Raw genomic sequence first — 141,761 nt, forward strand, 5'->3', positions numbered from 1 at the left:
GATTTCCTCCCACAGGCACAAAGATGTGCAGGCTAGGTGAATTGGCTGTGTTAAATATCCATAGCGTTAGGTGCATTAGTCAGAGGGAGGTGGGTCTGGGTGGGTTGCTCTTTGGAAGGTCGGTGTGAACTTGTTGGGCTGAAGAGCCTATTTCCACACTGTAGGTAATCTAATCTCAGATTTTATTTAATTTCTCCAGCAGTCACAGTATTTTGCTTTTGATACAGTACGAGGCTTACTTCTGTCATCGAGGAGAAAGTGAGGGCTGGAGATCAGAGCTGAAAATGTGTTGCTGGAAAAGCGCAGCAGGTCAGGCAGCATCCAAGGAACAGGAGAATCGACGTTTCGGGCATAAGCCCTTCTTCCAAAACGTCGATTCTCCTGTTCCTTGGATGCTGCCTGACCTGCTGCGCTTTTCCAGCAACACATTTTCAGCTCTTACTTCTGTCATCCAAAGGAATGGACTTATTTTTCGAAGAAATTGTAAATTTAGTCCGAGAGGCATAAGCTTTCCAGATCATTACTGATATGGTCAGCTGTTAGGATGAATGGAGAGTCATATTATAACATAACCCTTTTTTGCTTTGATAAATTGTCAATAATCTAAACAAAACATATGTAGATGCCGGCAATTCTGAAATTAGAACATAAAAAAATGGAAATTCTTAGGTCATATGAACAAGGATAAAGACTAGGAGAAAGTGAAGACTGCAGATGCTGGAGATCAGAGTCAAAAGTGTGCTGCTGGAAAAGCACAGCTGGTCAGACAGCAACGGAGGAGCAGGAGAATCAATGTTTCTGGCATAAGGCCCTTCATCAGGAATTCTGCTCCTAGGATGCTGCCTGACGGTTGTGCTTTTCCAGCAAGGAATAAGAGTAGGCCACTTGGTCCTGTCAGTTTGCTTAGCCATTCAATAAGATCATGGCTGATATGTTTAACCTAAACTGTACATTCCTGCATATTCTCGATAATCTTTTATCTCCTTGGTAATCAAGCATATATTTATCTCTGTTTTAAAGAAATTCAAGGATTCTGCATCTATTGCATTTTGAGAAAGAAAATGACAAAGGTTCTCAACCCTCAGAGAAAAAAATGTTTCCTCATCTCATAACTAGATTCCTGCTTATTTTTAACCTATGACTCTTAGTTCCAGAATCTCCCACAAGAGCAAACACTTTTTCAACAGCCACCCATTCAAGTTCCCTCAGGATCTTATATGTTTTGATTAAGTTAGCCCTGACTCTTCTAAATTCAGAGAATACAGGCCTAGCCTGTCTAGCCTTTCCTCAAGGCAATCTGCTCATAACGTGTTTTGATTGTGATCTGGCCTGAAATTAGATAGTTAAAGCAATAAACTAGTTCCTTTTGTTAAGTCAGACATTATCTACTTGCAAATGTACATTTGAGAAGAATTATTTAAAGGGATGGGAAATTGTATTTTGGGTCTCAAGGGTTTCAATTGGAAGCGATGACAGAACAAATCTGGAAACTTTTTTTTAAATGGAAAATAAAATGACAGGCAACATTTATGGAGAGAAACAATTAATGTTTCAGTTTGATCATTTATCAAGTCCAAGCCTGTTCCTGCCTCCACAGATGTTGCCTGATGTGATGAGTAAGACCTTTAGACCTGGGAGTAGAAGTTGGCTATTCACGTCATCAGCATCAGATTATTGCATATAATAATCCACAACTCCACTTTCCTGCCTTTTCCTTATAATTCTTGATTCCCTTACTGGTTAAAAATTTGTCTCTTTCAGTCTCAGCTGGGGGAGTATTTGAGGCAGGAATCCTCATCCATGTACTTGGGTGAGGACTTGAAATGTCATAACAAGCCGATTGCACATTGACATCTGATTCCAATGTTGTTGCTGCATGCAACCATAAAGAAGTCAGAGAAATGCTACTCAGAGAAAAAAACCTTAATGCCTCGGCGACTTTGAGTAAAGAGATCAGAACTACTCTGTGACTTAAACGCAGGACTGCTTGCTTACAAATTCAGTACAAAATCTCTAAATGAAATTCACATCCAGTTCCTTTGTGAAACTGTAAATACAATAGTCCCCCTGAACCCGTGGGGGATATGTTCCATGACCTACCGCAGATAGGAGCAAGCCCATTCATTTCAATGGGAAACGTAACTTCCCGGCAGCCTTCTGGTCCCTGGTTCTGGAAGGTTCCTATAGTATGTTTGGGCTGCAGATAACTGAAACTGTGGATATGGGAGTCGCCCTGTATTCATTTAAAATGAAATGTGGAGAATCAGCCTTTTTATACGTATCTCTGTTTTTCAAACGTTCGCTTTACGCCACATCTCTTTTATGAAAGATCCACATTAGTGCCTGTTTTCACAAATACAAAGAGGATTTTCGCTTTTACGAAAAATGATGAAATTTTTCCCATAGAGATCGTGCACCTTCGCTTTATGCCATTTTCAGCTTATGAAAGGTTTCCTGGGAACGCTTTACTTTTGGATAACGGGGGATACCTGTATCATAGAAAATAAATTATGTTGAACAAACTGAGAATAGATTTTGACATACCAAGATAAAAGGATAAGTACAGTGAAAAGCTGTGTTTGTAAGCAGTACAGGCATATCATAGTAACCCAGGTGGAAAAAAAAATCTTTGACCAAGTAAGGCTGCAGGATGTACAGGAAGCAACATTACCAAGATCAGAATTATTTGAAATTAGTCCATTCATCAGTCTAATAATGGCAGGGAAGAAGCTGTTCTTGAACCTGCTGGTGCGTGTGTTCAAGTTTCTGTATCTTGTGACTGATGAAAGAGATGATAGGAAAGCATTACTGGGGTGGGAAGTTGACAGCCTTTCTGTGGCAATGAGAAGTGAAAATGGAATCCTTGCATGGGTGGTTGGCTTTCGTGATAGTCTGGGCCGTGCACAGTACCTTCTGTAGTTTCTTAATGTCCTGGGCATAGCAGTTGCCATACCAGGCTGTTATTTACCCAGACAGTATACTTTCTGTGGTGCATCTGTAAAAATTGGTAAAGGTCTTTATGAACATGCTGAATTTCCTGAGACACTTGAGGAAGAAGCATTGCTGTGCCTTCTTGACCATCGCATTTATGTGGAAGTCCAGGACAGATTCTCAGTTATCGTCACTCCTAGGAACTTGATGCTCTTAACCTCCAAAATTAGAGAGTGCGGTGTTAAAGTATTTGCAAAATAAAGATGATTCAAGAACAAAATGCTTTCATAGTATGAATGGAATGCACTGTCTGGAAGTATGGAGTCAGGTTCAAGTTGAGACTTTCAAGATGGTGTGAGATGACACTTCACCAGCTCTGATCAAGAGTCATCTACACTTGAAACATTAGCTAGCTGTCACTCCATGGATGATGTGTGACCTGCTGTGATCTCCAGTATTTGTTGTTTTCAGTATGAGATAGCAATTTGAATAGCAATAAAAAGTGGATGGAAAATGTAGAATGATTCATACAGAGAGCTAGCGTGCTGATGAAGGGCTGAATAGCCTCTTCCTGCAGAGTAATCAATTCTAAGAGCAATTGCATTTATTGGCAGTGGCACTCAACTGATCAAACTGAAAATAGTCTCTATCCAGATAACAGTTAAAAATCACACAACACCAGGTTATAGTCCAACAGGTTTATTTGGAAGCATTAGGTTTCAGAGCACTGCTCCTTCATCAGTTAGCTGTAGAGCAGAACCACAAGACGTTAAGGACAAAAGGGTAACTAGGGACAAAATAGGACCCCTCAAAGATCAGCAAGGTGGCCTTTGTGTGGAGCCGCAGAAAATGGGGGAGGTACTAAACGAGTAGTTTGCATCAGTATTTACTGTGGAAAAGGATATGGAAGATATAGACTGTAGGGAAATAGATGGTGACACCTTGCAAAATGTCCAAATTACAGAGGAGGAAATGCTGGATGTCTTGAAACACAAAGGTGGATAAGTCCCCAGGACCTGATCAGGTGTACCCTAGAACTCTGTGGGAAGCTAGAGAAGTGATTGCTGGGCCTCTTGCTGAGGTATTTGTATCATTGATAGTCACAGGTGAGGTGCAGGAAGACTGGAGGTTGGCTAAGGTGATGCCACTGTTTCAGAAGGGTGGTAAAGACAAGCCAGGGAACTATAGACCAGTGAGCCTGACATCGGTGGTGGGCAAGTTGTTGGAGGGAATCCTGAGGGACAGGATGTACATGTATTTAGAAAGGTAAGGACTGATTAGGGATAGTCAAGATGGCTTTGTGTGTGGGAAATCATGTCTCACAAACTTGATTGAGTTTTTTGAAGAAGTAGCAAAGAGGATTGATGAGGGCAGAGCGGCAGATGTGATCCATATAGATTTCAGTAAGGCGTTCGACAAGGTTCCCCATGGGAGATTAATTAGCAAGGTTAGATCTCATGGAATACAGGGAGAACTAGCCATTTGGATACAGAACTGGCTCAAAGGTAGAAGACAGAGGGTGGTGGTGGCTGGTAGTTTTTCAGACTGGAGACTTGTGACCAGTGGAGTGCCACAAGGATCGGTGCTGGGTCTTCTACTTTTTGTCATTTATATAAATGATTTGGATGTGAGCATAAGAGGTACAGTTAGTAAGTTTGCAGATGATACCAAAATTGGAGGTGTAGTGGACAGCGAAGAGGGTTACTCAGATTACAACAGGACCTTGACCAGATGGGCCAATGGGCAGATGGAGTTTAATTCAGATAAATGCGAGGTGCTGCATTTTAGGAAAGCAAATCTTAGCAGGACTTGTACACGCAATGGTAAGGTCCTAGGGAGTGTTGCTGAACAAAGAGACCTTCAAGTGCAGGTTCGTAGCTCCTTGAAAGTGGAGTCGCAGGTAGATAGGATAGTGAAGAAGACGTTTGGTATGCTTTCCTTTATTGGTCAGAGTATTGAGTACAGGAGTTGGGAGGTCATGTTGCGGCTGTACAGGACATTGGTTATGCCACTGTTGGAATATTGCATGCAATTCTGGTCTCCTTCCTATCGGAAAGATGTTGTGAAACTTGAAAGGGTTCAGAAAACATTTAAAAGGATGTTGCCAGGGTTGAAGAATTTAGCTATAGGGAGAGGCTAAACAGGCTGGGGCTGTTTTCCATGGAGCGTTGGAGGCTTAGGGGTGACCTTATAGAAGTTTACAAAATTATGAGGGGCATGGATAGGATAAATAGACAAAGTTTTTTCCCTGCGGTTGGGGATCAGAACTATGAGCATAGGTTTAGGGTGAGAGGGGAAAGATATAGGGAGAGGCTAAACAGGCTGGGGCTAGATATAGGGAGAGGGGAAAGATATAGGGAGAGGCTAAACAGTGGGCGGCACGGTGGCCCAGTGGTTAGCACTGCTGCCTCACAGCGCCTGTCGACCCGGGTTCAATTCCCGACTCAGGCGACTGACTGTGTGGAGTTTGCACATTCTCCCCGTGTCTGCGTGGGTTTCCTCCGGGTGCTCCGGTTTCCTCCCACAGTCCAAAGATGTGCGGGTCAGGTGAATTGGCCATGCTAAATTGCCTGTAGTGTTAGGTTAAAGGGGTAAAGGTAGGGGTATGGGTGGGTTGCGCTTCGGCGGGTCGGTGTGGACTTGTTGGGCCGAAGGGCCTGTTTCCACACTGTAAGTAATCTAATCTAATCTAATATAAAAGAGACCTAAGGAGCAACGTTTTCACACAGAGGGTGGTACGGTATGGAATGAGCTGCCAGAGGAAGTGGTGGAGGCTGGTACAATTGCAACATTTAAGAGGCATTTGGATGGGTATATGAATAGGAAGGGTGTGGAGGGATATGGGCCGGGTGCTGGCAGGTGGGACTAGATTGGGTTTGGATATCTGTTTGGCATGGACGAGTTGGACCGAAGGGTCTGTTTCCATGCCGAACATCTTTTGACTCTATGATCTTGTAATGAGAGTACAGAGGCAGTATCTTCCTCTGGGGGTGAAGGGCAAAGCTGGAGGGGGAAGGTTGTGTTTCCATGCTGTACATCTCTATGACTCTAAGACACAGAATTTATAGCAAATTAAATTCTGTATCTTATGGTCCTACTCCAAAATCTGGTGCTTCCAAATAAACTTGTTGAATGATAACCTGGTGTTGTGTGATTTTTAACTTTGTCCATCCCAGTCTAACACTAGCGCATCCACATCTGGGTATCCAAATGCATAAATTTCCACAACCCGCCTACCTGTGCATCCCGGATCTAATTGGTTGCTGCAGCCGTCACTAGACTCAATTGGCGGGTAAGCATTGGTCGGAAAGGTTACCAGGAAGCGGTTGAATCCCTCCAATGGGGAAGGCGGCCGGCGTTGGTCTGTCCTGCCTTCTTCAGCGCCTCGTAAAGCACGTGACATAACCGTTGATCTGCCACCACGCGCGCCTGTCTCTGACTGGTCAATATCAAGATGTCAAACTGTCGCTTAGGAGGAAGCAGGTAGCTGCGCTCCGCATACCAAACGCGTGGCGCTGATTGGATCATCCCGAAGTTGCTGTCGCCGTCACGGAGGCGAAGTGGGTTGTGCCGGCCCGGCCCTCAACCATTTCGAGCGCTTATTGGTAGCCTGTACTGTCAGTCAAACCGTCGCCCGGGGGAGTGGGCGGAGAGGCGCGTGCAATCCCCACTCCGGATTCCTATTGGTCCGTTCCGCTGCCTGGCAAACCATCGCCCTGGGGAAGTGGGCGGGACGGCTCGTGAGCTCGAGCGAATGGAGCCGTGGTCGCCATTAAACGTGGGGCTGAGGAGATTTTAACGCCCAGGTGGGATCGAGAGGAAGAAATCGGGCGATCTTTTACGAAAGCTTCCCACATCTTCAAATGGTAGCCCCCTCAAGAAGGTAGAGCTGATTTGTAATCATCCGACCAGGAGTTGTCGGTGTTTCACCTATCCCCGCCCCCCTCCCTTCTCTCTTCATCCGGTCTCTGGGCCCTGAGTGTTTCTTTCGCCCCCCCTGTTTCGAGGGGAGAAGGAGGGGGGCGGGATGTCGGAAGGCGAAAAGACGGCCGTGGTGGCCGCAGCGGCGGACAAGGCGGCCGAGGCCATGAACGCCGCCGCCGAGGTGGACGACGAAGAGGAGGATGAGAGCGAGGACGAGAGCGAGATCCTGGAGGAAAGTCCGTGTGGCCGCTGGCAGAAGCGACGGGAGGAGGTGAGCTCCTTTGATGACGGAGATGGATGGATGGATTGGGGGGGATGGATGGATGGATGGATGGATGGATGGGGGGGAGGGGTGGGTTGATTAGGGGGAAGCAACCCCTTCTGAATGGGTGATCTGTCCCTCGCCTTTAACTGAAACATTTCAAACCCAAGTTTCTCCTTTTTTAAAAAAAACACGAATGCGATAAAGCTTGACAGGAGCTTGTGCCTTTTGTATCAGACTTTTTACCTTGCAAGTTGAAGACACAGGGAGGATGTGGTTGCCCCAGTGGGTTTGCAGAGTAGATTCACTAACGTGATGTCTGGGCTCTGCTGGAATTATTCATAGGGAAAGGAGTAGGCCATTCAGCCCCTCCGGCTTGTTCTGCCATTCGTGACAGTGCCCCATGCACCTGCTTTTGGCCTTCATACCTTTTGCTGAACAAGAAAAAAAACTACCTGAAATTTATTACTAATAACTGATCCAGCGTCAATTGTTATTTGTAGTAGCATGTACCAAACCTCTGCCACCCTTTCTGGGTAGGACTGCTTCCTGAAATTACTCCTGAATGGGTAAAAACAATAACTGCAGATGCTGGAAACCAGATTCTGGATTAGAGGTACTGGAAAAGCACAGCAGTTCAGGCAGCATCCGAGGAGCAATAAAATCGACGTTTCAGGCAAAAGCCTTTCATCAGGAATACAGGCAGAGTGCCTGAAGAGTGGAGAGATAAATGAGAGATAAATCTCTCCACCCTTTAGGCACTCTGTCTGTATTCCTGATGCCCGAAACATCGATTTTACTGCTCCTCGGATGCTGCCTGAACTGCTGTACTTTTCCAGCACCTCTAATCCAGAATCACTCCTGAATGGTCTGACTCTGATATTTATACCTTGCTCCCTAGTTCAAGAATCGCCAACCAGTATTTCTTTGACCACCTAGTCTGTTTGTGTTATTATCTTTGAGATCACCCCCAACCATCTAAATTCTAGAAAAACATGGCTAACTTTTATATTCTCTCCTCATAACTTAACCCTAAGTACAAGTATCATTCTTGTAAACCTACATTGTACTCCTCCCAAGGACAATAAACTGTTCCTAAGAGTTGGTGTCCAGATCTGCTGAGGGTAGTGGGGTCTAACCAGGGGTTTGTATAGCTGCAAAATAACTTGTGCATCTTTGTGCTCCAGTCTTCTCAATATAAAGGCTGGCATGCCAATAGCTGCTTTGATAATTTTCACTTGTTCATGGCATTTTCAAAACTTAAACACCTGAACTGCAAGCTTCTTTGGCTGTTTAATTTCATGCCACATAGCAAGTATCCTTGCCTTTTTGCTTGACAAAAATGGATAAACTTGCACTTATTTACATTGTAATCTGCCTGCTGCTGTTCACCTAGTCTCTCAATATTTAGCTGTGGAGATAGACTAGATAGGTTGGGATTGTATTCCTTACAGCAGATAATCTTTTAAGATTAATTCACAATGAGGATGTCACTGGCATTTATTGCTCATCCCTAATTCCCCAGAGGGCAGTTAAGAGACAACCACATTGCTGAGAGTCTGGAGTCACATATCGGCTAGACCATATCTCCTTCCCTAAAGGACATTAGTGAATGACATGGGTTTTCTGACAATTGATAATGGATTCATAGGTTAACAGTCCAGCAATAAAATCGCTCGGCTGTTGCCTTCCCCTTTTAAGGAAATCTTATTGAGGTTTATGAGGTTCTGAGGAGCATGGATAGGATATGTAGAAAGAATCTTTTTACCCTTAGAGCGCTTAGCTAAAATTATTGGGGACAAAGAAATACAAGTGCTTGGGAGAATGTGAAAACAATGTACTGAGTGGAATTATGAACTATAATCATAATGAATGGTGGAGCAAGCTCACAGAGCCAAATGGCCTATTCCAGCTCTTATTCTGTGTTTTAGGGGATTTGAGATATTTCTTTTTGTGCAGATAATGGTGGGTGTCTGGAATTTACTGCTTAAGAGGGTGGTAGAAACTGGAAACAAGGGGTATTAAACTGGATGACTAGTGGATGGTGCAGAATGATGCCAACTGTACAACTTCAATTTTTACGCCAACTGAGGCCCCCGTGAAGGTGCCGACTTTACAACCTTGTCTATCACTTGAGGCTTGGTGACCGTCATGGTAAACTCACCACTAATTGTCTCTGTGTAATAGAATAGCAGCCCTATGGTCCTCTGGGAATATAATGACTTTACCTCTTTAGATGAGCACTTGAAACACCACAGCATACAAGGCTATGGGCCAAGTGCTAGAAAATCAGGTTAGAACAGATAAATTCTTGAATACCAGCATGGACTCAATGGACAAAAAAGTCTTTTTCCATACTCTGACTCTACAACTTGAAGTAGAACAAACTGATGATTTAAAACAGGCAACTCAGTATCTCTGGTTTATATCTGGGCTGTGAAAGCTCTTAATTAGATAACTTGCAAAATAGCAGAAATTAGTTGTGAATGTTTCTGCTAACTTGTTTTTTTTATCAATTTTAATTATATTACTGGCGAAACAGCATTTTTCTAATATATCTTTTACACTGCTAGCGATTGGATTCTGGTGTCATTTTTTTCACAGAAGGTGCAGCTGTTTTCAAGACATGCTTTCTTAACATCTGCCATTTCCATATATAGTCTTCAAAAGCTTGGAATATAGGCGACAGATATTCTATTTATTCCATCAAGTATGTAATGTCAGTTTGGAATGGTGGGGAGTTTATTGGGCTTGAAATTTGTTGACAGCAGATACCCGAGATAGATACGGATATTTTACAATGGTGATTAAAACCTGTTTTTTGAGTGCAGTTGTGGAAAATTTAGTTCGCTGAATGCTAAAGGAAATCAGTTGGTCGATTTTGTTTAAAAGGTGATTTATCATTCCATTTCAAAGACGTCAACATTTTACAGAAATAATCTTGTGTGTAGTTCCAGGTTTGGAAATCCCATGCAACAAAAAGGAATTGACCCATTTATGATCCCGGTTTCCTTCCTCTGTAAAGGGTTCCTGACTTTGATGCATATGACTTTAAATTCAACTGCAGCCTGTTAGCAACCACTTCCTCGCTGAATCAGGGTTATGTAAGTAATGTTTGAGTTTCTGAACCTGGAGGTTCATCTTCAGAAAAGGCAACAACACTTTGCTGTAACTATTATTCATGCCTTCTCACCACCAGACTTGACTATTCCAGTGTTTTCCTGCTGGTTTCTCTCTCATGATTCGCATTAGCTTCTATTTTTTCAGTTTTGAATTCCTGCTCGTCGCTATTTGTTTGTGGCATCATCCCTTTCTAACTATTGCTGCTTCCAGTTTCCCTGCTCCAATTTTTTTTTAAGTTATTCCGGAGTTAAGGACCCTAGATAAGTGATGACATAGTTGATAATGATAGGGTGAAGGAAGAGGGATGGGGAGAGCTGACCTGTGTACTGGAGGCCAGAGTTCGAGTAACATCAAGATGTTGTATTAGGTGAGGTTACATGAGGGAGTACACCATAAAGGGATATGTATAGCAGCAAAAGTAGAAGAAATTGGTGCTGCAAGAATGTTGGTCACTCAATCAAACATCAATCACACTCCATCATAAGGTCAGAGTGGTGATGTGCAGTCACCACTCTTTGTGTCTTCTCAGACTGAAGCAGTCCATGTTCAGATGCAACAAGATCTGGACACTATCTAGCCTTGGGCTGAGAAATGGCAACTAACATTCACTCCACATGAATGCTAAGCGATGGTCATCTCCAATAAGAGACCATCTTATCTAGACTCCTTGATATTCACTGAACTCCCCACCATCCACATTCTTGGAGTTACCATTGACCAAAAACTCAACTGAATTTGTCACATAAACATAGTGGTTACAAGAACAGGTCAGAGGCTAGGAATACTCTGGAGAGTAACTCTCCTCTTAACACCCCAAAGTCTGTTTACCATCTACAAGGCACCAGTCAGAAGTATGATGGAATATTCCCCACTGGCCTGGATGAATGCAGCTCCAATAACATTCAAGAAGCTTGACGCTACTCCGGCTAAAGCAGCCAGCTTGACTGACACCACGTCATCAAACGTGGGCTCCACTCATCCCCTTATGTTCACGTCCAAAATCATTTATATAAATGCTGAAAAGTAGTGGACCCAGCACCAATCCTTGTGGTGCTCCACTATGACTATTGGTTCCTTTCCCCAAGGGTTATCAAATTCCAATGATATCTTATCACCCCTTTTCAACAACAAAAAGGACACACAACCGCTTTGGTCTTGGAAACTCCCCCACTTTCCATAAAAGAGCATATTTATTACCTCTCAATGTGCACCTTTTCATACTTGAACCTCACCAATTAATTTCCTACCTTTTTAAGTAGAATGAATCCAAATCGCGACAGTTTGTTGTGTCCCTTTGTATGGCGTTCGACATGCCACTGCACCTACAATTTTGGTGTCATCAGCCAACTTAGTGGACAGCGCAGAGGGTTACCTCAGATTACAACGGGATCTTGACCAGATGGGCCAATGGGCTGAGAAGTGGCAGATGGAGTTTAATTTAGATAAATGTGAGGTGCTGCATTTTAGGAAAGCAAATCTTAGCAGGACTTGTATACGCAATGGTAAGGTCCTAGGTCGTGTTGCTGAACAAAGAGACCTTGCAGTGCAGGTTCATAGTTCCTTGAAAGTGGGGTCGCAGGTAGATAGGATAGTGAAGAAGGCATTTAGTATGCTTTCCTTTATTGGTCAGAGTATTGAGTACGGGAGTTGGGAGGTCATGTTGCGGATTTACAGGACATTGGTTAGGCCACTGTTGGAAGTTTGCATGGAATTCTGATGTCCTTCGTATCGGAAGGATGTTGTGAAACTTGAAAGGGTTCAGAAAAGATTTACAAGGATGTTGCCATGGTTGGAGGATTTGAGCTACAGGGAGAGGGTGAACAGACTGGGGATGTTTTCCCTGGAGCACCGGGAGACTGAGGGTGACCTTATAGAAGTATATAAAATCATGAGGGGCATGGATAGGATAAATAGGCAAAGCCGTTTCCCTGGGGTGGGGGGAGTCCAGAACTAGAGGGCATAGGTTTTAGGGTGAGGGGAAAGATATAACAAAGGCCTAAGAAGCAACATTTTCATGCAGAGGGTGGTACATGTGTGGAATGAGCTGCCAGAGGAAATGGTGGAGGCAGGTACAATTGCAACATTTAAAAGGCATCTGAATGGGTGCATGATTAGGAAGGGTTTGGAGGGATATGGGCCAGGTGCTGTCAGGTGGGACTAGATTGGGTTGGGATATCTGGTGGGCGTGTACAAGTTAGACTGAAGGGTCTGTTTCTGTACTGTACATCTCGATGACTCTATTAGGGCTAAGGAGCAAAATTAGGTGACCACCAGTTTAGTGGGAACTCTGCCAAGGGAACAAAGTTGACATGATGAACAGGATAAGCTCAGATGGCATGAGATTTTCAATGTATCCTTACAATATCTTGAAGTGTCATTTCACTTGAATGTGATTACATGCTGAAAGGAAAGTATTATGTGGAAATCAATGTTTCATTTCCTTTCCCCTTTTTTCTTTGCTTTGCAACATAATGCTTACTGTGAAATGAAGGCAAAAACAGCATTAACTGAATTAGCTAGGGAGAAGTCACAGTCTGTTTTCCTTCCTACTGTTTATGATAGGGCAAAGATTTGTTTGTTATGCACACCACTATTTTCCAGCTTTTTCTGCAGAGTTGGGTGAGTGCAGGATCTGTTTGAATATCAAGTGGATGAATAATGTGATTTTCCTGCACTTGACTAATGTGGTCATACTTAGTGACCCCATGTCTGAATTCTGTAAACTTGGATAAGATAGCAGCGGGTGCCATGCAACTTGGATATGTAATTTAACTTTCCAAAGCAAGATCAGCGATTCTTTTGTCTCTACTTATAAAGTATTGGTTTAGAGTTTATTTCTCTAGCTTGTAAGCAACATGCAGCCAGTACTTTGTCACCTTTAATGCTGGACAGATTTAATGTTGATTAATAAGTGCAGTAGCACTAGGGAGCATGTATTTGGAATGAAATTGGAAATCCTAGCAAATTGGCTTTTTCATTGGTGCAATACAAAGCTTCCTTGTGAAAGTTTCACTTACGGTGAAACTTTGTTACTTACATTGCACACAAAGGAGCAGTTAATCGTTGACTTGAACGAGAATGAAGAGTTATGGGGTTTTAAATTGAAGGTACATCCCCATTTTCTCTTATAGTGGCAGCTTTCAGAGAGGTACATCTAACTAGATAACTCTTCAGATGAAGTCACTCTGTTGATCTTTCAGATTGCGAGATCCTGGAATAATTTCATTGGAAATCTGGATCATTTGTTCAGCAAGTGTGGTTGGAAATGCACGGAAACCATCAGTTTATCATCTTTTTTAGATAGGGTTGGAGAAAGTACTGTGCTCCAATGCATTTTAGTTAGCTTCAATGTGACTCATTCATAGGCTGTACAACAATATGATTTTCATGTTTGGTTCAAGCCTAAGCATGTAACCCAAAATTTGCATTTAAATGCTTCAAACTGGGCGATAGCAGCCACTCATCCGAGCCTTTGTCGACATTAGAAAAGGAAATCTGAAAATTTTATTTGAAAAATGGTTGGATATCAAAAGTGAAAAAGACAGAAAATTGATTACCATGGGAATTTATGAACAAAGGGAAAATATTAGGATGATTCTCAAGGACACTTACTCAAGATGTAGAAAATTTTAATCACTGAAATATTGTATCTGTTGGGTAGCAAAAATGTGTTGGAGTGAGTTAAAAGAACTGCAAACTGATGCAGATTTCATTGTTTGTTAGATAATCTCTAGGCTACAAAATTCTAGGTGCCAGTTTATTCATCTTTTTAATTCCTGACTCCTGATGACCAAACTGCATGAACAGCCTATTTATATTTCATTCTTGTGTATGGATGCTGAGTGTAAATGTGCGATTTTTGTTTTTGGGAATGGAGGTGTAATGTCAGGCAAACCAGATTGTGTTCTTCCTCAATCTCTGTGTGCACTTCCAATATTTCTTATCCATTAGATTAAGAACCAGGACAAATTATGTATTTTGTTTTAGCTGAGGGATCAGGAAAAATTGTGTGCATTGCCACTCCAATGAAGATCACAAAATGGCAAGTTCAGCACAAGGCTAATCTGTCCTCTACAGCTTTGTGCTACAGTACCATTGATAGAAGGGATCCGAGCTGCTAAGGCAAAAATAATGCATTTGTGTTCTAATTTGCACTGTTGTAATGTACTGAGCCCACAATTTCAACTCTGAATTCATTGTTATGCAATCCTTTTGGCTTATATGCAGTGACCAATTTGAAACTTTGATTTGGTGATTTGATTTTTAAAAAAATAAAGACATTAATTGTATTTTTGTCTGCCTGTGCAATCTCTACTGTGAGAGGAATGTAAACATATTCAGTTGGTGTTAGGTTTTGGCAAAATACTGCTTTGTGCCAGTGGAGCTGTGTTTTTCTTTGCTTCAAACTTCATTTGACTGATTTGCAGAGTGAAAATAAACTACCCCTTAAAAATTGAACCAGACTTTTTCTAATATTGCCAGGATGACGAGACCATTTCAATGTAATCTTGATGAACTGACATTTGAGTTGTTGTAAAACCTAAAAGGTGAATATTTTAGGTTTGCTTGCTGAGCTGGAAGGTTCATTTTCAACACCATACTAGGTAACATGAGTGAGCCTCTGGACGAAGCACTGCTGATGGTTCCTGCTTTCTATTTATATGTTTGGGTTTCTTTGGGTTGGTGATGTCATTTCCTGTTCTTTATCTCAGGGGGTGGTAGATGTGTCTAATTCGATGTGTTTATTGATAGAGTTCAGGTTGGAATGCCATGCTTCTAGGAATTCTCATGCGTGTCTCTGTTTGACCTGTCCTCGGATGGATGTATTGTCCCAGTCGAAGTGGTGTCCTTCCTCATCGGTATGTAAGTATACTAGTGAGAGAGGGTCATGTGATTTTGTGGCTACCTTCGCTCACTAGTATCCTTACATACAGATTAGGAAGGACACCACTTTGACTGGGACAATACATCATCCTAGGACAGGTCAAACAGAGACACGCATGAGAATTCCTAGAAGCATGGCATTCCAAATGGAACACTCTTGACAAACACATTACTTGGACCCCATTTACCACCCCTTGAGAAAAAGAACAGGAAATGACATCACCAACCCAAAGAAACCCACACATAGAAAGCAGGAATCATCAGTAGTGCTTCGTCCGGAGGCTCACTGAAGATGTTACCTAGTATGGTGATGAAACACCTGAAAATGAATCTTCCAACTCAGTGAGCCAACTTGCATCCAGAACCTCAACCTGAGCTACAAATCTTAAAACTTGCTGATAGAACTAAGAATTGCACTCCTGGAGATCACTTTCTTTTTTAAAAAAAAAACAAAAAATTGCTGGACAAACTCAGCATGTCTGGAAGCATACGTAGAGAGAAAAAATTTTAATGTTTTGAATCCAGTGTTCTGAAGAAGGATCACTGGACGCAACATTAATTCTGTTTTCTCTCCACAGATGCTACCAGACCACCTGAGTTCCCCTTGTAATTTGTGTGTTTGTTTGATTTTGCCAGTCTCTTGGTTTCAGGAAATGCACTTTGGAGGCTGTAATATTATGTGCAGATAAATTCAGTTGTTTTGAGTAGCTACTATGTGTCTGTGACTCTGGACTTGATTATAGCATGGACTTCAAGTTCTCTCTTGCAGATGTGAGGAACAGATTCAAAATGAAATTGTATGCATACAGGCCAAAGCTCTGTGTTCCTTTTAGGAATTTGATATGGTAATAAAATACTTTTAATTCACCTCGCTGAATTCAGTTTTGCCCAGGCCAAATATATTGTGGTCAATTTTGTAGAATTATTTCTTGCATCCATCTTGATGGATTAAGTCCTGCTAATTGCATAAGGATTGTATTGTTACCGCTGCCACCATAGTAACATTACGAGTTTTACCACTCTTTACTTGTTTCACTTAGGTGTTGTTTTGTGTGAGACTGTATGTTGATATTTGATGTGCAAAAGGATACCTGCTCATCACCATTCTGAGTTTGTTTCATTTGTTGCAACGTTTCATGCAACTTAGTTTAGAAGCAACTATTTTTCCTCAGTGTTTACATTCTTCTCAGTGTAGATTGATAACGTTGGTAATTACTATATCACAAAATGATACAGCATAGATTATTGTCTCACCATAATTACAATCTGGAGGGGAGGTTAACTTGTTCATAAGTCACTGAAATCTAGCATGCAGGTATGGCATGCAATTAAGATAGGGATGCAATCCAAAACTGGTTCAGTGGAGAGCGCAGGTGAGGAGCAGTACAGGCATGCCTAAAATTGAGGTGTCAATCTAGTGAACCTACTAAGCAGGACTACTTAGATGCAGCATAATGAGCAAGACAAAGACAGGACTAAATTTATCCCACAACCAATGGATCAGATCTCACCTCTGCAGTCCTGCCACATTCAGTTATGAATGGCAGTGGACAATTAAACAATAGGATAGTGAAGAAAATGTTTGGTATGCTTTCCTTTATTGGTCAGAGTATTGAGTACAGGAATTGGAAGGTCATGTTGCGGCTGTACAGGACATTGGTTAGGCCACTGTTGGAATATTGTGTGCAGTTCAGGTCTCCTTCCTATCGGAAAGATGTTGTGAAACTTGAAAGGGTTCAGAAAAGATATACAAGGATGTTGCCAGGGTTGGAGGATTTGAGCTATAGGGAGCGGCTGAACAGGCTGGGGCTGTTTTCCCCGGAGCGTCGGAGGCTGAGGGGTGACATTTATAGAGGTTTACAAAATTATGAGGGGCATGGATAGGATAAATAGACAGTCTTTTCCCTGGGGTCGGGGAGTCCAGACTAGAGGGCATAGGTTTAGGTTGAGAGGGGAAAGGTATAAAAGAGACCTCGGGCAACTTTTTCACACGGAGGGTGGTACAGGTATGGAATGAGCTGCCAGAGGATGTGGTGGAGGCTGGTACAACTGCAACATTTAAAAGTCATTAGGATGGGTATATGAATAGGAAGAGTTTGGAGGGATATGGGCCGGGTGCTGGAAGGTGGGACTAGATTGGGTTGGGATATCTGGTCGGCATGGACGGGTTGAACTGAATGCTCTGTTTTCATGCTGTACATCTCTATGACTCTAAAAGAAAACAAAAATATATTTAAATAGGGGATTAGGATCTCCTCAATTCAGGGGACTCAGTCTTGTACAGTGTGCAAGTAAATAAATGATGACTTGTTGATTGGGTATCGGCCTCCTTGCAGTTATTTCAGTTCTGTATTCTTTTATATTTCTGTGAAGCACTTTAAGCTTATGCTTTATAAATAAAAAATGTAATTAATTTGTGTTCTTTACCTTTCTGTTAAGATTTACATGTACAAAGTATAGTGTTTTTGTCCACAGAATCAGTGTTGCTGCCTAGGCCAGTACTTATTGTCCATTCTTAATTACCCTGGAGGTGGTGGTGAGTTGCCTTCTTGAGCCACTGCAGTCTTGTGGGTGTAGGGACAGCCACAGTCCTCTTAAAGATGAAAGTCCATGATATGAAACACATATAGTGAAGAACAATTTAGAAAGAAACTTTTGGTAGTAGTTGCCACCCCAGACCCGCTAGGTGATTGAGGTCACAAATTTGGAAGGTGCTGTCGTAGGAACTTTGAGAATTATTATGGTGCATCTGGTATCTGCTGCAGAGTGCTGTCAGGAGCCTCTGATCTTCTGTTTTGGCCACAGTATTCATATGGCTGTTCAGGATGTTGATTGTGGGGGATAAAGTTAGAGACAAAGCTTCAGATGCTGGAATCAAAAGTAAACAAGCTGGAGGGTGGAAGAACACAGCAAGCCGGGCAACATCAGGAGGTGAAGAAGTTGAAGTTTCTGGTATAACCCGACTTCGGAGTGGGGGAAGCTGTAGATAAAGAATTATGGGTGGGGACAGGGGCACGTAGTGAGGTAGTGACAGGTCAGTACAAGTAGTGGGTATGCCCTGGCTGGTCAATGAAAGGAATGAATCTGGTTGGTAGCTAGAAAGGAGGAGGTGGAGCTGGAAAGGGAGTTGGGAGGATGATTGGGAAGGTTATTTGAAATTGGAGAACTCCTGTGTTGAATTCTCAAGGGTGTGGGCTGCCCAGGTGGAAGGTGAGGTATTGTTCCTCCAATTTACGATCTGATTCACTGTGGTGGTGGAGAAGACCAAGGATGGATGACATGATTTGGAGATGCTGGTGTTGGACTGGGGTGTACAAAGTTAAAAATCACACAACACCAGGTTATAGTCCAACAGGTTTAATTGGAAGCACACTAGCTTTCGGAGCATCGCTCCTTCATCAGGTGATTTTTTTTTAAGGATGGATGTGTCTGAGAGGGAGCGGCAAGAGGAATTGAAAAAGGTGACTGGGCGGTCAGGCTGGCCCTAAGGTCCAGGCTGTGATGCTTGACAAAATGTTCCCTATGTTTATGTTTAGTCTGACTGATGTAGAGAAGACCTCATGTGGAGTACTGCAAACACTAAACTAGTCTAGACGAGAGGTAGGTGAACCTCTGTTTTCACTTGGAAAGACTGTTTGTTTGTGATGGCAGGGATGGAGGTGGTGTGCCGGCAGGTTTTGCATCTTTTACAGCTGCAGGGGAAAGTTTTGGTTTGTTGTCTCTCTCTGTCTGTGTCTCTCTGTCTTGCCCAAATACCTGAAAATACATGGTTGCGAAATCTGCTAGTGTCCAGTGTGCAACATGAATATTGAGACATACTGTGCTTTGCATGAGAAAGTAAGCTTGCCTGTAGTTTTTGCTGTGTGAGTAGACAGACACGCAGTGCAGAAGCTGGAATATTTTTGTCTGAAGATGAAGGGGAAAAGCTATAATTATATAATTCTGCTCGCTGGAGTTGTTTGTGTACGTTCAATGGAAACAAAAATTGTATCACAACAACTTCAGTTTTGAAAACTTCATTATGGTACAAATTTTTCAAATTTGTAGTAAGATCAGTATTTCATGAGCATTTCTCCATGTTTCCACAGTGCAGTGCTGTTATTTCTGTGAGATGTTGATCAGATTAACTCATCACTGTGGATTTCCAGGGAGTGGTAAATGGGTCACTAGGTTAGAATGAAGTTATGCTACTAAGTGATCTCTACATATGACCTGAAGAGGGATGATTTTATTCTAGTGCTTAATTGTTGTGAGCTGTGCACATCATTTGTTTGGTATTTCCTTTTGAAGGCAGCTGATAATAGAGGATGTGCACATATGATTAATAGATAGCTGGCATCTGTAAACCAAAATTTGAATATCAGAAGTGGGGGAAATAACTTTTTAAGGAAAACGTTTCTTCTATTTCTAAATTTTTAGCTTAACTGCTTGAACAAAAATTTCAATGTGACCCATGTCTTGCAACCCTGTCACGAGTTAAGAAAAGGGAGAATTGTTGGAAATCAGGCGCATCGGAAATACACAAATGCATGATTCAGATGGGGCTACTTTGTCTAAATTTGTTAAATAAGCAACCGGTAACTGTAGGATTAGCCAAGACACACATCTGGGTTGGTTGGGGGAATAAATGCAGAATATAGATAATTTAATCTTAATAAAAGGCACATTTTTCATATTTTGGAATAAAGCAATGAAATTTTGCAAGGGTGGAAATTTAGTGAGTGCTTGGTTTCTTGTGCAAAGGGCAACTGTTATATGGCAAATCCATTAGAAAGACGAGATGAATACAAAGGCACCAAAATGAAATGAAGAATTGAGTAGGAAATCAATTGGGACTAACATTTGAAACCACTAGGAGTATTCAGTTAACTATTGCTTGTTGTTGTGGTCATGCCATCAATCATGATGTTTCTTGCAATTGTTCTGAGATCAGAAAATTTCATCTGATCCAATCAAATAAAATCTTGAACAGTTGGTTCAAGTATTTTCAGGCTAACTGATGAAATTTGCTAGTTCAAGCTCCAGATGAGGGAGAAGTGGAAAGATGCTCTTGACACATGCTGGGAGTTGGTTTTCTTGCTCGAATTCAAAGCAGCTCAGCAATGGTGTCGGAACCATGTTGTCTACTTATATTTGTTTTAAATGAAAATGTTTGTTTATTGAGTTACTGTAATTTTTATCACTGATATAAAATCAGTGATTAAGCTTGGAAAGTAACCGCAAACAAGAAGAAATTAGATTACAAAATTGACGCACTCAAAGGGCAGAGTATACATGTATAGAAGCAGTATAAAATCTGTGCAATGCTCACAAACCATAATTTGAGAGTGAATTTGTTAATAGCATTCTATGGGGGGGAAAAAGATGGCTGAATCTACCAAAACTTTGGATTCAGTAAGATTTGATAATCTAGCTTTGAGTTGAAACAGTTATAACAATTGTAAGTAGTAATATTAATTTGCAGTATTGCAAATGTGATCATTTGAACATGGTTAATTTTCAGACAGTGATTAACTGTATAATTGGCATACTTTATAATTCCAAGAGGAAAAGAACAAAGCATATTTAAATAACATTCACAATATCATGTTAATCTATGAGTAAAACATAAGGAGGGGTCATTCCACACTGAAGTGAAGTGTATTTTACTACCAAATACAAAAGCCACAATTGTCTACTTATATTGGTTACGGCAATTTTAAATGCTTGCCGGTGCAATTATACTTTCATTGAAGCTGATTGCTTCTTAAACTGGAGGTTGTGTCTTTAAACAACAGGTGAACACTTTGAGCATTTCCAAGAATGAGAGGTGATCTTAAAAACAAATTTTGTCATGAGCCTGACTGTGTGTGGAAAAGTGCTCGGAGACTAGAATTAGGGGGAATCATAATGTCACTATATGTATAGTGGCAATTCTTCGCAAATGAGGATGATCATTTTCCATGAGTCCGCACATGACTGAGGCCAGTTCGGGATCTCGTTGTCTTTTGGGATGTCTGGCCATGTCTAATTGATTCTGGTCTTGGTTGTTTTTACTGCCTCTCTTGCTTCCATCTGGTTCAGACACAGTGTATAGCCTTTCAGGGATTAATGTTGCATTTCTTGTTGGCCTTTCAGCAAATCCTTTAAGTGCTGCTTCTGTCCTTGTCTAGTGTGTCTGCTTTGACTGAGCCAGAAAAGACAACTTGCTTTGTGACCACGGTGTCTGACATCTGAAACATTTGACTACCCAGTAAAGCTTAAAGCAGATGATTGTAGCCCTAATGCTTCTGGTGCCTTTTTGTGAAAGAGCATTGTTGGTATGCCTGCCTCTTCCTCAGGCAATGTTTATAGAGTACTTTGGAGCTACTTTGCAGCTAATCTTTTTTGTTTCTGTGGGGACCTCCTGAGGTCTCTGTACAGTCATGATTTCTGGAATTGGACGTCAGTGATGCCAATTGCATCAGCGTGGCACTTGCTGTGTGCAAGTGCTCCGAGCAGCCGTGCACTTGTATGGCCATGAAGCTTAGGGTGAATGTTGGTTTGGAATAGAGTCTGCAACTTAGGACTGAACTGGGGTGAAATTTTGACTTGGGGTTGTGAATCTTTGAAATTGTCTATGCCAGCAGACTGGATACTCAGTCATTTTGAATATGTTAAAGATGGACATTGATTGGTCTTTTGGTGGTTGATATTAAGTTACGTAGGGATAATGTGGGAAAATGGTTCTTATTGAACTGTGGCACAGGCTCACTTGGCTAAGTGGCTTAGTCCTGTTACGTATGTATGAATTTGGAGCAGTCATGGCTCATTCGTTCTCTTTGAGCCTGCTGTGCAATTTATTTAGATTATTAACTTAAAGATTACAGTCCAAGTTTATTTGGAAGCACTAGCTTTTGGAGTGCTGCTCCTTCATCAGATGGTAGTGGAGTATAAGGTCACAGGAGACAGAATTTATAGCAAAAGTTTACAGTGCGATGTAACTGAAATTAATGTATTGAAGAAGTCTCTCATTTTTTAGAATTGGCATGTTGGCTTCAGTTCTTTCATATGTAAATCCCAGAACTTCCTTTTAAAGTTACATTCTCAAGTGAACTTTAACAATAGGTGCTGTGTTGACCAAGATAATGCATTTAAGGTGTGAGGTGCCCTGTGTGAAGCTGTCTGTGCCCACATGAGTACCTCCCACCATGTACGTGGCAGGTACTCATGTGACTCTGCCAATGCTGTCTATCTCATACGCTGCAAGCAAGGATGCCCTGAGGCATGGTACATTGGTGAGACCGAGTAGAGGCTATAGCAATGGACACCACACAGCAATCAACAGACAAGAATGTTCCCTCCCAGTCAGAACACTTCAGCGGGCCAGGACATTTGACCTCAGACCTTCGGCTGACCTCCAAGGTGGACTTTGGGACAGGCAACAACACAAAGTGGCCGAGCAGAGGCTGATAACCAAGTTCAGTACCCATGGGGATGGCCTCAACCAGGACCTTTGGGTTCATGTCACACTACAGGTGACCCCACTGCATTACACACTCTCTCTCACTCGCAGACAGAGACTGTCACATATCTATACCCCTTTACATTCACACTTCTACACATATACTGATCTCAGTCACACATACTCCCCTGTGTGCGCACGCCCATGTGTACACGCGTGCACACAAGTCTGTGGGATGGATTTGTATTCGCAGAATTACATTTTATTTTGCTCAAAAACTGCATGAATCCATGTAAGATTCTGTAAATCCCTTTTTTAGATTAGCATGAGTCTGAACATTGGGGCACAGCCTCACACAGGGCATCTTACACCTTTTTAATGTATTAAGTACCATGTTGGCCCAGATATTGTTAAAGTTCACTTGAGAATGTAACTTTAATAAAGTTTTGGGATTTACATATAAAAGAACTGAAACCAACATGCCCATTCTAAAATATGAGATACTTAACAAACAATAAGGTCTTTTTCGATATATAATTTCAGTTGCGTCATACTGTAAACTTTTTTTCCTATAAATTCTGTATCCTATGATCTTATACTCCACAAGTACCTGACAAAGGCACAGCGCTTCGAACGCTAGTGTTTCCAAATAAACCTGTTGGACTATAATCTGGTGTTGTGATCTTTAACTTTGTACACCCCAGTCCAACATATTTAGATTATAGCTGATATGATTGTGACCTCACTTCCACTTTGCTCCCTACCACTTGTCTTTGGCCTAACCATCTTCAGATGTCTCATCAATTACCTTCCCTCTATCATAAAGTCAGAAATGAGGATTTTCTCAGATGATCACATAATGCTTAGCACCATTTGCAACTCCTCTGATAAGTTAATGTCCAAATGCGGTAAGGCCTGGACAATATCCAAGCTTGGACTGACAATTAGAAAGTAAGGTTTGTGCTACACAAGTACCATCTTCAACAAAGAATCTGACTCTCGTATCTTGTCAATCAAAGGCATTACCATGACTGAATCCCCCGCTATCGTCATTTTGGGTGTTACCATTGTCTAGAAACTGTGCTGGCGAGCTGACCTGTGGCTACAAGAACAGGTCAGGGGCTAGGGTGTGTGCACGGAGTGACTCTCCAAAGCATGTTCACTATCTAGCAGGAAGTCAGCAGAATGGAATATTCTCCACTTGCCAAGAAGGCTACAGCTCTGACAACTCTCAAGCTTGTCACTATCCAGGACAAAGCAGTCTGCTTGATTAATATCGCATCCACAACAATCCACTCCCTCCATGACTGCTCTGTAGCAATGGTGCAACATTTACAAGATGCACTGCAGAAATTCACCAAAGATCCTTAGACAGTACCTTCCAGTTCCATGAGCACTTCCATCTAGAAGGACAAAGGTGGTGGATACATGGGAGCAACGCCATCTGCAACTGTCCTTTCAAGCCATTCGCAATTCTGACTTGGAATATATTGCTGTTCTTTCAGTGAGACTGGTTCAAAAACCTTGGATTCCTTTCTAATGGTCTACTGAAAGCATGTGACTTGCAGCAGTCAAGAAGGCAGCTTGGTGTCACTTTCCCAAGGACAATTTGGTACAGGTAGTAAATGCCAGCCCATTCTGCGATGCCAGTGAATTAAGACTAAAATAAACACATCTGGCATCTTTATATTGAATGATGGAAGAGGTAACCATTTGTTCTTCTGTCATATTTCAGAGTAATTTTCCCAATTGTTCATGTTTCCTTCGATATTTATAATTTGAATTTTTGTTTTAAAACATACTATTTGAGTGCCTAGATTAATTGAAATATGTATGCCCATAATTAGTTTGGTGTGCATTTCAACATAACTAATGGGAATGGGGTCAGGCAAGGGGCAGAATTCAACCTAGCCTTCAACCTCGTCTGTATTTTCTGGCTTTGAATCTATTGTCAGTTGACAACTGTCTGTTTTACTCCTAGTGATGTATTATTGGAAACAATTTGTTTATTAGTATGGAATAAAGTTTTCCATCCACCCATTATAAATCATACCTAAGCTGACCAAGGTTCTTTTGTCCATATATAAGTGGAGTCAATCTATCTGTTGAGTCAGTATTTCTAGCTTGTCAAATATTTTGATTGCCATTCTGTGTCAACTTCGCAATGGTTTGGTTTGGCTGACCCTTTTTTCTGTAATACGGTACTGTTATCAGAAAGAACTCGTGTCTATTCACTTCATGTTTTTCAGTCGCAAATACTCCAAAAGATTTTTCACCATGTGGCCTTTGCCAAACAAAAGAGGTAGATTCCCAATATTTTCCCCTAACTTTTTTGGATTCTGGTTTGCCACCCGAATAAAATTGCATTTGATTGCTCATTGTGAATGTGAAAGTATCCTATCACTGTGTGCGCATCTACAATGTGAAAAAAAATCTTGCTTTTACTTCAAGGTAAAATATTTTCAAATGTCTCTTGGAAATGTGGCCATTGTCAAGAAGGCAATGTTGTTTTCACAGAGCAAATATGCCATAAACTACAAGTAAATAAATGATTAGTAACTGTAATTTGGTTTTGGTGATGGTTGAGGAAATAATATTGATCTGGACACTGGAAAAGCTCCATGTTGGTGACATGAAATCTCGTAATTTCTAAATCTCTTAATTTTCCTATGATTTGACTAAGCTGGCTTGGAGTCTGTGCCTTTTTTTTTATTTATAGTTATTTGCTATTTAAAATATTGTTGAAGTATTGTTTTTCTTTGTGGATTGAGGAATTCTGAGTGGCTCTTTTGCGCCTGCCTATCAGTATCATTTTCCTGTGCAGACCTTGTAGGCCTGCATGTTTATTTCACTCCAATGCCTTTCCAGATTCCTCTTGAAATAGGTTATGTTTCAACCATCCTGGTAGGCAACAAATTCTAAATCATTATCATTCAAATTTTTAAAAACATTTTTAAAACTTCTCATTTCTATACCCTGCCTGACTCTGTTACCCAAAACTTGAAATCTCTGCAGTCGGGTTCTTATACCATCAGGTCATGGGAGGAATTTTTCTTTCAGTTAAATTTAAGGTTATGTATCAAGTCTCCACTTGGTCATGTTTTCTCCAATTCAGCTGCTTCAATGTTTCCTTGTTAAATAAACCCCTCTTTCCCCATATGGTAAAATCCCTATATACTCAAAACCCTTGCTTCTTTCCTTTCTAAAGTGTTGTGACCAGAACTCACTGCAGAACTATAATTGTGGCTGATCTGGGCTTTTTAAAGGTTCAGCATGACTTCCTGCTTTTATATTCCTGGACCTTTTTTCAAGGTCTCTCACACTTTGACATCAGCGTTGTCGAACAAAGAGACCTAAAAGGTGCAGGTACTGAACTTAGTTCTTTGAAAGTAGCATCACCGAAGAAGGCATTTAGCAAGCTTACATTCATTGGTCAGAGCTTGGCGTACAGGGTTTGGAGTGTCATGTTACAGCTGTACAAGGCATTGGTAACACCACATTCGGAGTATTGCGTACAACTCTAGTTGCACTGCTGTAGGAAGGATATTATTAATATTTACAAGGATGTTACTGAGTCTGGAAGATTTTAGTTATAAGGAGAGGCTGGATTGCATGGGACTTATTTCCCTGGAGAGTCGGAGGCTGAGGGGTGACCTTATTAGAGGTTTTATAAAGTCATGAGGTATGTAGTAAGGTGAATAGCCAAGGTCTTTTCCCCTGTGCACGTGAGTCCAAAACTAGAGGGCATAGGTTTAAGATGAGAGTGGAAAGATTTAAAAGGAATCTGAGGGGCAACATTTTCACGCAGAGGCTGGTGCATTTATGGAATGGGCTGCTAGAGGAAGTGGAAGAGATGGGTACAATTCCAATATTCAAAAGACATATGACTCGAAGGTCCATCCACGAGTTTCTGGATGAGTTTCATTTTTTTCACTCATTCACTTAGAACTCATCGGGTCTTTATAACCTTCCCCCTACCTCTTCTCCCACTTTCTGCCAACTTATCTGTTTTGTTGCAGTCAATTTAACATATCCTTATCTTTCATGCCTGGAAGATGGTTATCATCAAATTCTGAAAGTTTATTCTTTACACCAGTAACTAAGACATGTAATTTTATGTGTAAACAGTTATAAAGTAGAATGCATGTACCCAAACTGACATTGTCCTATTTCATGAACTTGAATTTTGTTAGCCAGTTTTTGTGGTATTAGGTCAACTCCGAACTACCTTCTACAAATCTAGTCTTGTTTAAATTATGGAAACTTTTGGACACAAGAGTTCATGGGAAATTTCTCAAGTATTGAACTGAAGGTGTGGCTACCAATATCTAGGATTAGACTGGATGCTTTGGGGCAGGTTTGCAATATCAGTGTTGGAAATGAGGAGTGATCCTGTAAAGAGTCTTCAGCATGAAGGCAAGAATTTTAAATTGTGTTGGTGAAGGGCCAGAAATGAGTTGTAGGTCAACCAGAGGTGATGGAGAGGCAGGACTTAAGATGTGAGTAGTAGGATTTTTGTTGAGCTGGTTTTACTTAGTGTAGCTAATAGGAGATTGAGACCGAAAACATTGAAATAGTCGACCAAATGTGATGAAGGTTTGGTTAAAGGTTTGAGAAATGTGGGCTGAGGTAGGAGCCATTGCAAGCAAAGGTGGAAGTTGGCAGTTCTGCTGAAGAGAATTGGTTCCAAGCTAGATTTGGTGCCCTTTTCTGGGGAAGAACGATATGACTATAAAGGGGATTCTCTATAATTTAGAAATTTTAAGATTTGATATGATTAATGCCTTCAAGATCTTAACAGGAAAAGATAAGGTAGTTAAACTATTTGCATTGGATGGAAAATTCTTGAACTACAGGGCATTCTCAGAGAATTAGGGCCAGACCACTTGCGAAATGTTAGGAAGCACTTCTACGCACGCAATGTTTGGCAGACGTTTGGAACGCTCTTCCAAAATGGCAGTGGATGCTAGATCTGTTGTAAATCAGTTTTAAATCTAAGATAATTGTTTTGTTAAGCAAAGGTATTAAGGGATATGAGTCAAGGGCAAGAATTATGGGAGTTTGGCCACAGATTAGCCATGATCTCAGTGAATGGCCGAACAGACTTGAAGGGTTGAACAGCTTGCTTCTGCAGTAAAGGTTTACTAAGATTAGATTAGATTAGATTAGATTAGATTACAGTGTGGAAACAGGCCCTTCGGCCCAACAAGTCCACACCGACCCGCCGAAGCGAAACCCACCCATACCCCTACATTTACCCCTTACCTAACACCTACAGGCAATTTAGTATAGCCAATTCACCTGACCCTGCACATCTCCCACCATCCAAAGATGGTGCCTGAGGCGGGAATTGAACCCAGGTGTCTGACGCTGTGAGGCAGCAGTGCTAACCACTGTGCCACCGTGCCGCCCACGAGATGGATTCCTGAGATGACTGCACTGGATCGGTTAGAATTAGATTCGATTGAGTTTGGAAATTGAGTATTGTTAGGGTCTTTTCTGGGTTTTCACACAGGAGATGCAATTTGCACACATCAGCTTCTGCAAACAGTTAAAGTTTATTAGAGACTGTACAAGCTAGGTGACCCCTTTGACCCTTCTCGTAGGCATGTGAAGTAGAGTCAATAGAGGCCCTGAACAAAGAAAACCCATCCCCTTTATACAAGTCAGTTGGTAAGGCTTGCAGGTATTCTGGCCACAACCCTCACCCACCATAATCACGTTACCCCAGGCTGTGGTCATCCTCAGATAATGTAAATGCCCTAATCCAGGGGAATAGTTATGCGACCGATTTCCCGACTGTTATTTCCCCGAGAAAATATAGGTGTGATATGTCGTGGCTTCGGGAGATGGCTATAAAACATATTTCTCTGAATGGAAGGGCTGAATGATTGGTAGTTAATTTGATAATAGTAGGGAAGTAGTAGCAAATGACTGTCTAAATGGAGTGGGAGTCATCCGCATTGCTGCATGGATGTTATCCCCATCCACTTCCAGGATGTTCAGCTACTGCAGTTTAACATTTTAATATCGCATTAATGTCCAGAGAGTCCAATTTAATCTTTTACCATTACAGTACCCCATAAAAATCTATAAACATTTTAACAGGACTAGACAGGGTAAACACAAGACAGGATTCCTGATGATCAGGGAGTCCAAAACCAGAGGTTATAGATTAAGGATATGGGATAGATCGCTTGGGACTGAGATGAGAAATTTCTCCACCTAGGTTGTTGAGGCCAAAACATGGAATGTTTTGAAGGAGTTAGATTTCTATCTTCATGTTAAACGGATCAAAGAGTATGGAGCAAAAACAGGAACAGGATAATCAGCTGTGATCATATGGAATGGCAGGGCTTGAAGGACTGAATAGCCTTCTCTTTTTTCCTCTTTTCTATGTTAATATGTAGTTCAGTTTGCGACCTGTGACTGGGAGGGGCAGGGAGACATTATCAAGGGAACACAGTTTGTGGTGGCAAAAAATGCAGTTGATCCAAAACTAGTTTCATCTGTAGGGAGAGGCTGAATATGCTGGGGCTGTTTTCCCTGGAGCATCGGAGGCTGAGGGGTGATCTTTATAGAGGTTTATAAAATCGTGAGGGGCATGGATAGGATAAATAGACAAGGTCTTTTCCCTGGGGTTGGGGATTCCAGAACTAGAGAGCGTAGGTTTAAGGTGAGAGGGGAAAGATTTAAAAGGGACTTAAGGGTAACATTTTCACGCAGGAGGTGGTGCTTGTATGGAATGAGCTGCCAGAGGAAGTGGTGGAGGCTGAAACAATTAGAACATCTGGATGGCAATATGAATAAGTAGGGTTGACAGGGATTTGAGCCAAGTGCTGTCAAATGTGAATAGATTAAATTAGGATATCTGATCGGCGTAGGTGAGTTTTTGTGCCGTACACTCCTGATGCTATTACTATTAGATTAGATTCCCTACAGAATGGAAACAGGCCCTTCGGCCCAACATGTCCACACCAACCCTTTGAAGAGTAACCTTCGCAGACCATTCCCCCACCCTCTATTTACCCCTAACTAATGCACCTGACACTCTGGGCAATTTTTAGCATGGCCAATTCACCTGACCCACGTATCTTTGGATTGTGGGAGGAAACCGGAGCACCCGGAGGAAACCCACGCAGACAAGGAGAAAGTGCAAACTCCACACAGACAGTCGCCCGAGGTGGAAATTGAACCCGGGTCCCTGGCTCTGTGAGGCAGCAGTGCTAGCCACTGTGCTGCCCTGAACATCTAGACAACTGAATGGCTTAACTTTTATCTAATTCAGTGCATATCAACTTTATTTAAAACCACTGTTTCGGTAACCATGTTTAATTTTTGAAATTCACATTTTTGCTCTGTGCTAACAGGATGAACGTACTGATGGAAAGTGATGTTTTGTAATCTATGCCTACCTGCTAAGCACTTAGTCATAAAATATTGATTCCAATTTAACCACATAAAGAAATGTCACAGTAATTTGAGTTGTGCAGACCTTCCAGACCCAAAACTTTCCCCAAAGTAACTTCTGCACAGTTCTCTGAAGTTGCTATAATGAAACTCTGGAGATAAGTCTGTATCTTTTATTATTGTAACCATCTTTTCTTAACATAATTGATAGTGCCCCTTGGATTTTATTTTCGACACACTCTTGCAAAGTCTGTGTACTTTGAAGCAATATTTGAAAATCCAAGTCACAGGGTGTATGTGAGGTTAATTGCAATTAGGGAAAAGAGTATTGCCACATTCTTCATTAATGGCTTCTTACATCATTAATGAAGCATATAATTTGTTTGCTATTAAATATACATGTGCACCTAAGGTTAACACTGCACAAAGAATTGCTATTGCATTTCTGATTAACATTGGGTTAGAGACATTGTTTTACCAGATTACATTGCTATAATGTAAGTTGTCATTTTGGTATCATAATTAATTTCTCTTGACGGTAGATAACGCTGTTCGTTAAACTTGATTCCCCTCTTAACATCACTTGTCTCTACTATTCTCCATTTATGCTGTGTCTCGCTACCTGTAGCTGCTGTTTTTTTTTTTTTTGTCCCCCAAATCCTAAGACTGACTGACTTGAGTGTTTCAGGAATATTGAATCATAGAATCCTGACAATGTGGACAAAGGACATTGAGCCCATTGACTCCATACCAACCCTCCAAAGATCAGACCCAGACCAGTGTCCCTACTGTATCCCTGTAACCCTGCATTTCCTGTAAATAATCAACATAGCATGTACATTATGGGCAATTTAGCATGGCCGATCCACCTAACCTGCACATTTTTGGACTGTCGGTGGAACCTCGAGCATCTTCAAAAACCCTTCACTCAACACCCATCTTCATAGTAGCGTGAATTGCATGACCTTTGTATTCAGGTCGAAATAGTGATCAGTTATACTAGAAACTCTTTCTCAGCTCAGAAGTAAATGGACAATTTTGTGCACAACTGCTTACAACCTGACATTCTTAACTTTTTTTTTCTCTCTGGGACCTTAGACTGTCAGTCTGGCCTCTCTCAAGATGTAGACTGTGGCTATTATCTCCATGTGTGAACACTTTGCACCACTTCCCTAGCACTTTGGATGATCTTTAATCGGTGGCAATTAAACTAACCAGGCTTGCTTCAGAATAGGTCATTTGACCTTAAAAGGCACCATTCCAAAAATGTAACCATCTTTTAAACTTCATTACAACAATGCAAAAGAAAAGTCCATTGATATATTTTGGGGATTTTTGAAGGAATTAATTGAGGAAAATCATTTTTTTAAACCAATGATCACCATCGGTGTATTTCTTTTCTGCTAGATCCTGAGATTTTTTCTTTGCTCAATAAAGGAATGGAAATATTTAACAAAAATTGAGAAAGTCATTCTTCTATATCTTGTGTTGAAAATAATTCCTTATGTGCTCCATGAAATCTCACAGAAGTGTTTATATTCCAAGGATTGGGTTAAACTGAACTGAACTATCTAGGCAAACCTGAGGCTCATTTTGAAGCCTCGTCTGAAGGGCAGTTAAAAATATGCAAGACCATCAAAACTGACTGCATTTGGATCTTAATTTGGGTTGAAATTCTGAACTGCATTTGAGGTCAGAGTTTCACTATTTGATTCAAGTATAGTACCAAAGTTATGAAGTTTTTTTCAAAGCAAATTACATTGATTTTAATTTTATCTTTTTTTTAATTCTAGGTGAATCAACGCAATGTTCCTGGGATTGACAGTGCATACCTGGCAATGGACACAGAGGAGGGAGTAGAAGTTGTGTGGAATGAAGTCCAGTTCTCAGAAAGAAAAAATTTTAAACTGCAAGAGGTGAAGATAACACTCAAATATTTAAATATGAAAAGCTAATGATTGTTCCTGCATTTGTTAACTTTAATACACTCAGTCCTCATTATCCATTGATATGCTATTCATGGATCCACACACTCATGAGGTTGGCCACAGATTGCATTTCTGTCTCTTTCCCATTATCTCATACGTTCTACCTTGGTCAACCAATTTTGCGGTTCTTCATGGTGTATAGGAGTGATATCTGCATTTATTGTCTGGTTTATTGTTAACCATGTGAAGTCAGTGTCCTATCCCTTGTGGATGATGAGGACTGGGTGTTGGTTTTTCTTTTGAAGTTAAGTATCATTGTAAGAATTGCAAGATCATTGCAAGAATTTTTAAATCATTAAAAAAATTTAGGTCTCAAGCTTTAAATGATTTTACATGGAATGTCCAAGCAGTTTCTAACGACTAGACTTTTCCTTTCCGCGCTCCTTTCAATTTTGGAAAAGTGGTAAAGGCATAAATCAAACTTGTTACCATTCTGATGAGTGTACTTTTGTTTCTTAGGATAAGGTAAAGGCTGTCTTTGACAATCTCATCCAGCTGGAGCACCTGAACATTGTGAAATTTCACAAGTATTGGGCAGATGTGAAAGAAAATAAAGCAAGGGTAAGCTGTCTTGATGCTGATTGATGTTTTTGTTACTCGACCTGACAATTATTTTTCCAGTATCTAATATGAAATTTTAAAATTGTTACATAGACTTTTTTTATACTTGTGACTGATCAATCTTTGGCTGAATTTTTTTCAGTCCTTAGTGTGCAGATATTTCATGATTAAGAAATGTTTAACAGTTCCAAACATGCTACCTTATGGTTAATATTGAAAAAAAATATTTAAGAATATAATAGAAGCAAAGTAGTCAAAGTCCATTGAATACAAAGGAAAATTAAGCCACCTTAATTTGCGTCCATTGCAGTAAAGAATGTTTTTTTTTATTGTATCAGAGTCCTAGAGATGTACAGCGTGGAAACAGACCCTTTGGTCCAACCCGTCCATGCCAACCAGATATCCCAAACCAATCTAGTCCCACCTGCCAGCACCCGGCCCATATCCCTCCAAACCCTTCCTATTCATATACCCATCCAAATGCCTCATTAAAATGTTGCAATTGTACCAGCCTCCACCACATCCTCTGGCAGCTCATTCCATACCTGTACCACCCTCTGTGTGAAAAAGTTGCCCCTGAGGTCTCTTTTATATCTTTCCCCTCTCACCCTAAACCTATGCCCTCTAGTTCTGGACTCCCTGACCCCAGGGAAAAGACTTTGCCTATTTACCCTATCCATGCCCCTCATAATTTTGTAAACCTCTACAAGGTCACCCTTTAGCCTCTGACTCTCCAGGGAAAACATCCCCAGCCTGTTCAGCCTCTCCCTGTAGCTCAAATCCCAGAGATTTGGGAGACAAAAGCTAAATGATGGGAATTAAGTTTTGTATTGAAAGCACATTTGCTAAAAATATTTGGAGTTGCTGAAGGGATTATTAATGTATATTTATGTTCCTGCAGGTTATATTTATAACGGAATACATGTCATCAGGAAGCTTAAAACAGTTTTTGAAGAAAACTAAGAAAAACCACAAAACTATGAATGAAAAGGTTGGTTGCAGATTAGTTTACAAACATTTGGGGTGGCTTGGCTGTATTTTTGCTACTTTTGCAGGGCATATTTATGAGCTGCTGCTGAAAGATTCTGTGGTTCTTTAGGTCATCTGGACAGCACATGGAGTTAATGTCTGAGGTGCTCTTATTTGAAGTATACATCTGTTCAAATACTCGTGCACACATGCTTAATTATTGCAAATGCGTCTAAGTGCAACTTACTATGAGGTGGAACATATGTGGCAGAGGATAACAAAGAGAGAAATAAGGAAGGAGAGGATCAAATATGAAGGTAGGCTAGCCAGTAATATTAGAAGTGATAGTAAAAGTTTCTTTCAATACATAAACGACAGGCAAAAGTAGACATTGGATCACTTCAAACTGATGCTGGAAGGCTAGTGATGGGAGATAAGGAAATAGTTGGAGAACTTAATAATTACTTTGCGTCAATCTTCACAGTGGAAGACATGAGTAATATCCCAACAATTAAAGGGAGTCAGGGGCTGAGTTGAGTATGGTTGCCATTACAAAAGAGTGTGTGCTAGAAAAGCTAAAAAGTCTAAAAATTGACAAATCTCCTGGCCCTGATGGGCTACATCCTAGAGTTCTGAGGGAGGTGGCTGAGGAAATAGTGGAGGCGTTGGTTGAGCTCTTTCAAAAGTCACTGGAGTCAGGGAAAGTCCCGGATGATTGGAAGATCACTGTTGTAACCCCATTGTTCAAGAAAGGATCAAGACAAAAGATGGAAAATTATAGGCCAATTAGCCTAACCTCAGTTGTTGGTAAAATTCTAGAATCCATCGTTAAGGATGAGATTTCTAAATTCTTGGAAGAGCAGGGTCGGATTAGAACAAGCTGAAAATGTGTTGCTGGAAATTCCTAAAGAAGGGCTCATGCCCGAAACGTCGATTCTCCTGCTCCTTGAATGCTGCCTGACCTGCTGCACTTTTCCAGCAACACATTTTCAGCTCTGATCTCCAGCATCTGCAGTCCTCTCTTACTCCTCAGATTAGAACAAGTCAACATGGATTTAGTAAGGGGAGCCCGTGCCTGACAAACCTGTTAGAATTCTTTTGAAGAGGTGACAAGTAGGTTAGACCAGGGAAACCCAGTGGATGTAGTCTATCTGGACTTCCAAAAGGCCTTTGAAAAGGTGCCACACGAGAGGCTGCTGAGTAAGGTGAGGGCCCATGGTGTTCGAGGTAAGCTACTGGCATGGATTGAGAATTGGCTGTCTGACAGAAGGCCGAGAGTTGGGATAAGAGGTTCTTTTTCGGAATGGCAGCCGGTGACAAGCGGTGTCCCACAGGGTTCAGTGTTGGGGCCACAGCTGTTCACGTTATATATTAATGATCTGGATGAAGGGACTGGGGGCATTCCAGCGAAGTTTGCCGATGATACGAAGATAGGTGGGCAGGCTGGTAGTACTGAGGAAGTGGGGAGGCTGCAGAAGGATCTAGACAGTTTGGGACAGTGGTCCAGGAAATGGCTGATGAAGTTCAATGTGAGCAAAGAATACAAGCATGGACTACTTTCTAAACGGTGAGAAAATTCATAAAGCCAAAGTACAAAGGGATCTGGGAGTGCTAGTCGAGGATTCTCTAAAGGTAAACATGCAGGTTGAATCCGTGATTAAGAAAGCGAATGCAATGTTGTCATTTATCTCAAGAGGGTTGGAATATAAAAGCAGCGATGTGCTACTGAGACTTTATAAAGCTCTGGTTAGGCCCCATTTGGAGTACTATGTCTAGTTTTGGGCCCCATACCTCAGGAGGGATATACTGGCACTGGAGCATGTCCAGCGGAGATTCACACGGATGATCCCTGGAATGATAGGTCTAACATACGAGGAACGGCTAAGGATCCTGGGATTGTATTCATTGGAGTTTAGAAGGTTCAGGGGAGATCTAATAGTAACTTACAAGATAATACATGGCTTGGAAAGGGTGGACGCTAAGAAATTGTTTCCGTTAGGTGGGGAGACTAGGGCCCGTGGGCACAGCCTTAAAATTAGAGGGGGTCAATTCAGAACAGAAATGCGGAGACGTTTCTTCAGCCAGAGAGTGGTAGGCCTGTGGAATTCATTGCCGCGGAGTGCAGTGGAGGCCGGGACGCTAATTGTCTTCAAGACAGAAATTGATAAATTCTTGATGTCACAAGGAATTAAGGGCTACGGGGCGAATGCTGGTAAGTGGAGTTGAAATGCCCATCAGCCATGATTAATTGGCAGAGTGGACTCGATGGGCCGAATGACCGTACTTCCACTCCTATGTCTTATGGTCTTATGGCACAGTGGTTCAGTGATTAGCATTGCTGTCTCTCAGTGCCAGGGACCCGGGTTCAATTACAACCTCTGGTGACTGTCTGTGTGGAGTTTGCACACTCTCCTCGTGTCTGCGTGGGTTTCCTCCCACAGTCCAAAGATATGCAGATCAGGTGAATTGGCCATGCTAAATTGCCCATAATGTTCAGGGATGTGTAGGTTAGGTGCATTAGTCAGGGGTAAATGTGGGATGGTGGCGTGGGGGAGTGAGTCTGGGTCGGTTGCTCTTTGAAGGGTCGGTGTGGACTTGTTGGGCCAAAGGGTCTGTTTCCATGCTGTAGGGATTCTAATTCGAAGAAATATACACTTCTCCACCTTCTACTCCATTCATGTGCTGGTGTTCATTTGGATACACTTTGAATGTACTATTAGTATTTTGGTCAGGCCATTTTTGGGCAACTTTTGCCTTTCCGAAGTGGACACACCAGGAAATAAAATATAGGAATGGAGAAGGAAAGCATTTGAGATAATTTTGATGTATTGGATATGTGAATTTCCAGCATACCATGGCTGAAGTTGAAAATCTATTTTATGTGGATATATCATTGACTTGACAGGGGACCTGTCTCACTGAAATAGAGGCGGTCACAACTTCAGTGGTTTTGGATGAAAGTAAGTGCAACAGGGTATCAAGCTAGTTTTGAGATTAGAGCTCTGTTTGGTAGGGCTGTAGTAGAGGAGGGCGACTTGTACCCAAAACCTATTAGCAAAAGAACTGGAAGTGATATCACCCACCACAACAAACCAAGGCACATAAGTAAAAGCGGGACAGTATACCAACGCTTCAACGGAGGCTTACAGATGATGATACCTAGCGTGGTGATGAAACGTCTGAGAACAAACCTTTCAGCTCAGTGATCAAACTTGCAACTTGAACCACAACCTGAGCTACAAATCTTCACAAAAATCGCAATTACCCTGTCTTTTCTGCATTGTGAAGTTAGCTTTTAGCGTCATAGCTGTCCAGTATGAAACAGACCCTTCAGTCCAAATAGTCCACGCTGAACAAGTTCCCAAAACAAACCATATATTTGGCCCATATCCCTCCCAAATTGAAATGTCTTTTAAATGTTGGAATTGTACCCGCATCCACCACTTCCTCTAGCATTCCACATAAGAACTACTGTGTTTTTTAAAAAAAGTTAGCCCCCAAAACCTTTAAGTTTTTTCCTGTCATCTTAAAAAATGTCCTCTAGTTTTGAACACTCACCCTTGGGAAAAGATCCTTGCTATGCACCTTATCTATGTCCCTCCTGATTTTATAAACCTCGACAAGGTCACCTCTCATCCTCCTATGCTCAAGAAAGAAGTCCCAGCCTATCCAACTGTTCTCTATACCTCAGGCTTCCATTTCTGGTAAATCCTTTCGAAACCTGCTCAAATTTAATATTCTTCCTATATCAGGGCAACCAGAATTGTATATTGAACTCAAGAAGCCTCACCAAAGTACTCAATATGATGTCCCAACTCCTATCCTCAGATGTTTGAGCAGTAAAGGCAAGCATGGTAAACACCACCTTAACCACCCTGTCTACATGTCATGCAAATTTCAAAGAACTATGTACTTAAACTCCTAGGTTTCTCTGTTCTACAACATTATCCAGGGCCCTGCCATTAATTGTACAAATCCTGCCCTTGTTTGTTTTATCAAAATGCAATACCTCTCATTTTTCCACATTAAACTCCAACTGCTACTCCTCAGCCCATTGACCCAGTTGATCAATATCTCTTTGTAATCTTAGATAACCTTCTTCTCTATCCACTATACCACTGATTGTGGTCTCAACCACAAACTTAATAGCCATCCCCCCCTAAGTTCTCATCCAAATATATAAAGGACAAACTAAAGTGGACTCAGTACCAACCCCTGTGGAACACCACTGGCAACAGTCCACCAATCCAAATGAGCTTCCTAATAATAAAAGGAACAATCGAGGTAACTGAATTATTCAAGGATATTAATCGTATTTGTATTAGTAGTGATTCTGCTGAAGCCAAGTGAAATAAAAGTAGTAAGTGCTGGCAAAACTCAACAGGTCTATCAGTATCTGTGAAGAAATAAACTAGGTTAAGATGGAATGTAATTAAATTCTTCTTTAGAAAAACCGCATTGAAGATGCGGTGAGGATAAGCTTGTAATCAGGTGTAAGACAGCCTTCAGTCGCTGTGGTTGTGTTTGCCGAGCTGGAAGTTTTTGTTGCAAACGTTTCGTCCCCTGGCTAGGCGACATCATCAGTGCTTGGGAGCCTCCTGCGAAGCGCTTCTTTGATGTTTCTTCCGGTGTGAATAGTGGTCTGTCCCTGCCGCTTCCGGTTGTCAGTTTCAGCTGTCCGCTGTAGTGGTTGGTATATTGGGTCCAGGTCGATGTGTTTGTTGATGGAGTTTGTGGATGAATGCCATGCTTCTAGGAATTCCCTGGCTGTTCTCTGTCTGGCTTTCCCTATGATAGTAGTGTTGTCCCAGTCGAATTCATGTTGCTTGTTGTCTGCGTGTGTGGCTATTAAGGATAGCTGGTCGTGTCGTTTCGTGGCTAGTTGATGTTCATGTATGCAGATTGTTAGCTGTCTTCCTGTTTGTCCTATATAGTGTTTTGTGCAGTCCTTGCATGGTATTTTGTACACTACATTAGTTTTGCTCATGTTGGGTATCGGGTCCTTCGTTCTGGTGAGTTGTTGTCTGAGCGTGGCTGTTGGTTTGTGTGCCGTTATGAGTCCTAGGGGTCGCAGTAGTCTGGCTGTCAGTTCCGAGATGCTCCTGATGTATGGTAGTGTGGCTAGTCCTTTTGGTTGTGGTATGTCCTCGTTCCGTGGTCTTTCTCTTAGGCATCTGTTGATGAAGTTGCGCGGGTATCCGTTTTTGGCGAATACCTTGTATAGGTGTTCTTCTTCTTTTTGCAGTTCTGGTGTACTGCAGTGTGTTGTGGCCCTTTTGAATAGTGTCCTGATGCAGCTTCGTTTGTGTGTGTTGGGGTGGTTGCTTTCATAGTTTAGGACTTGGTCTGTGTGTGTGGCTTTCCTGTATACCCTTGTAGTGAATTCTCCGTTCGGTGTTCTCTGTACCATCATGTCTAGGAATGGGAATTGGCTATCCTTTTCTTCTTCTCTCGTGAATCGGATTCCTGTGAGTGTGGCGTTGATGATCCGGTGTGTTTTTTCTATTTCCGTGTTTTTAATGATTACAAACGTGTCTGACCCAGAGTTTGGGTTGAATTTGTGGTAGGACTGTTTGTTCTAACCTTTGCATAACTGCCTCTGCTATGAGTCCCGAGATTGGTGATCCCATGGGTGTTCCGTTGATTTGTTCGTATATCTGGTTGTTGAATGTGAAGTGTGTTGTGAGGCACAAGTCCAGTAGTTTAAGTATGCCGTCTTTGTTGATAGGTTCAGCGTCCTGTTTTCTGTTCTGTATGTCCAGTAGGTTGGCTATTGTTCTGTATGTCCAATAGCCAACCTACTGGGCATACAGAACAGAAAACAGGACACCGGAGGAAACATCAAAGAAGCGCTTCGCAGGAGACTCCCAAGCACTGATGATGTCGCCTAGCCAGGGGACGAAACGTTTGCAACAAAAACTTCCAGCTCGGCGAACAGAACCACAGCGACTGAAGGCTGTCTTACACCTGATTACAAGCTTATCCTCACCGCATCTTCAATGCGGTTTTTCTAAAGAAGAATTTAATTACATTCCATCTTAACCTGTTCTGTATGTCCAGTAGGCTGGCTATTGTTCTAGAACATAGAACATAGAACAATACAGCCCAGAACAGGCCCTTCGGCCCACGATGTTGTGCCGAACTTCTAACCTAGATTAAGTACCCATCCATGTACCTATCCAAATGCCGCTTAAAGGTCGCCAATGATTCCGACTCTACCACTCCCACGGGCAGCGCATTCCATGCCCCCACCACTCTCTGGGTAAAGATCCCACCCCTGACATCTCCCCTATACCTTCCACCCTTCACCTTAAATTTATGTCCCCTTGTAACACTCTGTTGTACCCGGGGAAAAAGTTTCTGACTGTCTACTCTATCTATTCCTCTGATCATCTTATAAACCTCTATCAAGTCACCCCTCATCCTTCGCCGTTCCAACGAAAAAAGGCCGAGAACTCTCAACCTATCCTCGTACGACTTCCTCTCCATTCCAGGCAACATCCTGGTAAATCTTCTCTGCACCCTCTCCAAAGCTTCCACATCTTTCCTAAGGTGAGGCGACCAGAACTGCACACAGTACTCCAACTGTGGCCTAACCAAAGTCCTGTACAGCTGCAACATCATTTCACGACTCTTGAATTCAATCCCTCTGCTAATGAACGATAATACTCCATAGGCCTTCTTACAAACTCTATCCACCTGAGTGGCAACCTTCAAAGATCTATGTACATAGACCCCAAGATCCCTCTGTTCCTCCACCTGACTAAGAACCCTACCATTAACCCTGTATTCCGCATTCTTATTTGTTCTTCCAAAATGGACAACCTCACACTTGGCAGGGTTGAACTCCATCTGCCACTCCTCAGCCCAGCTCTGCATCATATCTAAGTCCCTCTGCAGCCGACAACAGCCCTCCTCACTGTCCACAACTCCACCTATCTTCGTATCATCTGCAAATTTACTGACCCACCCTTCGACTCCCTCATCTAAGTCATTAATAAAAATTACAAACAGCAGAGGACCCAGAACTGATCCCTGCGGAACTCCACTTGTAACTGGGCTCCAGGCTGAATATTTACCATCTACCACCACTCTCTGCCTTCGACCGGTTAGCCAGTTTTCTATCCAATTGGCCAAATTTCCCTCTATCCCATGCCTCCTGACTTTCCGCATAAGCCTACCATGGGGAACCTTATCAAATGCCTTACTAAAATCCATGTACACTACATCCACTGCTCTTCCCTCATCCACATGCTTGGTCACCTCCTCGAAGAATTCAATAAGACTTGTAAGGCAAGACCTACCCTTCATAAATCCATGCTGGCTGTCCCTAATCAAGCAGTGTCTTTCCAGATACTCATAAATCCTATCCCTCAGTACCCTTTCCATTTCTTTGCCTACCACAGAAGTAAGACTAACAGGCCTGTAATTCCCGGGGTTATCCCTATTCCCTTTTTTGAACAGGGGCACAACATTCGCTACTCTCCAGTCCCCTGGTACCACCCCCGTTGCCAGTGAAGACGAGAAGATCATTGCCAACGGTACTGCAATTTCCTCTCTTGCTTCCCACATAATCCTAGGATATATCCCGTCAGGCCCGGGGGACTTGTCTATCCTCAAGTTGTTCAAAATGTCCAACACATCTTCCTTCCTAACAGGTATCTCTTCTAGCTTACCAGTCCATTTCACACTCTCCTCTTCTACAATACGGTCCCTCTCGTTCGTAAATACTGAAGAGAAGTACTTGTTCAAGACCTCTCCTATCTCTTCCGACTCAATACACAGTCTCCCCACTACTGTCCTTGATCGGACCTACCCTCGTTCTCGTCATTCTCAGGTTTCTCACATACGCATAAAATGCCTTGGGGTTATCCTTGATCCTATCCGCCAACGATTTTTCGTGCCCTCTCTTAGCTCTCCTAATCCCTTTCTTCAGGTCCCTTCTGGCTATCCTGTGTCCCTCCACTGCTCTGTCTGAATCCTGTTTCCTCAACCTTTTGTAAGCCTCCTTCTTCCTCTTTACCAGACATTCAACCTCTCTCGTCAACCAAGGCTCCTTCACACGACCATTTCTTTCCTGCCTGTTAGGTACATACATATCATGGACACGTCGTATCTGCTCTTTGAAAAAGTTCCACATTTCCACCACATCCTTCCCTGACAGCCTATGCTCCCAATGTATGCTCCTCAAATCCTGCCTTACAGCATCGTAATTTCCCTTCCCCCAATTATAAAATCTACCTTGTTGTGCGCACCTATCTCTCTCCATAACCAAGGTGAAAGTCACAGAATTGTGGTCACCATCACCAAAATGTTCACCCACTAACAAGCCCACCACTTGTCCCGGTTCATTACCGAGTACCAAATCCAATATGGCCTCCCCTCTGGTTGGACAATCTACATACTGCGTTAGAAAAGCTTCCTGGACACACTGCACAAACACCGCCCCATCCAATCTACTTGATCTAAAGAGCTTCCAATCAATATTTGGGAAGTTGAAGTCGCCCATGACTACGACCCTGTGGCTTCTGCACCTTTCCAAAATCTGTTTCCCAATCTGTTTCTCCACATCTCTGCTGCTATTGGGGGGCCTATAGTAAACACCCAACAAGGTGACTGCACCTTTCCTATTTCTGACTTCAGCCCATACTACCTCCAGAGGCAGATCCCCCTCAAACTTCCTTTCTGCAGCCGTTATACCATTTCTAATTAGCAATGCCACCCCCCCTCCTTTTTTCCCACCCTCCCTAATCTTACTGAAACACCTGTAACCAGGAACCTCCAACAGCCATTCCTGTCCCACATCTATCCACGTTTCCGTGATGGCCACAACATCGTAGTCCCAGGTACCGATCCACGCCTTAAGTTCACCCACCTTATTTCTGATACTCCTTGCGTTGAAGTATACGCACTTGAGCCCATCTCTGTGTCCGCAAGTAGTCCCTGTCAGTGCTACCTTCTCCACAGCCTCCCTACAGTCTTGGGCATCCTGACAAACAGCTAACCTACTGGACATACAGAACAGAAAACAGGACGCTGAACCTATCAACAAAGACGGCATACTTAAACTACTGGACTTGTGCCTCACAACACACTTCACATTCAACAACCAGATATACGAACAAATCAACGGAACACCCATGGGATCACCAATCTCGGGACTCACAGCAGAGGCAGTTATGCAAAGGTTAGAACAAACAGTCCTACCACAAATTCAACCCAAACTCGGTCAGATATGTCGATGACACGTTTGTAATCATTAAAAACACGGAAATAGAAAAAACACACCGGACCATCAACACCACACTCACAGGAATCCGATTCAGGAGAGAAGAAGAAAAGGATAGCCAACTCCCATTCCTACACGTGATGGTACAGAGAACACCGAGCGGAGAATTCACTACAAGGGTATACAGGAAAGCCACACACACAGACCAAGTCCTAAACTATGAAAGTAACCACCCCAACACATACAAACGAAGCTGCATCAGGACACTATTCAAAAGGCCACAACACACTGCAGTACACCAGAACTGCAAAAAGAAGAGGAACACCTATACAAGGTATTCGCCAAAAACGGATACCCGCGCAACTTCATCAACAGATGCCTAAGAGAAAGACCACGGAACGAGGACATACCACAACCAAAAGGACTAGCCACACTACCATACATCAGGAGCATCTCGGAACTGACAGCCAGACTACTGCGACCCCTAGGACTCCTAACGGCACACAAACCAACAGCCACGCTCCGACAACAACTCACCAGAACGAAGGACCCGATACCCAACATGAGCAAAACTAATGTAGTGTACAAAATACCATGCAAGGACTGCACAAAACACTATATAGGACAAACAGGAAGACAGCTAACAATCCGCATAAATGAACATCAACTAGCCACGAACGACATGACCAGCTATCCTTAGTAGCCACACACGCAGACAACAAGCAACATGAATTCGACTGGGACAACACTACTATCATAGGGCAAGCCAGACAGAACAGCCAGGGAATTCCTAGAGGCATGGCATTCATCCACAAACTCCATCAACAAACACATCGACCTGGACCCAATATACCAACCACTACAGTGGACAGCTGAAACTGACAACCGGAAGCGGCAGGGACAGACCACTATAAACACCGGAGGAAACATCAAAGAAGCGCTTCGCAGGAGGCTCCCAAGCACTGATGATGTCGCCTAGCCAGGGGACGAAACGTTTGCAACAAAAACTTCCAGCTCGGCGAACAGAACCACAGCATTGAGCACCCGAGCTACAAATCTTCGCACAAACTTTGAGCCTTCAGTCACGTGAGTTATAGGAATGTGAATACCAACTAAGATACCACACCCCAATAATGGAAAGGAGAAAACCACAGTTCTTGCTGGTTGAGTGACCAAATCCCTCAAAAAGCATTGTTAATTAAATCATCATTGTGGTGCATGAGTGTGAACCGCCTGCACCTGGAACTAACTTTCCAGAGTTTAGCTGAGTTAAAATGAATTATTAATTCCGTGATATAGGAGTGCATTGACTGTAAATATAAATCATTCTTTAAACTGGATAAGTATATTCACATGTGGAATATAATATGAAAAATATTTCTTTATTTCTATTTAGGCTTGGAAGAGATGGTGCACACAAATTTTGTCTGCCTTAAGGTAAGTATCCAGGGAACTGAAATGGATCTGTTCTGGTGTTGCTTTCATTCTTTCTTCAGCCGGTCTTGCAATTTCTGAAGGCATTGTTACGTGTATGTGTGTGCACGTGTGTGTGTGTGTGTGTGGAGTTTGCACATTCTCCCCATGTCTGCATGGGGTTCCTCCCACAATTCAAATATGTGCAGGTTAGGTGGATTGGCCATGCTAAATTGCCCATAGAGTCCAGGGATGTGGAGGTTTGTTGGATTTGCCATCCAAACTGCAGAGTTGCAAGGATAGAGTTAGGGGAGGTGGGTCTGGGTGGGATGCTTTTTGGAGGGGTGAGGACTTGATGGACTGAATGTCCTGCTTCTGCACTGTCGAGATTCTATGATTCTACAATTCCATCTTACCACCCCATGTTTGCTTTTGCGCAAATACTGAAGTGGACCAGCTAATGATTATGCAATTGCAAGAATAGGTCAGAGGATGGGAATTCTGTGGTGAGTGACTCTCAAGCCTCTCCTCCATTTACAAAGCACAAGTTGAAGTGTGATGGAATGCTATCCACTTGACTGAATGAGAGCAACTCCCAACAATAATCAAGAAGCCCAATGCCTTCCAAGACAAAGCTGCCCAGGGCACTTGACCAGCACCCATCCACCTCTTAGACTTTCACTCCCTCCGTACACACACATAATGGTAGTCATGTGCACTATATGGAAGTACCTTCCCGACATTGCCTCAGCAGCACCTTCCAAGTCCAGCATCTTCCCAACCTGCACCATCAACCACTGAAGAAGGTCAAATACAGCAGACACATGGAAATATTGCTACTTGTCAGTTCCCCTTCAAGGTATACAACATCCTTACTTGAAACAATATTGCTATTCCTTATCTGTTGCTGAACCTGAACTACCAAACAGCACAGTGGATGTATTTGTACCACACAAACTGTGATGGTTTAAGAAGGTTGTACCGTGGAATATCTTCAAGGGGAATTGGGGTTGGACACGAAATGTTCTCCTTATCAGTGACACTCTAATCCGGTAAAATAGCTTTAAAAATGAAAGATTTGTCTATGTTCAAATGCTACTGAAAAAGACATGATTGCATTATTATAATAACCTTTTGAAATGAATTTCAGATTTTTAAACATTATTCATGACAGTCTGAAGTTCTGTATTTTAAGGTTAACTAGGTTAATTTAGCTAGTTTAACCATCTAAAATTATCAATTGTCATACTAAAATTAGTTAATTTAAAGGTCATCTCTAATGAAGATGCAGAACCTTTTTAGCAATTGGAGTTGAAGACTGTGTCTACTCAGACTTGACTAATATAAAGCAGAGTCAAGATTAGAGTGGTGCTGGAAAAGCACAGCAGCATCCAAGGAGGAGGAAAATCAATGTTTCGGGCAAAAGCCCTTCATCAGGAATGAGGCAGGGAGCCACTTGGGTGGAGAGATAATTGGGAGGGAGGTGGGGCTGCAGGGAAGGTAGTTAAGAGTGCAGTAGGTGGATGGAGGTGGGGATGAAGGTGGTAAGTTGGAGAGGAGGGGGGAGCAGATAGCTGGAAGGAAGATGGGCAGGTCATGAGGATTGTGCTGAGCTGGCAGGTTGGAACTGGAGTAAGGTGGGTGGGAGAGGAAATGAGGAAACTTGTGAAGTCCACATTGATGCCCTGGGGTTGAAGTGTTCCGAGGCGGAAGATGAGGCATTCTTCCTCCAGGCATCAGGTAGTGAGAGAGTGGCGGTGGAGGAGGCCCAGGACCTGCATGTCCTTGATAGTGGGAGAGGGAGTTGAAATATTTGGCCACGGGGCGGCGGGGTTGATTGGTACGGGTGTCCCGGAGATGTTCCCTAAAGCGCTCTGCGAGAAGGCGTCCAGTTTCCCAATGTAAAGGTGACCACCTTGGGAGCATTGGATACAATAAATGACACTTGAGCAAGTGCAGGTGAAACTTTGGATGTGAAAGGCTCCTTTGGGTCCTTGGAGGAGTTGAGGGGGAGGTGTGGGTGCAGGTTTTGCAATTCCTGTGGTAGCAGGGGAAGGTGCCATTGTATCCGTTGCTCCCGATGCCATCTCCTTTACACTGGGGAGACTGGACACCTTCTCACAGCGCCTTAGGGAACATCTCTGGGACGCCCTCACCAATCAACCCCACCACCCCTTGGCTGTACATTTCAACACCCCCTACCACAAGTCCTGAGCCACCTTCACTGTCACTCCCTCACCACCCAGTGCCTGGAGGAAGAATGCCTTATCTTCTGCCATGGAATACTTCAACCCCAAGGCATCAATGTGGACTTCACCACTTTACTCATTCCTTCCCCGCCCCGCCCCAACCTTACCCCAGTTCCAACCTTCCCCCAGTTCCAACCTTCCAGCTCAGCACCATCCTTATGACCTGTCCCACCTGCCAATCTTCCTTCCCAGCTATCCGCTCCACCCTCCACTCTGACCTGTCACCCCCCCCACCTCCATCCACTTCTTGCACTCTTAGCTACCTTCTCCCAGCCCCACCCCCTGCCCATTTATCCCTTCACCCGGAGGCTCCCTGCCTCATTCCTGATGAAGGGCTTTTGCCCGGAACGCCAATTTTCCTGCTCCTCGGATACTGCTTGACCTGCTGTGCTTTTCCAGCACCACTCTAATCTTGACTCTGATCTCCAGCATCTACGGTCCTCACTTTTGCCTAATATAAAGGAGAGTTTTGCTGGCATTAACTTATGTATCATGATGATCATAACTGAATTAGTGCAGTAGGTCCAGAAGCATCAAAGGATCAGGAGAATCGACATTTCAGGCATAAGCCCTTCTTCAGAAATGAGGGTGTGCCAAGCAGGCTTAGATAAAAGGTAGGGAGGAGGGACTTGGGAGTGGGTCTTTGGGAATGTGATAGGTGGAAGGAGTTTAAGGTGAGGGTAATAGGCCGGAGAGGGGTTGGGGGAGGAGAGGTTGGGAAGAAGATTGCAGATCAAGAAGGCGGTGCTGAGTCGGAAGGTTGGGACTGAAAAAAGGTGGGGGGAGGGGAAATGAGGAAGGTGGAGAAATCTGCATTCATCCCTTGTGGTTGGAGGGTTCCTAAGTGGAACATGGCAACACGACGCCTGGAGGAAGAGCGCCTCATCTTCTGCTTAGGAACCCTCCAACCACAAGGGATGAATGCAGATTTCTCCACCTTCCTCATTTTCCACCCCCCCCCCCTCCACCTTTTCTCAGTCCCAACCCTCCGACTCAGCACCGCCTTCTTGACCTGCAATCTTCTTCCCGACCTCTCTGCCCCCAACCCCTCTCCGGCCTATTACCCTCATCTTGACCTCCTTCCACCTATCGCATTCCCAACGCTCCACTCCCAAGTCCCTCCTCCCTACCTTTTATCTTAGCCTGCTTGGTACAACCTCCTTATTTCTGAAGAAGGGCTTATGCCCAAAACGTCGATTCTCCTACTCCTTGGATGCTGCCTGACCTGCTGCGCTTTTTCAGCAACACATTTTTCAGCTCTGATCTCCAGCATCTGCAGTCCTCACTTTCTCATAACTGAATTAGTGGAAAACAATTAACTGTTTAAATGATATTGCGAAACTGGACAGCTTAATGCTCCCTAAAAACTAGTCCCATATGGAACTCATCCATGAAGAGTAAAAAGAAATTTAGCGAATTGAAAACCTAAGCTTCGTAGATCCAGAGGTTGCAGAGGACCAGATGGTGGCTAATGTGTTTCTTGTCCTTTTGAAAATGCTAATAGAAACGAAGAGTCTTTTCTGTGACATGCAATCTGGTTATGTGGGGGTAATTAGTTCCTTTTATAAAGAAATCTGTCCCAAAATATTGATTGTCATTTTACTTTAGTATAGAGAACACATGCAATAGTTATATTAACGATTAAATAGTTAAATTAAACTAGTGGAAATGCACAAGTTCTGAAGGAATATTAATCAAATACTTCATTGGTGTTCTTGACATGTTTTGCCCATCTAAATAAAGCTTCAAAAAATTTATCCATTTTTTTTTCCATTTATATATGCTATGTATTCATAGATCAAAACAAGAATGGAAGCAATGCCTAATCTCTACTTAATTTATTCAAATAATTTATCTTTCTGTCGAACAGTGAGCCATTTGCTGTCAGCATTCTGCTTCATTATATATTTCCCCCTTTCATGATTTCCCTTCTGTCCAAGTAGAATGAGCTTAAGATTCCAGAAGGTATCTTTTTAATGACCTTGGATGATATTTTCAAGCTGTCTGTCATTTTTTTTGATATCTGCTTTGACTTTGTGATTTGTGCTACAGTACAATGTAATCAGCCCAATAGATAATTCTTTGAAATGCTTCCAGAAACAATTTCAGAGCATTAATTTAATCTAAACAATGTGCAATTTTGAATCATGTAACATTTTTGATTGTCCAGCACACTTAAGTTGGAAAGATCATCCATCTGTTAGGACAAAAATTGTTTGCCTTCTCCAAAAGTAATTGGGGTCTGCAAAATCCATTTCTAATTGTTCACTTTGAATATTTTGTTTGATTTAGTTTCTTTCCAATGTACCTATTCAGAATTAGGTTTTTTTTTGTATCTGATAGGTGCAATGTAATTTGGGGTTCTTTGGTAACACCATTGTACTGAATATTAGCACAATATAGAAATGCAAGTTGTTTTGTTCAGTTCCTGATGCGTATGGAGTGAATTGCTGTCTGGAGACCGCTTGTGGTACCTCCAAGAAGGTGTGAAAATTAACCAGTTGTAGTTGGGTAGTCCTCAACTTTTCCTTAAGAAGCAATTGTGAGTATTGGTTGGAGCCTGGAAGTGGCCAGCTGCTTGGTTGGTGAACTTGTTAAACCACCTGATGGCAGAGCAGCATCAAATTTGTGAAAATTGAAATATTCTGAAACATATTTAAATGGTTTAGAAATTATGAATACTGTACATCTTTCCCCCATTGAACTAAATGTATATTTTTTGTCTTTAATTGTACAAATGTTATTCTGTTGAGTAAAACTTTAATTTAGTAAAATGCTATACATGTCTAAAGAAACTGCCAGTTTGCTCAGTTTACTGAATACTGTTTTATTTATCAGCTACCTCCACTCTTGTGATCCTCCAATAATCCATGGAAACCTGACTTGTGACACCATATTCATCCAGCATAATGGTCTCATAAAAATTGGATCTGGTAAGTATAAGAAAACCATTTATTGATATGTGTTGAACATGTATAGCAAAATAAAAGTTTATTTAAAAACCTGAAATTGATTTGGCCCATCAGGCTATTTTTTAAACTCAAATTTACAGGTCACTATATTGAAGTTAACGGATTAACAACATTATAATGAAAAATTATCAAAGCAATTTTTCACAAGTGCACTTAACAGTTGTCGCAATTGTGCAACAACAGCATGAGTGTGTCATAGACACACTAACAGCACTTAGCCCCTTCATATTTTGAGCATACGTTGATGGATGGATGGACAGTTCAATGGCTGCTTTTGCTGTTTCTACCTTCAGTGTTGTATACTTGAAATTTACACAGGTGCATTCAATATTTGAGAAGATCGTCAGAGGCCGTTTTGTGTGAGCCAAATCAATGTCAGCAGACAATTTTATGAAGAGAGGACATTATGAAGTGTTCACTCCTGCTTCAACTTGGTCATGACACTTTGTGCTGTTGTCTTTACTCAATTAACCTAGCACAAACCTGGAGTTGAACTGAACATCTTTGTTGTCCATGTGGGGCTGTATGTATTACAGCTGCTCAGAGAAGATGCTAATTTGGATCTACTTGCAAGTCTGCATTTTAAGGATCTGCATTTCTTTCTTGAGCTTTATTTTGGTTACTTAAAACTTGATGTGAGAGGTTTTCTTTTTCCCCTCCTGCCTGTACTGAATGTCTATTCAAATATCTGTTTCTTAACTTCTCCACAGCAGTTGTTTTAAATGGAGATCGCAAGTCGTCTGAAATGCATTTTTTTTGCATAATTTAAGTCACTTTGCATATTGGTGGTAAGCCATGTGCTTAGAGCAGAAGAGAAGGAAAAAATGAATTAGCTATGATGGAGAGTGGGCATTTGCAGCAAAAGTCATGATATGACTAATTTTAGGTTAATGTCAAAGTGACCTTTTGTGAGGATAATTACTGATTCTTTGCTATATTTTATATGTACAGTTCAATCAGGACATCATTATAATGGGAGTGAGTGAAAATGGTGCATTGCATTTTATGCATGGCTCAATTATGCATTTGTGCATGTTCCTTCAGATTGCCCAAGACCTTGAGGGAAAATCATAATATTGTCCATTTTAAACATCAAAGTTAGTAATGCAAACAGTTCACTTTTCATGGCCCAGCTTATGTTTTAAACATTGCTCAAAGTTTTCTACATGGTAACTGCAGTGTGTACTTTTCAACTGTCTGGCTTGTTGACTGAAGTGCATTGCCATGTGCCTCTTTACCTAATACATGGTTTTGCAAACTTTGTTTTTCATTGGGAATTTCACTTTCTTGTGCAGAATTATAGCCTAAATCTTAACCATTTAAATATTTAAGAAAGGTCAGATGGCACCTTGTTGCATAGGCATCTCTTGTTTTTCCTCCAATAAATTTCATTTGTTCAGGTTCAAAAATAAAATCAAATGCTTAAACAAGTGTGTGCCATTTTTTGAACAGAAAACAACGGATTGACCATCTCTAGGATCTGATACTGTTACAGTCAGCATGTATTAGATAGGTGTAGCTTTTGCATAGCCCCCTGCATTAGCAAGTACTTTTGCTCTTAAGATCATATATTGTGAGCCTTCAAGTCTTGACTCCTGAACACGGCTGATATGCAAGTTGCTGTAGTTCATGTGTCCAGAGGCTTGGGCGTGACACAGGAACTAGGAATAGGAATAGACTGTTCAACCGTCAGGTCCACTCTGCCATTCACAGAGTTCATTGCTGTTCTTCTGTTTCTATGTCATTTTATCATAACATCCTTTCATCTCATGATTTTTATAAGAGGAAATTTATCAAGCTGTCCCTTGAAGATATGCTGATTTGAATTTCCACAAACCTCTTGGTGACAGGGGTTTGAAGGTCACCCCTTTCTGAGAGGAAAGTCCACTTCACCTCAGTACGAATTGGTCCACTCTTTCATTTGACACCATGTCCTCTGATACTAGGCATTCCAATCATGGGAAACATCCTTCTTGTATCTGCCCTTTTGAGGCCTGGAAGAACTTGGTATGCTTTTGTGAGGTCATGCCTAATTTTTATAAACTCTCAAATGTAGACCTCGTCTCCTACGCCTCTCCTCAAGGATAATCCTGTCATCTCTGGCGTAAGTCTGATGAACCATTGTAACACTGTGTGGCAGGAATATTCTTTCTTGAGTAAAGAGGAAAACTATACACCATACTTCAAGTGCAGTCTCTCGAAAGCTTTTTACATTTGCAGCAAAACTTCTTTGTTTTTACGCTCAAATCCAGTCACGGTAATGGCCAGCATAAAATCTGCCTCCCTAATTGCTTGCTGCACATAAACTTTATCAGTTCCCAATCTTTCACCACTTAATAAATTGCCAACTCAGCCAGTTTAAATTCCCCTGAAGCTGCTTTGCATCCTCCTCCAACTTTCCTTCCAATCTAGTCTTGTGGCATCAGCAAACTCAGATCTTTATATTTGGTACTTGCATCAAATCATTGATATAGAGTATGAACAGATGGGACCAAAACATTGATCCTTAAGGTATCCCCTACTTGAAGCCTGTTTTTTGTCCATTAGCCAATTTTTAATTTACCTAAATATTTTACCCTATCTTGTGTGCTCACATTTGCTTTTAATCTCTTGTGTGGCATGTTATTGAAATCCTTCAGAAAATAGAAACAAATTGTATCCATTCATTTCCCTTGTGTGTTCTGCTCGTTACACTCAAAAAGAAATCTCAGCAGGTTTTGTCGGACATGGTTTCTCTTTTTATAAATCCATGTTGGTTTTGTTAATCAGATCTTTATTTTCTAAATATCTAGTTATTATATGGTTTAATATACACATCCCCAGTATTTTGCCTGTGGGATTTGACTCTGCTTGCACCTGGCAGTTCAACCCAAGGAGAATAATTTCTTACACCGCTTTCACCCTAAAGCAAGTCTGCTTGATCAAATTCAAAAACACTGTCGTGGCTTTGAGGGGGCATGGTTGGTGTTGGAAAGAAACTGAAATTTGTGTCAGCTGTTCCTTTTGAATCCCATCATTGTGCTTTAAAGAAGATAAAACTAATACAAACTATGACTAAACATCTTTTTCTAAGTTATAACCTTGAATGTTTGGAAGTATTATTTAAATATAGCTTTTGTTGTATCTTTGCACCATCTTCATGCTCCAAATATAGGCATGGTCATTATTGCGCATTATTCTTTGAATTACTAGATCACTTGCCTTTCAAAGGAGCAGTAGAATCATAACTGTTTATTTGACTTTTTTTTTTATTTTTGCGTGGTGCATGCATATACACATTGACATAAGAACGTGTTTTAAAGAATCTTCATTTGTTTAATGCATGTCGTCGTCAGACTTCAGTCTAATCAGTATGTTTGCCTCAGTATGTGAGGTGGTTTTCTCTCATCTTTTTCATTTGTGCATCATTACCGAGATTGTAACATTTATAACTATATCACTTAAATTGAGACATGATGGTTTGATAAGTAGAAGATTCAATAAGTCATAGGAAATAAGGGCAGTGAAGGAGTAAGGAATTCTACAGTAGTGATAGCAAATACAGTGTCAATGTGGATAGCAGTTATGAAGCTGTTTTTAAGTAAAAATGAACAGACTCAGTTTTGTATAGCAAAAGAGGCTGGAGGTGAGAATTTCATGTTCAGACAAGTTCATTGTTCAAGGATGCGTAACCTTGCTCTGCTTTTTTTTTTCTTGACAAGTCTTCATAGCAAATGCTACTGCCAGAATTTACATCCTCATTTCTGTATTATATTTAATTTGTGCCTACCAGCTTCAGATTGCTATCATAAGGAGACTTAATCTTGGTATCTCCCCGTCAAGACACGTTAAATCTTTTGTTTCAATAATCTAACCACCTATTCTTCTATACTCCAATGATTGAGCACACTGAGCTTACAATCTTTCCTCCTAAGTCAACCCCTTCCACCCAGGAATCAAATTACTGAGCCTTCTGAACTTCCTCAAAAGCAAGTAGATTCTTCTTTTAGATTAGAAAGTCAGTCTTATATTGCACTATTGATGACAGTTTCACCAATGGCTTGGACATTTGCAGCAAGATTTCCTTACTTTTATACTCCATGCCTTTTGCAATAAAACCTGACCTTTTATTTGCCTTCCTAATTGCAACTAGTACCTCCATGTTGAAGTTGAAACTTTATTGCTGGAACAGCACAGCAGGTCAGGCAGCATCCAGGGAACTGGAGATTCGACGTTTCGGGCACAGGCCCTTCTTCAGGAAGGGCCTGAAGAAGATTCCTGAAGAAGGGCCTATGCCCGAAACGTCGAATCTCCTGTTCCCTGGATGCTGCCTGACCTGCTGTGCTGTTCCAGCAATAAAGTTTCAACTTTGATCTCCAGCATCTGCAGACCTCACTTTCTCCTCCATGTTGAACTTCATGATTCATCTACAAAATCTGACATTGTTGTGCAACATTTTACAGTCTGTCTTCATTTTAAATAGTATGTTGTTCTTTCATTATTTCTACCATAGTGATCAAGATCGCATTTTCCCATGTTGTTCTCATCTGCCAAATTTTTACAACTTCACCTGATGAAGGAGCAGCGTTCCGAAAGCTTGTGATTTCAAGTAAACCTGTTGGACTATAACCTGGTGTCATGTGACTTCTAACTTTGTCCACCCTGGTCCAACACCAGCACCTCTGCATCATTTCATTCAGATCATTAATGTAGTCAACAATGAGGCTTCAGCACTGTAACACTCCTCTTGTTATAGTTTGTGAACCTCAAGATGACCCATTTATCTGCTGTTGCGTGTGCAGCTGCAAAATTTGGACATTCCACATGCCAGTACTTTGACTTCCAGTTCCAGGAACTGGTACTGCACACAGACCTCAGGTCTGTGCACTAGCAGGAATAGATAGGAAAGATAGGTTTCCTGTTGTTTAGTCCATCCTCTTTCCATGCTAAACTAATACCCCAGCAACATGACCTCTTATCTTAGAAACCTTTTGTATGATAACTTTTTAATATACCACATCCCCTGGTATCCTTTTTATCTATCCTGCTTGTTAAGAACATGAATCAAACTGTTAAACGTGGTTTATCTTTTGTACAGTGTTAACAGGATGATTAGAAATTCATAAAATCATATCATAACTATAATGAAACATTTCAGCATTTGCAAATAACAGGCTAACTGACCTATAGGTTCTACATTTACAATTTTATATTCTGCTGTGACACTTCCAGAAGCTTTGAAACTTTAGAACTTTACAACCAGTCTACCCCCTATCACTGCAGACATATATTTGAAGAATGTAGACTATCAAGTGTAGGAGACTTTTGGTCTTTATTCCATTTTAGTTTTCTTGGTGCATTTTTCTCTGATGTGTTTTAAGTTCTTCTTTATCTTTTGATTTTCCTACTATTCTTGGGGAAAGACAGAAGACATTCTGTGTAGACAGATGCAAAATTCTTGTTTGAAGTCTGGAGTATTTACTTAGTCATAGTCATGCAACATAAAAGAGGCCCTTTGGCCCATCATTGATCAATCTACACTAACAACTTTGCAGCACGTGGCCCATAGCCTTCAATGTTATGACCTTCCAAGTGCTTTTCCATATATTTATTTACGTTTTTGAGATTTCCTGCCTGTATTGCCCTCCCAGGCAGTGTGTTCCACATCTCCCCCCCCCTCAGTCAAAAAGATTTCCTCCAATTTCCTCTAAGCCGCCTTCCCTTTACCCTAAAATTATGCTCCTTAATCACCACATTAATGTATCATGTTGCCTCCAGGGATCTGAGGGTAAGCATTCCAAAATCTGAGTATTCCTTTAAGCTTCCTAATGTACTGCCATTCATCAAGTAATCCATTGCCTTGTTACTTCTTCCAAAGTTCACCACCTCATGCTTATCAGGGTTGAATTGCTTGCTCCTGATCTGCCCATCTCACAAACGTCTATTTTTATTGACGTAGCTCCAACAACGCAAGCATGGACTCTCTCCAGGACAAAGCAGCTTGCTTAATTGACGCCACGTCCACAGACAGCTACTCCCTCCACCACAAGATGCACTGCAGAAATTTACCAAAGCTTCATAGACAACACCTTCCAAACCCATGAACATTTCCAACTAGAAGGATAAATGCAGCCAATACATGGGAACACCACCTTTTGCAAGATCCCCTCCAAGCCACTCACCACCCTGATTTGGAAATATAATGTCAGTACTTAACTGTTTGAGGTCACAGGGCCATAGAGTCATACAGCACAGAAACATGCCTTTCAACCCAACTTGTCCATGCAGACCAGGTTTCCTACACTGAACTACTCCTATTTGCCTGCATTTGGCCCATATTCCCCTCAACTCTTCTTATCATATGCCTGTCCAAATGTCTTTCAAACGTTGCAATTGTGTAAGCCTCCACCACTTCCACTAGAATCTTGTTTCATAAACACTATCTCATGTGAAAAAGTTGCCCCTCAGGTCCCTTTTTTAAAATCTTTTCCCCTCTCACCTTAAACCTATGCCCTCTAGTTTTGGACTTTTCTACTTTTGCGGAAAAGACCATCTCAGTTTACCTTATCTATGCACCTCCATGATTTTTTAAGTTCACCCCTCAGCCTCCTATGCTCCAGGGAAAAAAAAGTCTTAGCCTATCCAGCCTTTTTAACTGAAACCTTCCAGTCTCACTAATATCCCTGTAAATCTTCACTCCCTTTCCAGTTTAATAACATCATTCCTCTAGCAGGGCAACAAGCATAGTACAGTCACAAAGCTGGTCCCTTTGTTTTCTAAAAATTGTTCCTTTTCTTAAGGATACTTTGTTCTTGTCCTTTTTTCAAAGGGGTCATAAACAGCTCCGGTTTAGATTAGACTGGTTTGGTACAGAGATTAAGGGGTTTTGAGAGGCCTTTTTGATTATATGTAAATAGATGAGACGTCAGGCCAAAGTGGTCATGTTTTAGAAGTGACCTGTATAAAGAAGGGCTCGTGCCCGAAACGTCGATTTTCCTGCTCCTTGGATGCTGCCTGACCTGCTGCGCTTTTCCAGCAACACATTTTCACCTCTGATCTCCAACATCTGCAGTCCTCACTTTCTCAGCGGAGTAGTTCAGTCCAGAACTAGTTAGAAATTCAACTATGTGGAAACAGGTTCTCTCTCTCTCTCTCTCCTTCTGCCCTTCTAACTTCAACCTGTTGCATTGTTACTGTTTTTTTTAAGGGGGTTTGCTTATTGGGACTGTTGTGTATATATTCAGAACTGCATAATTAAGTCTAATTTGGATAGACTGAGTTCTGTGGGGATTCTTTATTCTGTCCTTTGTGTTTCATTGTATATGTGTGAATAAATTTTTGTCTGTTCTAAAACCTGGTAGTTTACCTGGAGTAAGTTGGCTACGTTTATGTTCACTATATACTTAGCGAAACAAATTGCCAACTTATGGTTTGGGCTGCCTGCTTAAGAATGTTTTGAGAGGTCTGGCTTAGTCAGTAACAGTATGCAATATTCCAAATGTGGCCTTACCAACTTCTTGTATAGCTGTAACGTGACATTCTAACTGCTTTGATTAATGAAGGCAAGCGTGCCAAATACTACTTCAGTCTGTCTACCTGTGACACCACTTTCAAGGAACTATATAGCTGCATCCCTAGGTGTCCCCAGAGCCCTAACATTAACTGTGTAGGTCCTGTTTTGGCTTGTCTTACCAGAAGACAATATCCTGCATTTATCCAAATTAAACGCCATCTGCCATTTCTCAGCTCACTGGCCCAGTTGTTCAAGATCCCGCTATACTCTTAGAAAACCTTCTGTACTGTCTGCTATGGTACCAATTTTGGTGTCATTTACCAACTTATTAACTATGCAGCCTATATTCTTGTCCTTGGAGATGCATTGACTCCCTCCTTCAGGATTTTCTCCAATAGTTTGTCAATCACTTGTCAGACTCACTTGTCTATAGCTCCTTGGTTTACCCCTGTCACACTGTTAAAGTGGAACCACAGTAGCTATCCTCCAGCCCTCTGGCAGCTCCCCTTGGCCAGCCAGGAATGTAAAATTTTGGGTTAGAGCCTCTAATTTCCTCCCTTGTCTTCCAAAGCGAGCTGGGGTTTTGTCCACTTTGAAATCTGCCAAAGCCTCCAATGTCTTCCCATTCTCTCATTCCGTTGAAGAACATCTTAGTCCATCTTCCTACTTCTATACCTACATCCTGCATCTAAGTGAAGACCAGTAAAGTACTGAAGTCTTATTATTGTCCTCTGATTTCACACGTAGACGCCTCAGTGGTCCCAAATGGGCACTACTTATTCCCTAATTATTCTCTTCTCCTTTACAGGATATCATGGGATTCTCCTTAATTTTACCCACCAGTGTTTCTTCATGTCCCTCTTTGTCTCCTAATTGCTTTCTTAAGATTCCCCTTGCACCTTCTGTACTCTTTTAGATCCTCTGTTCACTTGCTCCCTTTGTACCTATTAAAAGCCTCTCTCTTCCTTCTTACCCAATCCTAAATGTTCATAGACAGCCAGAGTTCTCTGGGCTTGTTGCTCCAACATTTCACCCTAAAGGGAGCATGTTGGACCTGTACATTCCCCATTTCCTTTTTGATCACCCCGGCTATTCTATTGTAGATTTACTCCGAAGCAGGAAGTCCGCCCCCACCACTTAACCCACCCACGTAAGTCCAAAACCTTTTCTGTAGGCTATCTCTTTCCTTGAACATAATGGGGCTGTTAACATGGTCACAAAAATGCTTACCGATTTTGTCACATTGTCTTAAATGCCACCTTAACCACCTGCTAAATTAGAACCAGAATTGTCTCCCTTGTTGGACCTTCTGGGTGTAACATAACATAAAACCCTGCAGAATACAGTTCAAGAAATCTATCCTCTCTCAACCCTTACGCTATGACTACCCCAATTAATGTGTGGAAAGTGGAAGTCCCCTAATATAATGTCCCTAATGTTATTGTCACACATCAGTGAATTATCTGCATATATGTCCCCTGCTGACTGTTTGACAATATCACTGTCCCCTTTTTATTCCTAAGCTCTACCCACAAAGCTTCATTTGAGGACCCTCCCAAGGTATCATCTCTCGCTACTGCAATAACTGACTCATTAATTAATAATGCAATATCACCAACACTGTCTTGTCTGAAGACCCTAATATAATTTTGAGTTGTCAGTCCTGCCCATCTGTCAACCACGTCTGTGTTGGCAGCAATGTCTCCATTCCACATATTAATCTGCGTCCTTAACTCATCTGTCTTCTCTATAATACTCCTAATATTAAGGTAGAGGCTGTCCAATCTCTCCTTATTCCCTTGAATCACAGCAAGGCTGAATTCCCTGCATTCTTGTTACTTTATTATGCTGCATCCCTATTAGAGTCCCTTGCCCTTAATAAACTAATTTAAACTCCTCCCAACAGCATTGATAAATCTACCCACAAGGATGATGGTTCCATTCTGGTTCAAATGCAGACCATCGCACTTGCACAAGTCCCAACATTCCCAGAAACAATCCCAGTGAGCCAGAAATCTAAAATACTCTTGAGTCACACATTCAATTGCATTATTCTCCATTCTCCATTTGTTTTTCATTGTTAATTCATCAGTCTCGTTTTCTATGTGACCGTTGCTTACTTTGGCTACTTACTTTCTTTATCATATTTGTAGAAGCACAAACTGTGTGTTTGTTACTTTTTGCCAGATTTCTCTTACTCATTTGGGTGGACACATTAGAATATTTTTCCCAGTCTTCTGGTTATCTAATAATCTTCACCGTATTGTGGTTTCTTAGTTAATTTGATGTCATTCTTCATTAGCTGTACATGTTTTGTCTTTCTCATATAGTCTTAAATTATGAAACATCTCTCCTTAAATTTCTAATCCTGTTTACATAACACATTTCCTTACCAATTTTTCTTTTTTTTTCCCAGTCTGCTTTAGCTATCTCATTTTGGATTTCTTTTGTTAAAATTGAAGGTGCTCAATTCAGGCCCATGTTTCTTGCACTCAGACCCCATGTGAAATTTTTCCTGTTATGATCACTATTACCTAGAGGATTGTTCGCTATGAGATTTTAGATTTTAATCCTGAATCAATGAATATGACAGATCTCAAAAAGCAGTTCTCATGTCATACTTAACATGACATGATATGATTACAGCTGTATCACAAAAATTAACCTCAGCAGCCTGCACACCAAAGACCAGTACAAAAGATAATCAGATAAATTTTACTTTCCCCTATTTTCACTTTACTAAATGGTTGTTTATTCTGGTAAAAATGGATAGGAATTTAGGGATAGATGTTGCAGTTCTAGATTTGGAACTAGATTTATTAATATGGGCAGGATATAAATACACTCAACCTCCTTTAACATGAGCAATAATGTAGTTGCTGCTTTGAATACCATGACAATGTTTTGAAGGAATTAAGTAAAGGGATTGTTGTGTTTACAGGGAAATTAGGATACAAATATACACATGTTGAATAGCATTATGAACAAATGAGTACTGACCAGTTTTGATCATGACACTTCAGAAAGAATATATGTGCTTTTTAGAGGGGACAGACCACCATGCCTTTTGCTTCAGGGCCTATGGATAACAGTAGTGTTTGAGTGTAGTTTGTTGACTACTTTTCTGGGCTGTTGCAGTCTTGGTGAAGACACTCCAAACCAGTACCAGATGAGAAATTTTGAGCCATCTGACTTTTGGTCCATCGATTTATATCAAATTTATAGAATGTTTCCAAATGCAATTTGTAACTTTGAATTGGAAAATGACAGTTGTTTAACATTTTGTTCTTTCTCTGTTTATGATGTGGAGGTGCTGGTGTTGGACTAGAGTGTTCAAAGTCAGAATCCACAGGACACCAGGTTATAGTCCAACAGATTTATTTGAAATTGCAAGCTTTCCCTCGTCAAGTGGACTTCACCTGATGAAGGAGCAATGCTCCAAAAGCTTGTGATTTCAAATAAATCTGTTGAACTATAACCTGGTGTCCTGTGAATTTGACTTGCTTTTTTTTTTAATGCTAGCAGTTGCAATGGTGAGCCTCATAACTGAGTTACTGTTACTGTGTACTGCAGCAGTTTGGTTATACTGGTTACATTGTCGTCATTAAGCTAGATATTTTAAAATTCCAGGTTATTATTGAATCCATAGTTCTTCGTGTGTAAACAAGAGAATTTGTTAAGAATGAGACTTAACCAGTGGTAGTCATCCTCTTGCTGCATTGACATGGAACTGTTAAGCTTTCACAGCATCTAGTTTTTGTTTTCTTGTTTGCTTGGTAGCTTTTAAAGTTTTCTCACTTGTGTAAAACTAGTTCTAGCATTTATTTAACTTGTATTTTTATCCTCTGTCTCACTATCTGGTATACTTAGTCTGTGCCTTGTATTCATCAGTGCGCTTGGGACAGAATAAATTAAACTGGATTGTAACAATGAGTTACACAAATGATTTGAGAATATTTGTTGTGTTTCTGGAATTAGGATACAGATGGTGAAGTTAACATCAATTGTGCAGGGAGCAACAGGCTTGTTTGATCATAGTTTTTCACCATTGAAATAATGCCCGTAACACACAGAGACTTGGAGGTATTTGCACACAAAATGCAAAGCTGGCACACGTGCAGCAGGTAATCAGGAAGGCATTGGAATGTTGGTTCTTCTTTCAAGGAGCGCAAGAATAGGAAAGTCTTACTGCACCTGCACTAGGTGCTGCTGAGATATCGTGGTGCACTTAGAGCAGTTTTGATCCCCTTATTTTAGTAAAGATCTCATTTCATTGGAAGCACATCTGAGAAACCTCATCAGGATGATCCCTGGTCTGGATGGATTGTCTTATGAACTAAGGTTGAACATGTTGGGACTCCACTCATTGGAATTTAGAAGAATGAGAGTTGATTTCATTGAAACATATTGGATTTTTAAGAGGTTTGACAGGGTAAGTGCTAAGAGACTGTTTCCCCTGTTGGGAAGGTCTAGGATCAGAGATCATAGGCTCAAATTGGCACCTTAAACTTATTTGAAGGCTGAAATGAGGAATTTCTTCTGAGGGTTGAGAGTCTTTGGAACTCCTTACTGCAGAGAACTGTGGGGTCTGAACCCTTGTATATATTTAAGACTGAGATTCTTGATCAGTCGACAAATCATGGATTGTGGGGTAGACGCAGGAAGGTGAATGTGAGGGCTATCGGATCAGCCATGATTCTGTTGAATGGGGGTGCAGGCGCAAGAGGCTGAATGGCCAGCTCCTTTTCCTGTTTCTAATGGTCTTATATGGCTTTTCTTGTCTTCGAGCTGAATTCCAGAGGTGAGGTGTGAAGTGACTTTGCTTGACTGAGCCTGGCATATGGGCATCAAGCAAAATTGAAGCTATTGGCAATTGGGTCAAGATGTCTATTGGCTGAAGACCTATATCATGGAGTCACGCAGCATGAAACAGACCCATTGGTCCAAATCGTCCGTACCAACCAAGTTTCCCAAACTAAACTGGTCCCACTTGGCTGCAATTGATCCATATCCCTGTAAACCTTTCCTATTCATGTATCTATCCAAATGTCTTTTAAATGTTGTAACAAAGAACAAAGAAAATTACAGCACAGGAACAGACCTTTCAGTCCTCAAAGCCTGTGCCAATCCAGACCATTTATCTAAACCTGTAGCTTATTTTCCAAGAATCTGTATCCTTTGGCTCCCTGCCCATTCATGTATCATGTACTCAATACCTTGTCCGATGACTGAAAGCATGCCGTATGCCTTGTTGACCACTCTGTCGATCTGCCTTGCCACCTTCAGGGTACAATGGACCTAAACACTCAAATCCCTCTGTACATCAAATTTCCCCAGGGCTTTTCTATTTACCATATAATTTGCTATTGAATTGGATCTTCTAAAATGCGTCTACTCTGTCTCCTATTGCTCAGCTAGTTCTTTATCCATCTAGCTAATACACCCTAGACCCCATGCAACTTCACTTTCTCCATCAGCCTACCATGGGGAACCTTATCAAAAGCCTTTGTGAACTCCATGTATATGACATCTACAGCCCTTCCCTCATCAATCAATTTTTTCACTTCCTCAAAGAATTCTATTAAGGTGGTAAGACGTGACCTTCCTGGCACAAAACCATGTTTCCTATCACTGATAAGCCCATTTTCTCCCAAATGTAAATAGATTTTATCCTTCAGTATCTTCTCCAGCAGCTTCCCTACCACAGATGTCAGGCCCACCAGTCTATATTATCTGGATTATCCCTGCTGCCCTTCTGAACGAAGAGGACAATATTAGCAATTCTGCAGCCCTCTGGGATCTCTTTCATGTTCAAGTATGCTGCAAAGATATCTGTTAAGGCCCCAGCTCTTTCTTGTCTCGCTTCCCTTAGTAACCTGGGATAGGCCCCATCTGGACCTGGAGATTTGTCCACCTTGATGCCTTTTGGAATACCCAATGCTTCCTCCCTTCTTAAGCCGACTTGATCTAGAGTAATCAAACATCTATTCCTAACTTCAGCATCCATCGTGTCCCACTCCTTGGTGAATACTGAACCAAAGTACTTATGTAAGAATCTCATCCGTTATCTCTGACTCTACGTATAACTTCCCTCCTTTATCCTTGAGTGGGCCTGTCCTTTCTCTGGTTACTTTCTATTACTCTCTCGCTCCTTATATATGAATAAAAAGCTTTGGGATTTTCCTTAACCCTGTTTGCTAAAGATATTTCATGACCCCTTTAAGCACTCTTAATTCCTCATTTAAGATTGGTCCTACTTTCCCGATATTCTTCCAAAGCTTTGTCTGTTTTCAGTTACCTGGACCTTTTTATGTATGCTTCTTTTTTCTTCTTAGTCTCACAATTTGCATCTACCACTTTCTCTGGCAGTTCATTTTTACATACGAACCACCGTCTGGAGGAGGTTGCCCCTTGAGTCCCTTTTAAATCTTTTTCCTCTCACCTTAAAATATGCCCTCTAGTTTGAACTCCCCTACACTAGGGAAAAGACATTTGCTATTCTCTTTATCTAGGCCCTTCATGATCTTATAAATCTCTATAAGATCTTCGCTCAACCTCCAATGCTTTAGTTAAATTAGTCTCATCTTATCTCTTATAATTCTAACCCTCTCCAATTTAATAATATCCTTCCTTAGCCCAGTGACCAGAACTGTAGACTGTATTCCAATAATGGCTTCACCAATGTCCTGTACAACCTCAACATGATGTCCCAACTGCAATGGTCTGAGCAATGAAGGCAAGCATGTTTTGCGAGTTTTAAGATTTGTAGCTCAGGTTGAGGTTCTGGATGTACGTTTGCTCGCTGAGCGGGAATGTTCATTTCCAGTCGTTTCGTCACCTAACTAGGTAATATCTTCAGTGAGCCTCCGGGCGAAGCACTGTTGATAATTCCTGCTTTCTATTTATATGTTTGGGTTTCTTTAGGTTGGTGACACCATTTCCTGTGGCGATGCCATTTCCTGTTCTTTCTTGGGGGGTGGTAGATGGGGTCTAACTCTGTGTTTGACGATAGAGTTCCAGTTGGAATGCCTTGCTTCTAGGAATTCTCATGCATGTCTCTGTTTCGCTCATCCTAGGATGGATGTGTTGTCCCAGTCAAAGTGGTGTCCTTCCTTATCTGCATGTAAGGATACTAGTGAGAGAGGGTCATGTCATTTTGTGGCTAGTTGATGTTCATGTATCCTGGTGGCTAGTTTTCTGCTTGTTTGTCCAATGTAGTGTTTGTCACAGTCCTTGCATGGTATTTTGTAAATGACATTAGTTATGCTAGTTGTCTGTATAGAATCTTTCAAGTTCATTAGCTGCTGTTTTAGTGTGTTTGTGGGCAACCGTGATGCCAAAGGGTCTGAGTAGTCTGGCAGTCATTTTAGCATGCTAAATACCTTAATTACCCTGTCTACATGTGACACAATTTTCAAAGAGCTATGTACCTGAACCCCTTAGATCTCTCTGTTAAACAACACTTCCCAGGGGCCTACTATTAACTGTATAAGTCTTGCCCTTGTTCGTTTTACCAAGATGTTAAACTCCATCTGGCACATCTCAGCCCATTGGCCCAATTGATCAAGATCTCTTTGTAATATTAGATAACCACCTTCACGTCCACTGTAGCACCAAGTTTGGTATTATCCGCACACTTACTAACTATGCTTTCTATATTCTCATCTGAATTGTTTATATAAATGACGGTGCACCTAGTACCGATCCCGGTGGAACACAGCTGTTACAGGCCTATGATCCAAAAAGCAACCTTCCACCTCCACCCTTTGTCTCTTACTATTAAACAGTTTTTTGCATCTAATTGGCAAGCTCTGAGTCTCTTGTGATCTAACTTTCCTGATCAGTGTATGATTTGTAATCTTGTCAAAAGCTTTCCTAAAATCCATGTAGATAACAGTTACTGCTTTGCCTTCATCAATCCTTCTGGTTATATCCTCAAAAAAACTAGATCAAGCTTGTAGACACAATTTCCCATGCTGGTTATCCTTAATCTGTCCTTGCCCCCTCCAAATGCATGGAAACCCTCTCTCTAAGAATCTCCTCCAGAAACTTCAGCTGCAGGAATTAGACCCAACTATCAGCTGTTTGGTCAATAACCTTGTGTACAACGCAAGGTCAGAATTGGAAACATTCACTGATGATTACAATCCTTGGCATCATTCACACGCATTGGATACTGAAACTCAGTGTTTATGTTGCAAGACAAATGCAAGTTTGTGCTCATAAAATGATAGGTAATATGTATTTCAACCATCACTTGCATTCACTAATATTACCATTACTGAAAAGTTGTCCTGGCGATTGCCATTAACCAGAGACTTGACCCGGTCAACTAGATAATAAATTCTGGAGTAAAAGCAAATGGCTGGAGAACAGCTTTGGCTGGAGAATAGCTTTGGCAACATCTCTGGAGAGCGAAACAAAGTTAATGCTTCAAGTCTGATATGATTTCTTTGAACTCAAGGGGCTGGGAAATGATGGTTTTTATAAATTGTTGACAAAGGGGGAGAAGGAGCAAGTAGAACAATGGTAAGCATCCAGAGCAAAAGTGGTAGGGGGGGTTTGATCGGATCAAAAGAGAGGTAATCTAATGGAAGACAGTGTTCATGCAATGTTCATTCAGCATGAATGCATCAAAATTTTCTTTAGTGCCATGAGAGCTCGGTTTGCCTTTTGCTCTGGGCATCTTTTACCATTTATCCCCTTCCCCTTTTGTCAACAGCATGAAAAGAATGAAGTTCCAGATTCCTTCAGTCCCAAAGAAGTTGAATTGGACTCTATATCATGTTCATTTCTCTCCACAGATGCTGCCAGATGAGTTTGTACAGCACTTTTGATTTTATTTTTGGTCTCCAGCATCCCCAGTACTATACTTGGCTTTTAAACAAATACTGTAGCTCAGAGGCTGGGGAACACTGCCAAGGGTGGCTCACTTTCCACTTTCCCTTTCCCTAAGCCTATCCACCACCTGAGATATGATTAATGGACTATTATTCACCTATTATCCAACAGTAATCGAACTTTATTCAGCTGACTACTCTGGAAGTCTGTGCCTCAGAGGGGTGGTGATTGGAGTTGTTGAATGTTTTCGAAGATGGAGGTAACCTCTTATTATCCAAGGGAATCCATGTTTATCATGAGTAGGGGGAATGTTAAACTTGAAACATAGCAAATCAGCTATGACCTTTATTGAATGATGGAGCAGACTTGGTCCAATTTGCATTGTTGTGCTTATTCGCATTCTATTTTTCTCGTTTTTTAAGTAATGACTTTGCAAGAATTAAGTAATTGTTGAATTTGTTTCCTTGTCCTTTTCACGTAGACAAATCCATATTAAAACAATTCGCTGTTTAAAGCAATTCCTCATACCAACAAAGTATCTGCAAATTGATGGAAAAATGCGTATGCTTCTGTTGTAGCAATAGGAGAAAGTGAGGTCTGCAGATGCTGGAGATCAAAGTTGAAACTTTATTGCTGGAACAGCACAGCAGGTCAGGCAGCATCCAGGGAACAGGAGATTCGACGTTTCGGGCACAGGCCGAAGAAGGGCCCGAAACGTCGAATCTCCTGTTCCCTGGATGCTGCCTGACCTGTGCTGTTCCAGCAATAAAGTTTCAACTCTGTTGTAGCAATAGCCTTACTTAAAATCTGACTTATTTAGACAGAATTCTTTGTGTTCCAAAATTGTTGAATAAATATTAATTGAATCATCCCCTTTTGTGATGCTGCCTAACGTCAATAGATGACCTCCTGTCAATATAACAGATTACTATTTATAAATGTTTTTTTTTAAAACGTTGTTGTGCTATTCCATGAATATTAACAAAAAAACACCATGTTACCCTTTTGGTAACAGAACTTCCAACTCTTTCCCAGAAATTCTTGCTAGTTTATAAAGTACAGATCTACGTAATAACAGGTTAGGGTTTCATGTATTGCCGAAATGTAATTTGGAATCCATTCAGAACATTGTTTACATTTGACTTTTTTTTGGTAAAGTTCATTTAAAATTAAAACACATTGATTCAGTTTCCTTTGTTTTGGCATCATTTGATCATCTGCTAGTACCGGGTGACACACACTATGGCTTCTGTTAACTAGATGATAGCTCTTTGGCTGAAAGCTACCAAGGATTTGATCATTTTTCTGAATCAATTCTCTGGTTGTTTTTAACAGCCTCTCACTCAGTACAGGAAAGATCAGAAGTTTAAAGGAGTAACAAATCCTCTGTTGCTCGAGTTCTGATTCAGTGAGTTGGTAATCCTGTCTACAGAAACAATGAATGACTTTGGTTTCTGATAGTCTTGTTGCAAAATACCACTTTGAAGATCTCTGTTAAAAGTTGAAGTCCTTTTATTCAAGAGCTGTTAAAAGCCTATTTGTTGAATTTTTGTGTGGTATGCAGAATTTCATAATTGACTGGCTTCCATGGAAAGAACTATTCCAACTTTCATAGAGATTATAGCCAAATATTCCTCTTGTTCCTAGGGTGAGGCAATTTTTCAATGCTGTAAGCCAGCATATTTTTATACGGTGATGCAACTTAGGTCTGTAGTTAATTATAGTTGGCAGTTTGACAGGGTATTATTATTCGGTTGCAAGTAATCTACGGTTTTATTGTGTGAAAGATACTACTCTAGAATTCCATCTTGGTGTAGCTTTTAAATGATATGCCCAGTTTTGAGTCCACGTTTGAGAGTTTGGACCTCTGACCTGGAGAATAAATTTTGATTAAATTGATCATGTAAAGTTGTCCATTGCAAGTTGTTGAGGTTCAGGAGTAGCAACCTTAGTGTTTAAAGGCTTCTTTAATATCTTGGACCAAAGATAGACTAACATTCAATTTTTAAGGGAAGTTATCACAGATTAACAGTTCTCAGTAAAGAACATCAATAAGTATTAAGTTCCAGTGTTTCTACATTGCATTTCAAGGTAGCACATTCCTATTCCTCCTGTTGAAAAATACTGCTCAGCAAAATCCCCATGGGTTCTTCAGTTAGCATTTCATGGGCAATTAGGGACGGGCTATAAACGCTGACCTAGCTAGCGACATCCACATCCCATTATCAAATTTGAAAAAATTATTTTGCATTTTTGGAAAGACTAGCAAATTGGACTTAATTGGTGGCTTTCTCGATTGTTCTTCATTCCTGATGCTAACTCGTAAGTGTTTGTTTCATTACTTGTGGTCAATCTATATTAAGAGCAATGTAGGGTTTCCATTCATGAGTGAGGACAATCTGAAGGGTGTATCATGCAGCAATTCCAAATAGTCAGAGGGAGGGGATTCTTGTGTGCAAGATTTGCCTGTCTTGAAAATGTTGGTATCCGTATATTTCTCTCTCAAATGTCCTTGCAGTCTCAAAAGAGACATTCAAAGCATAGGTGAGGAGGGAGATGTAGCAGGGACTTGTTCTCGTGTGTAAAGTGCCTATTTGATTTTTAGCATGCGAGAGTTCAGTGAAATTTTTGAACTGTACGTTCACTTCCAATCTGAAAAATGACCATTTTGAAGTCGGGAGATTTTTCTATTCTTAGAAAACTATCAATCTCTAATGAATTTGCATAACTCAAAAAATTATCCATTATTGTCCACCACCCTGTCTTGTCTTCATTCTGTTTAAAATTAACAAATGAAGGCCATCTTCATGGTAGACTAAAAGAAACTGTAGAAAATCTCCATTTGACCAGATTATTATGGTAAGTGATTTCCTCTTAAGATGAGGGCTGAATTGCTATACAGTATGTAAACTTTTGTTCAGCTCACATTAGTGAAATTATAAGTTAACCAAAAGTGAGTTAAACAAGAGTATTGCACCAATATATTTCATGTATTCACAAAACTCCTTTATCCCCCATCCTTCTTTTGGTTTATTTTCCTTTTACTCGCCTCCTTCATGTCTTCTACCCTCTTCTGTCTTCCATAGCCCATCCCAACCCCCCACCCCATGACCTTCTCATCACACCCCACTGCCACCATTTTTTCCATCTAGCTACAGTATAGGCAGTGTCTTGTTTTGAAGCTTTTGGTGGTTCTAACCCAGCTGTTGTATTTGCGAATGCTCGCTGTTCCATCACTCATCAATTTCTTGTTTTATTTCCCCGCTTACGGCCGCTCTGTTGCGAACAGTCTTTCATAGGATATTTGCTAATGGTGAGATACTTCTCGGCTCCTGTGATGTGACTGTGTATTGTTATGTTTGTCTTTTAGCTTTTAAAATGTGTTAGTGTAAGCAATTTATGTTGGGAATGCTTAGCAGTCTTAGCTCTTGCATGAGTGCATGTGTTCACTTTACGAAAGCAATGTTGGCTTTATATGGAGTTTGTAACCCTTGTATTGTAAAATGACATGAGTTCCATAAAATGACACCTGACTAAGCTTTGTCCTCTTCATGTGGATGTGCCAGCAGAGTCTGGCAAGTGACTGTTCTTTGTTAAGAGTTAACGTTCTCGAGCAAAATGTGTTCTGAATGAAAATTGTCTTTTGCCCACTTGTTCATGCACAGAACAGAAAATCACCATGGACTTGTAGTTTTTCGATTTGGAGCAAACACTGTGTGTGTATGTGTATGTGCGTGTGTGTGTGGTGGGACAGCGGCGCAGCATCCAATTAGCTTTGTGAACTCTGAAGCAGTAATACCCAATGTAGAGTTCTGACGATATTAAAACAACCTTACTCCCAAATCTGAAAAGATTCTTTGCCCTTTTCATCCTCATTGAGGGCTTGTGGTTTTCAAATCTCAAAATTGGAATCCCAGTTGAAAATAGTTTGCAAACCACTGACCATTTCAGGTTCCAGAAAGACCAAATCTTTGCAATTACTAAAATATAAAGTTTCAAAATATGTTTGTATTGATTTTAGTCAGTACATCATTTGTACCACAGCTTCCAGCAGGCAGAGCGGAAGGCTCTTCCGAGAGGTAAACATTTACCATGATCCAAATATTCAGAGGATCTTTTTCAGTTGCCATTCTTCAAGACAACGTGACCATTTATTCTTTTTGGAAAAAATACTTGCTGAGAAGTACATTAATTGAAGCAGACAAATTGCTGTGATTGGCAAGCTCTGAGATTGCAATCCTGTTGGTACAGAGAGAGAGAGAGTACTTTTATTTTTGTCCAGCAATTGCCCAACCAGCTCATTGAGACTTTTTTTTAGTTAACTTACACTTTGATACACTCTCTTGGCTTGGCTTAGTGATAGCTCACAAACCTCTTGAATTCTGAAGGTTGTGGGTTCAACCCTAATTCTAAGGCTGTGGTCACATAGCCTAGGTTGGTGTTTCACTGTAGAGAAATTGCACAATTAATATTGTACCTGGCTGTTGGTGTAGCAGGATGTGTAATCTCATGATAACCTCTTTAAGGACAAAACACCACTTCACCAGTGAAGTGACCAATATCTATCCCTCAGTCATCTGGTTATTGATGTAATTTCTATCTGTGGGACCTTGTTTTGTATAATGTTTGCATAAACACAAAGCAGTTGATTTCAAAACTAGCTCATAGAACAGTACAATATAGGAACAGAGCTTTCAGCCTTCATGAACTGTGAATCACACTGTAATGTCCCAAGAATGTGAACAGTGGTATATAAATGCAAGTTCACTTCTTTAAAGAATTAGTGTTTCAAAAGTAAACTTTTGATTGCTAATTCAAGACATTCCAGTCTTGTTAAGGGCAAGTGTTAGTTTAAACCAACAGTTCTTGGATATATTTGCTGTTCTCTTTTTTTTTGGTGCCAGTTACTGGTCTTGAATTGGATGATAGTTTGACAAGAAAAGTGTTTGCAAGTTTCTGTGAAAATTAATTATCATCCACTCCACACAGTTGGCTCATTCTGCTAATACAGTGCTAATTCCTTCGGGTTGAAATCAAGAAGTCATCCCTTCTCTGGTTCAAAGTTCATGGGGAAAATCATTCTACTGACTTCCTTCAACAGAAGCATCGCATGAGATTACCATATTCGTGCTTCCATGTCACTTTAAAGTGTCTTTTGCAGTTAGTTAACGTGGCAGAGCCTAACATGTTGGATGCTTTTCACAGATGGCAGATATATTTCTGTACACAATAGAGATACCTTTTTTCTTAATTCTGAACAATATTGCCAGCTTCTGCAATATCATGCAATGGCTTTGTCATAAACTTGTGCTTTATGACCCTTATGGAAACAAAATGTTGGCTGGGTTCGAAACTGTTCGAGAAGTTCAAGAATAACGTACAAGTCAGTAATAGTATTTAATCCCTTTGACAGTCCACTTTTGTATAAATTGCTGCTAAAGGTTTTGTAAAATGGGTGAAATTATGGATTTTAATGAATCCAGTGTATCAGTGAAATAGTTTGCCTGCTATTAAAATTGTACAAAACAGAACTACAAACCTCCTAATTACTGTTAAAGTTTATACAGTGGAAAAATACATTTAATTGTGCAAGCAGTTAGTCAGTAGCTCTTTACTTCTGTTGGTTCTTACTCCAAAACAATCATTTCCACCTGTTCAGATTTTGGATTTACTCTGTTTATTTGATAACTTTGAATTCTCTTGAATCTCATTTTGATTTTGAGCAAATTGATCTTTAAATAAACTAGTTCTCAATTCCAAATTTCATCAATGCAGGCTTTAAACAGGCATTTGTGGAGAGAGCAAGAGGTCATGTTTCAGATTAATAACCTTGCATCAGAAGTTACAAGTAAACTGCCTGCACACATGCTTCTTGATCTGAATATGCACCACATTTATTTACTATTTATTTTCTAATTTCTAGCAAAAAGAATGTTTCTTAAAATCTGCTTTCAGCCATTGCACTATGCATATTTTGACGATAATTCTATAGTTGCTACTGATTAGAATTGTACATCTGATTTCTGACCCTTACCATTCCAGATCCAGCTTTAAACAAAAATAAAATCCCAAAATTGCTTTACAGCAGATAGTGTTCTTGAAGTGCTTCCAAAGTCAGTTGAGATGAGAGTGAGAAATATGACAGTTTATAAATTATCTAAAACCATTGTGAGACAATGACAAGGCAGACTTAGTAAGCAGCTCTGCTTTCTGTGGTGATCAACATTAACCTTGCCATCTCAATCTATGAAATATTAATTTTATCACCATGTTTCTCTCCCCGCCCTCCCCCCATCAAACCCCAAATACATGATCAAGCCATATATTTGGTTACGTTTCATCTTGTCTGCTGTCCTGTCAGTATGCTGATCCTAAGGATATCCATTTTTCATGTTTCTATTCAAGAACAACATGGAAAAACTTTTTCTTTAAGCTTCGGATTGCATATATTACGAATGATGGTGTTTAAAATGAGGAATGATGGGACAGTGTAGATGCAAATAAATTGTCGCTAGTAATTGAGGGATCTACAGCAGCAGCCATAAAGTAAAATTAAATACAAGAGCAGGAGAACCGAGCCAGAAGAACTTGAGATCAATGCATTGTTGTTTGAGACCGAAATTGTTAATAAAAAAAGATTAGATGGGACAATGAAAGCAGTATCAGCATAGAGCAGGTAAATATATGACTAGGACTGTTTGTCTACAGTGAAGGTGAATACTGACATAGAATAGTTGGGCTGAATGATTTGGTTTCCATGTTGTAGGTTCTGTATTTAAATGTCCTTTAGCTGTGAAGTGTCTACATCAGTATTTCCCTCCACATATATTTTGTCACTGTAGATTTGTCGGTCTCTTGGTTATGCGTTATTGTAGTGCCCTTTCTTGAATTTATAAACAGGTATCAAAATGTGCTAAATTTTTATTGAAGCTTCTTCAGCTATGGGTCTCTAACTTTATAACGTACCTTACTACAGAACGTAGATCTTGTGATCATGAATGAGACTATACATTTGATAACAAGTATATATTGTGAGTTATAATATATTCTTGAAATTCTGAAATAGCAAATCTACTAATTTTGAGCCATCTTGGAACATTAGCAATATTAAAACATTCAGTAAGTAAAACGATTAGTAAAGCATCAGTGCTTTAGACCATTTTTAAGATTTTTTTTATCAGAATGAGAATTATTTTAGTTGTCGTCCCTTGAATGTCAGTATTGAGCAAGTGCTTAATACAAGAAAACATTTTATCACGTTTGTGAGGAGATGCAAATCATTAATGTGCAATGTGATGTTCTCCAGATTTGAAGGATTCATCCTTTTATCTATCACTCTGCTTTTCATCTCTTGTGTTGCTGACTTAAGCTTTTCCCCACACAATACATTTTGCTGTTCTGTCTGCTTCTGAACAAACAGTGTCTTTGTTGCTGGTGTTTGTAAAATTAGTATTTGAGCAAGAATTATCAGGTTCCTGAAACTAAATACGTTGTGTGTCGTTAATTCTTGGAATTTGTACAGCAGAAGAACATATACTCAGTCAGCTTCTGGTTTAAATTGTAAGCCGTGATATGATTTGATGACCGTTATCTCGGAAGTTGCACATAACAGTGCTGTAGTTTGCCTTGAGTTTCACTGATGTTTGGATTCTTGTTTTCCTTATTCACTCTTGGATGGGACATAGCATTTAATGAATTACTGACATGCCAAAACTGGGCCAATGTCCATATTGACTAGTAGAGCTCCACAAGGCATTTTTAGATAAGTTGCAGTATTGATGTAAGAAAGGCTAGTAACAAATATGAACAGAAAACTTTTAACTTGTATTGGTTGGATGTCAAAATCTCTTGCTCCAAAGGTATGCGTCTCCAATCGAATCTTATCGAACCGTCATAATTGGATTAAAATGAAATACTTCAGATATTGGAGATCTGAAATAAAACCAAAATGCAAAAAAAAAACCCATCCAACAAGAACCTGAAGAGGAGTTATAATGGACTCAAACACTAACTCTGTTTCTTGCTCCACAGATGTTGCCAGATGTGTTGTATTTCTCCAGTATTTTGTTTTTATTTCTTCATAATTAGATTTTGTTTTAAAAAGTCATTCTCTAACTGTGTGTATATTGTTGGTACGGGTGTACATCACAAAAAGAAAAGCATTACATAAATAAAAACCAAAATTACTGGATAAGCTCAGTAGTTCTGGCAGCATCTATGGAGAGAAAGCAGAGTTAGCATTTTGGGTCCAGAGACCCTTCCTCAGAATCTGAAATAAAACACAAAAACACAAAATTCTGGAAATCCTCAACACATCTGACTGCATGTGTGGAAAGAGAAGCATGGTGAATTTTGGGATAAAGGCACTCTGAGCTTGTGTCTTACAGGTGTTCGGCTCTGGGCAATTAGAAAATAAGCCAGTTTTTGTGGACTATTGAGCTTCTGACCTGCTATGGTAGACATGGTCTAACTTATGTGGTGGTCTGGTTAAATTTGTGGTCTACCTCCTTTTGCTTGAGTTATAGAAATCAAATAGTGTTTCTCCAAGCATAGGTATCCCAACTTTGGAATAATTTAAAACCAAGTCACCAGATTTAAATTGGTCCGATTCTTTCCTGGGATCAACCTATTTAACATGCTAGAGTGTTATAATTAAATTCTTGAGTTTTGAAGTGATAACTTATAAAATAGTGTAAACATTTGTGCAGGTTGGTGTTCAATTTAAGTTCTATTCATCTTTTGTCCTCGGATTCTTGTAGAACCAAGTACCAGTCTGAACTTTCTGATCTGTGTATTTAACCAAACTAACAATTGTATAAATAAAAGCACAATTTTTAAAATTGTTCATGAAGATAAAAACCACATACATTCGTATCTCACCACTTTAAATTTCTAACTTATGAGTTTGCTGACTTATCAGATGTGACTTCTTCATAACACGTAAATTTATGTGAAATTTTCATTTTTGTTCCCATTTAAAATTGACTAACTGAACTTGTATAAAAGTTTATTGTCACCAAAATGGAGTTTTGAAACTAGTTGCAGATATCAGCGACTTGCCCAGTGTTGGCAATTGAACTTTTCCATTTGCTGAAATATTAGGTTTGAAGCACAAAGTTGGTAATAAATCATTAATTTCTAACTAGTTAAGTGAAAACTTTGCTTAGATAAGATATTAAGTAGCCTCTAAAAATAGGAATGGCAGTTTCATGGAAATGATGAAGACAGCTGCCTCTACTTGATATTAGAATAAGTCATGATTTTATTTGGTAGGGATGGTTCTCCACAGTAACAATACTGCATTGTGGAAACAAATCTCCTTTTCAGACCTGCCAAGAAAAACATTGCTATCTGGCACAGAAGTGAAAAACACAGAATTGTCCAATATAATAAAACGAAGAACTGCAGACCCGAGAGATCTCTCTGGCATCTGTGGGGGTGGTGGGAAGCAGATTTGATGTTTTGAGTCCAGTGACTTCTTCAGAAAGTCACCAGACTCAAAACGTTAACTCTGCTTTGTTCCCACAGATGCTGCCAGACTTGCTGAGTTTCTACAGCCTTTTGTTGTGTGTTTTTGTTACAGAATAGTTCTAGTTCAAGTTCAAGTCCAAGTCCAAGTGGCGGCACGGTGGTTAGCACTGCTGCCTCACAGCGCCAGAGACCCAGATTCAATTCCCGGCTCAGACAACTGTCTGTGTGGAGTTTGCACATTCTCCCTGTGTCTGCGTGGGTTTCCTCTGGGTGCTCCGGTTTCCTCCCACAGTCCAAAAATGTGCAGGTTAGGTGAATTGGCCATGCTAAATTGCCCAAAGTGTTAGGTGAAGGGGTAATTGTAGGGGAATGGGTCTGGGTGGGTTACACTTCGGAGGGTTGGTGTGGACTTGTTGGACCGAAGGGCCTGTTTCCACACTGTTAGTAATCTAATCTAATCTAATCATTGCAGTCAACAGCCTGTTTTAGGTAAAGTACACATTCTGTTTTTCCTGAGTATACTTTCTTCCAAAGTTAGTGATCTTAAATTGCCAACTTAATTTGTTTGACAGCTGATAAAGAAGGATTGCTTTTTAAAAGCAAAAGATATGACTGACCAAATAGTTGCGGATCTAAATAGTTAACATGAAGAACTTTACGTCGGGAGGCCGTCATTCTATTGCTGCTTCACTACATTGAGTTCCAAGCAAAAGTATCGGCCAAATTTTTAGATTCACTGCAAATGATATTTTACAAATTTGAATGGTTTGCTTAACCCTTCATCAGGTTTTCAGTGATTTACTGACTTGACGGTGGAATATTTGGTGGTGTTATTCCAGAAACTGAGTGTGTCCCAGGTTGATCTCTGCTCTTTGCCAAATATGCTGAAGATAGCTTGGATCTTGATTTAGGCACTAAATTGACTTAGGCTGAAATGAGTCATGGCTTTGATTCTAGATTGGTGTTCATACACATGACTGGACCTTGTTTAAGGACAGGGCCTAGTTTACCTCTGGTGTGCTCCCTTTCATCAAATAAAATGCAACATGCTTTCACAGTTCACCTAACCGTATAATGCTTATTCCTTCAAAAGATTTGAGCATCACAGCCAAAACCAAAATTTATTGCTTACCCCTCACTTTTCCAGAGATGGTGGTGATGTACCACCTTCTTGAAAGTGCTAATATCTGTGTGATTAAAAGAGGAATTCCTGTATTTTGATCAAGTTGCAAAGAATGGGTGGAGATTATAATTCCAAATCAGGAGTTTGTTTAACTTTTTGTTAAACATTCCTTTCTGCTGCTACCCTCCCTTTTTAATAGGGTAGAGTCAGGGGTTTAAAAATTACTATGTAAGAGACTTTGTGAATTTCTGCACAAATGATGTGCTGATGGTGGATGAGATAGCAATCAAGCTTGGTGATTTGAGTTGCATGTGCAGTTGGAGCTGTTTATATCTCGGGAAGTGGAGAGCATTCTACCTTGCTCCCGTCTGGTATCTGTACATGATGAGAAAGAACTTGAAAAATTTGTGTCCTGCTCTTCATGCTGTTATTCTATGTTGCTGGTCCTGTTAAGTATCTGGTAAATGGCATCCTCCAGGATGCTGAAGATGGTGGATTTGACCATAAGACATGGGAGCAGAAGTAGTCCATTCAGCCCATTGAGTCTGCTTTGTTATTCAGTTAGATGATGGCTGATCTGATCATCTTAAGTCTACTTTCCTGCTGCTAGTAATACCATTGCATATGAAGTAGAGGCAATGTTCTATTCAATGGTGATTGCCTGGAACTTATATGGCACGAGTTAGTGCTCTCTTTCAACCCAGTCTGATTGATGTACAGCCCATGTGCATTTGGGCATAAACGTTCATTTCCTGGAGCACTAGGAATGGAATTGAACATTGTACTGCATTACTCCAATTTCTTCATTTGTGGAGCAGCTGCAAATGGTTAGGCTTAACTATAACCCAAAGGAACTCCTACAGCAATACCCTCATGCCATTAGATTAGATTAGATTACTTAGTGTGGAAACAGGCCCTTCGGCCCAACAAGCCCACGCCGAAGCGCACCCACCCAGACCCATTCCCCTACATTTACCCCTGCACCTAACACTACAGGCAATTTTATAATTGCTTTCGAGCAACTAGTGTCTTTTTTTACTAGGCATAACTGCAGCCAATAGAGAGCTTTCCCTCATTGCTATTGCCTTCAAACTTACTAATGTTCCTTTGTGCTGTGTATGGTCAAATATTGCCCAGTTGTTACCCTGGAGGGTGGTCATTTGCCCCTTACCTTTGGAATTGAGTGCTCTGTTTCCTGTTTGGACCACGGGTCTAATGAGGTTTGGAGAGAACTGACCTGTTAGGGCTGAAACATATTTTTGAGGGACAAGTCATTTGAGAAAAAGAGCTGTTTGATAATGTCAATCATCTCTTCTGTCAATTTGGGGTGCTAATTAGCTGGATAATACTTATCCTGATTTCCTGGTCGCAGCATACCTTTTGAGCATTTTCAGTGCAGATGCCAGTGCAGCAGCTGTATTGAACAGCTTGGTTAGAATTTCAGAGAATAGTCTTCAGTATTGCAGCAGGATGTTGAGGTCCAAAACCTGAGTTACGTGCAACATGCTGAGCCATTTCTATATCACATAAAGTAAATTTAACTGTCTGAAAATTTGGAATCTATGTAGATTGCTGAGCTGGATCATCGACTTGGCTGTTTAGGCTGAAGGTAGTTGCAAATACTGAAGTCTTGTCTTTTGCAGTTCTTCTGTACATTCATTGAGGAAGATGATGTTTATGAAGCTTTCCTCATCTGTTAAGAGGTGATTGGCAGGAAATTCATGATTAAAATAACAGGGCAGTTCCTTCTGATTAAAATCAATATATATTTTTGTTCTTTTCAAAAATATTTCATTGCGATACTGGTGTGACCAACATTAATTCAGGTAATAAATCAATGCATTCAGTGGGGATAAGAGGAACAAATTGCTTTACATAGTTTGAATCCAGTGATCTCTTTCCCCTGTGCTTCCATTCCTTTGTTAGAAGAATTATATAGCAACAATATTATATATAATCTACCTACTGTAATTTCCAAACATTTTATCTTTCACAGTTGCACCTGATACAATTAACAACCATGTGAAAACCTGTAGAGAGGAACAAAAGAACCTGCACTTTTTTGCCCCAGAATATGGAGGTAAACACCAATTTCATTCTAAGTGAGCTCAGTCGTAATAATGTGGATGAAATAGTAACGTTGAACATTTGTTAAATGATACAAGTTATTTCATTGTCCAATACCAGCTCCTGATCACCATTTGATTGACTTTGTTTCCATTGGAAGAAAATTTCTGCAAAAGATGGATTGAGCAAATGTTGCGTGTGGCTGAACATGGGTTATTGCTTTTTTTTGTATGTCATAGGAATGTAAGCTCATTTAATACCTAAATGATAAGTGCTAGTATCGAGATGAGCTGTGAGCTTCTATATATGTCCCATTTATGGCTTTTACTTGTGATCCACTTGAAGTGCTTATACTGGAGTTACGTCAATTTACTTGTGGGATATAAATAGAATGAATGCCAAGTCTCCTCATTGCGGATCTGTTTCCCTTTTCCTCCCCCTTTTCTTTAAACACACAAACCTGTTGTCAGCAGTTATATTTGGGAGCATTTACTGACAAATAATTAATTGATTTGATTTGGTTTTGTGCAGTTCCATTAAGTAATGACATGGGACTGTTATTGGTGAAATATTTTTTCCAATAAGTTAATTTTATGCTCTTATTTTAAAATGACATATGATGCATTTGTCTACTTTTCCTGTTCTACTAACTGGGATTTTTGTTTTTTTTTTTGCAACACATCTGACCCAAGTTGGAAATTAGATCTGTTTTAAGTGTATTGCATGGAAAAAACTTACGTGGGTTGAATGTTGTTCCAAGTTCATTCTGAGAAAGACATCTGTTCCTCCTGAACTCAGACAGCCAGCTCTACATGAGTCAGTCTTGTTCAGAGTTGTATAATTACTTGAGTACTGATGAATGTAAGAATTGATGGGGTGAAAGTACTGTAAAGGCTTTGTCCCATACATAAGATTTTAATGACATGCTTATGGTCGTTTAGCAGCCGATACTGCTGTTTCCAACTGGGTGTTGGACAAAAGCACCCCTAATGTGAAACACTGGAACTGCTGCTGTGCAGGTGGCACAGTTTCCAGTTAAAAGAGCTCATACACTAGATATAAAAATGAACATTTGTTGGGACCATGTCGAGATATTTGTAAGAGTGTGTGCAATTATTATTTTGTATTGCATATCATTGCTTTGTACAGATGGTTATAACAGGACCTCATTTTTGACTCCAGTTGTAATTCAGTAGCCTTCAGTTGCCTGTTTGGTAAACTTCCTAAAGCTATCAACAGCATTTAAGAGTCTGAATTACACTTGGTTTAGCTGGACTGTATGAATTTTTGGGGAGGAGATGGCCTAATGGTATTATTGCTAGACTACTAATTCAGACACCTTCGTAATGTTATGGGGACCCAGATTTAAATCCTGCCATGGCAGATGGTGAAGTTGACTTCAGTAAATATCTGGAATTCAGAGTCTAATTGACCATAAACTATTGCTGATTTGCTGGAAAAACCCATCTAGTACCCTTCAGGGAAGGAAACTACCATCTTTACCTGGTCTCACCTACATATGATACCTGACCCACAACAATATAATTGACATCTTAACTACCCTCTGGGTAATTAGGGATGGGCAATGAATGCTGGCTTAGCCAATGACACACACATCCCCTGAATTAATTTTTTAAAAATGGAAATTAGAGAAAAAACTCTTCTTGATGAGGAAATTGGGAGACTAATAAGCATTATTGCACAAACTGAAAATGGTTCCTCATTCCTCAGAGTTCCTTTACCCAAAGATTTCATTATCGCCTTCAAAATCATAAATTCAATTTTACTGAACTAAAATTTGTATTCCAAAGCATCATTTATGAATTGCATTTTAACTTGTTTGCAAATTCCCTAAGCCAAATTTACTAAAGCTAGGAGACTGAGGTAATTTGCCTCTGAGGGTGTGTAAACCTGGAATGAGTCTAGTACATAAACTTGCCAGTATGTTATCAAACTTGTTACCTGTTAGCTGGAACTCGAGTACAGTGAAACTGACTGACTGAATTTGAACTTGGGTCTTTTGGGGCTGTGGTCTGTCGTCTAGTGCATGTACTCACCAATTCTTCCAACTCTAGTGCATTTCGTTCTTTGTTCTTACAAAAACAATTGAAATGGAAGTTCTATGCTGAGGATGATTCTATTTTATTTATTGATTAGGGCCTTACTATTCTAGTAGGGGATCATAAAATAAAAGTGCAATTTGCTTCTCGTAATACTGGTCTGTTCTGTCTTTTACAGCTGTAACAAATGTGACTACGGCTGTTGATATTTATTCATTTGGAATGTGTGCGTTAGAGGTATGTAGCAATCCATGTTGAGTATCTTTTGAGAGAAAGAAGAACTAAACTAATTCATTTTTAAAAATGAGCTTGGCTGCAATGCAGTAAAATCCCCTGACTTTCCTCCCCATGGAGTTCCATGGAATTTCCATGATTAGTCTTCTACCTGCTGTTAGTCATATTGGTACTGTATGATAAGGGAGACTGCTTAAAATTATGTACAGGTGATATAAAAAACTCCTTTCTATTCTAGCCACTGATTCATTCTGAATAGCAATCCAAGGCTGGGAAAGATTGCCTGTTGCAAACTTTGTGACTAAATTGTCAGAACTTTTCTAGTAATTGATGCTAATTATTAGTACGAGGAATGGTAATCTATACTCTGGATAAGATTGCTTGAATTTTATTTCCCTCGTGAGGTTTTGAGAGTGGTAATTACTTAGTCCATCTCTTCTCCCCCAGTAAAATCAGTGATAAGAATAAATTGACTTCCGATTGTAAATGTGCACTTTGTATTTTCAAAAACCATCTCCGTCAAGAAATTCTAGGTTTATATGAACAGGAGGAAATGATTCCTTTTAAAATTTAGTGGTATGCGTGGTTCCTCTTACACTTCTGTAAGATGCTGCTTTTGGCTCCTACCCAATTAAAGCAAGACTTTGCAATCCTGTACTCAAATCCTCTCAGTGAAGACTAACATTCCATGAGCCAGCCTTATAGCTTGCTGCACCTGCATGTTAGCTTTCAGTGATTTCTTGACAAAGATACCCAAGTGTCCTCTTGTCTACGCTTTCTAACCTCTTTCCATTTGACAAATACTCTGGTAGGAAATAAAAAATGTGCAATTTAGGATAGCCCATGTTTTCCACATCACATCTACATGCAGTGTTCTTACCCATTCACTGAGCCTGTTTAAATCCTCCTGAATACATTGTAATGTTCTTCACAACTCTTATTCCTGCTTGCTTTGTAATATTCACACACTTCCAAATGGTACATTTTAGTGCTTGCGTCCAAATCATTGTACATTGTGAACAGCTGGAACTCAAGTACTGATCCTGATAGTATCTCACTAATCACAGCCCCATTGATTCCTGCTCTCTATTTTCTGTCTGTTAGCCATGCTTTAATCTGTACCAATGTACCATCTACTTTCACTTTACTGTGGGGGACCTTTGTCAAATGCCTTCTGAAAATTGAAGTCTACTACATTTATTGACTCACCTGTATCAATTTCTTCAGTAACATCTTCAAAACATTACAACACAGTGTTCCATTTTGCCAGTTTTATACAAGTGTCCCATTTATCACCACCTGTATGACAGATTTTTGCATCTTCCCTATTATTGATGTAAGGCTGACAAGTCTGTAGTCCTGTGCTTTTTCCCTTTCTTGAATAGGGTGCCATTTGGAACTTCAATTCTGCAGAGATCATATCAGGATCTATTGAATTTTAGGAAATAAATACCAATGAGTTGACTAGCTCTATAGCCATTTTCAATACTATCAGATGGAGACTATCAGGTGCTGGGGGACTTGTCAATTTTCAGCACTGTGAATTTCTTTTGTACAACCTAATTCCATTATACTAAAACATTAAACTATTCCAGCCTGTCACTCCTTTAGGCGCAATCTTAAAATAGGAGTTGAAGGAAATTAATTTTTCCTCGATATGCTATGATAAGCTAGTTTAACCCAAAACCAATAGCACTAGCGAATCTTCCATGCAAGGATCAGTCCTGGTCTTGTTGCGATTTAACCCATCCAACTTGTGCAGGTCCCACCACCCCAGAATTGGGTCCAATGCCTCAGAAATCCGATGCCTTCCCATCTACACCAGATCCTGTACCATGTGTTCAATGGATGGACCTTCCTGTACCCATACTCACTGGTATGTGGCACTGGGAGTAATCCTGAGATTACTGCTCTTGAGGTCATGATTTTTAATTTTCCTACCTAACTCACTGAATTTGGTTTTCAGGGCTTCAACTTCATCCAGTCAATATTGGTACCAGTGTGGGCCACAACTTTTCACTGATCCCCCTTTCCTAGAAGTTTGTCTTGCACTGCAGCTCTGTGAACTTGAGCGTTGCTCTCGGAAAGTGGAAGCATCATCTTGGGTCATGTTTCAGGCTACAGAAATGCCTGAGTCTGGTCCCTCGATTGTAGAAATCCCTATCACAATTGCCCCTTTCTTCATAGCATCATAGAACATCTAGAATGTGGATTGGTGGATTGAGTCTGTGCCAACTCTCCAAACAGGATCGCACTTAGACTCAGGTCTCTGCAATGGTTAATGTACCTAGCCTTCACCTCCCTTGATACTACGGGGCAATTTAGCATGACTAATCAATGCAACCTGCATATTCCGGACTGTGGGAGGAAACCGGAGCACCTGGCGGGAACTTAACGCAGACACTGGGAGAGCGTACAGACAGTTGCCCAAGGCTGGAATCAAAGCCAGGTCCCTGAAGCCCATTTATTCTCCTTTTTCAACCCACCCCAAAGCCCACCAAAAATCAAAACAGGTGATGTGCCCTAAGATTGTTTCCCTTAGTTTCCAAAACGTGATACTGAAACAGACTCAAAATGGAATACTGAGATTCGATGGGTTCCTGTGCTACCTGCCTGGTCACCCATTCCCACTCGACCTGAATGCTTCTAATCTATGGTGTAACCACCACCCTATACATACTATCCATGTAATTCTCGAACTTTCACATCCACAATAGTGACTTCAGTCCCTGCTCAATTTCCAAAACCTGGAGCTTAAGCTTCTGCAACTGGTGGTGCTCTCTGCAGATCAATTTGTGTGGTACATTTCGTATTGAACGTGACTTCACACATTCTGCATGATGTATACTTCACTTGACCATGTTTCCTTGCCATCCCGTACTTTGTAATCCTAAATATCAATATAATGTTAATTTAAAAACTTAGACATGAACTTTGCTTCATTTATGATAATGCAGTTATCCTTCCTTATTATTTTATTTTATTTAACTTTGAAATGAATTGATTTTTTTCTCTCTTTTGCTAGTGCTCTTTCCTGAAATCCTAATAGTTCTGCTGTTTCCGAATAGTAGTTTTAAGCTAATTAGAACCATTCCCTATTAGCAGCTTCTTAACCAATGAACTTAAATTTCCCGTGATGTAACTCTTGGATTTTTTTTTTTGAAGTGCAGCCTGCCTTGGTGCAGTATTCAGAATGAATCCAATGCCTGTTTTTTTTCCAACTTGCTGCTTCCTGTCTTGGCGCCCCCCTACTTTGCAAAAAATCAGCACCACTGCTATTTTTGAACTTGCCTCTTGGCTTTCTCTTGAGAATGAAGGACAGTCCTTAAAATAATATTGGGTTGCTGAAAGGAATTGCGAATTGTCTTAAATGTAAGTTTTGCACATTAAGATGAGAAGTTGTAAACTCTTGCATTGAAATCTATTGAGTGTATTTTGTTATTTGTCCTTGTAAGGGTGTAACTTGTGGTATAACTAAGTATGGGAAGTGTGTGGAAAATAGTGTGACAATAAGCAGTGAGTTTTGATAATTGATATTGTTTCACATTCTATGTACAATTTGTTCATCTTGCATGAATTCATCAGTCATTGCTTTTTTTTTGTTTTTTAGATGGCAGTATTGGAGATCCAGGGTAATGGAGAATCATCATACGTTTCGCAAGAAGCAATCAATAATGCAATTCAGTCACTAGAAGATGCTCTGCAGCGTGTAAGTATGATACTATTGTGCCGGTTCAATGACGTGGTGGTGCTAATGCTGGACTAGGGTAGACAAAGTTTAAAAATCACAACAGGTTATAGTCCAACAGGTTTATTTGGAAGTACTAGCTTTCAGAGCACTAGCCCGTCGTCAGGTACCTCAGTTCAATGACAAAAGTCAAAATGCTTTTTGAACGCATTCAGACAAAGTCAATGAATCAACTTGCACTGGCTTCTTGTCTTGCTCCTGCACCACTACTTTTGGTGCTCCCTGAAGATCTATCCTTAGCTGTCTTCTGATTTTATTTACGTTATCTACATGTCACAATCATCTGAAAACACAGCCTCAAGCCAAGTTATACCTTACTACTGCCTCTGTACACTCTCTCAAATGTCTTTAAATTGCGTAACCTCTTGTCTGAGCTGAAAATGTGTTGCTGGAAAAGCGCAGCAGGTCAGGCAGCATCCAAGGAACAGGAGAATCAACGTTTTGGGCATAAGCCCTTCTTCAGGACCTCTTGTCTGATACCTGGTGCAGGATAAACAGAAATGTCTTCCAAATTAATACTGGGAAGATGAAAGTTATTATCTTCTCTCCGTGCCATAAATCCTGTTTCAAGGTGCACTACCTTCATTCCTTTCCATTGGCATCTTTGAGGCTGGGCCAGACTATTTGAAAACTTGGTGTTGTATTTGATCCAGAAATGAGTTTCCAGCCATACGTCTCTGCCATTACGAAGACCTTTTTTGTTATTGCACCTCCTTTAATATTGTTTTACTGCCTTGGGCCCTCCTTTTTTTTTTCCATCTCGGCTGTTGCCAAAAAAAAGTGTTATTATCTTAAGAATGTGTACCTAGAGCGTCTACCAGAGGTCATCCAAAATTCTACTTGTGTCCTAACATGTATCGAGTCCCATTCATTCTTATATTCATTGACCTACATTGGTTCCTGGAAATTAATTGCTGGTTGGTCCCTGATCAAAAGACTTTGCAGATGTTTCATTGTTAGGGAACAGCATTATGTTTAAACAGATAGCAGAAGTTGACTGTTAACAAGGTCAGTACTTGGGAACTTGTTCGAGCAAGTCGGGAAAAGATCTTGTGCTCTAGCAGATGGCAGATGTTGAATGGTGACTGGGACGTCACATCGAACAGAATCATTTTGTCAGGGATGTTCAGAGTTTGAACTGCTATTGGTGAAAAGGAATCTCACTGTTGCTACGTCATGAAGATTTGAAAGCTCCCTGCCTAACCTCCCTTTATCAGCTCTCAGAGAATTGAAAAACAAGTTATAAGTATTACTCTCTTTATCTGAGGGAATTGAAAAGGTGACCCTGATCAGCATCTTCAGAAAATCAACAAAGAAACCATTATCTATATCTATGGATCAACGCATAATGCAAACCACTTAAATAATCTGGCTAGTTGTGTTTTAGATTAGATTCCCTACAGTGTCGAAACAGGCCCTTCGGCCCAACAAGTCCACACCGACCCTCCGGATAGTAACCCACCCAGACCCATTTCCCTCTGACTAATGCACCTAACACTACGGGCAATTTAGAATGACCAATTCACCTGACCTGCACATTTTTTGGATTGTGGGAGGAAACTAGAGTACCCAGAGGAAACCCACGCAGACACTAGGAGAATGTGCAAACTTCACACAGTCTCCCAAGGCTGGAATTGAACCTGGGTCCCTGGTGCTATGAGGCAGTAGTGCTAACCACTGAGCCACCGTGCCCCCCCTTTTATTTTTCCATCAGCTATGTTGTTTGTCTTTTGTGTGAATGGGGCTGAAAACAAAAGATTTTTTGGGTTTATAGCATAGACCAGTTAGATCCCTGATGTCCTGATCAATATTATCCTCCACCAGCATGAAGAAGAGAGAATACCCGTCATTATCACATTGCTGTTTGTGGGAGCAACTTAACTGTTGTGTTTCTTAATTACAACCAAATCAACATGATCTGAATGTACTCCTTTCTTGTATTCTCCAAATATATGGATGAAATGGATTGTGTATTCTTTAAGTCAAAAGAAACTACTACTGCATCTCCCAAATGCCCTTTGTGATCCTCAAGGCTCTGCTTTTAAGACATGCTCTTGAAATTAGCAATGTGGAAAAAAAGCTAAAATCCAATTAGGGGGCGGCACTGCTGCCTCACAGCGTCAGAGACCTGGGTTCAATTCCCGTCTCAGGCCACTGTCTGTGTGGAGTTTGCACATTCTCCCCGTGTCTGCGTGGGTTTTCTCCGGGTGCTCCGGTTTCCTCCCACAGTCCAAAGATATGCAGATTAGGTGAATTGGCCATGCTAAATTGCCCGTAGTGTTAGGTGAAGCGGTAAATGTAGGGGAATGGGTCTGGGTGATTTGCTTTTCAGAGGGTTGGTGTAGACTTGTTGGGCCAAAGGTCCTGTTTCCACACTAAGTAATCTAATCTAGTCAAATTTAAGTTAAACTGTTTCTGACGTGGGGCTTGGAGTGTAGAAGAGATTATTCCTATTGCATTTACATAGCAAAATGTCTCAAAGTGCTACACAGGAGCACTATCAACCGAAATACCAAACCACAACTTAAGACTGAGACTTGATGGAAGAAATTGCAGAATGGCTTTGAACTTAATAAAGTACTTTGTGATCTTAGAATGCCCCAAAGTGCTATACTGCCAACTAAATATTTTTAAAGTGCAGTCAGAATTGCAATGTAGGAAGCAGACAATTTGCTCCCACAAACAGCATGGTGGAATTGTCAAAAGTCCAACCAGACAACAGGACTGCTGTCAGGATAGAGAGCTAGCTGGTGGTTTAATCTGAAGGTCACCACTCCTGAGGTGAAGAGAGAGGTTAAGAAGGAGGGTACTTCATGGTAATATCAACTGGTGTGGGAATTCAGTGTTGGCATCACACTACATCACAAACCAGGCTGTCCAGACAACTGAGCTAACTGACCCCCTCCCACAAACAGCAATGGTGTAGCATTGTGGAACATTTTGATAATGTAAGGTATTCTCTTCTCCCAGTGTTGATTGAGGATGAATATTGGCCAGGACACCAGGGATAACCCCAGCCCTTCTTGAAAAGAGCACAACAGAACTTTTACCTCTGGAGGGAGCAGACAGGACATGTATTTAACATTTCAAATGAAAGATAACAGCTCAAAGAGTAGTGCACTCTTTGAAGCATACAGGAGTGTTCAATATTTTTGTGCTCAAATCCAGAAGTGGAGCATGAACCCATAACTTGTAATTCAGAAGTGAGACTGGTACTAACAGAGCCAGGCCTTACAACAATTTAAGGTTTAAAAGGAACATTTTAACGGAGAAGAGATAGGTAGTGGGAGTGGTTTAAGGAAAGATTTCCACAGCTGAATGTCTTGGCACCTCAAGGCTTGACCATTATTGATGGAATGATTAAAAAGTCTGGAATGATTAAAAAGATCTAGAGCAGTATAGAAATTTAAAAGTTGTAGAGCTGGAGGAAATTAGAGATAAGGAGGGCAAATTTATAAAGGGTTTTGAAAATGAATAAAAGTTTTAAAATCAGTTCAAATTGTCTGCACCGACTTTAGCAAGACCTTCAACAAGGTTCCACATGGTAGATTGTTACTAAGGTTAGATCACATGGGATTCAGGGAGAGCTAGCTAATTTGGCTTCAAAAATTGGCTTGATGGTAAGAGATGGTCACAGTAGAGGATGGTTGTTCAGACTGGAGCCTTGTGATCAGTATGCTGCAAGGATTAGTTCCGAGTCCACTGATTTTTGTCATTTGTATAAACAATTTGGATGAGATTATGAGGCATCGTTCATCAATTTGCAGATGACCCCAAAATTGGTGTCATGGCCAAAGGTTATTTAAGAGTACAACTGGATCTTGATCAACAGGGCCAATGGGCTGAGGAATGGTAGATGGATTAATTTAGGTAAGTATGAGGTATTGCACTTTGGTAAGACACACCAGGGCAAGGCATACATTTAATGGTCGGGGATTGGGGAGTGTTGTTGAATAAGGTGAATAACCAAGGTTGTTTCGTCGGGGTGGAGAAGTCCAAAACTAAGGGCATAGGTTTAGATGAGAAGGGAATGATTTAAAAGGGACCTGAGGGGCAACTTTTTCACGCAGATGGTGGTACATAAATGAAATGAGCTGTCAGAGGAAGTGGTAAAGACAAGTACAACTACAACGTTTTAAAAGATATTTGGATAGGAATGTGGTTAGGAAAAGTTTAAAGGAATATGGGCCAAATGCAGGCGAATGGGAGTAGTTCAGTTTAAGATACCTGGTCAGATGGGTGGAAGGGTGTGCTTCTTTGTTGTATGACTGTGACTCTAAATGAACTACAGTACAATTTTAAATATGGACAAGGACTACAGAGGAACCTCTATTATCCGAACAAGATGGGCGGGCACTATTTCGTTCGGATAATTGATTATTCGGTTAATTGTTTCAATGCCTTTCTGTATTTTTTGTTTTAAATGTATTTTTCATTTTCCCTTTTCATTACAGGAATTTATTCAGAAATGTCTGGAGGTTGATCCTGTCAAGCGACCCACCGCACGAGAGCTTCTGTTTCACCCAGCTCTATTTGAAGTACCTTCACTAAAGTTATTAGCAGCGCATTGTATTGTCAGTCATCCTCGTAAGTAATTTATATGAAAGATTGTCATTAGCTTTTCAGCATTTGACGCTTGACACTTGTATGATCTGAACATTAATAGCTGGGGATTTGACTTGTAATGATGTACAGTGGAGAAATGCCATGAAATATTAATTTGGTTTCCTAAATAAATAGCATGTAACTTGTTAAACGTCTGCATTTACAAGTGATTTGCTGACAATTTTCCCCTTGTGGTCAGATTTCTGTGTTGCCTCCTGAAGGGAAGAATGTGACTTTAATTATGTGCTCATAAATCAGTCAGTATCTATAAGCAAAAATGATTTCTGGCCATCTCTTATCATGGCAGTTGGAATTTTAACGGTTGGATGAGTTCTACAGGATTAACATTTTAATATTTGTGATAGGATTTGATTGTCTGGATTGTTTTAATTGACTACTTTAAAAGGCAGAACTGATGATGTTTGGTGTTTTGATGTAGTGCTTAATGCAAGTGGAAGATTGACGTGTGATGTACACGTAGTTGCAATTATTGGCAGCAGTGTATGAATGATGGGATTGACAGCACTAACACTTGAAAGTAACAGCGAAGTTACTCTGGTGGGGGGGATAAGATTGGTAAGAGGGAGCAGGATGGGATGTGGGAGGATTATGGCGATGGTCTGAATGAGATATTGTGTAGTGGATGAGCTACTGAAGTTGTTAAAATGTGGAAAATGACAGGGAGAATGCTTTTGAGACAATTTGTGCAAAAGTAACTTTTAAGCTAAAAATGAAGACTTCTAGATCTAGCTGAAAAGGCTTTTGAAAAGCTGTCAAGTGAAGTAGGAAGATACAGCATTGATTCTATGAGTGAAGAGGATAAAAATCTATATCCTCCAGAGTTTCTGCACAGTTCAAGTGCAATTGATATTCCACCACATAAACACTGACATGAGGAACAAATAGAACATGTAACTGTACTGCTGGAGAACAGGCTCTTCAGTCCACTATGTCTGTGCTAACCATTCTAAACTAATCCCATCTGCTTGCAGTCTATTCTCTACTCGTTCATGTGTTCATCTAAATGCCTTTTATTTTATCTGCTTCTACCACCTCCCCAGCACCTTATTCCAGACACTTAAGAGTGTCTGTTTTTTTATAAAAATTCTTTTGAGGTGACCTTTTATAGAGGGTTATAAAGACATGAGGGGCATGGATAAGACCAACAGACAAAGTCTTTTCTCTGGGGTGGGGAAAGTCCAGAACTAGAAGGCATAGGTTTAGTGTGAGAGGGGAAAGATATAAAAGTGACCTAAGGGGCAACATTTTCATGCAGAGGTTGGTGCATGTATGGAATGAACAGCCAGAGGAAGTGGTGGAGGCTGGTACAATTGCAGCATTTGAAAGGCATCTGGATGGGTATATGAATAGGAAGCGTTTAAAGGGATATGGGCCAAGTGCTGGCAAATTAGATGAGATTAGGTTAGGCTATCTGGTCGGCATGGATGAGTTGGACCAAAGGGTTTGTTTCTGTGCTGTACATGTCTATGACTCTATCTCCTTTCAACTTTCTCCTCACCTTAAACGTATGCCCCCAATGTTTTGACATTTTCACTCTATCCATGCCCCTTTATAATTTTGTGTACTTTCTATCTATCGGGTTGCCCCTCAGCCTCTGACGCTGTCGCAAAAACAATCTAGAATTGTTAAATGTCTCCTCATAATAATGCATTCCATCCAGGCACCATCCTGGTAAACCTCTTCTGTGCCCTGTTTGAAGCCTCCACATTGATTCTACAGTGTGATGACCAGAACTGTGCACAGTACTCCAAATGTGGCCTGACCAAAATCTTGCATAGTTGCAGTATAACTTAGTAACTTCTCTAGTCAATCCCTGACTGATGCAGGCAAGCATGTCTTTTCCACCTTATCCACTTGTGTTGCCACTTTCGAGGAAATATGAACTTGGTTCCCAAGATCCCTCTGTGTATTAATGCTCCTAAGAGTCTGGCCATTTATAGTATATTTTGTTCAAAATGCATCACATTTTCACCCTGATAAAACTCCATTTGTCATTTCTCCACAAAACTTTCCAGCTGATGTGTAATTCTGCTGCATCCTTTGATATCCTTCCTAACTATTCACAACTTTACTAACTTTCGTGTCATCTGCAAACTTGCCAATCAGACCACTGACATTTTAATCCAAATAATGTATATAAATTACAAACAGAGGTCACTGCACCAGTCTTGCAGACCCCACTGGTTACAGACCTCTAGCCAGAAAAATATCCCTCCGTCTTCTAATGCCAAGCCAATTTAGTGTCTAACTCGCCAGTCATCATGGATTAAATGTGATTTGATCTTCTGGACGACCTTACCATGAGGAATCTTGCCGTCCATGTGGACAACATCCACTACCTTCGCCAAATAAATGATGTTTGTCACTGTATCGGAAAAACTCAAATCAAATGTGTGAAACAAGAACTCTCCTGCATAAAGCCATGCTGACTATTCCTAATAAGTCTAGCTTTCTCTAAATGCAAATAAATCCTGTCCCTTAGAATCTTCTCTAATAATTTCCCTACCACTTTTTTATTCATTTACGGGATAAGGTGTTGCTGGCTCGACCAGCACTCCTTGCCCCATCTTAATTGCCCAAAGGGTATTTAAGAGCCAACCACATTAGAACATAGAAGAATACAGCGCAGTACAGGCCCTTCGGCCCTCGATGTTGCGCCGATCCAAGCCCACCTAACCTACACTAGCCCACTATCCTCCATATGCCTATCCAATGCCCGCTTAAATGCCCATATTGAGGGAGAGTCCACCACTGCTACTGGCAGGGCATTCCATGAACTCACGACTCGCTGTTGTGGGTCTGGAGTTACATGCAGGCCAGACCAAGTGAGGGTGGTAGTTTCTTTCCCTAAAAGACATTAATAAACCAAATGGGTTTTCTGACAAGCAACACTGCGTTCGTGGTCATCATTAGTCTTTTATTCCAGGTTTTTTTTTATTGAATTCAAATATCACATCTGCCTTGGCAGGATGCAAACAGTGGATTCAAAAATATTATTTGAGTCTCAGGTTTAACAGTCTGGTGATAATACCATGAGGCTGTTGCTTCCCCTTGGGAGACTCACTGGCATATAATTTCTTGGATGTTCCCTGTTGTCGACCTCAAATAAAGAAACAACATTGGCTCTTCTCTAAAGGATACTAAGATCTCTGTCAAGGCTTCAGCAATCTCCTCCCTTGCCTCCATGGGTTCTTTACTACCTTTAATGATTTTCAAGACTCCCAACACCACCTTTTTTTTATATCAACAGGCATTAGAATATCAAACCCTCCCTCTCTCTCTTTTCTCTTCTCCTCCCCTCCCCACCCCCCCACCCCCCCACCCCGGCATCATCCAAGTCCTACTCCTCAGTAAATGCCAATGAGAAGTACTCATTTAAGGACTGTACCCACTTTGTCTGGCTTCACACAAATTCCCTCCTTTGTCCTTGAGTAGACCTACACTTTTTCTAGTTACCCTCTTGTTCCTAATGTACATATAAAATATCTTGGGATTCTCCTTAATCCTACATGCCAAGGTCATTTCATGTAGCCCTCCTAATTTTTTTTTTTTAAAGTTCTTTTCTGCTTCCTTTATATTCAGTCATACTGCACAGAAACAGACCCTTCATTCCAAACAATCCACACTGACCATGATCCAAACTTAATTAGTCCCACCTGCCTGCGCTTGGCCAGTATCCCTGGAAACCTTTTTCTATTTGTGAAATAATCTAAACACCTTTTAAACATTGTAACTGTATCCATAAGCTGTAGAAGTAGAAATTAGGCCATTCAGCCCATTGAGTCTGCTCTGCCATTCAATCATGGCTGATGCCCATACCCACCACTTCCTGTGGAAATTCATTCCACAAACGAACCAATCTGTTTTTTTTTAAATTGCCCCCATGTCTTTTTTTTAATCCTTATCCTCTCACCTTCTCTCGTTCCCCCTAAGTCCTGAAATCGCTGATCCTGGTGAAAAGATACCTGCCATACCTTGATGATTTTATAGACCTCTACAAGATCACTCCTCAATCTCCTATGCTTCAGTGAAAAAGGTCCCCGCCTATCCGGTTTCTTCTTACAACTCAAACCTTCCATTCCTGGCAACATCCTGGTAAATCTCTTTTGAACCTCACTGACTTAATAATATCCTTCCTTTTACTAGGCGACCATAACTGGACGCAGTACTCCAGAAGATGCCTCGCCTGTGTCTTGTACAACCTCAATGTTCCAACTCCTATTCTTGAACCTCTGAGCAGTGAAGGCAAGCATGCTAAATGCCTTCTTAACCATCTTATTTGTATGTGGTGCAAACTTCAAAGAATTATGTACCTGAACCCGATAGGTGTCTCTGTTATGTAATACTACCCAAGGTCCTACTTTTAATTGTACAAGTCCTGTCATTATTTGTTTTTACCAAAATGCAGTACCTGACATTTATCCAAATGAAACTATTTGTTACTCTTCAGCCCATTGATCCAATTGATAAAGATGTCTTTTGTAATCTTCGATAACCATCTTCACTGACCACTTTACCACCAACTTTGATGTCATCTGCATACTTGGTAACCATGCCTTCTATATTCTCGTCTAAATTATTTCTATAAAAGTGGACCTAGCACCTGTACAGTGATCCCTGTAGAACACTGGTTACAGGCCTCTAGTCTTAAAAAAAACTTCCACAATCACTCGGTCTCCTGCCTTTAAGCTAATTTTGTCTCCAATTGACAAGCTCACCCTGAATCCCAGGTGATCTAACTTCCTAATTAGGTCACCATGCGGAACCTTGTCAAAGACTTTACTAAAATCCAAGTAGACTATATCTACTGCTCTGTGCACATCAATCTTTCTTATTTCCTCAAAAAAACTCAATCAAGTTTGAGACACTGTTTTCCTCTCTCAAAAGCAGGCTTGCTATCCCAAATCATTCCTTGCCTCTCCCAATGCTTATAAATCCTATCTTTTTGAATCACTTCCGTCAACTTAGCCACCATCAAAGTCTCACACAGTCTATAGTTCCCAGGCTTCTCCTCACATCCCAATTAAACAAAGGCACAGCATTAGCCACTGTCTAGTCATTTGGCACCTCATCTGTAATTAAAGATGATACAAATATTTCTGCAAGAGGCCCCTCAGTTTCCTCCATAATTTCCCACAACGTCCTGGGATACTAGATCAGGTCCTGGAGATTTATCCACCTTTTACATTTTATAAGACTTCCAGCACTTCCTTTTCTGTAATGTTAACTGTTTTCAAAACATCAATATTTATATCCCTGAGTTCTCTAGCTTCCACTTTCTCCATGTAAAAACTGACATCAAATATACATTTAATATCCCTCCCATCTCCTGAGGTTCAACGCAAAGATGACTGCTTTGGTCTTCAACGGGTCCTGTTCTCTCTCTAGTTCTCTCTTGCTTTTAATGTTTTTTAGAATTTATTTGAAAGCTTCCCATTTATCAGACATCCCTTTACCTGCAAACAGTCTAATCCAATCAATTTTTGAAAGTTCTTGTCTCATACCATTAAAATTTGCATTACTTCAATTTTTATGGAAGGCTACTATCACGAAAGTCACTTGCCCTGTGTTATTCGCCAAGGGAAGGTCGAGTTTTGCACCTTCTATAGCAGAAACATTTACATATCGATAAAGAAAATTTTCTTTATCGCATTTAACAAATTCTTCATCATGCAAACCTTTAACACTCTGGTCGTCCCAGTCAATGTTTGGAAAATTAAACTCAGCTCCATTAAAACCTTATTGCCCCTGCCTAATATGAGATCTCTCTACATATTTGTTCCTCAATTTTCCTCTGACTATTGGGTGGTCTACACTATAATTCCATCAAGGTGACCATTCCTTTTTTATTGTTAATTTCAACCCATATATTTTTATTGGATGATTTTTTGTTTAGAAATATCTTCTCTGGTTCCAGTAATGTTTTTTCCTTAATCAGTAATGCCATTCCCCCTCGTCTTTTTGCTCCTCTTTTTCTTTCTTATAACATTTGAAACCACAACATTGAGCTGCCAATCCTGTCCATCCTTTAGCCAAGTTTCTTTAATAGCTATGATATCCTAATCCTGTGTTCCCAAACATGCCCTGAGTTTATCAGCCTTACCTGTGAGCCCCTTGCATTGAAATAAGTGCAATTTAATTCTTAAGAGTTATTTGTTCTCTTCCCCTCATGAGTCTTGTTTGATTTGTCTCCTGAACCTTACACATGCTTCCCTTTTCTTTTCAAATTAACTTTTAACGTGTCTCATCGGTTCCTGAATCTTGCCATTCTTGCCTTTCAAACTCTCATATATCTGATAGTGGTCTTGAATGACAGTCTTAACCTTACCCCTATCCATAAGTAACTTGAAACTTATGAAATTATGATCACTGTTCCCAAAATGCTTCCTCAGTGAAACTTTGATCACCTGGTCAGGCTCATTCCCCAATACAAGGTTTAATACAGCCTATTCCCTAGTTGGACTACCTACATTTTGTTTCAAGAATACCTCCTGGATGCACCAAACAAATTCTGCCCTATCTAAGCCCTTGGCACTAAGGGAGTTCCAGTGAATTTGGAGAAATTAAAATCACACACTAACACAACCCTGTTGTTTTCACACCTTTCCACGAGCTGCTTCTACATCTGTTCCTGCAATTCCTGTTGGCTATTGGGTGGCCAAAATATAACCCAATTATCGTCATTATACTTTTTTATTCCTAAATTCTATCTAAATTTCCTTGCTAGATGTGTCCTCCAAGATGTCCTCTTTTAGTACAGCTGTGACATTCTCCTTAATCAGTAATACAACTCCTTCACCCCTTTTCTGTCAAGCCTGAAATATCTAAATCCTGGAACATTTAATTGCCACTCCAGGCTTTCTCTCCACAAAGTTTCTGTAATAGCTACCACATTGTACACGCATACAATGATGCAAGCTATAAGCTCACCTGCCTTGTCTGTTAGTCATTGCATTAAAATAAATACACTTCAGACTGCTAGTCCTGCTGTGTTAATTAGCCTTGTCATGGTTGTTCTTCCTACAAAACTGACTTAATTTTGCCCCTCTTTTTTTCTTTAAATACTCCACATGCTGAGCTGCTCTGGTTCCCACCGTCCTCACCCCACCATGCTGGTTTAAACTGTCCTGAGTGGTTCAGGTTGTAAGTTTGCTTACTGAGCTGCAGGGTTTGTTTTCCGACGTTTCGTCACCATGCTAGGTAACGACATCAGTGAGCCTCCGGTGAAGCGCTGGTGTTCTGTCCTGCTTTCTATTTGTGTCTTGATCGGTTAAGGAAATGATATAATTTCCGGTTCTTTTTCTCAGAGGTTGGGAAATGGGATCCAAATCAATGTGTTTATTGATGGAGTTCCGGTTTGAATGCCAGGCCTATAGGAATTCCCATGCGTGTCTCTGTTGAGCCTGCCCTAGGATGGATGTGTTGTCCTAGTCAAAGTGGTGTCCTCCTTCATCTGTGTGTGAGGATACTCTTGATAGCAAGTCATATCTTTTGGTGACTAGTTGGTGTTGGTGTATCCTGGTGGCTAGTTTTCTGCCCGATGTAGTGTTTATTACAGTCCTTGCAGGGTATTTTGTAAATGACATTGATTTTGCTGGTTGTTGGTATAAGGTCCTCTAGGTTCATCAGTTGCTCTTTCAGTGTATTGGTAGGTTTGTGGTTTATCATGATGCCGAGAGGTCGGAATAGTCTGGTAGTCATCTCCAAGATGTATTTTGATGTTCCTGAAAGACAACAGACTCCCAGAAGAAACCCAGCAGGCCATCAGACAGACAGTTGCATCAACACTAAGCAGGAAAAAGGAAGGGAGCACCCTCAACACACAGGAAAGTCAAGTCCTGCAAGGGCTGAAAACATTGCAGACAAAGGGCGCATGACTGTCATCCTGAACAGAACACAGTACATTGAAAAGGCAAACTCATTGCTCGCAGATGCCAACACTTACCAAGAGATGGCGATAAACCTGACTCCACAGCCAGAAAACCGTGCCACAGCTTTATTGAAGAAGTTTCATAAATCAGGCAAAATTAACAAGAAAGATCTCCAAAAAACGAAACCTGATGGATCCAACACACTTCGATTCTACAGATTACCTAAGGTACATAAACCAGAGGCACCCCTTAGACCTAAAGTCTCACTCCCAGCCACAGTGATCTACAGACTAGCAAAGGAATGCCACCGAAAACTAAAATACCTAGTAGAAGACTCATGCTACTCCATCCACACCTCTCAAGAATTCCTGAACATCATCAAAGACATCGAGATAGAGAATGAAGTAATGGTCTCCTTTGATGTAACAGCCCTATTCACATCAATTAACACCAGCCTGGCCAAAGAAACACTGGCTGCACTACTAGACGAACCAAGGACACGAAGACGAGACAGCACCAACATCATCGGCAAGGACAACATCCTCAATCTGTGACTCACTACCCAATTCACCTTCAATAACAAAACCTACAAAGAAATCAACGGAACACCTTTGGGATCACCAATATCAGACTTCTTATGGGCAGTAATGCGGAGACTAGAGAGAAAAACAGCCCTCCCCACGATCTACCCCAACCTTTGGGTCCACCAATTTGTCATTACAAAATGGAACAAATTAGAGGAAACCTACAACATCATTAATAACGTCCTTACTGGTATAATGTTCACGAAAGAGGAAGAGAACAACAACAGACTCCCCTTCCTAGATGTCACAGTAGAACGAAAAGCCAATGGAGAGCTGCAGACCAGCGTCTACAGGAAACAACATGCACAGACCAGATACTCAACTACAAAAGAAATCATCCCAACACCCACAAATGGAGCTGTATCAGAACATTATTTAAAAGTGCCACAACACACTGCAGCACCAGGAATTAACAAATGGCAGAAGAAAAATATTAATACAGCAAATTCAAGAACAATGGGTATCTAATAAATACAATCTCTGATTCTTAAACTACAAACCCAAACAAGCAGTCACAACATGCCCAGAAACTCTCGCCACACTATCAGACACATCTTGGAGTTGACTACCAGACTACCCTGACCCGTTGGCATCATGGTAGCCCACAAACCTACCAACATACTGAAACAGCAACTGATGAACCGAAAGGACCCCATACCAACAACCAGCAAAATGAATGCCATTTACAAAATATCCTGCAAGGACTGTAACAAACACTACCTCGGACAGTCAGGCAGAAATCTAGCCACCAGGATACACTAATACCAACTAGCCACCAAAAGATATGACTCGCTACCACTAGTATCCTCACAGATGAAGAGAGATACCACTTTGACTGGGACAACACATCCACCCTAGGACAGGCTAAACAGAGACACATGCGAATTCCTAGAGACCTGGCTTTCAAACCAGAACTCCATCAATAAACACATCGATTTGGACCCTATTTACCAATCTCTGAGAAAAAGAACCAGAAATCATGTCACCCACTTTAAGAGACCAAGACCCACAAATCGAAAGCGGGACAGAACACCAGCACTTCACCGCAGGCTCACTGCTGATGCTACCTAGCATGGTGACGAAATGTTTGAAAACAAACCTTGCAGCTCAGCGAGCAAACTTACAACCTGAACCTCAACCTGAGCTACAAATCTTCTCAAAAAATTGCAATCTCCTGACTGGCATTAACAAATCTCTTTGCAAGGATATTGGTAACCCTCTAGTTTAAATGCAACCCATTCTTCTTGTACTGACCCCATCTGCCCTGAAAGTGTTCCCAATGATTCATATATCTGAATCCCTCCCTTGTACACCAGCTCTTCAGCCATGCATTCAGCAATATCTTCCTATTTCTGGTCTCGCTGGTATGTGGCACAGGGAATAACCCCAGATTACAACCCTACAAGTCCTGCTTTTCAGCTTCCGATCGAACTCCTCATTTATTTTTGCAGGACCTCCTGTCTCTTGCTGCCTATGTCATTAGTACTATTAGACAGAATGTTGCTATGAAACAAGGACACCCGATGGAATTCTTGCCAAAATTTGTATTTACAATCTTGGATCTACCTTTGCACGTGGACAACGTTGGATGTTTTGACAGTGAAAATATTTGACTTTATCTTAGAGTAACTACAAATCAACTGTTGATGTGCTGCTGTAATGAATATACTAACTTGACTGCAACATTTTGCATGTCACTGTTGGTATGGACAATAATAAGCCAGCCAGGTACGCATTTTAATTAAGTCTGTTTTATACACTTAGCAGCCAGTTGAAGAAAAAAGTATCCTCAATTCACAATCTCTTTGGTTTCAATTTCTGAATTCATCCATTGTGAAGCAAGGTTCTCTCGTATACATGGACCTTTAAAATGTTTAGGAAATCTTACTGAAAATGTTTTTTATATTTGCAACGGCTGCCTCATTTTTAAGGTCCACAATGGAAACTTTTTCAATTGATAATGTAGGTTCAGTAGCTGAAAAATCAGTTGCAAATGTGTATTTTTTTTCTTGAAGCTATGTATCATGTTTTTTTTTAAATTGAGGTTTCCACATGCCTGACTTTATTTTCTTGTCAGAGTCCAATGTGAATGATTGCAGGGTGTAGTCTTAAATTTAAGAATTGGAATGGTTTCTTTCTTGTGGAAGGCTTCTCTAACAGGCCGAGAACGATTTTCATTCAGTCTTTTGTTACAGACGTGATTCCTGAAAATGCTTTGGAAGAAATAACAAAAAGCATGGATATGAATGCAGTTCTAGCAGAGATTTTCCATCATGATGCAGAGGGAGTACAAATCAGGTATTGTAAGCATTAATTAGATCTCACCAGAAAGCATTGGCTAATAACATGTTTTCAAAATGCAGTCATAGAACATAGAAGAATACAGCGCAGTACAGGCCCTTCGGCCCTCGATGTTGCGCCGATCCAAGCCCACCTAACCTACACTAGCCCACTATCCTTCATATGCCTATCCAATGCCTGCTTAAATGCCCATAATGAGGGAGAGTCCACCACTGCTACTGGCAGGGCATTCCATGAACTCACGACTCGCTGAGTAAAGAACCTACCCCTAACATCTGTCCTATACCTACCCCCCCTTTAATTTAAAGCTATGCCCCCTTGTAATAGCTGACTCCATACGTGGAAAAAGATTCTCACTGTCGACCCTATCTAAACCCCCTAATCATCTTGTACACCTCTATCAAGTCACCCCTAAACCTTCTTTTCTTCAATGAAAACAACCCCAAGTGCCTCAGCCTTTCCTCATACGATCTTTCTACCATACCAGGCAACATCCTGGTAAACCTCCTCTGCACCCGTTCCAGTGCCTCCACATCCTTCCTATAGTATGGCGACCAAAACTGCACACAATACTCCAGATGCAGCTGCACCAGAGTCTTATACAACTGCAACATGACCTCAGTACTCCGGAACTCAATTCCTCTACCAATAAAAGCCAGTACGCCATATGCCTTCTTCACCGCACTATTTACCTGGGTGGCAACTTTCAAAGATCTGTGTACATGGACACCAAGATCCCTCTGCTCATCCACACTACCAAGTATCCGTCCATTAGCCCAGTACCCCATCTTTTTATTACTCTTACCAAAGTGAATCACCTCACACTTAGCTACATTGAACTCCATTTGCCACCTTTCTGCCCAGTTCTGCAGCTTATCTATATCCCGCTGTAACCTGCCACATCCTTCCTCACTGTCTACAACTCCTCCGACTTTCGTATCCTCCGCAAACTTGCTCACCCAACCTTCTAACCCCTCCTCCAGGTCATTTATAAAAATGACAAACAGCAATGGTCCCAAAACAGATCCTTGCGGAACACCGCTAGTGACGGCACTCCAAGATGAACCTTTGCCATCAACTACTACCCTCTGTCTTCTTCCAGCCAGCCAACTCCTTATCCAAACCACCAACTCACCCTCAATGCCATACCTCCGTATTTTTTGCAGTAGTCAACCATGGGGAACCTTATCAAACGCCTTACTAAAATCCATATACACCACATCTACCGCTTTCCCCTCGTCCACCTATGCTGTTCCACTTTAATTGCTGGGTCAAAATTCTGGAACTTTTTTTTTCATTGCAGCACTGTGGGTGTCTTTTCACCACCAAATGGACTTCAGTTCATGAGGTGGCTTACAATCACTCCCTCAAGCCAGTTAGGGTTTGGCAGGCAATGCAACTGAGAATGAACTTGAGGCTATTTACAGATGTGAACCATTTTTTGTCTGATATCTAACATGGTTAATTTACAGTGTTATTTCTGATACAGTTTGAGTTATGGTCAATCATATGTCAAGCTGTTTATTTACTACTTCAAATAAAGCATCCTTTTTTCCTTACAGATTCTCCCAGTTTCCTGCACTGGAGTTAGATAAGTTTTTAGAGGATGTGAGGTAAGAATTCCACACTGGGGCTGGTAAATATCATTCCTCCTTGATTCTTGTGTCTATTAGATTAAGGAGCAGAAGTAAGCCATTTCAATCTATTGAGTCTACTTTGGCATTCAATGAGATCATGGATAATCTTTTAATCCCCAAATTCAATTTCCTGCCTTTTCCCCATAACTCTTAAAAGCAGATCTATCTCAGCCTTGAATATACTTAATGACCCAGTCGTAACAGCTTTGTGCGGTGAAGAATTCTCCAGATTTGTAACCCTATGAAAGAAGAAATTCCTCCATGTATCTGAAATTTGTGACCTTTTACTCTGGTCCTATGCTTTTCCACTAGGGGGGAGAAAAAAGTTCCATATCTATACTGTCAAGTCCTCTAACAATCTTGTATGTTTAAATAAGATCACCCCTCGTCGTCCTCCTCCTCCTCCTCTTCCAACAAGTATACTACTCAATCTACTCAATCTTTCCTCATAAGACAGTCCCTCCATACTTGGTATCAGCTTAGTAATTCTGGTTTTATCTCTCTTTTGAGATAATGTGTAGATCAGCACCAGTTATTTTTCTAAACGTTTAGGGTTTGTTTTCTATATATGCTATTCTATACTCGTGATTGTCCATCTTTAATTTGAAGGAATGGTATTTATCCTTTGACTGCATTTGGAATGCCCATGCCTCAGCAGCCACAGCAAGAGACTGTGACATCACCCATTATCCCACCATCTGTGAAAACCCCAACACCAGAACCTGCAGAGCTGGAGACAAGAAAGGTAAAGTTTTACAGTCAATGTTATTTCTCTGCTCATCCACTTATCTTATAACTTGTAATTGTTTATCCAGTGATTAAAATGTTCACACAGAATCTGGTTTTCTGAGAAGCGGCAGTAGGCTGTTTTGAGTCACTGTATAGCCCCTGTAATGAAGGTTTTCTTATGGAAGTACCAGACTAGGAATTCAAGGCTATTAAACCATTAATAATGAATAACACAGTGAATACAGTTAGTAGCTTTGTCAAAATAAATTGGGCTAATGTAATCTCCACTATACATAGTATACATAGAATCCTGTCACCTGCTCCATTGTATTGTATGGTTACAAGTATTACAATCTCAGTGCACTGGTGAAGGAGAGCTGTGATAGCCCAATTTGTTTTTACCTGAGTTTTTCAAAGGCTGTAGGGATTTGGTGTCCTACAAGCAGTGCTTTCTTTGTATTTGGTATGTTGCCCAGCCACAGAAGTAGAATGGGTTAGAACCTTGCAGCCCCAGTGAGCCAGCATGACTGATTTATTTATGCACTTATAGTTTAAGTTACAAGTTATTTTAAATGAAGGATTGACTGATTTTTTTTTTCCTTATTGTGTGTCTTGACAGGTTGTTCAGATGCACTGCAATATTGAGCCAGTTGATGAAGGAGCCAAGCATCATGTAAGTTCTTTGCTTTCCATTAAAGCAATGCCGATTAGTTTCTTGTGCATGTTTGTTCTCCACTGTTTGAGCTGTTTTCCCCATATTCAAACTGTGAATGCTAATGTTTGTGTTGAATGAATGTATGCTTGTGAGAGAGTTCAGCATGTAAAAAATAGTTCAGTTATTTGAAAACATTCATAGTAAATACTTTTTTAAAAACTTTATTGTGTTTGTATATGTTATCTGCTACAGATCAATTAAGTAATATTTTATTCACATTTTTCTATATGACAACATAAATAAAACTTGCAGTATTTCTGTTCCTCATTAACCCATTACACAGAAGAAATGAAGTTGGAGGAATGAATTTGTGGCTCAAAGACCAGTGGGAGAAGTGGGTACACTGGCACTATTACTGGGAAAGTGGGATTTACTCTATGCAGGGCAGGTATTTTGGTCATAACTAGTGAATTAAAGAGGGTTTTAAACTAATTGGTGGGAACAAGGGATCAAATTTGGCAAGATGTGGTAGATGAAGAGTTTCTACGTGGCACAAAAAGTTAGTAAGATGTTAAATGAAAAACCATTCATGCCAGGAAGGGATGGAGAATACAATACCAAGAGTGAATTGATAGATGGATGAGAAATTACAAAAACAATAAAAAGCAAAACTAAAAGTTCTATATATTAATGCATGCAACAATTGGAACATAACACATGATTTGATAAAACAATTTGTAACATATAATTCAAATTGGTAGCCATTACAGAGACAGGGCTAAAAGGTGAAGTAGGTTGGAACCTGAATAGGAGAAAGTGAGGACTGCAGATGCTGGAGATCAGAGTTGAGAGTGTGGTGCTGGAAAAGCACAGCTGGCCAGGCAGCTCCTTGGATGCTGTCTAACCTGCTGTGCTTTTCCAGCACCACAATCTTGACACTGAACCTGAATAGTCAAGGATCTCAAAATCCAAGAGAATGTGAAGGCCAGCTCCCTTAATTAATGAAGAAATGAGCACTATGGAGAGGGGTGATTTTAAGTTCAGGAAACCAGGAGCTAGAAGGCAAGAAGTTACTTTACTAATAATCACACAATGTAATAAAGTATAAAGAAACAAATAATGAGAGCTTATCCTGCTGTTTTATCAATTTATATATATGATGTATATGCAGAAGTACCCGATAAGTTCATTGTATGTTTTCAGGTGTATTCCTTAACATAGTACATTTTGGAATTAACCAGAGAGCAGGATATTTTGGTTTGTAAAATGAGATAAGATTGGTCAATGACCTCATAGTGAAGGCACTCTTTGTTAGCATCGATGCTAATATGGAACTTTACATCGTTTGAGGGAGAGATTAATGGTTCCAAAACTAGTATTTTGACTGCCCTCATTCTGCACTGGCACCTTAATGATTCTCTGGCTTGGATGAAGGGTTGCAATTTTTGCTGATGGTACAACGATAGTTCATAAGTACAACTGAAAGAATTGAGGATGCTGTAAATTAGAAACAAAAAGAGAAGTTGATGGGAAAGCTCAGCAGGTCTGGCAGCATCTGTGCAGAGAAATCAAAGTTAACAATTTGGGTCCTGTGACCCTTCCTCAGAACATGTTTCATAGTTCTGAGGAAGGGTCACTGGACCCAAAAATTTTGATTTCTTTTCACAGATGCTGCCAGACCTGCTGAAATTTTTCAGTTCATAATGTAAGTTGTGCAGAAAACATTAGTAGGCTACGAAAGGACACAGGTTAAGTGAATGGGAAGAGACCTGGCATGTAGTGTATTGTGGGAAAAGTGAAATTGTCCATTTTGGCAGGAAGAATAAGAAAAATTATGGAAATGGTAAAGGTTGCAGACCTCAGTTGCTAAGGAATTAATTCACAAATGACAGTGAGCAGACACAAAGTCTGTCATTCGGAAAGCTAATAGCATACTTTGTAGTCAATCCACCTGATAAGACATAACAAGGGATATTACATTTCAGTGATATAGGGCATTGGTGAGACCTTTCCAAGAATACTGCAGAGAATTGGTCGCCTTAAGTAAAGCATTGGAGTCAGCTCAGAGAAGCTTGACTCGACTCCTATGAGAATGGTCAGGCTACCTATATCCAACATGCCCTGTTGGGTTTGCAGCTGCTGGAAGATTTTTTTGCATGTCTAACAATGGCTTCCACATGCGGAAACTGCTGCTGCACATGGAGCTCTGAGATTTGCATTGTAGAAAACAAAATTAGGGCAAATGTTGTTTGTTTTTGCTGGAGCTTAGGGTAAGAAGTAACTTTTGATTGAAAATTCAAGATTCTCTGAAGGGTTTTAATTGGGTGATGTCATAGAGATGTACAGCATGGAAACAGACCCTTCGGTCCAACCTGTCCATGCCGACCAGATATCACAACCCAATCTAGTCCCAGCCAGCACCCGGTCCATATCCCTCCAAACCCTTCCTATTCATCTACCCATCCAAATGCCTCTTAAATGTTGCAATTGTACCAGCCTCCACCACATCCTCTGGCAGCTCATTCCATACACGTACCACCCTCTGCGTGAAAATATTGCTCCTTAGGTCTCTTTTATATCTTTCCCCTCTCCCCTCTCACCCTAAACCTATGCCCTCTAGTTCTGGACCCCCCCCCCCCTAGGGAAAAGACTTTGCCTATTCACCCTATCCATGCCCCTCATAATTTTGTCAGCCTCTAACGCTCCAGGGAAAACCGCCTCCGCCTGTTCAGCTTCTCCCTGTAGCTCAAATCCTCCAACCCTGGCAACATTCTTGTAAATCTTTTCTAAACCCTTTCAAGTTTCACAACATCTTTCCAATAGGAAGGAGACCAGAATTGCACACAATGTTCCAACAGTGGCCTAATCAATGTCCTGTACAGCCGCAACATGACCACCCAACTCCTGTACTCAATACTCTGCCCAATAAAGGAAAGCATACCAAACGCTGCCTTCACTATCCTATCTACCTGCGACTCCACTTTTAAGGAGCTATGAACCTACACTCCAAGTCTCTTTGTTCAGCAACACTCCCTAGGACCTTACCATGAAGTGTATAAGTCCTGCTAAGATTTGCTTTCCCAAAATGCAGCACCTCTCATTTATCTGAATTAAACTCCATCTGCCACTTCTCAGCCCATTTGCCCATCTGGTCCAGATCCTGTTGTAATCTGAGGTAACCCTCTTCACTGTCCACTACACCTCCAATTTTGTGTGGAGGATATTTTCTCTTTGATGGAATCTGGTCACTGTTATAAAAATAAAGGGTTACTCACTCAAAGTAGGTATGAGAAGGAACATTTTCTGAGGGGAACGAGTGTTTGGAATGCGCTTCCTTGGAAGGTAGTGAAAGCAAAGTGTTTGTTTTTAAAGCAGAAGGATGGCCCATTAGCAATGCAGTGAAAGGTTGCTGGGGTGGGTGGAAATGTGGAGTAATCGAATCAGAAAGATCTTATTGAAAGCTAGAACAGGCTTGAGGGTCTGAATGGCATACTTCTGATTCACATGTTCATATGTATATTTTTGCCAAGATTATTTTGTTAAAAGTGAAGATATCCCTACAAGTTCATATTCAACTTGCAACTTTTCTTTCTAAATTTCAACCATTTTAGAAGCAGGAAGATTTGAGGCTTGTTCCCAATTTTGCTCTTGGTCTAGAATTTATCATTAAATTTATTTTCTTCAAACATTTTTTCCTAAATGTTGTTTCTGTATGATGATATAATTAAACCGAACGTCAAGTAATGTTGACAGGCTATCTGCTGGGAAAAACTGCAAATATTCCAAATATTCATTATAGAATCAGACAGGATCATTTAAATGATGATCATTACCCTCCCCAATATCTGATTTCTTTACCCCACAGAACCTGTAATCAAGATGTGCTATGAGTTACTGCAGTTTGATTCATTTGGGAGCATTTCATCTTTGTAAATCAGAGGTTGTAGATTGAAGTCTCGTGCAATGATGTGAGCATATGGTATTGGATGTCCCTGAAGATGAATTTGCATATTTGGGGTGATGTGTTAAACTGAGGCCCCATCTCGTCATTCAATTGGGCATTAATGATATTATCACATATTTGAAGAGAATGTAGTTTAATTGTTTTTTTGACTAATATTTCCTCCATTAATTAACACTGTCAGAAGCTAACTGGTCATTTTTTTCTGCTTTATTTGTGGTACTTTGCATGTCTAAATGATCACATTTGTAATATAACAAAATGTCTTGTGGCATCAAGAAGACATGGGGAGGTGCTGCACAGATACAGATGTTTCTTTACTGCTGTCCTAGATTGGTTTCGTAATTTAGCAATAATAAAGGGTTCATTTGGGGCTTTTTGTTTTTGTCAAAATTTCATCATATGGTATGCTTAATAAACTATTGAGGACATTTGACAGTCATTTACACCAATGTAAACTAATCAATTGGAAATATTTGAGGGTTTATCATGAGTTGACCATTGTTGCATAGCAGACACATCTGTGTGTGTGTGTGTGTGTGTGTGTGTGTGTGATCTGAAATGGCTAGATTGTTTTTTGTAATTTAAGCTAATTACTTATGAGGGATAAAAAATGGAGAAAACATTTATTTGTTTCTGTGATTCTTTTTTCCTTCAGTTAACTCTACTCTTGAAACTGGAAGACAAGTTAAACAGACACCTCAGCTGTGACCTGTTGCCCAGTACGTACTTTAATCTGTTGTTTTGTGCGCCTCTGAATTTCAATTATTTCCCAAAATGCATCTGATTTCTTTAATTCCACAGAAATTTAAATTAGTTTGTCAGATCAATTCAGTAGCTTATATTGATCAAAAATTAAATAGTCATAGGACAACAAGAAGGGAGATGAAATTAAAATGTGGGAGCAACTTGGCAGGTCTGGCAGCATCTGTGGAGAGAGAAAGAGTTAATGTTTCTGAAGAGTCATACTGGACATGCTGAGCTCCAAATCTGTGTTTTTATCTCTTCAATAGTTGCACTATTACAGTTTAATTTGGGTTTGGGGTTTTCGCTGAGTTTCTCCAGCACTTTTTATTTTCTTATATCAGATTTCCAGCATTCGCAGTGTTTTGCCATTATTGAACTGGAGAGCAGAGTTATTTATCAGCAAATAAATGCATTTTTCTTTTTTTAATATAACTCTGCCTTGCACCTTGGTCATTTTTTCAGAAGTCTTCTAATTCAACTTTGCACCTTTTGAGGTGGGCTGGCTGAAACCAAGTTCCAGATTGCTGGAAACATTGCTCTTTCATATCAGTGTAACTTGTTCTGACTTGTAAACTAAGACCTAGCTGCATCTCTGTAATCTGTTGTAACTGTGATGGGAGGTGTGCATTGGCAATCAAGTCCTGCAATCCCATGAGATATCCCAAAAGTGTAAATGTCCAATTCAATGACCATGATGGTTAATTTGCTTTACTCTTAAAGTTGTCTAGGGCAATTAAGAAGTTTCCTCCAGGTTTTGACAATAAACACAAGAAATTATTTATTACGAATAAATGTAGTTTTTAACAAGTGGCAAAATGGATTATTTGCTGCTATTATGCAAACTTGAACTGTATCCCATTTAAATACAAACATGCACATTTGTCAGGGCATAGACATAGACACTGGGGAAGGTGATGGCCAAGTGGTATTATTGCTGGACTATTAATCCGGAGACCCAGATAATGTTGTGGGGACCCAGGTTAGAATCCCGCCACAGCAGATGGTGGAATTTGAATTCTTTAAAAATCTGGGATTAAGGATCTAATCCTGAAACCATTGTCGATTGTCAGAAAAACACATCTGGTTCAATAGTGACCTTCAGGGAAGGAAATTTACCATCCTCACCTGGTCTGGTCTATCTGTGACTTCAGAGCCACAGCAATGTGGTTCAATCTCAGTTGCCGCCTGAGCAAGCCATTCAATTGTACCAGTCACTGCAGAGTATCAAAGAAATGAAACCAGATAGATCACCTGGAATCAGACTAGGCACCAGAAAAGACAGTGGCAGAAACAGACACGTCGACCCTACCAAATCCTCACTGACATCTGAAAGCTCGAGCCAAAATTGGGAGAGCTGTCTCACCCATTAGTCAAGTAACAGCCTGACATAGTCATACTCACAGAATTATACCTTACAGGCAATCCCCCCCCCCACACCACCACCACCACCAACCCTGGATGTATCCTGTCTTACTGGCAGGATACATCCAGCAGAGGTGGTGGCACAGTGGTATACAGTCTGGAGGGAGTTTCTCTGGGAGTCCTCCACATTGATTCTGGACCCTATGAAGTCTTATAGCTTCAGGTCAAACATGGGCAAGGAAACTACCTGCTGATTTCCACACGCTGTCCTCCCTCAGCTAATGAATAGTACTCCTCCGTATTGAACAATATTTGGAGGAAGCACTAAGGGTGGCAAAGGCACAAAGTGTAATCTGGGTGGGGTATTTCAACGTCCACCATCAAGAGTGGATTGGCAGCAGTACTACTAATCTATCTAATAGAGTCCTTAAGGATATAGCTGCGAGACTGGTTCCTTCACAACCTGCCACAAACCCAGTGAGGGGAAAAAGATACTCTACCTCATGCTGACCAATCTGCCAGCTGCAGATGCATCTATCCAAAACAGTCTCAGTAAGCGCGACCACCATACAGCCCTTGTGGAGACGAAAACTTGACTTCACATTGAGAATAACCTCCATCACGTTGTCTGGCACTGTCACTGTGCTAAATGGGAAGTCTTTGAACAGATCTAGCGACTCAAGATTGGGCACCCATGAGGTGCTCTGGGCCATCAACTCAACAGGAGCAGAACTGTACTCCAGCACAACCTGCAACCTCGTGGCCCAGCATAACCTCCACTCAACCATTACCATAAAGCTAGGGTATCAACCCTGGTTCAATGGAGAGTGCAGGAGGGCATGCCAGGAGCAGTAGTAGGCATACATGAGGATAACTTATCAACCTGGTGGAGCCACCAAACAAGACTACTTTCATGGCAAACAGCATAAGCAGCAAGTGATAGAGCTACATGATTCCACAACCAATGGATCAGATCTAAACGTGCACTCCTGTCACATCCCATCATGAATGATGGTGGATGATTAAACAACTGACTGGAGGAGGCAACTCCACAAATATCCCCATCCTCAATGATGCAAGAGCCCAGCACGTCAGTGCAAAAGATAAGGCTGAAGCTCTCGCAGCCATCTTCAGCCAGAGGTACCAAGTAGATGAACCACCTCGGCCTCCACCAGTGGTCCCCAGTGTTACAGATACCATTCTTCAGCCAATTCGATTCACTCCATGTGATATCATTAAACAGTTGGAGGCACTGGATACAGAGGAACCTCGATCATCCAGCGTTTGATAAACTGAAGTTCGGATTATCCAAACAAGATTGCAAGATCTCAATGCGTGGCATTTGCTTAACCGATCAAAATACTCCCTATCCGTGGCCTTTGGATAATCTCGCTTCCTCTGTTCTGCAAAGGCAAATGGGCCCTGACAACATTCTGGTAATAGTAATGAAGACTTGTGCTTTAGAACTTGCCACTCACCTAGCCAAGCTGTTCCAGTACAGTTACAACACTGACATTTACCTGGCAGTGTAGAAAATTGCCCAAGTATGTTAAGTGTTTTATGTACAGGACAAATTCAACCTAGCCAATTACTACTCATCAGTCTATTCTCAATCATCAGTAAAGTGATGGGAGGTGTCATAAACAGTGCTATCAAGCAGTACCTGCTCAGTGACGTCCAGTTTGGGTTCCACTAGGGCCACTCAGCTCCTGATGTCTATGTTTGAACCAAGGCTGTAATGACGAGAGCTGAATTCCAGAGGTGAGGTGAGAGTGACAGCCCTTGACATCAAAGCTGCATTCAACTGGGTGTAGTATAAAAGAGCCCTAGCAAAACTGGAATCAGTGGGTCCTCAGGGGACAAACTCTCTGCTGGTTGGAGCCATACCTGGTACATAAAAAGATGGTTATGGTTGTTGGAGGTCAGTCATCTCAGCTCCAGGACATCTCTGCAGGAGTTCCTCAGGATAGTACCGGAGGCCCAACCATCTTCAGCTGCTTCATCAATGACCTTCCCACCATCATAAGGTCAGAAATGGGATGCTTGCCAATGATTGTGCAATGATCAGCACCACTCCTCAGACATTGAAGCAGTCCATGTCTAAATGCAACAAGATCGGAACAATATCCAGGCTCAGCTGACAAGTGGCAAGTAGCATTTATACCACACGCATGCCAGACTATGACCATCACTAACAAGAGGCAATCTAACCACTGCCCCTGGACATTCGATGGTATTACCGTCACTGAGTCCCCCACTATCATCATACTGGGAATTACCATTGATGAGAAACTCAACTAGACTCCCCACATTAAACACAGTGGCTACAAGAGCAGGTCAGAGGCTTGGAATACTCCCCACATGCCTGGATGAGTGCAGCCTCAACACAAGAAGCTTGACACCATCCAGGACACAGCTGCCCACTTGATTGGAGTCATACCTGGTACATAAAAAGATGGTGATGGTTATGGTTGTTGGAGGTCCACCTCCATCCACTCCCTCCACCACCAACGCTCAGTAGCAGTAGTGAATACTATCTACAAGATGCACTGCAGAAATTCACCAAATATCCTCAGACAGCATTTGCTGTATGTTGACCCACAGTGCCATTTGGGAGGGAATTCCAGGATTTTAACCTCTAGTGACAGTGAAGGAGCAGTGATATTTCCATGTCAGGATGGGGAGTGGCTTGGAGGAGAACTTTAAGATGGTAGTATTCCCATGCATCTGCTGCCCTTGTCCTCCTAGATGGAGGTGGTCTTGGTTTTGGAAAGTGCTGTCTAAGGATATTTGGTGAATTTCTGCAGTGCATCTTGTAGATAGTACACACTACTGCTACTGAGCGTCAGTGGTGGAGGGAGTGGCTGCAGTGCCAATCAAGTGGGCAGCTTTGTCCTGGATGGTGTCAAGCTTCTTGTGTTGTTGAGGCTACACTCATCCAGGCATGTGGCGAATATTCCAAGCCTCTGACCTGCTCTTGTAGCCACTGTATTTAATGTGGTGAGTCCAGTTGAGTTTTTGATCAGTGGTAATTCCCAGGATGATAGTGGGGGATTGAATATCAAGGGGCAGTGGTTAGATTGCCTCTTGGTCGCAGTGGTTCAAGAAGACAGCACAACATCACCTTCTCAAGGGCAACTAGGAATGGGCAATAAATGCTCGCCAGTCAGTGACCCCCACATTCCACTAAAAACAATAAACTTACAGATCTGCAGGCATTATGGGCAGGAAAACAAAATGGGTGATTTCTATTAAAAGTCCAAACCACAAGAATGGAATGAGGTAATTTTTTCACTTCTGGTGAAATACTTTTGTCAACCACACAGTAATAGAAGACCATTCGTTCAGATAACCCATCTATTAGACCCAGGTTTGTTTTTGTTAGTTCACCTTTCAAAATCTTTGTGCGTTGACCTTTACTGCCAGAGAGGCAAAAAAAGAGCCTTTCAAAATCAAATGGTAAACTTTCTGCCCGTTTGGGCTTTGTCCAAAACTTGAATTTTCTAGTTTTCATTCCAAAAACTGCATGGTTTGAACAAACCCAATTTCGTTATTTAATTCCACATACTGTAATTGATCATCATCTCCTTGAAACAAACTCTGAACCACGAGGTCCATGAGGCACTGTCAACCATCTGCTGCATATTTGTATTCGAGTGCAATCTCATAGTCTGGCATGTGCCACACTCTGCTATCAAACCAGAGGACCAACACTGGTTCAGTAAAGAGTTTAGGTTGGCATGCCAGGAGACAACAGGCATAATAAAAATGAAGTACCAGCCTAATTAAGATACAACACCAAACAACCTGCATGTTGCGTAAACAGAAACCGAATACTAAATAGTACCACAATCAGTGGATTAGACCAAAGCTCTGCAGTCCTGTCACGTCCAGTTGTAATGAGTGGTGGATAATTAAACGGCTCACTTTAAAGAAGAAAATTTCACACACAACCCATCCTCAGTGATCAGTTCAAAAGTCAAGGCTGTAACATGTGCAGTTAACTGCAGAGACCATTTCTTATTTCTGAATGCCCCACCATCAATAGTTTTGGTCTTTAGCTTTGCTACATTTTTGAAGAAATGAATGTATTGAGTACATCAATGGCTCTGGGCCCTGACAACATCTCAGCAATAGTCCAAAAGGCTTCAGTTCCATAACTAGCTGTATTCCAAGCCAGCCTATTCCAGTACACCTTCAACACTGGCATAAATCCAACAATGTGGAAAATTGCCTAAGTATGTATTCACAAAAAGCAGAACAATTGCTTTGAGTCATACTGAGAACAAAGGAAGATGATTGTGGTTGTTGGACACCAGTCATCTCAATCCAAGGACATCTCTGCAGAAGTTCCTCAGGATAGGTCCTGGACCCATTTTTGAGCAGCAATTAATGACCTGTTCTCCATTACTAGATCAGAAGTGGGATGTTTACTGTATAATGTTTAGTACGATGCGCAAATCCTCATATACTGAAACAGTCTGACCATGTGCAACAAGAGTGAATGTCATTCTGGCTTGAAATGGTAAGTGACAAGTGAAATTTACACCATGCAAGTGCCAGGCTGTAACTAGCTCCAATAGGAGAATCTAACCATCTCCCCTCTGCATCTGTTGGCATTATTATTACTGAATCTCCCACAGTCAACATCCTGGAGTTTACCATTGGCACAAAATTTAACTGGACCAGACTTTTAAATACTGTGGCTACAGTAGCTAGATAAGAGCCTTGGCATTTGCAAGTAACTCACCTCCTGTTTTCCCAAACCCTGTCCAGCACTTTTACAGCAGACGTCAGGTTTGTGATAGAATGTTCACAAGTTGCCTGGATGGTTGCAGCTGTAGCAACAGTCAAGAAGGTCAGCATATTCTAGGGAAAGAACTTTGCTTGATTGACACCACATCCTTCACTTTATACATGCATTCTTTCTCCCATGGCACAGAGTGGCTGCAGCGTTCCATAGTGGCAGCATCTTCTAACAAGAGTTTGTCTGAAAAAACTTTTCAACTATATTGTTCACTAAAACTGGCCACAGATTTAGAATTTTAAACAACTGCCTTGGTTCTTTGCAAAAGGTGCCTATAACTCCATAAAGTAGAGTGAGAAGAGAACTCTTTTTTATTTTTGAAAAGTGTGTCAAATTACTTTAGATTTATCATCACTTTCTCATGTACGTTTCAAAGATTTGAAGAACCTGGCTGTCTTCACACAAGCAGTTGTCATGATCTGAGAATGAAATAAGTGGACACTCTATCTACCTCAGAAGGCAGATCTTCTGTCAGCATTTGCATGAAATATTATAAAACTGCCTGGCCTTCACCTCTGGACTCAGTATATTCTCCCTATGAATTTCTTAGCATAAATATTATCACAAAATTGAAAAGTATTAATGATATTTGCTGTGTTCAGATTGTTCCTAAATTAATCTCATTTATTCGCTTAACTTTGGAAGAACTTCTTTTCAAAAAAAAAGTTTGTTTATAATTTCACATTGTGCTGTAGGTAGCCAGGGCATTGGATCATACTTGATGGCAACAGAGTATTAATTTGCCATCAATCATGCCTTCCATATGGAGCTGGAAGTGACAAGGTTCCAAGATGGCTTGTAAGCATTTTGGTAGAATTTATTTTAAAGGGCTTGAGGATGTTTCTCTGGGGAACACTTCATGGGGCAAGAATACAATGGTGATTGGTAAATAATGTGAAAGGTTTGAGAAAATCATGTGGTGAAAAAAACTTTAATTTTAAGAAATATTTTGATAGAACACTTCATGAAACAGCTGAGCTATAAATTACTATAAGCAATTGTCCTGGTTGTCCAAGAATGATCAGTAGTATTAATACTTAATTTATGTTTACAGATGAGAGCTGTCAAGAGCTGGCAGCAGAACTTGTTCAACTGGGATTCATCAGTGAGGTAAGAAATTCAGTTTGCTTTTTGATTTTGTTTATTGCATTGATTTTCTTTTATGTTCTCTCCCTCATTGCTACATCTTTATAACTTGGGTGCGGTGACCACTCAGGTATTTATCCATGAAATCATTCTCTACATTGATACTGGACACTCATCAGTGCACTTACTTAACCATATTATGACAACTATAACTAGCTTAAAGGTATAAATTATATCTTTGAGTAATAGGAATTAAAAAGTATTAGATTAGATTCCCTAAAGTGTGGAAACAGGTCTTCCTGTTGACAACTGTCTTAAATTCTCTTCATTGTCATAACAATAATGCTTCTTGGATATGAGTAATTCTAGTTCAGAATTTGACTTGATTCACTTTTCTGAACATCCAAAATCCATTGTGTACTTCACAACTTGAGGCAGTGATGTTAAATGGAAATGTTTATGCAAATTGCGATGAAGGGGAATATTTATTAAATGGCACTTGTGTTATACACTAGCTTGCAAAAGAAACTTAATGTATTTTTCGGACTGACAGTGTATATGCTTGATCTAATTTTAAACAGCTGACCAAGGATAACAGGTTAACAGCTCTTGCTGCATCTCCATGTCAACCATGCACGTGCCAATCATGGTCAAACCAATCAGCACCCTTTTCTCATACTGTGAAAATTGACGTTCCCTTTAAGTTTTGTCAGTCCTGATGAGTGTAAGGTGAAAAAACTGTGTATCTCTTTTTAATAATGTTTGAACAACACACAAAATAAAAGTGTTAAAATGGTTTAAGATATATCTTGCATTTAAAATTCTCTATAATTTGAAGGGGTGTTTTGGAACTTCTGGAATAAGGTTTGAATATTGAATTACTGTGACATTTTGTTTTTAGGTTTGACATAATTGTTTTTTCCTATCTTTTGAACAGATTGATCAAAGCAGGTTAACCACGTTGCTCGAGGATACATTTAGCAAATTCTTCTACAGCAGGAATGGCTCCATCTCCGATGTCACTGTTTCATCATAGCTATCCCAGAGTCATTGTTTGACGCAGCTACTTCATCATCGGTCTGAGACGGGCAAAAGACGGCATCACAGGAAGCCATGCATTCTGGCTCAATTGCATGTTGTAGTATGGTGATGAGTTTCCAGCTACGATTGGTGAACATCCCACCTTTGAAAAGTTCTGTTGTCAGTATTATGTCCCATCTGTGCTTCACCCTGTGACTGTCGTATTTTCTTTAGCCGTATGACTTGCAAAGCGCTGCCACATTGGAAAAGCGCTTTTCCTTAATTGAAGTATAGGTGGGTTGGAGACAGGTGGGGTGGGAGGGGAGGGGGAAGAAGGTTGCTTAATCTGACGTGGATGCGCCACAGAAGAGCTATAAAGTGAGGGGTCTGCACAGAATGAAGTATCACTAGATACTTTTTTGTGAACTCTTTCAAAACATTGTATCGCTTTATATATGCCAGTGATGTGCATGTTTCCTCTATATGTTGTATAATCTTTGCACATTTGTTTTCCAAGAAGTGGGATGCTAGGTAAATTTTAATTACTTCCTCACAATGTTCCAGTAAACACAGTTTAAGAGGTTGCCCTGTGAGAGCCAAGTCCCACTACTTGTCAAAGTTTAAATTTTCATAAAATGCCATGGCTTTTGTGCACAAGTGTGAAAAAAAAAGTGATGGTCACAAACTTGATGGTTAACTAGTTTTTTTTAAGTGACCATTTCAGTAAACATATTCAAATTGATTAATGGAATTTCAGTGAATTTGTCTGGATTCAAGCACAAAATTGAAGCATCTAGCTGTCCTTGCTCCAATGTGTATAGAATTTCTGACCCAGAAATGAAGCTACATTGCAAATCAGTTCCAAGTCCTAGGATTCAACTGATACACCAAGGCTGCCTTTATTTTAACTGAATGCTTTATTGAAGCCTTCCTCATCCTTGCCCACTCTTTTTCATCAAGCCAAACCATGAAACAGATCTATAATCCTTACTGTGTAGCATTTTGAGTTGTGTGGCTGAGGTTATGTAGTAATGCCTTCTATTTGTTTTGATACAAGAGCACACCATTGTAATTATATTGAGAATTTGTTAGCCTTGTGTTTCTGAAAAGTCAATTGGCCAAAGGAAGTTGAGATGATTTGTGTTTCATCATCTATCCTGAGCCAAATAGTACACAGTGTCCATAACATGATATGGGCATGGTTTTTTGGTGATTTTGTGTTGAGCAGAGGGAAAGGTAAAGACTGCTTGTAAGAACCAGTTTGCCAGTAACCTTTTCTGATTATGTCTTGCATTTTCTCAGCTTAGTTATGTTTTCTTGTATATGTTGTGGAATGCTTTCAATCCATTCTGCACATAGACAATGAAATTTTGAAATGAAAAGAATTGAGACATGATACAACACAGTGAAAGGAAAAATTCATTGTGGGGTGGGGGAGCATTGGAGAATTAATTCGAGTTGCTGTAACTTTTGGGAATTGCAAAACACTGTATTTGTGGCATTGTTTAAAGCCCTGTCTGCGTTCAATGCAGCATTCATTGGAGCAAATATACTATACTGAAAAAGCAATGTGTGGCTATTTTTTTTTGTTGTTAACCCTGATTGTGTCACAAAACATTGTTTTGAACATATGTGTGGGCAAATACTCTTTGAAGTACCCGATTGGCTTTCAATTTGTGCATTGAAGAGGTTGGATCCAAAGTTGTCACTCGTTACACAGCACTGTAAAATTCTAAAGATCATTCAATGGGTATTTTGAAGCATTGCTTGCTGAGTTTTTTTTTTATGAAAAACTACTTTGTTTGAACTATTTGGTCTATAATTAATTTGCTCTTGTTTGAATGTATTTTTTTGAGTGAGGGGTCAACATTGGAACCTTCACATTCAAAACTTGACGAGAACTCGTCTTTAGTTAAAATAATCTTTTGAAAAATGCTTTTTTCCTGTGTTTTATGTTATGTTTATTGTTTCCTATTTTTACTTTAATAAAACTCTGGCAAGTAGTGTCCTAATATGTAACAAACACACAATCCGTCACCTTAACATGGCCGCCGGGGGGGGGGGTGGCAGGGTTGGTTGGTGCTGTCAGTATACCATTGGTTTAACTAAGTACACATCAGGTGAAAAGACACCCATGTCCAAGTTTGTTTCAATTTGCAGTTTCAAAACTATATCCCAGAATTGGGAAGTTGGCCTTTCCATTTCTACAGCTGCTTCAAATCTTTTGGTAACCCTTGGTTGCAGACACTTGCTGTAGTAATTTTCACAAGTCTGAAAAATTCTGCATCACTTGCCCTTTTGAGCGTGAGTCAGTTCTATTGGTATGATCTTTTACTTCAGTGGGCATTCACTGATCACTTGGAGTTTATTGTGAGATTCTGTAGTCATGCAGGTTTTAGGGAGAACGCAGAGCCTTTTTCAATACTTAGAAGTAAGTGTTTGGTATGCCTGCCTTCATTGGTCAGTGCATTGAATATAGGAGTTGGGAGGTCATGCTGCAGCTGTACAGGACATTGGTTAGACCACTTTTAGAATATTGCATTCTGTTCTGGTCTCCCTGCTATAGGAGGGATATTATGAAACACAAAGGTTCAGAAAAGATTTACAAAGATGTTGTCAGGGTTGGTGCATGTGAGTTATTGGAAGAGGCTGAATAGACTGGCGCTATTTTCCCTGGAGCGTTGGAAGCTAAGTGGTGACCTTACGGAAGTTTATAAAATCATGTGGGGCATGGATAGAGTGAATAGCCAAGGTCTTTTCCCCGGGGTTGGGGAGTCCAAATCTAAAGGGCGTAGGTTTAAGGTGAGAGGGGAAAGATATAAAAGAGACCTAATGGGCAACTTTTTCACACAGATGGTGGGGCGTGTATGGAATGAGCTGCCAGAGGAAGTGGTGGAAGCTGGTACAATTACAACATTAAAAGGCATCTGGATGGGTATATGAATCGGAAGGGTTTAGAGAGATATTGGCCAATGCTGGCAAATGGGGCTAAATTAATTTTGGATATTTGGTCGCATGGACGAGTTGAACCAAAGGGTCTGTTTCTGTGCTGTACAGCTCTATGGCTCTAAATAGTCCATTACTTGTGTTTTGTTAAAGGTTTAACACATTATTATACAAAAATTGAGCTATGCTGCTTAAGGAGCAGAGGACTGATCAAAAGGTAAAACTGACATGCAACTCAAATACGTATACAGGATATGTTACAGAAATGTGAATATTCAAGCAAGGTCAGTGAATATTACAAATAAGTTGTTTTGTGTCTGTCACGTCTTTATTTGAAGCCAATGAGACTCATTTACCACTTAGCCTCAATTAGCCATTGTAATCCTGTGTTGATGAGTGCAAAGGCGTAATTTTACAACATTGCCTTTTGTTCTATCGTTTTTCATCTTGGATCCCCTCCCCCCACACATTCCTGAGAGCTAAGTTTATGAAAATTGATTTGGATGTCAGAACAATACTTTTTTTTAAAATCAATTTCTTCTGAGTTTTGCACTTCACCCTGGCGGGCAAGGATGGAGAATCCTCCTAATTTACATTAGTCACAAGGAGGATTTCTCACTATTTTAGCGAATATATAGTTCATTACATAACTCAATTTACAATCTGGTGCGTGTTGGTCATTTGTTTTCTGTACCGGGTTAAATTTGTTGACAGTTTGATAAATTTCCGTCTTTGTGGTCAGCACCCAATGCCAAACAGGTCAAAATTGCATTCCTGGTGAGAAGTTGTTTGTTTTTAAAAAAAAAACTTCCCTTAAATTGTGAGAGATAGCAAAGTGCAGAGACAACTTATTTTTAATGTGAATTTCATCATTTACTTTTCCTTTTCGAATATTTGTGTCACAGTAGATATTTAATTTCACCACCCTCCAAAGATAGAGGTATGGTACCGAAATGATTTGTTTTTGGCAATTGATAAAATTCATTTTTTTTAGAAAAACTGCATCTTTTTAACAAAGCATTTCAAATAATTTTGAACACATTGAACCCTTTTTAAACATTTCCATTGAAACCAATGTTTCTTCCTTACAAATAACTATTCATAGAATGTTATAATTTTGTGACTTACCTGAGTGAATCAGAGTCATACAGCACAGAAACAGACACTGTCCAACCAGTTCATGCTGACCATAATCCCAGCTAAACTAGTCCCAACTGCCTGCAATTGGCTCCTGTGAACATTTCTTATTCATGCACTTATCTGCATGCCTTTTAAATGTTGTAACTGCACCCACATCCATCACTTCCTGGAAGTTAATTCCACACGTGAACCAGATTTGTTTTTTTTAAAAGAATTGATCCTCCTGTTGTCTTTAAATCTTTCTCCTCCAACCTTAAAAATATGCCTCATCATCTTGAAATCTGCCACCTTAGGGAAATGATACTTGCCATTCAACTTATCTGTACCCTTCATGATTTATAACCCTCCACCTCCTGTGCTCCAGTGAAAAAAATCCCAACCAATCCAGCCTTGCCTAATAAATCAAACATTTCATTCCCAGCAACATGTTGGTAATCTCTTCTGATTCTCCCCTTAATATCCTCCCTGTAACAGGGCAACCAAAACTCGACATAGTACTCCAGAGGAGGCCTTACCAACATCCTGCACAACATCAATATAACGTCCCAACTCCTGTACTCTAAGGTCTGAGCAATGCTGCCTTAACCATCCTATCTATATGTGACACAAGCTTCAAAGAATTATGTACCTGAACCCCTAGATCTCTGTTATATAACATTGGCCAAAGCCCTACTTTTAATTGTCCAAGTCCTGTCCTTATTTGTTTTTTTTACCAAAATGCAATACCTCGCAATCATCCAAATTAAACTTCATATTGAAAGTCTTCAGTCCATTGACCCAATTGATCAAAATCTTTGTAATTGTTGTGGTTCTGTTCGCTGAGCTGGGAATTTGTATTGCAGACGTTTCATCCCCTGTCTAGAGGTGACATCCTCAGTGCTCGGGAGCCTCCTGTGAAGCGCTTCTGTGATTGTTCCTCCGCCATTTGTAGTGGTTTGAATCTGCTGCTTCCGGTTGTCAGTTCCAGCTGTCCGTTGCAGTGGTCGGTATATTGGGTCCAGGTCGATGTGCTTATTGATTGAATCTGTGGATGAGTGCCATGCCTCTAGGAATTCCCTTCTCTTGATCCAACACACACAAAAGAAGTTGCATCAAGACCCTATTCAAAAGGGCCACAATACACTGCAGTACACCAGAACTGCAAAAAGAGGAAGAAGAACACCTATACAATGTATTTGCCAAAAACGGATACCCACGCAATTTAATCAACAGATGCGAAAGGGAAAGACAACGGAACGAGGACATGCCGCAACCCAAAGGACTAGCCACACTACCATACATCAAGAGCATTTCCGAACTGACAGCCAGACTACTGCGACCATTAGGACTCATAACAGCACACAAACCAACAGCCACTCTCGAACAACAACTCACCAGAACGAAGGACGCGATACCCAGCATGAGCAAAACTAATGTAGTGTACAAAATCCCATGCAAGGACTGCATAAAACACTACATAGGACAAACAGGAAGACAGCTAATGATCCGCATCCATGAACACCAACTAGCCACGAAACGACACGACCAGCTATCCTTAGTAGCCACACACGCAGATGACAAGCAACATGAATTCGACTGGGACAACACTACTATTATAGGACAAGCCAAACAGAGAACAGCCAGGGAATTCCTAGAGACATGGCACTCATCCACAGATTCAATCAATAAGCACATCGACCTGGACCCAATATACCGACCACTGCAGCAGACAGCTGGAACTGACAACCGGAAGCAGCAGATTCAAACCGCTACAAATGGCGGAGAAAAGATCACAGAAGCGCTTCACAGGAGGCTCCCGAGCATTGAGGATGTCACCTAGACAGGGGATGAAACATCTGCAACACAAATTCCCAGCTCGGCGAACAGAACCACAACAACGAGTACCCGAGCTACAAATCTTCTCTCAAACTTTGAATCTCTTTGTAATCTTAGACAACCTTCTTCACTGACCACGATATCACCAATTTTGTTGTCATCCCCAAACTTAGTAACCATGCCTTCTATGTTTTCCTCTAAATCATTTCTATAAATGACAAGCAAAAGTGGACCCAGCACCAATCCCTATAGAAGACTGTTCATAGGCCTCAATCGGCAAGCTCACCCTGAAACCCGTGTGATCTAACTTTACTAATTTGTCTACCGTGCAGACCATTGTCAAAGGCTTTACTGAAGTCCAAATGGACAACGTCCACTGCTCTGCCCTCCTCAATCTTTTTTGTTACTTCCTCAAAAAACTCACTCAAATTTGTGAAATAAGATTTCCCTAACTTAAAAGCATGCTGACTAACCCTAATCAATTCTTGCTTCTCAATGCATTTAAATCCTATTTTCCAGAACTGCCTCCAACAACTTACCACCACCAAAGTCTGACTCTTCGGTCTGTAGTTGCTACGCATCTCCTTGCATCCCTTCTTAAACAAAGGCACAACATTAGCCACTCTCCAGTCATCCGCCATCTCACTTGTAGTTAAAGATGATGCAACTATTTCTGCAAAAGGCCCTACAAGTTCCTCCTAACTTTGCACAATGTCCTGGGATACACTAGATCAAACTGTGAAAATTTATCCACCTTTACATTTTAGAAGACTTCTAGCACTTCCTTTGCTGTAATGTTAACTGTTTTCAAAACATCAATATTTATTTCTGAGTTCTCTTGCCTTCATTTCTTAGTCTACAGCAAAAATTGACGTGAAATATTAATTTAATATCCCTCCCAAGTCTTGAGGTTCAACATAAAGATGACCATTTTGATCTTTAAGGGGCTCTATTCTCTCTAGTTGCTCTGTGCTCTTAGTGTAGAATCTGTTTAGTTTATCCTTAACTTTATTAGTTAAGGCTGTCTCATCCTCTCTTTGCCTTCCTGATCTTCCTCTTAAGAATGTCCCATACTCCTGATTTTGTTCAAGAAAGGTATTTGAACTAAGTTGTCTATATCTAATATAGTTCATTTTATTCTTGATTGAAACTTCAATATCATTGATCCATTGTTCTCTAATCCTGCTAGCCTTACCTTTCACTCTAACAGGAACGTAAGGATGCTGAACTCATTATCAAACTTCTGAAAGCCTCCCACTTATCAGACACCCTTTTACTTAGAGTCAGAGATGTACAGCATGTAAACAGACCCTTCGGTCCAACCCATCCGTGCCAACCAGATATCCCAATCCAATCTAGTCCCACCTGCCAGCACCTGCCCCAAATCTGTCCAAACCCTTCCTATTCATATACCCATCCAAATGCCTCTTAAATGTTGCAATTCTACCAGCCTCCACCACTTCCTCTGGCAGCTCATTCCATACCCGTACCACCCTCTGAAAAATTTGCCCCTTAGGTCTCTTATATCTTTACCCTCTCACCCTAAACCTATGCCCTCTAGTTCTGGACTCCCCGACCCCAAGGAAAAGACTTTGTCTATTTACCCTATCCATGCCCCTCATAATTTTGTAAACCTCCATAAGGTCACTCCTCAGCCTCCGACGCTCCAGGGAAAACATCCCCAGCCTGTTCAGCCTCTCTTTAGCTCATATCCTCCAACCCTGGCAACATCATTATAAATCTTTTCTGAACCCTTTCAAGCTTCACAATGTCTTTCCGATAGGAAGGAGACCAGAATTGCATGCAAAATTCCAACAGTGGCCTAACCAATGTCCTGTGCAGCCGCAACATGACCTCCCAACTCCTGTACTCAATACTCTGACCAATAAAGGAAAGCATACCAAACGCCTTCTTCACTATCCTATCTACCTGCGACTCCACTTTTAAGGAGCTATGAACCTGCACTCCAAGGTCTCTTTGTTCAGCAGCACTCTCTAGGACCTTAGCAGGGCTTATACACTTAATGGTAAGATTTGCTTTCCCAAAATGCAGCACCTCGCATTTATCTGAATTAAATTCCATCTGCCACTTCTCAGCCCATTTGCCCATCTGGTCCAGATCCTGTTGTAATCTGAGGTAACCCACTTCGCTGTCCACTATACCTCCAATTTTGGTGTCATCTGCAAACTTACTAACTGTACCTCTTAGCTTCGCATCCAAGTCATTTACATAAATGACAATACGTAGAGGACCCAGCACCGATCCCTATGGCACTCCACTGGTCACAGGCCTCCAGTCTGAAAAACAACCCTCTCCCACCACCCTCTGTAGAGGACCCAGCACGAACAGTCTGCCCCAATCAACGTTTGAAAGTTGTTGTTACATAGCATTAAAATATGCCTTGCTCCAATTTAAAAAATTTTAAGTTTTAATGGAAACTTAAAACAAATAGAATTATGACCACTGAAACCAAAGTGTTCCCCTACTATTACTTTAGTGACTTGCCCTGACTTATTAGCCAAGAGAAGGTCATGTTTCGCTCCTTCTCTAGTAGGAACATTTAGATATTGATAAAGAAAATTTTCTTGAACACATTTAACAAGTTCTTCACCATCCAAACCATTAACACTATGGTAGTCCCAACCAATGTTTGGAAAATTCAAATCACCGACTACTACAACCTTATTGTTCTTACATATATCTGACATCTCTACATATGTGTTCCTGAATTTCCTTCTGATTATTGGGGTGTGTCTATCGTACAGTCCCACTAAAGTGATGATTCCTTTTTTATTTCTAATTTCAACCCATTTATTTTCAGCTGGGGGGGAAAAAAATTTATTTTCCAGTTTTTTGCTTTCTATGGGGGAATATCATCATCCTTTGAGTATGCTTGGCATTTTCCTTTTCTATGTGGCAAGTAAATTCATAAATAAATGTATTTCCCGTGGCGCACTGCAGAGTAGGAGAGCTACACCTGTCTGAGATGCTACATTACTAGTGTGTCTAGCAGTTTTGGTGATGCAATCCAGCAGAGCAGTAAGTCATCTGTTTACCTTATCCCATTTTTGTTGTTTATTAACTACTTCAGATGATATTTTGCTCTCATTGTCTTAGCCGTGACCAAAGGTTAAATGAACAATGGTCTTATCAGTAAAGCTGTTAAAGGGGAGGGCGTGTCAATGGATTAGGCTGCACTGGTTGTATTTCTTCCCTCTTTTAACCTAATAGTCATAACTATGACTTGTCTGCCACACAAGAGGGAGGGGAGGGCAGTTGTACATAATCATCACAAAACATTGTAAACAGTTGGTATAAGAATTTTTGATGCTTGGCATTTTTAAGTCTGTAATCTATACTGGAAAAAGAATTCTCTATTAAGTCATCTTTGCAATATCCCAGTATGTCTACATTGCTTTTTCTTATTTTTAATTCTTATGCTCAGCTTCCATTCTGAAGTGGTGATTGAAGTGTTTTGCACTGATTTGTATTGTGAATTTCTGAATCTGCTGAAATGATGTGTTTTGGCTCATTGATGAGATGACAATGGTCTCTCCCCTCAAGGGGGAAAAAAATAATTCCAGCCTGCAATAGTTTGAATTATTTTAAGCATTTCCTTCGCCAGCACTGCCTGTGGGTCTACACTGATACAATTTTTCCTACATTGTTCCTTTTTGGAGCAAGTTGGTTTATATTTTGGGTTGATGGAAAGATGTTGGTGTATAAAATTGCAGGGTGGCTCAATGCATTGATCATTGTAGCTTAGTTGAACAATGATAAATGCTTGCTCATGTCTTGTTTTCATATCAAGCAATTCTACTAAAATCAGTTATCCAGACTGTGATCAGCGGGATGTTATTGCATGAATTTTATGCTCCTACTTCAATGACAATAATGCTTTACAGATGACTAGTTGTTACCAAATTGGTATCCACTGATATCTTGCATTGTTTGAAACAATGCATACTTCATATGGGCTGTCCGAAGAAATCAACCATGAAACAAAAACCAATATCATCTCAAGAGAATAATATTTAAATCTGCAATATTATATGAGCATATCTCCATATAAGTTAATTCTTTGGAATACCTGTCACACAGCAGAAATTGACTGAAGGATTGATGATTCTACCTGTGTAATTGAAGTGTTATTGCACTCGAGCAAAAGCTAGTATTCCTGTCGATAGTATCAAGGAGTGAAGTTGCTTTTCCAAAGTGATGGAAAAGACGGGGAATGGGGGTGATGGTGAATCTTGTATTTCATTCCAAATTTCAGTATGACTAATGACTTAAACTCAAGGCTGGTTTCTGAGCTTTGATGTTTGTTTTTAAAATATCATTCCTGGGATGTGGACATCACTGGAAAAGTCAATGTTTATTACCCAACTCTAGTTGCTTTAGAGCCCAGGTATTTACTGAACCTTTGAGTTGACTGCATCACTGTGAAGAAATATAGGCTAGATCAGGTAAGAGTAAGATTTTCTTTTCTAAATAAACCAGTTGGGTTTTTACAGCAGTTGATAGGTGTCATATGATTGACATTGTGCTAACTTTTAATTCTAGGTTTTTGCTGAATTTAAATTTCACCATCTGCCCTGGTGGGATTTGTATCCATGCCCCAGAATATTTAGGCTGGAGTTTTAGATTACTGATACAGTGACATTACCACTACACCACCACCTCATATAAAGTTGTTGCCTCCTGGTTTCCTATGTGTACATTATAACCATGTCTGTACTTCAAAGGTCCTTATGCTCCTGAAATATATAACTGCACATTCAGGGCAGTTAAGAGTCAACCATGTTTCTGTGGGTCTGGAAACACATGTAAGCCAGACCAGTTAAAGTCTGTAGATTTCATTCCCTAAAAGACTTTGGTGAATCAGGTGGATTTTTTTGTTAAATGACGTGATTGGCTTGGGCTAGTTTGTTGTATTTTATTCCTTTTCTTTGCCCCAAAGCATTAACCTGTGGTCCTGGATTACCATTCCAGCAACATTATTACTATGCTACCATCTCCCTTAGATTTGTTTTGGTGTTTTGTTTCGAAAATTGGTTTGTTATCAAATCAGTTGCCTCTGTGATTTTTGAATTCCCTCATGTCAGCACTTGGTGCATGTTTGTGTGCAGGTTTCTGCTTCCCTCTTTCCTTTGGGTATAGTCTGCTTGCAAGGTAGTTTTAATCTTGATTGTTTTCTTGGCAAGTTACCTATTTGAACATAGAATCAGATTCAATTGTGCTGTCACTATGCTTGCAGTTGAAGGCAGAGACAACTGGATAATGATCAGGAATGACATCAGTGGGCTCTTGGCATGAACAAAGAGCAGAGTTTAGAGTAACTTTTCTGGAAAACTTGACTGAATTGATATAGTAACTATTACTAAAAATTGTTCCAATCCAGTAACATTCCATAAAAGCACCTCTTGGCAAAAAGGTAAATTCAAACACAGATTCTTACTGGCAGGAGGATACAGCTTCCAGAAAGAGATTTCAGAAGAAGGTCAGAAGAGTTCTTTACTGAAGCTTGCAACTCCCCTGCACACTCACATCTTGTGACTACTACAGCTAAAACAAACTAGAAAAACCTGAATTGGGAGAACTGGCCACTCCCCTTCCTTCGGTACCTCCTGCCTTTATGACCTCTCTTCAAAAATAACCAAGGACAAATAACTTTGCCAAAGTAACAGCATCATCACACATCAAAGCCATCTTCAGTCTGAGTACACTGAGGATAAGGGCAGCATTAAGACTATCACTCACCTCTGCAAAATTAGTTCATTAGTGTAACTCATTCTTGCAATCAACTCGGTAATGGCCAACTTGTCTTGATTAGCTGACCCATGCTGCTGTGATGATGGCCATGTATAACATTTGTCGGGACTTTAGAGGATATAAAGGCCACCATATAAGTGAAACTGGGTACAGGGAGTAGTTATTCCCCCCTTCCACCACCCCTTTCAAAAGCAGTTTAGGGAATCAAGATTTTGAACAATATGGTATTACTAATTGTTGAGCTAATCTGTGTCATAATTGCAGCAATTTGCATTTAGACCTCTAAGTTGCTAGCCCAGTACCATAATCTATAATTATTTTATATAAAATGTGGCCCATTGGAAATTGTTCACTCGAGGAAGAAGCAAGAATTCCAGAAATGTATCAAACACAAGTATAATAGAAGGTTAGTTATGTTGTGCAGTACTCATGTCAGGTCATTACTTTTTGACCAAAAGGGGGCAGTGCATATGTGTATTGAAGAACCCTCCAAACAAAATATGGTGATGCTCAGCTTTATATGATAAAGCAGAATGGACTGTTTGGTATTGTGGTCTATCTTCAGAAGAAGCTGAGTATTATAGACATGTTATTATAAATATTAGCATGATTTATTCTTCTATCTATATCTTTGTTGCTGTGCAGCTGAGTCTTTTACTGTTGAATTTTATTGCTAGACATCTTTCTCAATTAGAACACACCCTTATGAGCAAGGACTGCATCTCCAGAAGCATAAATACCATCGAGGTTGAGGAAATGCTGCATTCGGGTGTCATCATGAGATGTGACAAGACACCAAGGTTTGTATTTATCCCCTTGGGTGGATGTAAAATGTCCCACTAATCAAAAAAGAGCAGCTTCATGTGACCAAAGCTTTTTCCCAACTAATGACTGGAAAAGAAGATCTGGTCGGCTTTTTTGGAGTTTGCATTTGTATATTAATTACAGTATTACCCAGTGTTGCAACACTTAATTTGCTGCTATATTTTTTTAAAATGTCATTGTATGCAACCTTCCTGTGTAGCACTAAGTGGAGTCTAACTGTGGTACTCCTTTTAACAATCCAGAATTTGAATCCAGTAAATTATTCATCCTTACAATCAAATTGTTGCCAAGATTGAACAGTATCAATATTCGTGACACAATTTTCTTATAAGTAAGACCGAAACACTAGGAACAACATCTATTTCCACTTAGACGTCTTAGAACCTCACTCTTCATATTGAATTAATAAATTCAGAAACTGACCGAAAATAAGGTCTGGTCTCCATTTTTCTTACATTTTCCCCCAACCCCAAAACCACAGCCTTGTGTCTCTTTGCACATCCTGCAGGATCAGTTGTGTTTCTTTGGCACCTTAATTTGCACCCATTTTACATCTTTTTCCTAATTACCATTAACAACCCCTTTATCTTATGCACTGGGCTGCCTCCTCGACCAAAAATATATTTCAGTTTGGAAGAAGATTTGACAAGTTAACTCTTTCTTTCTTCATAGATGCTGCCAGACCTGCTGAGTTTCTCCAGCATTTTATGTTTGTTTCAGGCATTCAGCATCCGCAGTATTTTGTTTTATTATTTTAGGTATTTTGGAGACGCTGGCAAAATGCCTTACCCTGATCTCTGCCAAACATCTCATTTTCGTCATGATGTGAGGAATAAAATGGCTTGAAATCAATCTTATACCAAGGAAAAATAATCAATTTAGGGAGGGTGACTTCCAGTTGAGGGAGGACAGATCTGGCCCAAGCACCCTGAGTTAGTCCAGTTATGAACCTACCAACTGAACCATTTAAGAGAACGTTATCACAATCTACATGAATCACAACTTTTCATTGAACTAACATGCTCATTAAAACACACAGGTCCACTTTTTACGTTGCTTCTGAGTTTGATGGCTGTGGTAGATTGTTGAGATTGAATTTTTCATTTTGAGGTCATCAGCTCTTGAACACCGTACGATGATTGTTGGCCTGTGTTTATGCTGGCATCTGATGCTTCCATGCAGACAGCCAATGTTCACACATCTAGTAAGAACCTGAATAATGTAATTGAGCCATGAACATAACATTTTGGGCGAGTAGAAATATGACAAAATTCATTTTTTAAAGTTGTTGGCAGGATGGAGGTAATAAATGTGATTCTGATCACGTTAACTATGGATCATTTGTAGAGTGATTAGAGGCTGACTCACATCCTCTTCAGCTGATGGAAAACAATAATTTCAGTGACTCACTTCAAAATGATAGTTCAGACACACCCATATGAGTTTTTCTTGAGCTGCACTATGGCACTTAAGTGATTACCAATCAGAAGGGCATGTCCATTTTAACAATTAATCATTTGCTCGGGTTTAATGCTTGAAAAAGGTGGGGTTTGACTAATACAATGGTTGATTATTCTATGTTTTTTCAATTGTAGGAAGAGCAGAAGAGTTTCCAGTTTATACTGACTGAAGTTCTACTTTGTTCTGGATTAGTAGTGCTGGAAGAGCACAGCAGTTCAGGCAGCATCCAAGGAGCTTCAAAATCGACATTTCAGGCAAAAGCCCTTCATCAGGGCTTTTGCCCGAAATGTCGATTTCGAAGCTCCTTAGATGCTGCCTAAACTGCTATGTTCTTCCAGCACCACTAATCCAGAATCTGGTTTCCAGCATCTGCAGTCATTGTTTTTACCTTGAAGTTCTACTTTGGTTGACCTCACTAAAACATATTATTTGGTTATTAACTGTTGCTGTTTGTCAAGTTTTATTGTATGAAATTTGACTGCCAAATTTCCCTAGTTGTAGCTTCTTGAGGCAACTTCACATTGCCAAAGTTAAGGAGATGGTGGATGGGTACCTTCTTGTAGCAAACATTACATATGTAAATGCTCCTCTGAGACTAATGAATGTGTATAGTGAAGTGAGGACTGCAGATACTGGAGATGACAGTCAAGAGTGTAGTGCCGGAAAAGCACAACAGGTCAAGCAGCATCCAAGGAGCAGGAGAGTCGACATTTCGGGCAAAAGCCCTTCAGGAAATTAATGCTATTAATGTGTATGCCCTGGCAGTAAAAAAAGTGAGCAGCTGGCAGTCCTGCAACAGCTCCCACTCTCCAGGCCGGTCATTCTGGCTGAAAACTTCAACTGTCTCATTCATGTGGATGGACAGTCCAGAGGGGCTAACAGCAAACTGTCACGTCCAGGTTCCTGTTGGAAATGGTTCAAGTTGCCAAGCTGCACGATCTCTTCAGCAGCCCGGCAGACAGACAGCAGGGTAGAAACACCTGGTTGCAGCCAGATGGGTTTATCCACCCAAGGATAGATTTCCTGTTCTTAGTCAGATCCACTGATGTCAAGCCAGTGTTCTTCCCTGACCGCTGCCTCCTGCTGGATGACTGTCATCTGCAGATGACCAATAGACAGGCAAGGGAATATGGAAGCTCAACCAGAACACTTGAATGAGTTCAAAACAGATTACGCAGATTGGAGAACAGTGAAACATCTCGTTGATTCTCCAGTGGACTGGGAAACAGTGATAGAGGTTCTTCATTGTCAAAGGTGTTCAGAACGTGAGAGATGGAAAATTGTCCAAACTCCAAACCAACATGCAGAAAGTACAGTCAGTCATCTCAATTTGACATCCTGAGGAATGGCAAATCCCTTCATTCCAAGCAATGTGACATGGAGCTCAAAGACAGCACGGCCTCCCAGTTGTTCCTGTCCTTTATCAGAGGTCTTATTATGTGTGAGTGGTTGGATCAGCCATTATCTCTGGACAAGTTAACCAAGGCCCTCCAGTCCTTTCATAAGAACACTCCTGGAAGTGACAGCTTACTGACCAAGGTGTGTTCAGTTCTGTGGGATTTCATTGGCCAGGAGGTGTACGACAGTATGCTTCTGGCAGGTAGCATGTGTGAATCCAAGGAAGCGGGAGGGGGGGATAGAGAGGAAATTAGAAAATTGTGACTACTTTCACTGTTGAATGTAAATTGTAAAATCCTGTCTAAGATAATGGCCAACTGGATCAGGACTGCTCTGCAATCAGTGATTCATTTCAACCGAACCTGTGCTATACCAGGCAGGAAGATTGCTGAGTCTCGTGCTCCTCTGGGTACAATTGCCTACGTACAGGATAAGGAGGGGTATGGATACCTGGACCAGAAGGAGGCCTTTGACAGGATATTGCATACTTTTATGAGAGATGCACTCTCTAAAACTGGCTTTTGGGATGGAATCTGCAATTGAATCTGACTGCTCTATGCCAGCATCAGTAGTGAAGTCTCAATCAATGAATGGAAACCACAAAGTTTCCTGATTAGATCTAGAATCGGGCACACTTCCCTGCCTTGTGTTTTATATGGAGCCTTTTGTTGAGTCCATCAGGAAGGATGCAAGCCTGATAGGCATAACTATTGCAGTGAAGGCCTGCAGGTCGACGCTTTCCTGTAAGTGGATGATGTTGCTGTTTTCTGCTTAGATCTGCTGTCATTGTGTGAATTTGAATATCTGCATCCTGTTTGAACTGGAATCAAGAGGCAAGAACAAGACCATATTCTTTGCCAACTGGGCTGACCGATCTTTTATCGCCTTCACTGTCAGGTCAGGTTGTTTGAAGGTGCTGGGTATGGTGGTTAGGAGGGGCCAGGGCATGCACTGAAACTTGGGAGGAGCTTATCACCAAGGTGAAACAAGCTGGGCAGATGGAAGCACCGCTCCCTCTCCATTGCGTTAAAAATGTCAACAGATGTGAGGAACTCTTGGTGTTATATGTAGCGCAGGTCTGGCCTATTTCCCAAACCTGTTCCACTTCAGTTGGGAATCAAAGATGGACTGTGTTTGTAGGGACAGCATATATAAAACTCTGGATTAGGGAAGTGTCACTGTGTCCCTGCTGTTATGAAGGATCAGACTGGCCTCATTGCCGCAGAACACTCCAAGTAGTTGAATTGTTCCATATCACCTGTCCTTCGTGGGAAGATTTGTAAAGGAAAATAACTTTGATCACAAATCCATCAGTGGTCAGCACGTGGTATCCTCAAGACCCTGCAGGAGCAGAGGGTTGATCCTATTGGGTGGTTCCCTGAGGAGACTGTGTAGGTCATTTGCCAGAATGCATCATGGCCAGAACTTGCCAACAAGAACCAAGATGCAACTTGCCTGGTGGTGAAAAAGGCACTACTTGTGAGATCCTTCATTTACTCTCTGTCACCGCATGCTACCCTCAAAATGGCTGTGGGGCAGAAGAGACTGTCGCCCACCTTCTGGAACTTGCCTATGCAAAACAAGTCTGGAGAGAGATGCAGTGGTTTTTTTATTGAGGATTGTCCTGGGCTGTGTGATGCAGGACTCTGTGCTTTACAGCTGTTGCATGGGACACGTCAAGATAAACATTGACTACACCTGGAGGACCATCAACTCTGTGAAAGACACTCTTTGGTCTGCTGAAACTTGTTGGTCTTCCACAGCAAGGAGTTAACCTCGACCAAGTTTTGCAGACTGGCAAATTCCAAGGTCCAGGATACATGCTGAGGGACGCACTAAAGCTTGAGACATGTGCCACTAGGGCACAGTGGGCCAAGACCACCATCTAAGGTCTTTTTGCCAAACTACAACAGAGATCTGTTCAGTTATCGAACCCTCTTGTTACCTCAATTTATGGAAGTAGTGTCCTGCATGAGCAAGAAATACCTTTAGAATTTTACATTCCCTGCAGTTGCGAAAACCAATGTTTTTTTTTTCTTGAAATACAAATACTGTGCACAAGTGTTTTAGTACTTCTGTATAGTATGTGGATAAAGTTTGTTTTTAAGGGATAAAAGTGTATTTTAGCAAGTTTTGAGTTGAGGCATGAGAGGATTTTAAAATCATTGCCAGATTGATCAGCGAATCGTTTGTTGAGCTGAGCTGCTCGTAGGCTGGAGCTGGCAAGAGGATCCACTAATGCCAATTTGAAGTCCAGCCAACCAGAGCAATGGCACCTGTAAACATGTGAGCCTTAGGCCAGTGTGTCCAAAAGACAGTCAGGGTGACTTTGAAGAAGGTGGAGGAAGGTATGCCAATCAATTGGACCCTCTTTTTGAAGAGGATCCTCTTGGATTGCTGTAGATTTCACGCACTGGATATTGACTTCCCCAGTGGGGAATATTTTGTTATAACCTTCCGGAGTGTGGAGCCATGCGAATGTTCCCTGAAGATGTTTGAAGAAAAGTGGGCGAGAGCCCCCTCTCTGTCCTGTCCTCTATGGGCAATTTAGCATAGCCAATTCACCTAATCTGCACATTTTTGGACTGTGGGAGGAAACCGGAGCACCCGGAGGAAACTCTCTCAGACACTGGGAGAATGTGCAAATTCCACAGTCAGTCGTCTGAGGCGGGAATTGAACCTGGGTCTCTGCCGCTGTGAGGCAGCAGTGCTAACCACTGTGCTGCCCCGTTGTATTGGTATGGTTAGAGAATTGGCTGACTGGCAGAAGGCAGAGTGTTATAGGGATGTTACCCTCTTCTGCCATACACAGTATCTGGGAAAGGAGGTAGAAGCAAGAAGCAGAGACTAGCAAGATGTCAATTAGATGGGCTGAAGGGCCTTTCTTGTATGCTTCTATGAGTGCTGTGAGCAGGAAATAGTATTTTACAATGATGTTCTGAAGTCCTATGATCAAGTTAATTCAATTGAGGTGGCAATTGTGATTGGTGACTTAAAAAGTTGGCAAGTGAACATAAGGAATGTATGATTAAGAAATGAAAGAGGAATGGCCCTGGGTCTAATTTAGTAAAGAAAATGATTTGATTGGAGCCAAAAATCTGTTAAGCAACCAAAAAGACTTGGAGAAGACCAGAAAATGTGTGTAGAATGTGGTGATAGTATAATGTTTTTAAAACATTATAAAGAAAAGGCACGTGCAAAAAAAAATTCTGAATATTTTCTCCTTGTGGCAGAAATCAAATTGAATTTGACAATACCAAAAAAAAGTTGTTACTATTTAGAGTTTGACTTTTGAAGGATGAAATGTTTGAAATAAGGATTCAAAGCCATGCGCTAAGATGATCCATAAATACCATCAGGCAAATGAAGAAGTACGTGAAACTACAAGTTCTACAATAAAGTTCTGAAAAGGAATTTTAGAAAAGTTCAAGAATTTGGCCATTTGCTTCGATCTGATCACCACTAGAGAGCAGCAAAAATAAGAGGTGACTTCCGCATAGCTGGATGATGGATGTCAGAATGATTGCAGATTAGCTCCAGTGCATGTGTAAGGATGGCAGAAGACAAGATGACCTGGCATCTTATGAAAGCAGGCCTCCTTTCAGGACTAGCTCCAGCTGCAAAAGCAAAAAGTGATATTCCCAGTGGAAGTGGAGAGTGACAGTGTATTCCTTACGTGTGGCTTAGCGCCACAATTGGTGAATGTGAAGATTTCCGTTCTTATTTCTAGGGTGCAAAAGCAAGAGATTGATCCTGCAGAAGGTCTTGTGCTAGTGAAAGCTTGGTGTGCTTAAAATAAAAGATATGGTTGCCCAGTCTTTGCCAATGACATACTCTGCTGCAAATAAAATTGTAGATGCATCTATTTTGATCATTTTTAATGTACTGTTTTAGTACATTAAAGTACAGCAGTTTAGCTCAGTTGGCTGGATGGTTGATTTGCAGAGCAGTGTGATGCCAACAGCATGGGTTCCATTCCCAACACTGGTTTGAAGTTACCATGAAGGACTCTCCTCCTTAACCTCTTCCCACACCTGAGGTCTGGTGACCCTCCGGTTAAATCCCCACCAGTTGCTTCTCTCTCTAATGAGAGAGCAACCCCTATGGCCTGATAAGACTATGACGACACACTATTGTACTGTTGTATCAAAGTTCATTTAGGTTAGTACAAGCAACAGAATCCAATACCAAAATGAGAACCTATCTAATATTTCTTTAGGATTTTTTACCAGCCTCTAATTGCACACTCAAGTCAGTTGGAAATAATTCAATGTTATTTTACATTACATTTCTTTCATTGAAACAGCTAAAAATAATTGAAAAACATTGGTTGCTGGGAGGAGGGCACTGACGGAGATGGGAGCTTAATCATCACAGTTAGTTATATCACCAAGCTATTTCTAGATAATTAACCTCATTTGTTTCCTTTTTTTCAATATTACTTACGTGAAACACTGGTAAACAATTTTGTTTTCTCTACTAATCTCCATCTCCATTGTTTGAGGCAACTGACATGAAAAAATCTCTTCTGCAACCTCCTTGTCCCAGGATTCATTCACTTGTTCCTGTCTTAGAAGTCATATCAATTGTTGATCAGGCAGATTGTAAGATAACAGTATGGGACACTTTGAAGTTGGGCAAATGTTCCATTAAGACAACAGCATAATTTTATCAGCCTGTGCTAATTCTGAGTTTAGGTTGAGCACAGATTGTTTCATAAATATAAACAAAAATAGAATGGACGTTTCTTAGAATTCAGCCCCATGTTTCAATCAGTTGGACCAGCTGGAAAGTTAACAAAATGGCATAGGAAGGTATCAGGTACTATTCCCAATGCTATAATTCTTGTATCAAGAAGATAGCTGCATGTTCAATTGAACCACTTAAGTGACCAACTAGGACCTATTTTCTACTCGTCTCTGATATATCAGAAACTCGGGCCAGCTGTTGTCGGTTGACTCTCCAGTGCAACCTGATCATCCTGGTGGGGCATTTCCTTCTTAGTTACTTGTGGGGAATCCTGATAGTAATCACTATCATTGAGGCAATGTTGCTGAGTGTGCAGAGCAAACGTTCCCTGTACCTCTTCCCTTCCCCTGCCCCAGCTTACTCGCCAGGTCCTGGTTAACCTCCCAAGCTGACTTCCCTCTCTTTAAGGACACCCAATATGATTCAAAATATTGTGAATGCTCGCAATATGGAATGTAAACAAACGCTGGAAATATCAGGTCTGGCAGGATCTGTGAAAACAAACAATCGTGTTACATGTTCCTGGTACAGCTTTATTAATAGCCACTGCTAGGAGTTGAGCTGCTGAAATGATTACGCTGATGGCTTTTCAGGGTAGGCTACTGCACTTAATAGAGATGTGGCCCTGAATGCTTGGGTCATCACATCTCTGAACTTCCTGCTACAGGAGTGGGACTTCTGCTTCCACCAAGTTGGCACCATGGACTATAATGGTCTTGTAACTTTCAACATTTTTTCTTTCTTTGACTGCCTGTTTTTTTAAACAATGGCGCTAGCATTAGGTATTCAAAAGGAACACTGTGTTTTAATCTTGGATTGACTCACTTGCGTTGGCAGAGTGAGACCATCTCCACGCCAGGACCAGACCACACAATCCAAGCTGCTAATTCGGGGCTGAGATTGAATTCAAATCCAGTTGCCTTTCCCCGTGGGTAGGTGGGACATATACAGATATAGGAATAGGAGAGCCTTTCAAGTCTGCTCTGCCATTCATTATGATCTTGGCTGAGCTTGGGCTTCATTTACCTGTGCATTGGCCATATTCTTCAAGTATGTTAGTGGCTAAAAATCTGTGTATCCTAGGCCTGAGTGTTTTCAATTATAGTGTCTACAACCCTCCCAAATATGGCCGGCTCTTAACATTCCTCTGCAGTGACCTAGCAAGCTGTTTTAATTGTACTGCTACTGTGTCCAAATAGAAAACTACCATAACTTGAGAACAACACTGCTGCCCCTATCAACCCTGCAATATCCTCCTTACCAAATGTGGAGTCTCAGCCAAAATTGGGAGAACTGGCCCTAAGATTAGCCATCCACCAGCCTGATGTCCTAATTTCAGAATCATTTCTGATAGACAATGTCCGAGATGCCATCGTTACCATTCTTTAGTACGTTTAGCAGGTCAGATAAATTCATAAATGTCTACAACCCATTCTTCTGTCAAATGAGTCTGTGCCAGTCATACAAGTGAATCTAGATTAGATTTTTTAGATTAGATTAGATTAGATTAGATTACAGTGTGGAAACAGGCCCTTCGGCCCAACAAGTCCACACCAACCCGCCGAAGCGAAACCCACCCATACCCCTACATTTACCCCTTACCTAACACTACGGGCAATTTAGTATGGCCAATTCACCTAACCTGCACATCTTTGGACTGTGGGAGGAAACCGGAGCACCCGGAGGAAAGCCACGCAGACACGGGGAGAACGTGCAAACTCCACACAGTCAGTCGCCTGAGTCGGGAATTGAACCCGGGTCTCTGGCGCTGCGAGGCAGCAGTGCTAACCACCGCGCCGCCCACAAATTCTAATTATTCTATGCATGAGGTGATGGTATACAGTCAGGAATAATTTGCCCTGGGCATCTTCAACAGTGACTCTAGATTGCATCAAGTCTCATAGCAGCAGGGCAAGGAAATTTCCTATTGCCTGTTATCTCTTACGACCACGATAAGTTGTCAGTACTCCATGTTGAACAGTACTTGAAGGAAGCACTGAGGATGGCAAGTGCACAGAATATAGACTGAGTGAGGTCTTCAATATCCAGCACTAAGAATAGTTCAGTAGCTGCATTACTCATGGAGCTGCTGCATCCTAAAATGACATAGCACAGTATTGAAACTGGGTCTACAGCACCAGGTGAGGAACCAACAAGAGGGATCAATCTACCTGACTTCATTTTTCAATCTACTGTCACCTGTGCTGTGCAACCTTTGACGAGACCAGACCTCCTCTTCCATCCCGTTTACCACAGTATGAATGTGACTTTGCTGAACACTTTAGATCCAAGAAAGAAGTTTAGCCTTCTAGGTACTTTTCTAATTCAAGTATAATGTGGTGGTCATTCACTGATACAATCAGATGAGGCTGCGGAGTTTCTTTAACAACAAAACAGAAGCTTATTATACAAAAGCCCTTATCAAAAATAAGATTTTTTTTGTGTGTGATAATCTCCTGTATTTTTTCGTGAACTTTTTGTTCTCTCTCCTGTTTACTTTTTTATTATTCCACCCGAGTGGCCAGTGAAACTCCTGTTTTTTTTATATATATATATATATCCCCCACACTACCGCCTAACTGCGGTAGTGCTTATTTTTTCCCCAGCACCCATGGTGTGTGTGTGCAGGTGTGAGACAAAGTGAGAGACACAAGGTGCACGAATCTTTATTTAATTTCCACCACCAGGAAGATAGGAAAACACCCGAGTGGCCAGTGACAAGCACTGCCCTTCACATCAAAGGACGATGCTGTGTGATCAAACAGTGAAGGGGAGGGCAGGGATTAAATCAAAACAGAGTTGGAGGGGGAAATAATGCACTCCACTCCCTGCGGCGCCCACCTCTCCCTGAACAACTCCAGGGTTTTGGTGGACACCGCGTGCTCCTTTTCCAAGGACACCCAGGCCCTAACGTAACCGCGGAAGAGGGGCAGGCAGTCGGCCCTAATGACCCCCTGCGGTTGTAGGGGACTGCTGTGTGCAGCACCCTCCACCCCAGATTCCCAAGAGAAAGGGGGAGGACTCCCGCGTAGATAGCCCTCCACTGGGGATCTCCACCGCCTGGTGGCAAATGGGCACGCCAAGGCATGTCCGGACGGTGGATGAGGCGGAAGAGGTGGACGGTGTGCGGCCGCAGTCTATACAGGGCCCGCCTTTTTACCCCCTGAAAGGGAACAAAATTAAAATTCCGGAGGCGGCTCAGGTTGTGGGCACAGGCTCCCGCGGGAAGTACGGGACCTTGGGGCCAATGTGAAATTCCGTCCAGGCTGGGGTGAGCGCGGACGGGATCCCACCGCACACCTGAGCATCCTCCAACTGGTGCCCTACGTCGGGTCCGAGCATCGCCGTTTTAAGGCGTCGGATGGCGGTGGCCACGTACCAGACGTCTACCGCTGCCCTGCTCGCTATGTCTTGCGGCAGCGTCCAGCCCAGGCCCCCGGCACCCAGCACGTCCCTGACCCTGGTCACCCTCGCCGCCACGGCCCTCCCCTCCGACAGCCACTCGAACCCACGAGTACGGAGGTGCGGATTCTTAGCAATGGCTCCCTGACGACAGCCGCTACTCCTGCCGGAGGGTAGGCGTGGCGTGATTCAACCATGTTCCAGACAGTGATCAGGTCCTGGTAAAAGACAGGCAGCGTCTTGAGGGCGACCTCCAAACCGTCACGGTTGACGAACAGGAGCTGAGTGTCATAGTTGAGGTTACGCACCTGGTGGAAAATATACGTCGCCAGGGCGCACCACCTAGGAGGAGGCTCGACGTAAAAGGTCTGAGAAAATAAGATTCTAGATGTAGAACAATTAAATCTTAAAACCGTATCATTGAGAGAATTAGGCCCATAGGAATGTCCTCTCTCCATCAAAGCTTTAAGTTAATATATGCCTGACTTCTTTCCAATGAACTGTGAAGTTAGAGTTGTACAGATGTACAGTTGTTTTATATTAATACTCTCAAAGTCAGCTTAGACTTTATTAACCTCTAATCAGCTACAGATTTCTAATTTGTTATGATTCCTGAAAGTTGCTTTTCAAACTAAACTTTTCTGAACAGTTGTAAGGAGCTTGCATTGGACAGGGTTTAGTGATCTCAACCAATGGATTAGACTTAAGCTCGAAGTCCTAGCACATCCACTCATGAATAATGATGGACATTTACTGAACTAACAGGAGGTGGAAGCTCCATAATAATTCTTAAAGATGGGAGAGCTCAACACATTAGCACTGATGTGGATGGCATGGTGGTTCACTGGTTAGCACTGATACCTCACGGTGCCAGGGATCCAAGTTCGATTCCAGCTTGGAGTGACTGTCTAGGTGGAGTTTGCACATTCTCCTTGTGTGGATTTCCTCTGGGTGTACTGGTTTCCTCCTACAATCCAAAGCTGTGCAGGTTAGATGGATTGACCACGCCAAATTGCCCATAATATCCAGGCTGGGTGGATTAGCCATGGGGAAAACGGGGTGATATGGTCGGGGTGTTTGTTCTGGGTGGGTTCCTCTTCAGAAGGTCAGTTTTGACTCAGAGTCAGAGAGTTGTACAGCAAAGAAACAGACCCTTTGGTCCAGTTTGTCTATGTTAATGTCCACCCCCACATTGTTGGGATTCGACAATACTATTATAGCTGGAGCATTTTCTCGAAGCACAAGAGTAATGGATGAATGAGGAGCATGGATAGGATAAATAGACAAAGTCTCTTCCCTGGGGTGGGGGAGTCCAGAACTAGATGGCATGGGTTTATGGTGAGAGGGGAAAGATATAAAAGAGACCTGAGGGGCAACTTTTTCATACAGAGGGTGGTAGGTGTATGGAATGAGCTGCTGGAGGAAGTAGTGGAGGCTAGTACAATTGCAATGTTTAAAAGGCATCTGGATGGATATATGAATAGGAAGGGTTTGGAGACATATGTACTAGATTGGGTTGGGATATCTGCTTGGCATGGACGGGTTGGACTGAAGGGTCTGTTTCGTGCTGTACATCTCTATGATCTGTGAATGGGAACATCATGTAATGATTACATGATGTTCCCGTGCAGGACACATCCCATCCTGACTTTGATCCTGGGCCTGGCCAAACTGGCCATCAACAGGTCCAGGCAGCGGGCCGTGGAGGGGGTCGTTAGGGCCGACTGCCTGCCCCTCTTCCGTGGTTACGTTAGAGCCTGGGTGTCCTTGGAGAAGGAGCACGCGGTGTCGACCAACACCCTGGAGTTGTTCAGGGAGAGGTGGGCGCCGCAGGGAGTGGAGTGCATCATTTCTCCCTCCAACTCTATTTTGATTTAGTCCCTACCCTCCCCTTCACTGTTTTGATCACACAGCACTGCCCTTTGATGTGAAGGGCAGTGTTTGTCACTGGCCACCCGGGTGTTTTCCTATCTTCCTGGTGGTGGAAATTGAATAAAGATTCATGCACTTTGTGTCTTTCACTGTGTCTCACATCTGCATACACACACCATGGGTGCTGGGGGAAAAAATAAGCACTACCGCACTTAGGTGGTAGTGTGGGGGTTAAAAAAGAAAAAGAAAAAAAAACCATCCTGACTTTGAATGCTATAGTGATTTTCTTTTCTTTTGTTGCTTGCTAAAATTTCTGGAAATCCATTCCTCATTGACTCTTCACCCAAGGACTACAGTGCTTTGAGAAGGCAGATTCTGGATTAGTGGTGCTGGAAGAGCACAGCAATTCAGGCAGCATTGATCTTCCGTAATTACACCGGCACCACTCCCCACCTCTTCCTCCGCTACATTGATGACTGCATTGGCGCCACCTCGTGCTCCCGCGAGGAGGTTGAGCAATTCATCAACTTCACCAACACATTCCACCCTGACCTTAAATTTACCTGGACCATCTCTGACACCTCCCTCCCCTTCCTGGACCTCTCCATCTCCATCAGTGAC

The 141,761-nt window shown here is 41.0% G+C and overlaps 1 protein-coding gene across 2 annotated transcripts; it reads left to right on the forward strand.

Moving 5' to 3' along the window:
- Window positions 1-6,681: 6,681 nt before the first annotated feature.
- Window positions 6,682-117,329, forward strand: nrbp1 (nuclear receptor binding protein 1). 2 transcript variants are annotated; one of them, XM_043695360.2, is made up of 18 exons: window positions 6,682-7,126; window positions 31,751-31,873; window positions 32,405-32,506; window positions 33,408-33,497; window positions 44,101-44,141; window positions 49,205-49,299; window positions 68,961-68,984; window positions 78,262-78,345; window positions 80,571-80,629; window positions 84,237-84,335; window positions 88,829-88,961; window positions 99,651-99,753; window positions 101,319-101,369; window positions 102,003-102,138; window positions 102,742-102,795; window positions 107,397-107,460; window positions 114,709-114,764; window positions 115,678-117,329. In XM_043695360.2, the coding sequence occupies exons 1-18, from the start codon at window positions 6,959-6,961 to the stop codon at window positions 115,774-115,776; spliced, it is 1,581 nt and encodes a 526-aa protein (XP_043551295.1). In that variant the 5' UTR covers window positions 6,682-6,958; the 3' UTR covers window positions 115,777-117,329. The 2 variants fall into 2 exon arrangements, with proteins under 2 accessions (XP_043551295.1, XP_043551296.1); XM_043695361.2 differs by lacking the exon at window positions 68,961-68,984 and having other exon boundaries at window positions 6,684-7,126.
- Window positions 117,330-141,761: the final 24,432 nt, after the last annotated feature.

This window comes from Chiloscyllium plagiosum, unplaced genomic scaffold, assembly GCF_037043375.1.
Source record: "Chiloscyllium plagiosum isolate Xiang-an unplaced genomic scaffold, Cpla_swu_hap1 HiC_scaffold_10, whole genome shotgun sequence".
Lineage (NCBI taxonomy): Eukaryota > Metazoa > Chordata > Chondrichthyes > Orectolobiformes > Hemiscylliidae > Chiloscyllium > Chiloscyllium plagiosum.

Bases quoted from the DNA above. Each gene is read 5' to 3' on its own strand.
- nrbp1 (XM_043695360.2), top strand. From the start codon at position 6,959: ATGTCGGAAGGCGAAAAGACGGCCGTGGTGGCCGCAGCGGCGGACAAG. The intron at 32,507-33,407 runs GTAAGCTGTCTT...ATGTTCCTGCAG, and splicing joins TGAAAGAAAATAAAGCAAGG to GTTATATTTATAACGGAATA. The intron at 107,461-114,708 runs GTACGTACTTTA...TTATGTTTACAG, and splicing joins CAGCTGTGACCTGTTGCCCA to ATGAGAGCTGTCAAGAGCTG.